Source organism: Ambystoma mexicanum, chromosome 1q (genome assembly GCF_040938575.1).
Source record: "Ambystoma mexicanum isolate Mex_15411 chromosome 1q, UKY_AmexF1_1, whole genome shotgun sequence".
NCBI classification, from domain to species: Eukaryota; Metazoa; Chordata; class Amphibia; order Caudata; family Ambystomatidae; genus Ambystoma; species Ambystoma mexicanum.
This window is the reverse complement of record NC_090922.1, coordinates 1,544,567,977-1,544,712,155: the sequence shown is the minus strand read 5'-3', so window position 1 is coordinate 1,544,712,155 and position 144,179 is coordinate 1,544,567,977. Positions and strand designations below refer to the sequence as shown.

At 47.2% G+C, this 144,179-nt stretch overlaps 1 protein-coding gene across 1 annotated transcript; it reads right to left on the bottom strand.

The window, feature by feature from the left end:
* Positions 1-67,687: 67,687 nt before the first annotated feature.
* Positions 67,688-124,015, bottom strand: LOC138551673 (zinc finger protein 271-like). Its single transcript, XM_069642499.1, has 3 exons — positions 123,880-124,015; positions 114,414-114,517; positions 67,688-75,179 (listed from the first exon to the last, which is right to left on the bottom strand). The coding sequence occupies exons 2-3, from the start codon at positions 114,430-114,432 to the stop codon at positions 74,044-74,046; spliced, it is 1,155 nt and encodes a 384-aa protein (XP_069498600.1). The 5' UTR covers positions 114,433-114,517; positions 123,880-124,015; the 3' UTR covers positions 67,688-74,043.
* Positions 124,016-144,179: the final 20,164 nt, after the last annotated feature.

The following is a 144,179-nucleotide window of genomic DNA, read 5'->3' as shown; positions in this document are numbered from 1 at the left end:
CTGTCACTCACCTTTCAAAAGAGTCAGAGACTGCAGCCTGTCACCACCTGTCACTGGAGTCAGAGACTGCAGCCTGTCACCACCTGTCACTACACTCAGAGACTGCAGACTGTCACTCACCTTTCAAAAGAGTCAGAGACTGCAGCTTGTCACCACCTGTCACTGGAGTCAGAGACTGCAGCCTGTCACTAGAATCAAGAGACTGCAGCCTGTCACCACCTGTCACTACACTCAGAGACTGCAGACTGTCACTTCCCTGTCACTGGAGTGAGAGTCTGCAGCCTGTCACTCACCTGTCACTGGAGTCAGAGACTGCAGACTGTCACTCACCTGTCACTGGAGTCAGAAACTGCAGACTGTCACTCACCCGCCGATATCCTTTTCCCAGTATTATGCTGTGTTTTTTCATGTGTACATGTTGTGTTGGAGCAGCAAATTAACAAGAGATCAAGGAGGGGCCCCGGGGAGACTCAAAACAGATTCGTCGTGTATTTCTGGAATGGAGTGATAGCATCAGCAATGTCCCATATTCAGAATAGATCGTGAGTAATCGGGCAGGGATCGACAGCAGCGAGCATGCGCAGAGAGGATGTCCCTAAGGAGCATGCGCAGTGACATCTACTCATCTAAAACGCATGCGCGCAAAAGACACGTAACATCTTGAGCAGACAGTAAGCGGCAAGAGCGCTCATAGATAAAGTCCTTGAGGAGCATGCGCATTGAACAGCCAATTCCGTAAAACGCGTGCGCAGTGAACAGCCACTTCCGTAAAACGCATGCGCAGAAATGTCACCAAACGCCTAGAGCAGACGGTAGATGCAAGAGCCTCATAGATCAAGTCCTTCAGGAGCATGCGCAGTAAACCGAATACCTTCAAACACGCATGCGCAGAAATGTTACCAAACAAATAGCGCGGACAGTAGGTGCAGGGTGACCAGAAGTCCTGGTTTTCTGCGTCCCGGGGTCCCCGGAGTTTTTTCATTTTAGAAACCCGTCAGGGGATTGCAGGGTTGGGTGGCTACGTCAATTAAAATTGTAATATCTTCTCACGGGACTTTCCGAATTTTGAAGTGGAGCAGTGGCTCCAACCCCCAACTTTTCAGGTACAAGGCACAGCACTTATTGACTGTGCCACGGAGACCGCCTTGGAAATGAGTGTCCAGCAAGCCACGTTTTATCAATTAGAGCTAACACCTGTTTTGAATCAATATAACAAACTTCACAGACAAAACTGCACAAATGAGATCATATACAGTTTATAGAAAGAAGAAATGCTGGAAATATGATTGGGTGGTGGTTGTGGGAGCGTGTTGGGGGAGGGGCGGTGATTGGTGGGCTGCAATGGGGTAGTCCCTCTTTTATGCTGTTGGTCGTCACGGTTTTTCATTTTGGAAATCTGGTCACCCTAAGTAGGTGGCAATAGCGCTCAGAGATCAAGTCCTTCAGGAGCATGCGCAGTGAACCGAATACCTTCAAAGACGCATGCGCAGAAATGTTACCAAACAAATAGAGCGGACAGTAGGTGGCAAGAGGGCTCAGAGATCAAGTCCTTAAGGAGCATGCACAGTGAACAGACACCATGTGAATGAGCTTATCTTGAGCCAGCCCATTGGAACTAGCCTTCTGTAATGCATCCACTCTAGCCGATTGTACCTGAGCGACTGTCCTATATGTGAATAAGCTCACTTCGACACAGCCTACTGGAACTAGCCGACTGCATTGCATTCATTTTAGCTTACTGGATTGCATTAATTCTAGCCTACTGTATTGCATTCATTACCTCCACGTCCACTCTTCCTCGTCCCAGTACTTACTTCATGAGGCCCCTGCCTCCGACACAGGACCTTCTTCTATTTCTTTAAATTCCTATAACTCCTCCCCCACATCCACGTCCCTCAGTTTAATTTTTCCTGCCTCCGGCAGGTTGGACTTTTTCTTCCCGGTGCGGGGCACTGGGTAGCACTGATTGCTGGCCCCGTGGGTGGGGGAGGGCTGTGTGGCGGGGCCCTCGGCTCCCTCAGGTGCGGCGCTGCTCCTGGGCCACCTGCGGGGCTTGGGGACACAATTGAGCAGGATTGCTCGCTCGGTTCTTTGCTGGGCTCCGGACCGCAGCGTGAGCATTGCTTCCCGGGTCCTGCATGGCCCGGGGAAGGTAAGGAGAGGGGAGGACTGGGCTTGATGTTTTTTCCCCTCTCCTCCTGTTTTGGCCATCTTGATTCGACAGGCCTTTTCCTCGTGCTCTGTGTACACATCTTCATTGGAAATGATGGCAAGCACTTGGCAGTATGGGCTAGCCTTCCCTTTTGTTGTGTGGCCTCTCTGCTTCTTGTCGTGGGGTGACAGTGGCAGAGAGTATTTGAAAGTGCGGGGGCTCTGTTCTGTCGCAGGCATGTCACATACCACCCGCTCCTCAGACACACACAGCCCAGGATGCACCGGATGTTAGCTGCATTCCCTGGTGGAAGGTAAGGAGAGGGGAGGACTGTGTTTGATATTTTTCCCCTCTCCTGCTGGTATGGCCATCTTGACTCCTTCAACATGCCGTTTCCTTGTGCTCTATGTACACATCTTTATTGGAAATAATGGCAAGCACTTGGCAGTATGGCCTAGCCTTCCCTTTTTGTTGTGAGGCCTCTCTGCTTCTTGTCGTGGGGTGACAGTGGCAGAGAGTCTTTGAAAGTGCAGGGGCTCTGTTCTGTCACAGGCATGTCACATACCACCCGCTCATCAGGCACACGCAGCCCAGGATGCACCGATGTAGGCTGCATTCTTTGCGTGCAGCCTGTGAAAACGGTGCAGATTTGGACGCGTCTGCAATCGGCCGGAAGGGTACCGGCCTGGCATAATCTACACTTCAGGTTCGAGTCTCTGCGGTGCTGACTCGGCCCTTCATCCTTCCTAGACCAACGCATTGTCACGATTTAGAGCTTGGGGCTCCCAGCTACTGGATACAGGGCTCAAGCCACCTCTCAGCAAAGTGGCGAGTTAGTGGTGTGTTTGGGTCTGTGCTAGCTATGGAGGCAGACTCCTTGTCCTGTCCTTTTCCTCTGAACTGCACGAGGGAAGGTCAAAGGAGATGATTTTCTTTTCCCTTGTCCGGCATGGAATTATAGAAAATGCATCATGGAAGTAATAGCCATTCAGAGGATTCCCAGTGTCTCTTCTTTTAGGGCCTAGGTCCTCCGGTGCCGACGTGTTGCTTTCACGCCTCCTCTCAGACTTGTGGGAAGTGATATGGCACATGGTGGCACATGTCTGTGCTTAGAGGGGTTCTCAGAGCCCCTGGTGTCGGTGGAGGGGGATGTCACTTCAGTGGGTTTTTCCAGTGTAGGAATACCCCTGGTGGGGGGTTGCCTTTCATGTCTGCTATCTGGGATCGATTGCTTTGCCCCGCTTTGTGACAGTACTCTGCCCTTTTGACGCCAGCCTGGTGGCTCCTCTGTCGGCTGGGGGGGGCCATGGTCTACTGGACTTCTGGGCTGTCCTGTATCTTCCTTTTGATAAGTGGGATCTTTTTGTGGGCTGACAAGCATGCTGTTATATTGTGGCGCAGGCATGCTTCAACGTCCTGTGATTTTCCTCTGGTGCAAGTGCAGTGACTGGCGGTTTTCCCTGGCTCTTCGTCTCTACCTTCTCGGAGGTGTATGGGACCGGTGGGGTTCGGCTTCCTGGGTAATGGGTAATGGGCTCCTTCCGGAGGGGGGTATCAGTTGCAGTTCCTGTCTCTTTCTGTCCAGGTTTGCATGGTTAGGACTTTGGTACCCAGTTCACGGTCCAAGTAGTTGGCCATGGGATCAGTTCTCTCCGAGCGTTGTTGTGGGTTACCGTCTTGCCCATTCCTCTCCCTGTTCAGGGTCAAGTTTTCTACTTGCGGGTGTTCCTGGTCCCTATGCCTTCTAGGATGTGTCAACTGCTTATGGGTCTCAAGACCCTGCACTGCTTGTCCGGACGTCTGGGGAGAGTATACTCTGGATGTTGTTCAAGGGGGGCGCTTGCTGGCTGGTTTGGGCTGGGTTCTCAGAAGGCAGTGTGTCTCGGCTCGCCTGTTGCTGAAGTTACGGGGCACGTGGCGTCTTGCGTGTTTTCCGGTTCCTTGAGCCCGTCTTCGGTTACGTCCCCTGGTGTCTTATACTCTCTTCCACTGGCTTCCGACGTCTCGGCTTTCGTAGTTGTGTTTTCAGTGTCCCCAGCGCTGCGAGTCTCCCTGCTGTGGTGGCGGGGGTTTCAGGTCTACATGCTGAGGTGTGCATGATCCATCCTCCTGTGGCCTCTCTTACTACCGACGCCGGAAGAAAGGGTCTACATTGGGGGTCCTCTCAGCTCAAGGGTTGTGAGATCTGGGGAGAGCCGGCGATCATCCAATTGGCAAGAGTTGTGCCATTGTCCAAGCTCTGGTGTACTACAATGAGTTGCTGGACGGTCGGCAGTTTTGATCCGATCGGACAATACGATGGCCTTGGCATATGTCAACTGCAAAAGGGGTTCCGGCCGCTCCTTGAATGCTCTGGCAGCACTGATAGGCACCTGGGAGAAATCTCATCTGGTGTCTCTGGTGGCCTCACGTATCAGAAGGGTGGACAATGTTCAAGCGGATCTTCTCCGACGCCGGTTTTCACTCCTCGGCAGAACTGGCCCTGTTGGCCCAGGTCTTTGTGGTGACCTGTGTCAGATTAGGGTCCCCGGTTCTAGACATGTTTGCATCCCCGGCCTCAGCAGAAGTTCCCCTCTTCTGCTCTCGGTTTCAGTCCAGGAGGATTGGGGGATGGACGCCCTCTCTGTACAGTGGCCTTGAGGTTTTCCTTTATGCCTTTCCGCCTATTCCCCTTCTGCCCCATGTGGTTTGGCGCATCAGAGTATCCAGGGTGACTGTGTTGTTGTTAGCTCAGTTCTGGTCCCGCCGGAGTTGGCTCCCCTCTCTGTTGGAGCTTCGGTCCTAGGAACCATGGCTGGTTCCGAGGTGGCCGTGTCCCCTTCAAGGGGATCTGCGGTTGGAATTCCACTGGATGCAATGGGCAGTGTGGCTATTGCTCGGTCTAGGTTGATATCTCAGGGGTTCTCAGATCCTGTAGTTGAGTACATAATGGATGCTCTTAGACCCTCCACTCTGAAGGTGTTCGACGGGCATTGGGGCCATTTCCGAGACGGGTTTGGGCGGTCTGGGATCCCTCCCCTGCGTTCTGGCCTCTGCTATCCTTCGATTCCTCCAGAAGGGCTTTTGACAGGGGCCTGGCAGTTTTTTTTCCCCGGCTTCACTCTCAGTGGGCCTCCATGAAATTGATTTTGGGGGACTCTGATGGTCACTTGGATGGGGAGGTGTTGGTGGGGAAGTTGCTCCAGGCTTTTTCTTCTTCCCGTCCTTGTGCTGATAAAGGGCTTCCCCCTTGGGATCTCCCTCTTGTATTACGGTTCCTTCAAGGGCCTCCTTTTGAGCCCTTTTCCGAGATTGATATCAAATTTCTTATACTGAAATCTGCTTTTCTTATTGCCCTCGCTTCTGCCCGTAGGCTTGGGGAGATTGGGGCTCTCTTATGTCACCCTCCTTTCCTGAGGGTGTTACCAGACTCGGTGCTGCTGAGGTGTGGTCCGAAGTTCCTCCCTTAAGTTGTATCTCTGTTTTTCACACCTCTCAGGATCTGGTTCTCCCTGACTTCTTTCATGATCCAAGAATGCATGAGGAGGTGGCTTGGCTTAACATTTCGATCAGGGGCGGTCCGCCAGGGGTTTGGCGGCTTCCTGGGCCGATGTAAGGAGGGTTTTCTCTGCAAGAGATTTGTATGGCTGCCGCCTTGGCTGGTCTAGGGATTTTCATCAACCGCTATGAGTTGAGTTTCTCCCACTCGGGGGGTTGGTTCCTTCGTGGTTGGAGTTTTATCTGTCGGGATATGAATTAAGAGTTATTGTGGGTGTGTTTGCTGCACTGTCTTTAGCTCTGTGTCTCATTGGGACCTTTTCCCCGTTGCTGCTTTGGTATACCTCATGAAGTAAGTACTGGGACGAGGAAGACTGGACGTGGAGGTAATGCTCTGATTACTTACCAGTAATCTTCATTACTCCTAGTCCTACTCTTCCTCGTCACAGTACTGACAACCCTCCTCACCCTCCCTGCGGGGAAGGTCCCATGCTCTAGCTTGGTAATATGAAACTGAGTGACGTGGATGTGGGGGAGGAGTTATAGGAATTTAAAGAAATAGAAGAAGGTGCTGTGTCGGAGGCAGGGGCCTCATGAAGTAAGCACTGTGACGAGGAAGAGTAGGACTAGGAGTAATGAAGATTACAGGTAAGTAATCAGAGCATTCTAGCCTACTAGCCAAATCTAGAAGGTTTGTTTTCAACATCGATTAACACCTATAGAGGGTTACGACAAGGCTTCATTTTAGCTGTAGCGTCATTTAGTTTTTTTTATAGCAGATATATGTCAAACTTTCAATGGAATCGAATCAGATGCTCCGAAATTTGAGCATAAAAAAATATCAGCACTGCTTTATGCAGATGATGTGGTCCTGATGTCGAAAACTGATTGGGTTATAAAAACTCCTTGACGCTCTGTCTGCGTACATTGATAAAACATTTACTAACAATCAACCTTGAAAAAACTAAAGTAATGACGTGCAATTTGTCCATGAAATCTAAATGTAGAAACTACAAATGGTCCATACAGGGGAAGCATTTTAGAATGTGTCAATGAATATATATACCTGGGTGTTGCTATTTCTGGCATTACGAATACAGTGCAGATGTCAAAATGGAAGACAAAATTGGGTACAATGATCTTCAAATCAATTATATTACAAGCTACATTTGGAACATTTTCAATTATACCCGTCTTGACATACTTAAGACAAAAAGTGACACCAATTCTATTGTATGGTTCAGAAACCTCACCAATCCTATCAGATTCTGTTTGTAAAAAATTTAAGGCTAAATTCTCGAGACGTATCCTAAGACTTCCAATTTGTACACCAATTGCGCTTATTCGCAACGAACTCGGGCTAACATCGTTATATGCCTGTTATTTATGGCAAATAACAAGTTTATTTCGTAAGTGCCTCTTGGCATATGATTCAAACATGTTGCTAGGGTTCCTGGCCCGTTCCCTTCTGCAATCTAAAGAACATTTTGCAGAAAAATGGCGCCAAGAAGCAATTAATGCTATTGCTTATGCCGATGTGACATTTGAATTACTACTACAAAATCCTATTCGGGTAAAAACAAAGTTATTCCAATGGGATTGGGCAAGGAATAGATCCACTTGTCTTAGGTATCAGGACTTTGAAAGTAATATTAATATGCATAAAAAATACAGTTTTGCAGTAACCTACATGATTAAATCTCCCTCCAGGCAACATAGATCTGACTTTCTAAGAATAAGATTGAACCTTTGGCCAACACAAGAAGTAAGAGTAAAACGTAAAATTATTCCATCAAAAGAAAAATTCTGCCGAATTTGTAAAAATGTTAGACATGCTGAAACTTTAAGACATATATTGGTAGAATGCAATGCTGTATGTAATGAAAGGTTACTCCACTTAAAACCTCTGCTAAAGGAACATAGCGATGTAAATAAGGATACCTTGTGGTGAATGATTATGCCTGGTCTATCTTTATCTCTGAGAATTGGTACTATTCGATTTTTGAAGAGTATCCCAGAGTTAAACACTTAGATGGAGGGATTGTAATGAATTATTTTGATGTATACATTTTTATATTAATTACTCCTTTCTTCCCATTCTCTTTTTCCTTACAATGGATTCTGTGATAAGTGTATTAATTTGTATTATTTTTATTCTGATGGTGATTAACTCAGCCAGTTTTATTTTGTATTTGCCTCTCTTTTATTCATTTTTGTTTTTCTTTTATATTTTATAAGAATTGTATAGAAATTGTAAACTTGACTTGTGTCAGCTAAAACAAGAAAAAAAAATAAGCTCACTTCGACTCAGCCTACTGGAACTAGCGGACTGCATTGCATTCATTTTAGCCTACTGTGTTGCATTCATTCTAGCCTACTGTGTTGCTTTCTTTCTAGCCACTGTATTGCATTCATTCTAGCCCACTGTGTTGCATTCTTTCTAGCCACTGTATTGCATTCATTCTAGCCCACTGTATTGCATTCATTCTAGTGCACTGTGTTGCATTAATTCTAGCCCACTGCATTACATACATTCTAGCCCACTGTGTTGCATTCTTTCTAGCCACTGTATTGCATTCTTTCTAGCCACTGTATTGCATTCATTCTAGCCCACTGTGTTGCATTCTTTCTAGCCACTGTATTGCATTCATTCTAGCCCACTGTGTTGCATTCTTTCTAGCCACTGTATTGCATTCATTGTAGCCCACTGTATTGCATTCTTTCTAGCCACTGTATTGCATTCATTCTAGCCCACTGTGTTGCATTCTTTCTAGCCCACTGTGTTGCAGTCTTTCTAGCCCACTGTATTGCACTCATTCTAGCCTACTGTATTGCATTCATTCTAGCCCACTGCATTACATACATTCTAGCCCACTGCATTACATTTATTCTAGCCTACTGCATTGCATTCATTCTAGCCTACTGTATTGCATTCATTCTAGCCTACTACATTGCATTTATTCTAGCCCACTGCATTGCATTCATTCTAGCCCAATGTATTGCATTCATTCTAGCCCACTGCATTGCATTAATTCTAGCCTACTGTATTGCATTCATTCTAGCCTACTGCATTGCATTCATTCTAGCCCACTGCATTGCATTTATTCTAGCCCATTGCATTCATTCTAGCCCACTGTATTGCATTCATTCTAGCCCACTGTATCATTCTAGCCCACTGCATTGCATTCATTCTAGCCCACTGAATTGCATTCCTTCTACCCCACTGTATTGCATTCATTCTGGCCTACTGTATTGCATTCATTCTGGCCTACTGTGTTGCATTCTTTCTAGCCCACTGTGTTGCATTAATTCCAGCCCACTGTATTGCATTCCTTCTACCCCACTGTATTGCATTCTTTCTACCCCACTGTGATGCAGTCATTCTAGCCCACTGTTTTGGGTATTACCCGAATTGTTTGTTTACAATTGTTCGAATGACACAATTGTTCGAATAATAGGGGTTCTAATTGACCTTCTGCACAATTGACCGCATGGTCATTTTAATATATATTATGGGCCTTATTACACGGACGGCGGTAAGGGTTTACCGGTACCGGTATTTTACCGGTACCGGTAAACCCTTACCGCCTTACTACGAGGTCCCTTTGTGGGTTGGAGAATTTAACGCCTGCTTTTTTCTTCCCCGCAAAGGGACCAGGGAGCTAATTACGGCATCGCAATTGGCGGTGCCGTAATTAGCAACTTCCCCATTCCCATATTCATTCTAGCCTACTGTGTTGCATTCATTCTAGCCTACTGCATTTCATTAATTCTAGCCCACTGTATTGCATTCATTCTAGCGCACTGTGTTGCATTCATTCTAGCCCACTGCATTACATTCATTCTAGCCTACTGCATTGCATTCATTCTAGCCCACTGTATTGCATTCACTCTAGCGCACTGTGTTGCATTCATTCTAGACCACTGTATTGCATTCATTCTAGCCCACTGTGTTGCATTCACTCTAGCGCACTGTGTTGCATTCCTTCTAGCCCACTGCATTGCATTCATTCTAGCCCACTGTATTGCATTCACTCTAGCGCACTGTGTTGCATTCATTCTAGACCACTGTATTGCATTCATTCTAGCCCACTGCATTACATTAATTCTAGCCCACTGCATTACATTCATTCTAGCCTACTACATTGCATTCATTCTAGCGCACTGTGTTGCATTCATTCTAGCCTGCTGTGTTGCATTCATTCGAGCCCACTGCGTTGCCTTCATTCTAGCCTGCTGTGTTGCATTCATTCGAGCCCACTGCGTTGCCTTCATTCTAGCCTACTGCATTGCATTCATTCTAGCCTCTTGTATTCCATTCATTCTAGCGCACTGTATTGCATTCATTCTAGCCTACTGTATTGCATTCATTCTAGCGCACTGTGTTGCATTCGTTCTAGCCTACTGGGTTGCATTCATTCTAGCCCACTAAATTACATTATTTCTAGCCCACTGCATTACATTCATTCTAGCCTACTACATTGCATTCATTCTAGCGCACTGTGTTGCATTCATTCTAGCCTGCTGTGTTGCATTCATTCGAGCCCACTGCGTTGCCTTCATTCTATGCTACTGCATTGCATTCATTCTAGCCTCTTGTATTCCATTCATTCTAGCCTACTGCGTTGCATTCATTCTGGCGCACTGTGTTGCATTCATTCTAGCCTACTGTGTTGCATTTATTCTAGCCCACTGTATTGCATTCATTCTAGCCCACTGTATTGCATTCATTCTAGCCCACTGTATTGCATTCATTCTAGCCCACTGTATTGCATTCATTCTAGCCCACTGTATTGCATTCATTGTAGCCTACTGTGTTGCATTCATTCTAGCCCACTGTATTGCATGCATTCTAGCCCACTGTGTTGCATTCATTCTAGCCCACTGTATTGCATTCATTCTAGCCTACTGCGTTGCATTCATTCTAGCGCACTATGTTGCATTCATTCTAGCCTACTGTGTTGCATTCATTCTAGCCTACTGTGTTTCATTCATTCTAGCCCACTGTATTGCATTTATTCTAGCCCACTGTATTGCATTAATTCTAGCCCACTGTATTGCATTCATTCTAGCCTACTGTGTTGCATTCATTCTAGCCTACCGTGTTGCATTCATTCTAGCCTACTGTGTTGCATTCATTCTACCCCACTGTATTGCATTTGTTCTAGCCTTCTGTGTTGCATTCTCTCAAGCCCAGTGTATCTATACTACTGTCCTATATATTGAGAAAAGGCCTATCCCCGTTTGGCTATTCTCCAAACGTATTTGAAGGAACTTACTCCGACTCACTTACCTAATCCCACCTACTCCTACCCCTCTGGGTAAGCAGTGATAACTCTACTAGAACTACCCTCCATTCCTCCTCCTCAGTGAGCACACTGGATTTAAATGAACCATACAGAATAAACAAAATACAATGCAAATGAGCTCACTGCTCTCTGCATTTATACAGGATAGACTGAAGTGCATTATGTTCACCATGGTCTTCAGTCAGTCCTACTCTTGGCTATGCTGACCTCAGTCCCAAGCCCTAGTGCTACCCACACCATGGCCCCTACACCAGGCACACCAGGCACTGTAAGCACTACATTAATACAAAACAAATTGGGCCAATCACCACCGATCACCATTTTCACCCACAGTCCACTCAGGACCAACATACAATGCCACTTCCCCTTCAGAAATACCAGACTCCGCTCTAGACTGACGAAATTATATGAACTACCAGCCAGTCTAACATCCAGCACCAGCGCCAGAAAACAAGGTCTTCATACCAAACAAGTTATCTCAATGAAAAACATCAATCCAACATACCCATTCACCATGTCTGAGACTGATAACCCCACCCACAGAAAACCCAAGCTGATTAAGCCTACACCCACTAAAGAAGCCACCACTAGCTCCTCCCCTGCCCAATTGTCAGGACCTGATATTCCCAACCTCAAAGGGGCCTTAATAAATTCCAAGTCACTAGTAGCTCATGCCACAGAGATAGCTGACCTAATTCAGGCTGAAAATCTTGACTTTCTTCCCATTACCGAATCCTGGTTACATGCAGCAGCAGGTCCAGCCCTCATGCTCACAGTTCCATACTCCTATACCATTCTTAGAACTGATAGAACCGAGACATGCGGAAGTGGTATAGCTATCATAACTCAAAACCAACTTAGCGCTGCGACTAGTCACTTCTCCTAAGCTTAAATTATGTGAACCACTCACCACCAAACTCCCCATCTCTGACACCCAAACGCTGACTATACACCTAATTTACAGACCTCCAGGGCCCATCAGCGCCTTCAAGGAGGACATCTCCACAATTCTTTCCGAAAACCTGTAAAATACCTTGCAAATATTCCTGCTCAGGGATCTTAATTTGGGTTTCAATGACCCTGAAGACCTGCAAGAAGCAACAATAGCTAATGTCCTTACTGAACTTGGCCTCACGTAAAGAGTTTCACTACCTACCCATGATAAAGGCAGGACTCGTGACTGGGTGGCAGACTACAATTGTAATACCTCTATCACCGATGTAACACCTCAGGTATGGACTGACCACTTTCTAGTTTAATTTACATTAGATGCTAAAACCCTTTCTACTAAAAATAACCCAACTGTTCCTCCCACCTTAACGAGGAACAAAAAATAAATAAATGCAGATAAGCTCCTACACCTAATTCTACCCACCCTCAACTCGCTACCAGATACTATGGATCCCACAATCTTAGTTGTGGAAATATAACAAAACCATGGCAGAAGCGTTACACACCATCGCCCCCCCTCCTTAAGCTGAGAAAAAGTAAACCAAGAGCACATCTGAACCCCTGGTTCACCCCACATCTCAAAGCCACGAGAAAAGAAAAAAGAAAAAGTGAAATCGCCTGGAGGTAAGTACCATCTGACGTAAACAAAGCCAACCTAATTAATATATCAAACATGTACAATAATAGGATATTGCAAGCTAACTCAAGCAGTAAGGAACTTTTTGTCATTTTAAAAGAACTTGAAAACCCAATCCCTGTGCCTGACAATTGTGTAAAGGACAAAACTTGGTGCTCCGAAATACAAAAGGCCCTCTCAAACAAAATCAATACTCTTCAGAATAAAATTGCTAATAAAAAACTTAATATTGGGAATATCACCACACAGGCCAGCAACACATCACTAACACCCAAACCCGCACAACGCTTCAACTTTGCCAAAGTCTCAATTCTGGAGATCGAAAAAAAAAATTCTCTCCCTTTAAGCTATCTAACTTTCAGGGAGATAACTGCCCTGCGCAAATCATAAAAGACGCGACTAGAGACCTTGCACCCTTCATATCGAAGTTAGTCAATGCGTCATTTGCCACTGGCACCATACCAAGCAACTTAAAGGAGTCCTGGGTACTCCAGCTCCTAAAAAAACAATCATTAGATCCCTCTATACCTACAAATTACAGGCCTATAACAACCATGCCTTTTCTTCTAAAAATTATATATAGGGTGGCTTACCTGCAAATACAGGACTATCTTGAGAACAACCAGATACTAGGTTCTCGGCAATCAGGATTCAGGCCCCAACACAGGACCGAGACAGCGCTGATTGACCTTAAGGCCCAGATCGACGAGTTGAGAGACAAAGGGAAATCAGCCCTACTACTCCTTCTAGACTTATCGGCAGCATTAGATTTGGTGGACCACAAGGTCCTATGTAACCACCTTGATTCAGCACTTCTCTCTGAAAGCTATAGTCTGGATCCAATCCTTTCTAAGCAATAGGACCATGAGAGTCTTCTCACCCTCAGCAGCAGCAGACCCGATCCCCATCACTTGTGGAGTGCCTCAGGGCTCCTGTGTATCCCCCACTGTGTATAATATATTCACCAAGCCCCTTTTCAATGATCTGGACTCTCTCAGTGTCACCTACACTAACTATGCATATGACACCCAGATTCTGGGGATTATGGCCTTGGTAAATAGAATATACCTCATCCTTCAGGTATGGCTGAATGATGACAAAACTGAACTCATCCCCCTAGGAACCACACCCAACATTAACAAACTTGGCCACAAATACACCTCCTTTAACATCGATGGTAACAACATCAAGGTTGCCAAAGAGGTCAAAACCTTAGGTTTCTACATTGACTCTAACTTGACCTTTGCCAAACAGGTTAATTCCATGGCTTCTGCCATGGCTTAATCATGTAAACTGATTAGAGCGGGCAAACCATTCTTATGAAACAACAGTCATGTCCACGGATATACTACAGTGAGCAAGCTCAGGAAGTATACACTAGTTACTATCCATACTAAGCCTCGCATATCCTGTACTGCTGCACCCAGCTACCATCGCATTATAAGTGAATAAAACAAACAAACAAACAAAACCCAGAAATTATGTACTCTATTGAACATGTCCTAAGAAAACATACTACTCTCAAGTGCATGTCTATACAAAATACAGAAAAAAGTTGAAAAGCCACCTTTTCATCTAACTGTGTCTTTACCATTCTCTACTGTGTACTTCCATTCAGTAACTAGCGCCTAGATGCCTTTGAGCTGCGTGCACTGCTATAAATACATACATAAATAAATACAGTGAGCAAGCTCAGTAAATATACAAATTACTAAACCATACCCAGAAATGATGTACCACACTTAGCATTTTCTAGGAATGCATACTATTCTGAAGTGCTTGTCTACAGATATAATACAGTGTGCGAGTTCAGTAAATATTTATTAATTCCTAAGCAATACCCAGTAATGAAGTACAATATAACATACTACTCTCAAGTTCATGTGTACAGATATACTTCAGTAAGTGAGCTCAGTAAATATACACTAATTACTAAAGTATGGTGGCGCCACTTTAAGAGAGGCGTGGTGGAGTGACGTAACACAGCCGCATCAATACATGGGGTGTCTACCGCACCAGCAGGCTGTGTGCCCATAACAATGGTGATGAGATTGCTGTCAAGGACCTACGTGCCCGGCCTGGCAGCAGTGATCTCCGATGCTTGTCGGCGTCCAGAGCGACCTCTGGAGGCATTCGTGGGCCGCAATGCCATTGCACATACGGAGGTGAGACATACCTTGGACTGCCTGCCATTTAGAGGTTGTGACTCCCCTGGGGATTGCACGTGCGCCTCTCAGGCCAATTTCTGGAGTGCCTACGCGGCACGGGCATGCTATACAAAAAAGAAAAAAAATAATAATATTTTTTTTGTCTCTCTGTTCTTTCTTTGACAAAGAGGAGGCACTGAACATTTTTCTCTTCTGTTCCCCCATCTGTCACCCGTTTGGTGGGGGATTCAGCTTAAAGGAGCATGTGCAGTGGAGTTGTGGCCCTCAGTTTGGGAGGGTGCTTGTGCGCTCTACAGGCCGCTGATCTGCTAGCGGTGGTAGCATCATGGATGGAGGTCATGGAATTGTGCCTGCGGCGGCAGGAGCTGCTCCTGCAAGTGTGCAGATGTCCAGAGAGCATGGTTCTCTGGTGCTGATAGCAGGGTTTGATGTGTCCGGTGCGCCATCCAGTCTAGGCCCAAGATGGAATCTATGGACAGAGCCCCTAGAAATGTACGTTAAAGCCATGGGCGAGGTGAACGACGAGGCAAAGATGTCGACATTGGTCTATGCTGCAGGTCGGTTGTGCACAAAATATTTAAAACGCTAAAGTCAGTTGATGACTCTTACGTGGCAGCGAAAAACTCTTTGAGAGAATATTTCATGCCACTTGTTAATTTGGACTACGAAAGGTTTGTGATGTGTACAGCTAAACAAGGGTGAGGAAGCACTTGATACTTTCCGTGGCATCCTGTGGCAGTTGGCATCTACGTGAGTGTGGGCCGATGAAGAGGCTATGGTGCGCCAGCAGATGATTCAAGGTTGTGTGTCAGGAAAAGTGTGACGCCAGGTGCTGAGAGAACCTGGTGTGACCCTGGCGTGCATTCTGGAGATGGGCCGCTCCCATGAGTTGGCAAACACAAGGGCGCCAAAATGCCAGGGGTAGCGGAAGTGAAATCACACAACCCTTGATCTGTGATGACATCACAGGAAGTGATGTTATCTGACCCCAACCCGAAGTGACATCACAGAAAGCAATGGAACACAACCTATCACCCCTTTACAAAACAGGAAGTGACATCACATAGCATTGTTTCCAAGTGCAGTATGAAAAATATAGTTACGGTATCACTGTAAAGTGATATACATTGTATACAAGAATGCAACACCATATGCATTGTTAATATCACTGCTAATAGGCCCATATTACCAAATTACTGTGAATGCAAGCACACGTACAAGGCCAAACGATACTGTATTTTCATATAGCATTTACGCTTAAGCCCTTCATATAGAACAAATATACATACAATATCACCCAACCTGTGTTGGTACTCATTTATGAACTTCAGCAGGAAGAAAGGCTGAGTTGACCTTCCCGGAGTTGAACCTGCAACTTGCAGATCACACACACATTGCAGCAGCGAGCCCACTGAGCTATTTTACCAGCTCTAGCTACCAGAAAACCAGCCACTCCAGTCACAAAGAGCCACATGATGCTGGCCACAGCCCAGGAGCTTCAATGAAAAAGAAAATGAAAAAAAGGTTATTTTTTTGTTTTGTATTTAGGGGTAGCAAGGGAGACCTCAGTGGTCGCAATTGCGACCCCTAAATGACGTCCCTGGGCATCTAAGATGGATGCAGCCATATGGTCTCTAAAGATTGACTATATGTTTGCAGTAGGGCGTCAACAAGGGCCCAGGATGGCACGGAGGAGTGTGGGTCCTTCTTAGGAAAGATGTCTCTTTACTGTGCCTTCCCTTCCATCTTCATGGAACCCCCAAACTTTTTCTTCTATTTTTGATTCTGTCCTGCTCTTTCTGCAGTACAGTGAAGCCTTAAACTTCACTGCACTGGCCTTTGCTTATTTGTTATTGGGAAACTGACATGTCCTTCAGGCCGTCAGTACTGGAATACATTGTTTCCCTTAGTCGTGTGTCATGATTCCTGCCCCTCATGTCCCCAGCCCTCCAAGATGTCAGGCTGGAGCCAGGCGACGATCACCTATATGGCCCTCAAGAGCCTCTCCATCCCTCCAAAGACCCACTTGGAGTCAGACTTGGCGCTTGTGGCACCAGACTCACTCACACCCATAGGATAACATTGGGGATTGGACTTGTAGCGCATTGATGGCGACAAGATGGATGCCCCCACATATTTCGGTTCCCAGAACTGCATGTGCAGTCTAGTCTTTTGGGTGTGTTTCAGCCCAGAGACACCTGGGATACCCAGAGACTATTTAAGCCACGCCCAGGCTGAGAAACATGCTTTGTGTTTTCTGCACCTGCAGCGTGACACTCACCGTGTTTGGATCGGTCTCCAGTAGGCCTGCATCTTTCTTCTGCGCTCAGCTCCTGCAAGAACAAGAACACTGTTAGGAACAGCCTTACCTTGCGGCGCTTCTGCCCATCATTCATTGCTTCTTCTGTTCTGCGGGCATCTTCGGCGGTGTCATTCCCATCCCGGCACGCCGCTTCCTAAGGAAAAGGGAAAAGAACAGAAAAAAGCCATTAGTAGGCATTCAGCAAATCTTCGCTCATTTTTAAAGACTGTACGAGCTTCAAACGCTTTCCTGAATCCCAGCCGCTCTGGGGGAACTCTGTCTCCGGAACTTCTCATCCATCTGCAAGAGGGAAAAGATACTCAAGGTTAGCGTGGAAACATCTAGAGGCGCCGCATACCGCGCTTACTCACCGCATTTCTTCTTCATAACCGGCATCCACGCTGAAAACGTCGCGGCACCTAAAAGACACAGAAAAATAACTCAGTTCAATACAAATACTAAAGGGTCGCATCGCGCTCTCACTCACCTTCAGTGCTACTCATCTCAGCAGCACGTCGCCATCCCCGGACGCCGGCCATCATCTAAGGAAGGAAAGTAACGAAGTTAGAGAACTTTTCAAAAGACTCATTATACTTACCTGTCGGACTCTTGCCAGTGAAGTAACTAGGCAGCAACGAGCCTGCATCAATCAACGCGCCCCTGCGCTGAAAGCAAGACGGAGAGCACACTTTCCAAGAAAATAAGGTGAGCTGTGGATCAAAGGGAAGGGTTGGACCCCGGGGAAGAAGGGGTTCAAGCACACAGACAATAGGGAGTTAAACTCTACCAATCTTGTGTTTCAGGCCCAGTCTCCAGTCGAGTAGACTCCAGGGAAGGGGTCGAGATTGTAAGAGCTCAGAACAGGCTGAGTGACGTCCCCGTGGATACCAGGTGAGCGTTACATCGTGTTACTACTTTTGGTTACTTTGTATGACTTGTGGTACCTTTTATCATTGTAGAGGATTTTTTGTTACTCTAGGTGTGTTAAAAGGATAAGTTGGTGGCCACCAGGGGGTGCACAGATGGTTAAGCTGCTGTGTAATCCTCTTGCCTTCGGCCCATTAGACGTGGAGTGAGCCACCACTTAAGCCCCCCCCCGACCAGTAACATGCACCCGCTGGTAGTCCAACAGAGGGGCACCTTGGGGCGAGAACATGGGCAAAACCGCGATGCTGTTGAGGAGCTGCAGACCGGAACGCATCCATCACCCACAACATTAGACGGCAAAGAGGCCAGCCTGAGGCGTGGGGCGAAGTGCACACAAAAGGAGAGGCCCGCTAAGTGTGTGACTGCGGAGCAGAACGGAAGGAGAGCAGGGGTGTTCCAATGCCCTGTGGTGGAGGACTAGCCCTCGGTGGGCCAAACGAAATCGCCCCCACGGTATCCCCAGAGTGCGGAGATTGACACCAATCTGTGGAAGGCCCCGGACGAGCCCGCAAAGGAGGTAAGGAGGTCGGCCACCCCCTTCAACTGTTATTTGGGCTGTGGCGAGCTGCAGTGTTTCGGCCAACTGAGGGGAGGGGCTTCCCTGGTTGAGCGGCACCGTGGGAGGATTTCATTACTGAACATACAGAGGGCTGCCTCACGGCCCCAGATGGTCTAGGAAGGAAGAAAGCCAGCGTGGATCGTATAACACCCGCAGGGCCACCCCTACGGCTCCTCCTCACTATTGTCAGAGGAACCAGGAGTTGGAGGCACCTCGAGGACCAGGAGGCGGCCCCCGGGTATTGGAAAGGGGGCCTGCCCCCCCCCTCCTTTCTTAAAAAATAAATTGGGCCTGAAGGGGTCAAGCAACAAGGCAGGGGTTGTGACCACCGAAAATAGAAAGGGAGAGGGGCAACTATCCAGATAAAAGTGGACCTCTGCTGGGGTAACGGGATCAGGATGAAACCAGGAGACAGAATCCACATGACCTGGCAATGAAGAGGGTAAAAAGCCAGTACAGCCTATAAAGCCTTTAAGCCCACCGACACAAGAATTGTGGCACAGAAGGAGGCAGTAGTACTACGCATCCATAGCCTCAATTGGGCTGCCGCGGGGCCCCAATCGCACTTGGACATTGGCGAAGGCCGTGGCAGAGGAGGCAAAAACAAAGAGGTGATGGCTGGAAGGTTTAGAATAAATCTTAACCACTGGCATTGCTCTGGGCAACCCTCCAGACCACCGTTCTTCGCCTGCCAAGCCATTACAGAAGGGGAAAGACCATATGCAAATCAGGCTTGGCCCCACCCCAAAAGGGGCATTCCAGCCCGAACTGCTAGGTCACATCCCTTCTGAACGAGACCACAAGCATCCCCAAACATGTTTCGCCCTTGTTGGGGCTCATCAGTGAGGATTAGCTTGGATCTCTAGGCCCAGTAGGCACGGGACCCACGTCTGGGCAAATCCGTCCCACTCGGGGTGACAAAGCAAAAATATAGAGGTGATGGCTGGAAGGTTCAGAATGAATCTTAACCACTTGCATTGCTCTGGGCAACCCTCCAGACCACCGTTCTTCGCCTGCCAAGCCATTACAGAAGCGGAAAGACCATGTGCAAATCAGGCTTGGCCCCACCCCAAAAGGGGCATTCCAGCCCGAACTGCTAGGTCACATCCCTTCTGAACGAGACCACAAGCATCCCCAAACATGTTTCGCCCTTGTTGGGGCTCATCAGTGAGGATTAGCTTGGATCTCTAGGCCCAGTAGGCACGGGACTCACGTCTGGGGATACCCGTCCCACTTGGCGTGACACAGCAAAAACAAAGAGGTGATTGCTGGAAGGTTTAAAATTAATCTTAACCACTGGCATTGCTCTGGGCAACCCTCCAGACCACCGTTCTTCACCTGCCAAGCCATTACAGAAGTGGAAAGACCATATGAAAATCAGGCTTGGCCCCACCCCAAAAGGGGCAGTCCAGCCCGAACTGCTAGGTCACATCCCTTCTGCACGAGACCACAAGCATCCCCAAACTTGCTTCGCCCTTGTTGGGGCTCATCAGTGAGGAGTAGCTTGGGTCTCTAGGCCCAGCAGGCATGGGACCCACGTCTGGGCATGCCCGTCCCACTCGGGGTGACAAATCAAAAACAAAGAGGTGATGGCTGGAAGGTTTAGAATGAATCTTAACCACTGGCATTGCTCTGGGCAACCCTCCAGACCACCGTTCTTCGCCTGCCAAGCCATTACAGAAGCGGAAAGACCATATGCAAATCAGGTGGCCCAACCCCAAAAGGGGCAGTTCAGCCCGAACTGCTAGGTCACATCCCTTCTGCACGAGACCACAAGCATCCCCAAACATGCTATGCCCTTGTTGGGGCTCATCAGTGAGGAGTAGCTTGGGTCTCTAGGCCCAGCAGGCACGGGACCCACGTCTGGACATACCCGTCCCAATCGGGGTGACAAAGCAAAAACAAAGAGGTGATGGCTGGAAGGTTTAGAATGAATCTTAACCACTGGCATTGCTCTGGGCAACCCTCCAGACCACTGTTCTTCGCCTGCCAAGCCATTACAGAAGCGGGAAGACCATATGTAAATAAGGCTTAGCCCCACTCCAAAAGGGGCAGTCCAGCCCGAACTGCTAGGTCACATCACTTCTGCACGAGACCACAAGCATCCCCAAACATGTTTCGCCCTTGTTGGGGCTCATCAGTGAGGAGTAGCTTGAATGAATCTTAACCACTTGCATTGCTCTGGGCAACCCTCCAGACCACCGTTCTTCGCCTGCCAAGCCATTACAGAAGCGGAAAGACCATGTGCAAATCAGGCTTGGCCCCACCCCAAAAGGGGTATTCCAGCCCGAACTGCTAGGTCACATCCCTTCTGCACGAGACCACAAGCATCCCCAAACATGTTTCGCCCTTGTTGGGGCTCATCAGTGAGGAGTAGCTTGGGTCTCTAGGCCCAGCAGGCACGGGACCCACGTCTGGGCATACCCGTCCCACTCAGGGTGACAAAGCAAAAACAAAGAGGTGATGGCTGGAAGGTTTAGAATGAATCTTAACCACTGGCATTGCTCTGCGCAACCCTCCAGACCACCGTTCTTCACCTGCCAAGCCATTACAGAAGGGGAAAGACAATATGCAAATCAAGCTTGGCCCCACCCCAAAAGGGGCAGTCCAGCCCGAACTGCTAGGTCACATCCCTTCTGCACGAGACCACAAGCATCCCCAAACATGTTTCGTCCTTGTTGGGGCTCATCAGTGAGGAGTAGCTTGGGGTCGTGGCAGAGGAGGGACTGAAGTGGGCTGCACCCACCCAAGCCTGATATAGATCACTGTATCCAGGAGAATAAGTGGAGGGCAAGAGGAGCCCATTTCGCCCAGGGAGGACTGGAGGAGATGAGGGCCTCCGGTGAAGCCACGGGGCATGTGCCCGCCTCCAGGACAGGCAACACACAACAGATCCCCCCGAAAAGTCTCAACGCAGGAGGGAAGGGGAAAAGATGCAATGAGGGAGGAGAGCCACATGGAGTGTAACCACCCCCCGAGCCCCAGGATGATCTCCAGTGTGGCCGACAGACCCGGCCAGGGTGAGGGCCCCCAGGACTCCTTCCAGGGGCATGTGCCCACCCTACTGGGGGAACATTTTCTGAGACCCCCTGGCCTGGGGCGAAATACGAGACCTGGCGATGATCGACCCTGAGGTGCAGAGGACATAGCTAGGGGCCACCATCGCACAGGCCCTCTCTGCAGGAACCGCGAGCAATCGGGGGCTCCGACACGATCGAGCTGAGAGACAGTATAGTAGAAACTTAAATGTGCCTGGCTCTGTGAAAGGAAAGTGGCTAGGGCACGAAGCTGCATGGACGTGGGGCACCTGAAGAGAGGGAAGCAACATAGGGAGATGCCCTCTGGCCCGAGGAGCGAGACGACGTCAGCCTTAGATCATATGCCCCTCGCTGGGACCAGACAGCAAGGGCAAGGAGTGGTGTGGTGGCACATGGACATGAGGGAGAAGCTGGCCCCATTTGTATACACCCCACATACCCTAGGCGGACATTGGAGGGAGAGTGGACAAGATAACCAACAAAATTGATAAGATGGAGGAGAGGCTGGTGGAGGTGGAACACAACCAATCCTCCCTGGACACACTGGAGACCCAGATTGACGGGCAGCTCATGAAGGTTGAAAGGATGGAGGAAGAAATCCTCCTGAAGGTGGACGACATAGAGAATTGCGAGAGGTGCAACAACCTCTGTTTCTTTGGAATTCCAGAGAAAGAGGGGGTGACTGAGAAGGACTTGCGAAGTGCCCTCTTCACCATTACCAAACTCATCTTCAAAAATAACGCCATTGACAAGGTCAAGATAGAGCAGATACACAGGGCCAGGGGCGGCTAATGGCCTCAGACCAGTGCTAGTTCATTTTTACAACTATAGTGATAGGCTCCAAATCCTAGAACGGGCCAGAAAGAAGGGACCTGTAATGTATAGCACAGCGAAGGTGTCGGTTTTTCAGGACCTATCGTCTCTTACCCTCACAAAGAGGAGGCACTGCGCCCCCCTCATAAAGTTGCTAAATGAGAAGGGACTCAGATACAGGTGGGGATTCCCATTCTCCATATTGTTTGAAGGGGATGGATGCAAATATAGGCTGACTTCGGAATCAGAGATTAAGAGGGTAATGAGCGAACTGATGGGAGAGGGAGAGACCCCACAAACCTCAAGGGAAAGGAAGCCGGACAGATGTTGGTGGGAAACACCAGCAGCAGGGAGGAGGCGAATCAATGGATCACAGAAGATCAGGAACCTGAAGATTCCCCCTGTGGAGGGGGATGGAGGTAACGTGTGAAGGTGCGCTGCCAAGGGGTGACAAACTCTTCAAGGATGAATCCCCATCCGGGCCCGGACCTGGCAGCCTGGGTAACTTTTTCCAGGCCCCTGGCCATGGGTAGGGGCACTGGGTGTAGTGACTTTCCTTTTGGGGGGGAGTCATTCACTCAGTTCATTTTGTGGGTCGGCCAGACACAGTGGTTGGGGGGTGTGGGGAGTGTGAAGAGATTCAATGGGGGAAGAGGATGCGAATTTGGTGATAATAGGGGGGGCTCAAGATCATGTGGTGTGGACAGCAGGGGCCCCGTCAAGGAGGTGGATCCCACAGGTGGTTCGGTTTTCACCCGGTGATGCGAACAGGGCGGAACAGAGTGCTGGAGGGGGGAGGTTAGGGCAGGTGGTGCGGGAAGGGGGGGAGGGGTAGGAGAAACTCACCTGGTACTGAGTAATACATTGAAGAAGCTAGGTTTGCGCAAGGTTCAGGCCACTGCAGTGAGGTTGAAAAAGTGAAAGGCCGCCCCCTGGACAGGGGTAACAGAATGTCGGGGGGGAATAGACCGTGGGATGGTTGCCTGCAGATTGGCACTCTGATTGTGAAGGGTTTACATTCACCCACCAAAAGATCAATGTTGGCAGGGGAATTCCTGAGGTCTGGGATGGATGTTATGTTTGTCTAGGAAACTAAGTATGCCAAGCCCATTTGTGGAGTTCACAGCGCTTGCTGTTTTCGCTGTCATCGTTGCTGTGTAACCACTTTGAACATTGGAGGTATCTTTACCTGCCGTGCAGCAAATGGGCTCTATCTGTTTAAGCTTTTCCTGGTGCCTGCCGCGGTCATCTGACCGGAGCGACACGCCCACCTAAACCAGGAAATAAATTGCAGCCATTGTGCCCCTTGCGGCATAACCCCAGTTTGTGGAGTTAAGGGCGTTTGCTGTTTTCGCTGTTTGCCGCTGATTGTCGGCGATTGTCGGCTTCTTATATTTGGGCTGCCATTCTTAACAACGTTGGATTGATCTATGGATGTACATGATCTAAGATAACACATCTTCTAAATTCACAAGCACAACTTGGTATTACTGCATTTCTGTTTTGTGAACACTACACTCAGCAAGCACCCTGGCATTCAGCTTAATACGGGGACAAAAGCACTTACTGTCGTCAGCTATCAAGATTGTTGATCTTTGATCTAACTAACAACTAACGGACTCGGATACTGACCTTCGAGCATACGTCAACCTGACCACCTGTGAGGGGAAGTAAGAATTGATTGTTGTGTCTTCTTATAGGCCCCTAAAACTTGAGGCTACCCCTGCCACGGGATTGATAAGCTTTTCTCTTGACGGACACCCTGCAGGCTCCCTGAAGGCATAGCTCTCTAGCATAGTGGTTTCCACTCTGAACGGAGGCATACTTCAATTTGGGATATAGCCCAGTCCGGATAACTACTTCTGTTTGCTACTATTCAGGAACTGCGGGGATCCTTTTGGCTTCCTTTGATCTGAATACTGGTGGACCACATCAGGAGCACGGCGATAAGCATGCGTGCAGGGCAACGGAGCCAAATGGCGACCAATACACAATTAGGCTGCTCATTGGTGGCACCCTTGGAAAAAAAGGAATATTTTGACTGCCCGAGAGAAGCGGGCTGCCTCTCTCCATATTCAGGTGATCACTTCTTCCTCACTTTGTTTGTTTCCCCCTACAACAGTTGCTGCAATGGGGAAACCATTGGAGGGAGAAATGGTTGATTAACCTGGATGCAGCCAGCAGACGGTACAACTAACCTTCAATCATGACGTTCAGCCTAACCTGGCACTTACCCATAAGTCAATAATGGCAATCATTCATACTACTGAAAGCCTGTTTACACCGAAAGAAATAACACTCTCTGTGGCAACACCCCTTGAAACATCCCAAAGAGCCAAAGACTTATCAAGCCAATTGGGGGGCAAAGATATACGGACCACTATATCTTAAAATCAACGTCAAGAGTACAGAAGTTAAATTGCCTAGGGCATTTAGAGGAGATGCCATGTTGGATCACTCGGCTATGACGACTCTGGACTTCTTTGGAAGGCAGAATGACATCGCTGACATAAGCATCATAGAGTGTGCTGATAACGCCATGGAAAACATGGAAAGAGTGGTAAATCAGACCTGTGATGCCCCAACTCAAGACACACCAACAGCCCTAACAAATATAATTGAAGCCATTGATGGGGGGGGGGCTACTCAATGAGGACTGTGATGTGACCAATAACATTGCAGAACAACAGGAGCATGGGGATTCATCAGAAATCACCATACTCTGAAGCAGCTTGACGAAAGGATTAGATTAACTCATCTGACTGTGTCGGCCCTGAATGTCGTCCTCACTTCATTTGCGGAACTGTACGACACTATTTGATATGATATGATAGTTTATTTATATAGCGCCTATACACAATGTGTTTCAAAGTGCTTCAAGGCAGGGAAGGGAACAAAGGAAAATACAATGACATTCTTACAGGCCATGAACAGTAAGGATGTGAAATTAACTATCATACTCGGCCTGACGACATTTCACATAGTGCAAGAGCTAAGACATAGATAAGGAAGGGAGGGGGAGAGTGGGAAGGAAATGGAAACAGACAAGCGACTACCGTACTAGGCCTGATGACATTTCTGGTAGAGCCGGAGAAAAACAAAAGGTGAGGGAGAGTGATGCAGAAAGGGAGGGGAGGGACAAAACAAGCGACTATCATACTAGGCCTGTGACATTTCAGATAGTGCTGTAGGGGGGTAGGGAGGAAAAAACAGTAAGGGGGGGAGGAGACAGACGAGGTTGCTATCATACTAGGTCCACGGACAATTCTGATAGAGTAAGTGCATAGAAGAAAGTAAGGGGAAGAAGATAGGAAAAGGGAGAAGGGAAAGGAGGAGAGTACAGAGAGTTAGCAGTCAAGAGTGGAGAAGCAAGAGGGGAGAGTGAATACAATTGCAGAAGTCAGTAGTAACACATAATGTTGCAAACCAGGATACAAGATGAAGATGGGAACAGCATGATTCAGGGCCACCATGAGTACAAGATGCAAAGGAAGTCCAGCATGAGAATTGAGAAAGGGTGACGCACCGTGAAGGAATGAAGTCCATAAAAGTCAAATCCAGCATTGTCCACAAGACAATGATGGTGAAACCAGAATTTATCAGGACAGACTCCTGCAGAAGTAGGCTTGAGGGGGGATGAGAGGGGAGCAGGGTAGAAGAATCAAGCAAAACAGGCAACACCTGTGTGCGAGAATGGTGGGGGCACAAGGGAACATTACGGGTGGACCAGAGGGGGTGGGGATGGCCTGTGGGGTCAGAGAGAGTAACACATGTTGGTGCATGCTTACCTGCTGTCTGAGCAGGAGGTCGGGCCCTGGAGCCTCCAGGTCCGAACAGGTCCAAACAGGAATTGCCCTTTTCTTCGTCTGCCCTTCGCTTCAGGCGCCCGGGCGAGAGATGCCCTTGATCTAAGATTTAAATGCAAGAAGAATGAGGCAGGGCTAAGAAGGTGGGTGGTGCTTAGGCCAGGTGACCAAGATCCACTTACACCTGCTCCCCAGCTGCCCCATTTGGGCTGAATTAAAGAACTCCCAAAGACTCCCGCAGAGGTTAAGGACCAAATTGACTGTATTGGTACAGAATTATTAGCTGAGATGAATTCAAAATTGAACTGTATTGGTTCTGAACTTAGCCTCAGACCACTACTTTCGAGGGCCCCAATAGGGATCTCGGAAGGGAGATCTTTGGATATTAATCCTATTGTTATAGACAGTTCATCCGAGATTATTGAAATCTCTGATGGGGTAGCCTTAACTGGGTTGGCTGCAGATGGTCTACAACCACCCATCAGAAGGGGGAGTGTGTAGTTTGTGATCCAATTGTATTTGATTCTTTAAACCCTCACAACAGTGTATTCAATACTCATTTTGCTCGTGCTAAAGTGAATAGTGCTGTGTTTGAGGGTTGCATGACTGGGGAAGGTTGTGAGACTGAGGACCCCTCCCTCCCAAAAGGGCACCACCTCAACATAAAACGAAAGCCAGCGCGGCATACGTACTAAAACATGAAATAACACTGCCCGCAGACCTAAGCTGATGACTATCCCTGAAACCGGACCAAATCTGACTTTGATTAAATTGGTTGATTCAACAATGCAAACTGATACGACACCGAAAACCAATGCCCAGATGTAACTGCTTCCTGTGTACGGGACTTTCAGAGTGATCTGGGGGCAAGCAATGGCCCCAATATTAAATCTCCGCTCAATCTGCAACCAGCTGCATATGCTCTGATGGAGCTCCTGCCAGTTGGATGGGGACGTGGCCCAGGGAAATCTAAAAAGGTTGTATTGTTGGATCAGCAAATGGAGCCGGCCACCTATCCTGTGGTGGGAATGCTCGTACCAAGAAATGAGAATCAGGTACCATAGCTAGGTAAAATCAGGCATGCTAATCCCCCCTTCGATATGGGGCCCTATTCAGGGATGTTCATCCTCTCTTAGTAAACAACCTATCTCAGAAGTGGTGAACATCCCCCCCGAAAGTGGATTTGGCTGGGGCAAATTCAAAGAAGAGAACATTCCCCCAGGAGCCTTATACCCCACGATATCCTCTGGAATAAAACATTTGGTAGAACAGCTTCATAAACCATTTATTATGAAAACCCAGAAAGGTATAAATATTGCTCAAGGCATGGATCAAGGAGCTCAAGGTGCTTCTGATAGAAATAACCTGAGGCCTCCACACTGTACTCTGCATTGTTCGATAACCCAGAGTAAACCACTGGCTCTGGTTAGTATAAAGAGCCTGCTGGGAACATTTGAGTCAATCTACCTTAATAGATCTAACATCTTGACAATCTTTGCAGAGATCCCAGCTCTTGCCGTGATTACTTCTAGGGATGACCCTAGGGTGACCCTTCCGGATCGAGGGCACTGAGACACAAGCATCCAATTCCTGGATTCCCCTATGGTTAAGGAACTTATTCTTCCCCAGAGTGGACCATCCAGGAACCTGGGCTTTGACGTTGAATCTAGACTGTCCTGGGATCAGATGACCCCGGACACCTTAAACAACTTACAAAAGGAGAATGCCCTGTTTGGTTTGCCGCTGGGCAATGAGGCCACCCTGAAAACAAACCAGTAATTGATATTGATTGGGCTGCAATCATCTCGACCCTCTGGCAGAAATTGGTCCCATAAGCAGGCTTCTCAATTCATAGGAGCCTCTAGAATGATAGATCTATGTTTTAAATCTTGGAACACTAGAGGAAATCAACATCTCATGGGTAACCCTGATTGGCTGCTTGAAATGAGAGAAGCTAATGTTGTATGTCTTCAGGAGACCTAGATGGCCTCAACCACTATTTTGGATGGCTATCGGATCTTTGACCAAAGGTCCAATCAGGGTGGGGGGAGTAGACCTTCGGGGGTCTTCTGAATGCTGTGACCAACTCTTTAGGCCTTAGTGGAAGCGTCCTATTGGGCCTCCCCTTTGGAGGATTGGGGTTGATCTAATAACTAGTGATAGGGAATTGAAGTTACTTATTATAAACATCTATTGGCATAGTGGAATGTCATCGGTGGAATCATTTGTAGACAGGGGGCCTCATTACGAGAATGGAGGTAGCCATGGAGCTATTAGCTCCATGGCTGCCTCCGTTCCGGGCTCCATTACCGGGTTCCAGCAATGGAGACTTACCGGGTTACTCCAACATAGGAGGACCCGGAAAATCCTCCTTGCAGGAACCCATCCCCATTCCTTTTTGAGCCCCCAAAGCGCTCAATGGTAATGGGGAGGGAGGTAATAACGGGCAGATTACATCTGGCCCGTTATTGCCTCCCTCTTCCCCTCGTGGGACCCGGAAAGCACGCCTGGTTTCACCAGGCGTGCGATCGGGTCCCGCGATGGGAAACTCGTAATCAGCGCTCCCGTAATGAAGGGAGCCGGTCCCGTACCGGCTCCCTTCATTACGGGAGCGCAAGCCTTATAATGAGGCCCAGGGTGTGCTAAAAAATAACTAAATGGGCTCAGGAAAACAAGAATGGTCGAATACTGGTTGCAGGCAATTTGAATACTGATGAGTAGCCGCTATCACAGAAGGAAGACATATAATTGCTGTTTCTATTGCTGGTGTCGGCAGAAGAGGCAGCTGAATCAGTATTAATGGTGACTGTTTCTGTGCAGCGTCAGACAAGGACGAGGGCGCAGGCTCCTGAAAAGGTGAATTTATTAGGAGACCCACCTGTCAGTAATCACGGTAGTCGAGTTACTGCCTATTGCTACTTCAGGAGTGTTCGGGATTACATTACATTAGATGCTTCATGTGTTCTATGTGAGCAAACTGTGAGCAAACTATGTGTTGGTCAGCAAACTTCTTTTGGTGATTCTTAGCTTGAAGTAAGTGTTCAGCTGCTCTTTTAAAGGTTTGAGAAATGGTCATGTGTAAGGTTTTGATTGCTGGCATTTCCAAGGTTGTAGGGACGTCTAACTCGGAAGTACGTGGATGCCTGCCATATATGGTATAAAAGGGCGTCTGCCCAGTGCTGGTGTGTAGGGAATTATTATAAGCATATTCAGCTATCCATAATGGGTCTGACCAGCTTCCTTCAGCTTGGTGTAACATGCAGCGTAGATACTGCTTGAGCGTTTGATTCATCCTCTCAGTTTGACCATCCGTTTGGGGATGGTGACTGGTGGATAGCTGGATGTCAATTTGAGCCATAGAGCAGCACTTCCTCCAGAGGTTAGGCACAAATTGAGTACCTCGGTCTGAGACCAGTACCGAAGGAAACCCATGGAGCCGTACAATGCCTTCAAGAAATACCTTTGCCAGAGTGGAAGCGTTTGGGAGCCCCTTAAGAGGAATGAAGTGTGCCATTTTTGAAAACAGGTCCATGACTTCTAGAATGGTGTTAAACCCTTCACTGGGTGGTAAATCGGTAATAAAATAGAGGGATCACATGTGCCAGGGTGCTGGTGGAATCTCCAATGGTTGTAAGAGCCCAGCCAGTTTCTGCTTGGATGATTTGTTTTGTGCACACACTCCACAAGATAGGATGCATTGGATAATGTCTTTACGCCACGTGGGCCACCAGTAATTACGTTTCACCTTGGCTAGGGTTTTTGCAATCCCGGGGTGGTCTTCGATTAAAGAATCATGATAACCGGACATGACTTGTTCTCATAGTTCTTGGTTTGGCAAGAATAAACGGTTCCTGAAGTGGGGCAATTGGTCCTTTACCATGTAATGTTCTCCTTGTATACTCGACTCTTGTAATTGCTCAGGACCCATCAAGTTTTGGATTTCTTCATGTAATTCCTTCTGAGTTATGGTTGCTGTGATTCCTAGGAGTTTGTCACTCGGGATGATGGCTATCGGGTCAGAGGTCCAGTACCCCTGTTCTTCCACACCCATAAGCGAAAGGGCATCGGCTTTCCCATTTTTTATCCCTGGTCGAAATGTGATCACATAGTCATATTCAGCGAAGAAAAGAGCCCAACGTAGTTGTCGTGAGGATTGAACCTTTGCTGTTTTTAGGTACTGGAGGTTTCCGATGGTCAGTTATTACAGTGATTGTGTGTCTGGCAACCAGAAGGTAGTGTCGCCAGGCCTTTAAGGCTGACTTAATGGCTAGGAGTTCTTTGTCCGTGATAGCGTAATTGAGTTTGGGGAGTGTAAATTTACGCGACCAGAAGGCAACAGGGTGTAACTGACCCGTTTTGGGGTCCTTTTGTGAGAGGACCGTGCCCATAGCCATGCTTGAGGCATCCGTCTCCACCAGGTACGGGAGATCTGGGTGAGGGTGACGTACAATTGGGGCGGAAGTGAATCTCGCCTTGGGTTCCTGGAAAGCCTCTTCTGCTTCTTTTGTCCAATGAAACTTTTTATTGCATTTCCTTAGTAATGATGTGATTGGATGCACTATTTGCGAAAACCCCGGGATGAACCGGTGATAGAAGTTTGCGAAACCCAACATGCTTTGGACCCCCTTGAATGAATTTGGGATGGCCAGTTTAGGATAGCATCTACCTTGTGTACATCCATTCGGATTCCATTCGGACTGAGGATGAAGCCAAGGAATTCCACCTCGGAGACATGAAATGAGCACTTTTCGAGTTTGGCATAGAGCTGGTGTTGACGGAGTTTTGCCAATACGGACCGCACGTGTTTGACATGGACCTGCTTTGATGCAGAGTATACTAGGATATTGTCAATGTACACTAGAGCACAGACATTAATCAATTCCCTTAAGACGTCGTTCATGAAGTATTAAAATGCAGCAGGCACGTTGCAAAGGCCAAAGGGCATTACTTGATATTCGAACAAGCCGTACTTGGTAAGAAATGTGGTTTTCCATTTGTCACCCTTTTTCACACAAACGAGGTGGTATGCTCCTCTCAGGTCTAGTTTTGTGTAGATTTTGGCATCTTTGACTTGATCAAGCAGTCCAGGGATTAGCGGCAGAGGGTAATGATTTTTCATGGTAATCCTCAGTTTTCAGAGTACCCTCGATATCCTGGCTTACATTTCCCAGGTTTTCTCTTGCAGGCCTTGCATGACCAACCACTCCATATAGCTTTTCAGAATAAGCTGGAACAGGCATGCCAGATCCATGACCTTAAAAGGGCCCATTGATCCCATTGATACCTGCAAGCATTAACACTTAAGAAAGAGTCAGGAGCATGGATATTTGGAAGGGGGGACAAACACAGAAGTCACTAAATCCACGTACTGCCAACGCTCTACCACCATAATCTGATCGCACTGTGACCACTCAAGTGCGCTGACAGAAACAGCTAGACTGAATAAAACAGGGTGAAGCCAAGACCTACAGAAGATTAGCACCTGATTTATTTTAAGAGATGAGCAGGATGAGCACCAACAATTGGTTTATTTTGGGCAGGGACAGTGTTCAGGTCTGTGCTGGTCATAGTTTGTTTTCTGGAATATAATACCACTTTGGTAATAGCGCTTCATGCTAGATGCTTTCAGCTTCTAGGCAATGTAATTACAGGTATTATTACCCTCATTTGAACAGTACTGAATTTATGAAAGGTTAAGTGGACCCTGCTGCTGGGTTTGAACTAGCGAAATGCAGGTAGCCCTCATGTCAGAGACCAAGCTTTAGGTGTGGTACCATCCAAACTTCAAGCAGGTGTGAATTGGTGGGAAGATGTGGAGGGGTGTGCCTTAAGTGAGGCCTACTGATATTAGAGTATACATCAAGTTTTTTCCCTTGCCTACCTTAGACATTACTATGGAAAAGAGCACACATCCCACGTAGCGGCCCTTCTTGAGATTGGTTCATCCTCATTTTACTTTATATGGTTTCATGAGGATTTTGTATACAATGTCACGCTGATATCTCAGGCAGTGTCTGCACTTTGCAAGCCAGGCCTGGGGTACAGGGACATCTTGGAAAAAATCCAGTCTTCCCCAGATTGTGTGATCCTGGGGGAATCTTGTGACCCCTACCCCCTCACTGTGCATTATTTGCTCTATAGGTTTACTTGGGATCACCTAGAAGTGACTCAGTTGGAAGTGTACACTACACCGAAATGCCTAAATCGTAAATGTTCTAACAGAGATTCTTGTTGCTCCATGTATGCTAAGCATGTTGAGTGAGTGTGAAGAGGGACAAAGTGTCACAGCAATAGATGTCACCTCCAGCTGGGGTCCGGGTCACATTTTGGGAAGCAGTTATAGATACATAGAATTTGTAATGTTTTTTTGCAGAGAAACGTATCATGTGCAGTCAGCGCGATTCAACTCGAAGGAAATAAACTAGAAACAATCTCAAAGTAACCTGACGGTTTAGGGGCACTAGTATAGTGTAAGCAGCACAAATTATCGTCAAGCCCTTCTCCTTAAAAAAGACAATACATAATATATTAAACATTGTTGTGGCATTTGTATAGAAACTGCATGTACATGTCAATAAATACCGGCTATTATTGTGCACCCTTGATAATCTGCTATATAGGTGAATAGCTTCCGTATTTTTTTGTGCGGCCTTGCAAGCCTGTGTTGGCCAATGCTTGGAGCTTCAATATGAGCCCTGGCTGCAAATCAGTAAGGAACAAACAAAGAGCTGTTCCGAATGTTACTTGTCAACCCTACAGATTTAGGCAGTAGGCTACTGCTTTTGAAGCAGCCCTACTGCCTGCAGATTTCAGTGACGGATCGCTCCTGCTTTTTATGGTGGATAGTAACTGGTCCCCACCTGACACAGGACTCCCACGGTGAGCACAAAGGAAACCGAGGGATTGAGCCGTCACCCCTGTGTACTCGCACTCAGATTAAACACTGAGCGCATGCATGCTACACCGTCTAAAATCGGCTTGTAGTCTTCCCACTAGCCCACGGTGAGCACAAAAAACTGAGTGATCTACCCTTCACCCCTGTGGACTTGTACTCAAATTAAGCACAGAGCACATGCATGCTAGACCATCCAAAATCAGCAAGCAGCCTTTCACTGGCCATCATCACAGTCCCACCGGCTTGTAGATGTAGGAAAATTAAAAAAACACAAATGGGCTTAAATATCCGTTTCCTGCTTTACAGCCACGAAGCAGAGCACTACCTCCTAGATAATCAGGAGTCCATTGAATCCAAGCGCACAGAAGGCGCTTCAAGCAAAGAACTGTAACCAGATTCCGCGCTCACCTGTCACACAAATAAAGCTGCAGCCCAGGTAGGAGTGCACTCAGCACACCAAATACAGGACTTTTCGCCTGTAGAGACACACCCAACCTCTGACTTTCTTTTTTTTTTAAATTTGTTATTTGCCCTCAGATGCCCCAACACAGTGGTACATCAAGTGACAGCCCAAAGTCCACTAGATTCGTCCTGAAGACGGCACCAATATCTCATTTAATAACTGAGTGCCAGAAAAACCACTTTTGTGTCGACTAGACCGATGTGAGGTCAATCGGACCACATTCCAAGTCACTATCTTTACTAACCCTCACCAGAAATTAGTGATTGTAAAGAAACAATGTATGAGGTTGAATAATATACCTTAAAGACTGAAATACCTGCTCATTACGGGCAAGCACGTCGTTCTTGCTGTTATGTTGTTTTGCATTATTAATAGCTATGTTATGCTATTTTTAAAATCACGGTAATAAAAAACAATTGTAATTGTATTTTCAAAAAAACACTGGGTGTCTCTCATATGTACAGACAACCGGTAGGAATCTGTAAAAAGGGTGCTGGCTCCACAACCAGGCCAGTGTTGAACAGGTGGGGAAGCCTAAGTCCACTTTTTCCTCATTCTAAGGCAGGCTCCAGGACAGAGCATGCAACACATTAATTAGTCTGTCTATACAGTGGACTGGTAGGTGATTACTTTGATCGCACTCAGACCAATCCACTGACCTGACAGCTGCGTGACTGTCATGATCTCTGCTTCCAAAAGGTCAGGGTTTTCCCAACTCCCTTGGAAGCAGATCCATAACCCAGGTTCTGAGTGCCAACCAGTCCCAATTGGGACCTTTTGGACCCAGTCCTGGCGCCAGTGGCACCAGGCTCATAAATATGCCCAGTCCCAGCGCTGGAAGCGCCGGGCTCATAATGCTTGGGTGGACTTACCTGCAGCAGACCATGCTGCTTACTTGCCTGCCAGTTGAGCCTCTGATCCTCTTCTGTTTGGAACTACTTTTCCTGTTGGGTGGGGCAGGAGCCACTCCCTAGATTCAGTACACTGGAACTCTTCTGGAAAGCAGGAACTCTTTTCTTACCTAGGTGTGGCTGTGGAAGGAGACACCTAAGCACTACAGGAGGCTATTTAAACCACACCCGATGGATGAATCTTGCTTTGCGTTATTCTGCATCCTCTGCAGCAGAACGCTCATTGTGTCTTCTGCATCTGATCCTGGGCCAAAGGAAAAAGGCTTACCATCCTGAATCCAGTCTTCAGCAACACCTATAAAGACAAGAAAGAACAGGTTAGCATTACTGTCTTCAGTGACAGCTCTTCACTTACCTGGTCCATCGGCTGTCACCAACGCCTCGCGCTGCATTCCGGCATCTGAAAGACAAAGGCTTACCTACTCTTCGTGCGCTCCGGAGGTCTTCACACTGCATTCCGGCATCTGAAAGACAAAAGCTTACCAACTCTTCGCACGCTCCGGAGGCCTTCGGCGCTGCATCCCGCATCTGAAAGACAAAACAAGGTGCGTTTAAAGACATTGGGGAACTTTAATACTCACGTGCCATTACTCCTTTCCACATCTAACCCAGTGGGTATTCCGGCACCCTGCAGCCGCTCCGAACTTGTACCTGCAAAATAAAAAGACAGTTAGAGCGCATCGTGAAGCAGGCAACAAGCGCTTACTTACGTGCTTCCAGGCGCTTCTATTCATCACACGGGCTCCATCTTCAACTCACTTCAGCCCGTCATCCGCCATCGCCGGAACCCTGCAAAACAAGAGACATCATTACTAAAGACTTTAAAGACATTAGAATTACTCGAAACTTACCGTTCGTGCAGTAAACGACGGACAGCAGTCCTCTGAAGTCAAGAGGCCTGCTCCCCTTATCCAGTGAAGAAACTGGTTACAGCACCCTGCCCCGAGGCAGATGGAGAGCACAGCGTTCACTTACCTAAGACATCTTACCCTTCGAGTCAGACATACAGTGCACAGAGGTCCAGCCCAAAGAGCCAGCCGTGTGTTACACATCACCTTTGAAGATACGGTATACGCCCAGTCAAGACCGGCGCCTCTACGGGAATCAGGTGAGCGTTACAGAACGCAAAGCCTACCACAAAACTCCCGTCCAGGCGCTATGGAAACCTCGGATACCGACCAGCTAGCCCAGTTACTTGGGGAACTAAGGGCAGAAGTGCATGCAGCCCGTCAGGAAACGAACGCTCTAAGAAGGAAACTGATTATTTCCAAGGAGCGAACAGATGATCTCACTAGACAATTGCTACAGTCACAAGCCGGACAGACCCCGTTACCCGCATCTGGGGGAAATCTTCCTTCTACATCCTCTATGAATCCAGTGCAGATCAACCTACCTGGGAATGTACCTCTGGCTCCGCCCGAACGATTTTCTGGTGACCCAAAGAGGTTTGCAGTATTTATCAATCAGTGCCGGTTGCATTTCTTATGCCGGCCAGCAGCCTTTCCAACTGATCAAGCTAAAGTAGCTTTCGTGCTTTCGTACCTTAGTGGCAATGCGGCAGACTGGTCGATCCCTCTAGTAAATCAAGATGATCCGGTCCTCCATGATTTTCAAGCTTTTCAGCTCAGTATGGAAAAACTGTTCGCAAGACATTCACAGGGGCAGGCCTTGGACAATGAGCTTCTTTCGTTGCGACAAGGTAATCAAGACCTTTTGGCTTATATTGCGTCTTTCAACAGACTGATAGTGGAAACTCAATGGCCTGAGGACAAAAGGATTACGCTGTTTTATAGAGGTCTACGTGGAGAGCTCAAAGATGTGTTAGCCCAAGTAGTGAATCCCCCACAAAATTGTTCGGACTATATAGACTTAGTCGTTCAAATAGATCACAGACTGCAGAACAGGAAGGCTGATCGTTCCAAGTTTGATGCTCGAGTATTTTCCAAACCACCAACTCCTTCCAAAGGAGTAGACTCCGGGGAACCCATGCAAATAGGGGGTCTGAAAGGTCCTCTAACACAAAAGGAGCGGGAAAGGAGAAAACAGTTGCAATTATGCCTCTATTGCGGAAACTCAGGGCACTTTCTTCGAGACTGTCCGGTGAAACCTGCCAAGAAGGCAGTAGGAGCTGCAGTTACCAAAGTTACAAACTCTGAGCAGGGAAACGACCTCGCCTGACAAGAATAGAAGTCCTCTTGCCGAGCGTGAAAACCAGTTCCGTGACCTCGCATTTCGTGATACCTATGGTCCTCATTAGCCCTGATAATCCAGATCGATTACATGCAATTGAAGCTTACGTCGACAGCGGTGCCATCGGCAATTATGTGGATCATGAAATGGTTTTGAGGATGAATCTAACTCTTTGTCCCAAGGCTGTAAAGGACGTCATTACTACAGTGGATGGTACGGAGATAGCCTCCGGGCCAGTAACGCATACCACTCAAGAGGTGACGCTAGTAAGTCAAGATGGACACCATGAGAAGATCGTGTTCGATGTGATCAAGGCCCCTCAGTTTCAGATTATTCTAGGAATACCTTGGTTAGAGAAACACAATCCTCTGATCGATTGGCGAGCAAGAACGGTCCAGTTTCCAGAATGTGTCTCTACTTGTCACCCTCCACCTGGTGTTGCACTGGCAGCAATTTCTTCAGAGACTCCCCAGTTACCTCCTGAATACCTAGAATACCAAGATGTTTTCCGGAAGGATCAGGCTAACTCTCTACCTCCTCATAGGTCTTATGACTGCCAGATAGACCTGATACCTGGATCTACTCCTCCTTGTAGTAGAATTTATGCCCTCACCGAGCCTGAGAACCTTCACCTTCGACAATACCTGGATCAATACCTGGCAAATGGGTTTATTCGTCCTTCCAAGTCCCCTGCTTCTTCAGCTTTGTTCTTCGTTCCAAAAAAGGAAGGAGACCTTAGAACTTGTATAGATTATCGCTCCCTGAACCAGATCACCGTTAAGAATAGATATCCGTTACCTTTGATCCCTGAACTCCTGGACCAAGTCAGAAAAGCATGCATATATACAAAGCTGGATCTTAGAGGAGCTTACCACTTGGTACGAGTAAAAGAGGGCGATGAATGGAAGACGGCCTTCCGCACCAAGTATGGGCTATTTGAATATCAGGTCATGCCCTTCGGACTTTGCAAAGCCCCGGCCGCCTTTCAATATTTTATGAACGATGTCCTCAGAGAGCTCATAGATGTGTGTGTTGTTGTTTACATTGACGACATCCTCGTTTATTCTTCATCGGAATCTGAACATCGGAAACACGTGAAAATGGTCCTCGAAAGATTGCGTCAACACAAACTTTTCGCTAAATTGGAAAAATGTGTTTTCAACGTGACTGAAGTTGAATTCTTGGGATTCATATTATCACCTGGCGGAGTGCGTATGGATTCAAAGAAGGTCGATGCAGTTCTCAAATGGCCATCACCATCCTCCGTAAAAGGTGTGCAAAGCATGTTAGGTTTTGCTAACTTTTACCGCAGGTTTATCCCCGAATTCTCTCGAATAGTCCAGCCCATCACTGCCTTGTTAAAGAAAAACAAACGTTTTGAATGGTCTACCGAGGCGGAACAAGCTTTCCAGGATTTGAAGACTAAATTTATCTCTGCACCAATCTTAAAACACCCTCGCCCCGAACTCCCCTACATCGTGGAAACTGATGCTTCAAGCCTTGCCATGGGGGCAGTTCTATCACAAAAGGACCCGGTAACCAATCATTTGCATCCCGTGGCATTTTGGTCCCGCAAATTCTCGCCTCCTGAAATCAATTACACGATTACTGACAAGGAACTTCTGGCTATCAAGTCTGCCTTTAAGGCTTGGCGGCATTATCTGCTGGGGGCCCGACACACCGTTACTGTGATTACGGATCACCGAAACCTGCAATATTTGAAAACCGCAAAAGCCCAATCCTCTAGACAACTCCGTTGGGCATTATTCTTTGCCGAGTTTGACTTCATAATTACCTATCGACCTGGCACAAAGAACGGTAAAGCTGATGACTTTCTCGGATGGGAGTGGAAGAACACTTGATCAACCCTAAACCTGTACCAATCATTCCCGAACAAAGAATTCTGGGTGTAATCGCCACAGAATCCATAGAGGAAGTTAAGGATAAAGCCAGGCAACTTGTAACTCCAGCAGACATACAGAATTGGCATCTGCAGGGAAAGGACTTTGCAGTAAAGGACAACTTATTGTATTTCCAAGAACGATTATACCTACCCAGCACAGATTTACAGAAAAAAGTAATCTCTTGTTATCACGATTCTTTAATGGAAGGACATCCCGGTATGGCCAAGACCTCAGAAAAGATCAAGCGCTACTTCTGGTGGCCGTCTTGGAAAAAAGATATCGGAGACTTTATAATGTCCTGTGGAGTATGCGCCCAAAACAAGAGTCAAAAGGAAAGACCAGCAGGCCTCTTACGCCCTATTGACATCCCACCTCGCCCTTGGCATACGCTTTCTATGGACTTCATCACCGATCTACCTCCATGCTCCGGATACAATACGATTCTAGTAATCGTGGACTTATTCTCCAAGATGGCGCATTTCATTCCGCTCAAAGGCTTGCCAACAGCAGCAACTCTGGCCCGAGAATTTCTCGAAAACATCGTCCGACTGCACGGTTTTCCTTCGGTTCTAATTTCGGATCGAGGTAGTCAATTTATTTCTAATTTTTGACGAAGTTGCTGTCGGTCGACTCAAATTGATGTGAGACTATCGACCAGTCACCACCCTCAGACCGACGGACAAACCGAGAGGACCAATCAAACTCTGGAACAGTATTTACGCTGCATGCTGCAACAAACTGAAAAAACTTGGAAAGACATCCTTTGGCTAGCCGAATATGCCTACAATAACTCTGTCCATTCAGGAACTGGGAAAACCCCGTTTTTTCTTTTGTACGGCAGTCACCCTCGAACCTCGGAGTTGGATCCCCTCCAAGATCTTGAAACACCAGCAGTAGACTACCTGCATTCTACAATCACCCAAGCCTTTAAGGAAGCTGTTTCTCACCTTCAAAGGGCTAAAGAACAATACAAGAAAAGAGCAGATCAACATCGGAAGTTAGCCCCTCAATATCAAGTAGGGGATCAAGTCTGGTTATCCACCAAATATCTACCTCTAAAAGGGCCACACACATTCAACCCAAGATACCTTGGTCCCTATTCCATCACTACCATAGTAAACCCAGTAGCGGTCAAGTTGGACTTGCCCCCGCACATGAAGATACATCCGGTCTTCCACATCTCTCTATTAAAACCCGTGCAACCTCAAACCCGACTAACTAAATCTCCAAAACCTATCCTAGTTGATGGAGAACTCGAGTTTGAAGTCAAAAGCATTCTGGACTCCAAGATCTCCAAATCTAAACTATTTTACCTAATTGACTGGAAAGGCTACGGCCCCCAAGAGAGATCCTGGGAACCTGCTGAATATGTCCACGCTCCTCGCCTAATCAAAAGATTTCACCGAACATTTCCTGACAAGCCAAAACCCCCAGAGAAGCCCGGTTTGGGAGGGGCCTTGAGGGGGGGTACTGTCATGATCTCTGCTTCCAAAAGGTCAGGGTTTTCCCAACTCCCTTGGAAGCAGATCCATAACCCAGGTTCCGAGTGCCAACCAGTCCCAATTGGGACCTTTTGGACCCAGTCCTGGCGCCAGTGGCACCAGGCTCATAAATATGCCCAGTCCCAGCGCTGGAAGCGCCGGGCTCATAATGCTTGGGTGGACTTACCTGCAGCAGACCATGCTGCTTACTTGCCTGCCAGTTGAGCCTCTGATCCTCTTCTGTTTGGAACTACTTTTCCTGTTGGGTGGGGCAGGAGCCACTCCCTAGTTTCAGAACACTGGAACTCTTCTGGAAAGCAGGAACTCTTTTCTTACCTAGGCGTGGCTGTGGAAGGAGACACCTAAGCACTACAGGAGGCTATTTAAACCACACCCGATGGATGAATCTTGCTTTGCGTTATTCTGCATCCTCTGCAGCAGAACGCTCATCGTGTCTTCTGCATCTGATCCTGGGCCAAAGGAAAAAGGCTTACCATCCTGAATCCAGTCTTCAGCAACACCTATAAAGACAAGAAAGAACAGGTTAGCATTACTGTCTTCAGTGACAGCTCTTCACTTACCTGGTCCATCGGCTGTCACCAACGCCTCGCGCTGCATTCCGGCATCTGAAAGACAAAGGCTTACCTACTCTTCGTGCGCTCCGGAGGTCTTCACACTGCATTCGGGCATCTGAAAGACAAAAGCTTACCAACTCTTCGCACGCTCCGGAGGCCTTCGGCGCTGCATCCCGCATCTGAAAGACAAAACAAGGTGCGTTTAAAGACATTGGGGAACTTTAATACTCACGTGCCATTACTCCTTTCCACATCTAACCCAGTGGGTATTCCGGCACCCTGCAGCCGCTCCGAACTTGTACCTGCAAAATAAAAAGACAGTTAGAGCGCATCGTGAAGCAGGCAACAAGCGCTTACTTACGTGCTTCCAGGCGCTTCTATTCATCACACGGGCTCCATCTTCAACTCACTTCAGCCCGTCATCCGCCATCGCCGGAACCCTGCAAAACAAGAGACATCACTACTAAAGACTTTAAAGACACTAGAATTACTCGAAACTTACCGTTCGTGCAGTAAACGACGGACAGCAGTCCTCTGAAGTCAAGAGGCCTGCTCCCCTTATCCAGTGAAGAAACTGGTTACAGCACCCTGCCCCGAGGCAGATGGAGAGCACAGCGTTCACTTACCTAAGACATCTTACCCTTCGAGTCAGACATACAGTGCACAGAGGTCCAGCCCAAAGAGCCAGCTGTGTGTTACACATCACCTTTGAAGATACGGTATACGCCCAGTCAAGACCGGCGCCTCTACGGGAATCAGGTGAGCGTTACAGTGACTCTGTCCTGCACTCTTGCCGGTACAACCCTTAGCTGAACCAGCAATGAAAGCAAGTGGCAGAGTGTAAGACCATCACACAACCATCACACAGCATCTGCCGACAATTTGGTGTTAGCATTCAGAATTATATATTTTTAACATTTCAACATCTTACTGTTTGTATGTTTTGAATTTTCCTGTGATGTCATTGTTATGGAATTATTTTTCAAACTTAAAAAATCCTGCATCTTTTTGGTCACAGAATGTTGGCAAGTGTGCAAATGGGATGTTCCTCTTTGTCAGAGGCTGGGATGCATATTCATGAATTAAAAAACCTGAGGGCGGCACTGGCAGGGCTTCAGGTTTTTCAATTCATGAAAGTGTGCCACTGCCAACGTCTCATATACAGTTTATAAACACGCGCGGCATGTTGCAAACTGATCAGGGAATCCTGGCCTCTTAATGTTTCATCATGAAACATTAAGAGGCCAGGATTTCCTGATCAGTTTTGCAATGCGCCGCGGGAGTTTAGAAACTATATCTGAAATTGGCACAGCCGTACATTCCCTCCAATAAATCCTCCCCATGCTGGCCTGCATCCGGGAGATGAGGGGGGGGGGGGCACTTGACTGACTTACCTTACAGTAGCTGCTGCTTGGTCAGCCCATTCTCACTCTGTCTCCCTCGATAACACACATGCATTCACGAGCACAGAGTCACTGGAGCACGCGTCGCTGCGTGGCTTCTCCTTTGTTCTGAAAAATGAAGGCTGAGGCTGTGCAGCTTGTTTGTTCCACAGCCTGGGCACGTTCATTATGAGCAGGCGCGGGGCAGCAGCAGAAGTTGCAGACAGTCAGTCTCAGTGGCTTAACACAAAATGTGGGAGCCCCCCTGCGAGCCATGCCGAGGGGACCCCCCTCAACTCAGCAACAAATAACAGGTCGTGCCACACTCTGGGCCGGGCTAGATTATCACGATTTCACAATACGCACCAATGTGCTGTTGAAGGGGAATGCCGCACACTGCACTCGGCAAAAGATATAAATATGTGTTTTAATACAATATACAGCACACTCTGAGAGAAATTGGCTAAAAAGCCACAGTGTTTGCTATTGTTGTGTAGGGTAACACCAATCCAATACATGCAAGTCACCAACAGTCCACATGAACATTAATGCTTTGCTATTAAAAATGCCATTCCACAATGAAAACATGTCCAACTGTCTGCACAATGTAGACCAGTGTAGACACGTAATAACATTACAGTAAAGCATTCCAGGCCACATTAAGACATACCTAGACTGGTTGCACCAAAATGCCAGTCAAAGCAATAACATTCATCAAGAAGAGAGCACACATTCAAGCCTGCGTCTCTGTGGCCTCTAACAACACGGTCAAACTCTTTAAAATCTGCAAGTAACTGGTCAATCCTATTGCAGTATTTATCTCTACTGCTCCCTCCCAGGCCCTCTGTATGGCTCTGTTCTCTCGCTTCTCTGATAAAACTCAGAACATCCTGTCCTCGATCGCCTCTTCCTCTTCCTCTCTTGACCCCCCTTTGGCCATCTCTACTTCTCTTCCTCCTTTCTCCTCTTTCTCTCTGACAATACCTGATAAGGTTTCCAGACAAGTCAGATCTATGACAGTGTTGTCCACACAGGTGCTCCCCTGCTCCTCTAGAACCATCAAGGACCATATTGACACCCTCGCTCCAGCCTTGGCCTATTTCTGTAATCATTCTTTCCCCACTGGAACATTCCCCTCTCCCCTTAAGCATTCCCTTGTGCACCCACTCCTCAAGAAGCTGTCTGCCTTTCCTGCATGCCCGGCAAGCTATCGCCCAATCTCCATCACCCCTTTCCTGGGCAAACTGTTGGACAAAACTGGCCATCTCCCAGCTTACTCTCCACACTGAATCTGTTAGTGTCTACATGACCATCAGTCTGGCTTTAGAGCTGCCAGAGGCATGGAAACTGTTCTCCTGAACACCTGTGCAGATCTGCTCTCTAACCTTGATAACAGCATTCCTTCTGTCCTCATCCTCCTTGATATTTCCTATGCTTTCGCCATGGTCAACCACACCATCCTGATCAATCGACTCCATGAGAACCAGGGCACCATGGATCAGGCCCTTGAGTGGCTGACTTCCTTCCTCTTGGACCGCCCCTCCCAGATGCAACTTGGTCCCTTTCTCTCTGCCACATCTCTCTATATCTGTGGCGTTCCCCAAGGCTCCATCCTCTCAACCTGGTTTTTCTACCTCTCCTTGGCCCCTTTGGCCCACCTGATCTCTACCTTTTCTTCTTATGTGGAAAGCACTTAGCTTTCCTTCAAGCTCCCTTCAGATTTCTCTCCTCTTTCTCTCATTCCTGACTGTCTATCCGCGATTCAGGATTGGGGCACCGCTAACCATCTCTATCCCTTAATGCCAGTAAAATGGAGATCCTTCTGATTGGGAACCCTGCCCCTGCTTTCCCTCTCGCACTCTGGCCACCAGCCTTGGGCCCTCTTCCTTTGCCTTCCTGCGAGGCAAAAAACTTTGTTGTCATCTTTGACTCCAGTTTCTCTTTCTCTCCTCACATCTCAGACGTCGCCTAGAAGTCCCACTACCAGCTGCTCCTCCTCAAAGGGACTCTTCCCTTTCTCACTTCCCCCAGAGGATCACTGTCGCCAGAGCCCTGGTTCTCTCTAGGCTGGACTACTACAACAGCCTCTTTTTTAACTTGCCTTCCTCTAATCTCCGCCCTCTGCAACTAATACAGAACAGGACTGCGAGACTTATCCTTGGCCTCAAGCCCAGGTATCGTATCTCTCCAGCCCTGAAATCCCTCCACTGGGCTCCCGGTTGCTGCAAGGATCAAGTTCAATGCCCTTTGCATTGTCCACAAAGCTGTCTGGGCCTGGGCCCACACTACATCCAACGCTCCCTCCCAAAATGCCTTCCTTCTCATGCCCTTCACTCAGCTACCTCCAACGCTCTAAGGGTTAGATGCTTCTCCAGGCAGAGAGTGGGGGGGGGTAGATCTCTCTCCTCTGCAGGTGCCTCCCTCTGGAAAGGCCTCTCTGCCCCTCTCAAACTTGAGCCAGACCACCTGAAGATCTGGAAGCAGCTCAAAACTTTCCTCTTCTCCTCTTCTTTCTCTCTCCCTCCCCTGCTGGCCTACCCAACCTACCAGTCTGCTGTACCGACTGGTTGCTTGCCTATCACTCTTTCTTGATCAGTCACCCTTACACTGCCTCCAGGCCTACCACCACTTAGGGCCTGTAACTGTAACCCTACAGTCCCTTGTTCTCCTTGCACTACCCAGAGCTGTGCTGCCCTGGCTGCACTTACTCAGAGCATTAATTCCATGTGTTTCCCTCCCATCTCCCTTGCACTTACCCCCTCCCTTTCCCCTTGCACTTCTCATTCTCGCACCTGCACAATCTGAATTACAAAAGGCCTACTAAGATTGTTTGTCTTGTCCTCCCTCTATCTTCCCTCCCTTGTTTTGTCACACCTAGAAACACTTGTATACAGGCGCGTTATAAATTACTTATATCATATCATTTCATCACAGATGCCCAGAAAAATATACAATGCTGCAGCAAGAAATGGCTAGTCTGGCAACACCCAAATGCCAGTCTAGCCAGGTAATTATACTTAGCAGGACTGCTTTATCAGAAATGCCCAGTTATATAAAAGTCATATCAAACTGAGGAATGACTCGACTGGCTGCACCAAAATGCCTCTCTAGCCACTAATACCACATATCATGCCTGCAAAGCTTGGACATGGCCGACCATTTTGATTTGTCACACAATCCTGCCCCCATCCCCCCCACACACACATCCCCTCTCCCTCCCACCCCTAGCCCAATCTCCAAAATCAGCTCCTTGGCCCAGAATTACCTCCACGTCCCTCTTCCTTGCCCGAGAGCTTACGTATGAGACTCCTTGCCTCATAGGTAAGTAATGGGTTGAGGAAGAGTGGGACTAGTAGTAATGAAGATTACAGGTAACCAAGTCAGGCATTACCTCCATGTACCTCTACCACATCCCAGTACTTGTGTATAAGGCAGGGTACCTCATACACAAGTACTGGATGAGTAAGAATAGGGCTAGCAGTAATGAAGATTACCAATAAGTAATCAAGGCATTAAACACAAGTAGTGGTGCAACGACTTGACTCGGATTCAGCGCTCTCCCCAACTCCCTGAAATGTTGGGCCATGTTGACTCGACCTGGCTGACCTTCAGAGCAGTTGCCGGACAGAACCGGACACAGATGTTAAACGGCACTGTTTACAAGAGCCCTACAATTACTAACATAAAGCATTTCACTGTTAGTACCTGCATTCAAATGCCAAATGTTTTAAGTAATTGAAATCGTGATGTGGGTTTAGTACTTGCATGCCAGGGGAGTGATTGGAAGGGTAGAGAGGGAACAGGAGACCACTCATTCCTGCAGCAGTCCATAAGTGGGAGCTTTCAACCTTAAAGGAGAGAGTTAACTACTGGTAACATTGAAGATGCACTAGAATAGTCTCATTAAAATACATAAAGAAAAGAGATGCCCCCACACAAATAAGTTTGCTCCTCAGCCACCGCCCGTGAAGTTAGCGCCTCTCCCAACATTTGAAGGGTTAGCCCCCCCGAAATGTAGGTTTTGTTGCACCCCTGAACGCAAGCACAGTCACCACTCACCATGTACACACATGCAAACCCCGCCATCCATACCTTTAAGTGTGCACCCTTTCACCATACAGGCACACACACCAAGGCACCCAACCATACATTTAAGTGTGCACCCTTTCACCATACACTCACACACGTACACATCATGGGGTTGAGGGGAGCCCTATTACTTCAAAAAGAAATGATTTCTTTTTGAAGTCACTCTGCCTTCATAAAGAAATGCTTTCCGTTAAGGAGCAAACCATAACGGAAATAATGTCTTTATGAATGCAGAGTGACTTCAAAAATAAACTGTTTCTTTTTGAAGTCATAGAGCTCCCTCCACCCCATTACATGGCGGCTTCCAGCCTAGGGTCTTCTATGGCATGGGCCTGGGGGATCCCACAAACTTCAAAAAGAAAGTTTATTTTTGTGGTCACTCTGCCTTCATAAAGAAATTATTTCTGTTACAGAAATAACTTCTTTATGAAGGCAGAGTGAAATCCAAAAGAATATTTGTTTTTTGTTGAATTTTTTTTTCCATTTATTTTTCTCCAAGTGGGGCCCCCTCCCAGAACATGTCTTGGTGGGGCCCCCCGAACCGTGGGGGCTGAGGGGGCACCCGTTACGCCAGTGGTCAGTCTACTGTAAGCTTGCTTGCAAAAGTAGACTCTACTTTAACTTTTGCAAGCATACATGACAACAGTCGTATTTTACAGCAACAGAGACACAAATAATCTGGGGGGGATAAAAGCTATTATATCCCCCCACTTAAAATTGTGGGGGGGATTTGTCACCCCCCCCCCCCATGTCCTACACCCATGGCTTGCAATGGCTCCATAGCTACACAAAACGTTATAAACAGAGCTCTCTGAGTAGGGCTTGCAATGAGGTGAAGATACTCTTCCAATGTAAACGTTCACTAAATTGACAGGTAGGACCAATCGACAAACACACAAGCCTAGTAAGGAGTTGTCTCGTGTTATAATCTCAGTGGGCATCCAGGACTTCCTGCCTGGTGTTTTTAGAGATGCCTTCTGGGTTTGGCCACTAGAGTTCCGGGTTTAGTAAGCCTGATACCTCTTTAATACGTTAGAACCCCGAAATAGGCAAGATGTGCTCTCAGGGCTTATCTAGATTTGGGGTCACCATCCCCAGTGCAAATGCGTACCCATAAAAGTAATGGTTACAGAGTAGGCTGGTCTTCTACCGGCCTAAAGCCAAGTCCCAAATATAACAGAGCATTAGGTCAATTTTTTGGAAGCCACAATAGGCTTTTTAAAAATGTGTTCTTGGCTGTCGACATGAGTTTCATCTCGCAATGGATAGTCTCTGTAATCGCCTCTGCTCTATACATTTCTAGTGCAGGGATTAAAATATTATTTCCATAGGTTTTTGAGAAAAGCAATATTCCATTCCAGTTGCTTTATCTAGATGCCTTACCCATTTCCCATCTCCAGAGATCCTGATACCCAGATAATCAAAGTATGTGATCTTCTCTATGTATCAGTTCCTCCTATTGTGAGGTCCCTGCATTTTACCACGTCTCATTGTTTTAGTTTTATCTTTGTTGATTTCGAGCCCATTCTGTTTGCAAAATTTAACAAACGGCTACGTCAACTTCCATAAGCCTGACGGGGTTCTCAAGATAAGAACCACGTCATCGGCAAACGTTAGAATGCCGATCTTCTCTCCCCTCATGGTTGGAACATCGAATGTATTTACCTGTAGTTCTGTTATTACTCCATAAAAAAAACAGGTTAAAAAGGTACTCCCCGTCCAGACCCCATCTAACCTTGGCTGTCGAGGTATGGTTGAGGGCCATGATTGCTTGAGTAGAGGATAAGGGACCTTCACACCATGGAATACTATCGAAGGCTGCCTTGAGGTCTATGAAAGTCATATATATATATATATTTGACCTCCTTCAAGTGTAACATATTTTTTTAGAATCAGGTTGAATCAAAACACCTGGTCAATAGTTCTCACCCCTTTATGGAAGCCTGCCTACAGATGGCCCAATTCGCTTGTGTCTATTATCCAGTTTAGACAATAGGATTTTCCAAATATCATATGCCGGTCAGATAGCACAGCGAGTAGAGCGCTTGCTTTGACATCCGTGCAGAGCCTGCTGATGCAGGTTGCAATCCCTGCAGGGCCAAACTCAGCTTGCATGTTGATAGCTGTAAGAACTTCTGCCAAAGTAAATTCTAGAGGCGTTCATTCTGAACCATGTCCATGGGTACTAGAACGTCCTTCAGGGGACATTATTAAACAAGATCCACTCTCCTTATAAAGGGATGAGAACAGGGCAAACCATAGGTTTTAAGAGATGGTCACATGGAAGTTATTACTAATAGCTTGCATGCCATTAGTGACTATTTTCTCTAAACCTTTGATATCTTTGTCATTGATGTCCTTTACCAGGGCATCTAAATTCTTGAGCAATATGTCTCTTGCAAGATTCTTACACTTACGTTTAAATGTCTGAATGCCACCTCACCCAGCTATCTTGCAGAACGTATTCAACGATACGTCCCAGGGCGACTGCTCAGGTCACTCGAACAAGCCAGGCTCTGCCAGCCTCACGTTCATTTGCCAAGTTCGGCAAAAACAATTTCAGTGTCATCACCCCAGCCTTGTGGAATTCTCTTCCTTTGCATCTGAAATCCTCCACTGCCTTGGCTGATTTCAAAAGGAAACTGGACCCACTACTTCACTGCTCCTTATGTCCTGTTTAGCACCTGCTGTTCTGGCTGCACTGCTCGTTCTTCACCATCTGTCTTGTCCTGTGTTTGTGTGCACCGTGAGGCCTGTGGGCGATTTGGCGCTCTATCAAGAATTAAAATAAATAAATAAATCCATAATTGTATGTCTTTTCCTTATGTATAGCAGTGCCATTTATTCCTTTCTAATTCTTTTCACCACATCATTGCCACTGTTGTGTATAGCTTTGGAAGCCCTAATTGGTTTTTATTTATTTATTTATTTATTTATTTATTTATTTATTTATTTATATAGCACGCAAACAGGCCAAGGGCATTGAGGCGCTGTTACTTGCAAGAGCTTAGTTACAGGGGTACATGCGTAGTAGCAGTCACTGGCAGATTACTAAAACACTACAAACATAATTCTATCATTACAGCTTATGCGGTTGGTCTTTACAGCTTATGCAGTTGGTCTTTGCAACTTATGCAATTTAGTATTCACGCTGTTGCCAGGGAGCTTAGATGAAGAGGATGGTTTTCATAGCTTTACGGAAAGCGATGAGGCAGGGCTCACCTCAGATTGTGGGAGGTAGGGCATTCCAGTGTGTTGGTGCAAGATATGGGAAGCTGGATCGACCCGCTCTGGCTCTTTTTACTAGTGGCACACAGAGCATGTTGGTATACAGTGATCTGGTTGGTCTTGTAGAAGAGACGGGGTGGCTCCTTTGTGAGAGATAATCAGGAGCAGTGCAGTGAATGCACTTCCCATTTATACTACTCCGAGTATTGCTAAATAAATATACACTAATTACTAAACTATACCCAGAAAAGATGTACTGTACTGAGAATTGTCCAAGAATACATACTATTCTGAAGTGGATGTCTACATATTATATGGTTGCAGAAGTATGAGACTGATACAAAGGTGCATAGCGATTGCTATAGGCTTCTATTTTTTTAAAATAAAAAGGGACACACCTAACTATCCTTTAAACATAGAGGGGTTTCCCTTCCTTAAATAGTAAACATGGGAGACTGTCAGAATGTTCAAAATAAATCATAAATGTCCACTGTTGTGTCAAATGCTATTTCCTTCCCTTACACAACTTCGGATACGTTTCTGCTGGGTCCAGAAGAATGACTGCCTTCTTCTGGACAGAGGTTTCAACAGTTTCTTGATCACAGCACCAGGAGGAAATGACTTCCTTTCCCCTGGCATTTTTCTCAGTGTCCAACCACCACAGCGGGAATAACTCCCTTCCCCTGGTTCCTCTGCTTCTCAAATGCCAGGTCGAAATGACTCCCTTTCCCATGACGTCTTCCTCAGTGTCCAACAACCACAGGGGGAATAACTCCCTTCCCCTGGTTCTTCTGCTTCTCATATGCCAGGTGGAAATGTCTCCCGGAATGACTCCCTTCCTCTGGTTCTGCTGCTTCTCAATGCCCTAGTCACAGTCAACCTGGTTTACTTCAATGCCAGGTACTGTGACTATGAAATACAAGAAGGATACTTCTTCTTACTTTCCGGGTGCGGATCCTAGACTTTCCCTTTCTGCTATCTGATAGACTTGGTTCACTCTCCTGCCAAGTATTACAGTGCTTTTCCCACTAGGGAAAATTTCCTTTCTCTCCATTAGGATCCCAGGCCCTAGATTCCATGCTTCTTTGTCTTCCCAAGTTTCTCAACCACTTGTTTGGGGCCCCAGTGTCTCCCCCGTCACCAACGTACCTTTTTTCATGGTCCACGGTGGTCCTGGGTGTTTCTGGATGCCTGCGGTCTGCTGTAGAGGATGTCCCAAGCACGATCCGTACTCCAGCCGTCCATTTTGAAGTACCAGGAACGTTCACGGCAAAATATGTGACGTATGATGAGCAAATAAACCAGCAGAGAGCCGCAGTTGGGCTCTGTCCAGTACCTATCAGACTGGCAGCACCTATTGAAGTACCACCACCTAAGAAAACCTGGACAATGAGGTACCCATTGAGAAAGCCATATCGACACATGAGACAGAATGATGATTGTAAAAATGCAATACCTGAAGAAGCCAAGAAGATACTAAAAGAAGACGAATGATGACATCATACGAACCCGGACAGACTCACGCATAAAAGATAGACCTGGGAATGATGAAAAGAGACGAAACACCATGGATAAGTGACATCCTGAACCTAAAATGAAATAATCAGTGTCAAAAATGTCGGAAATAATGTCACATGTGCAATGAAGATATTCAGTTAGTGTACACGTGTATATATGCAAGGAACCACAAGAAGCAAGAATTCATGAGGCTTACTTATGCTTAGTTGTAAAATAGATTGCTGCGAGCGCCACATATATATATCTACATCAAAAAGAGCACTTTATATAAGTATATTTCCACTGTGCACAAGAGCAGCATCAACCAAAGGTTACTAAAGGTCTTGGAGTGAACAAATCAAAAATTAGAGACAGAGAGAATCTCAGACGTCTGCAAATCGTGCCAGGAAGCCAAGGTCGTATCAGCTGAAATAGGTCAACAGTGGATACAATTTATGAAAAAAGAACAGCATATCCTGTTCAGAAAGGTCAGGATAAGCCCCAGAAGGCAGGTGGCTGCAGAATTAAATCAAATAAGACGATTTAAATGAAGAACAAGGCGATTTCCCGGTGTCAGAATCACGTGACCAGACGAGCGAGAAGGGATGAAACTTTCACACCCCGTCATGGCCTTGTGCAATGCACAGATATCTTAATTTTTCCAGACCAAGAAGCAGTTTCAAGGCCAACCACAAAGAAATAATTGACACATGACCACTGAGGTGATGAGTGATTGCAGCAATAATTGAAGGGAAGATGGGGGTGTGGACGAGCTCCTTGCACCTGGCCGGCTATTCTGCACGCTGCTAAGAGCAAGTGGAAAAGTATGAGTGGGGTTGATGCCAATCCAATCATAGTGGACCAAGTAATCTAGGGTCCTATAGTTAGTAAAACCAATGAGACGTCGTACTTTTAGTGACGTTTACAGTAGCCATTTTGAAGGTAGGGCTTAGATGCCCACCTGACAGTGTTTATCCAATCCCCTCACTCTGTTACAATATACAGACATAGCACCTATATTAAAGTTACCTTCCTAGAACCAATATAAGTGCCTGTCGAATTTTAAGTGTTACACGTCAGTGATGACGAGTTTTTAGTATAAATGATGTGTTTTTTATGAAGTTCATCGGAGTTGGTGAAGCGAGAAGGAAGATTGAGCGAGTGCTGATATTCATGAACTCCCTGTTTTTTGTACTTCTCATTAAACGGACTCCCCACTTGCCAAACCATTGAGTTGTCATTATTGATTTGATGCAAGAGTATTACTCTGCATCCCCATCCATCTCATGGGTGCTGCTGATCATCTTAAAGTGCTATTGGGAAATCCCCAGCTTTATGGGCCCATTGGGGTCCTATTACACACTGCCGTGGGGCTTCCCTATCTCTCTGCATCTCCCTTTGGTGTGTGGCGACTGCACAGAGGAAATCTTCCTTAGGCTGGCGTTGGTCCTTGTTAGGGCGAATTCTCATTTCTGTGCTAATTCCCTTCAACCTTAGAGACCCCCAGCTCGTTTGCTGGACTTTAAGACTTTTATTTATTTATTTAATGTGTTTAGTTTTAAAAATTAAACTTTACCGATATTAATAATATGAACATCCAAATATTAGCAGCAATTATACAATTCATAGAATTCATAATTCATAACTGACTACATGTACACATGAGTACACATTAGGCAGTATAGTGTCACAACTCGGTAATACGATGTAAGTGTAAATGTAAGCAATTAAGAATAAAATATAAAATATTAAGAAAATTACTGACAGACAATCAAACAATCAACCAGGCACTTAGGCAGTCCACCTTATAAGAATACAGAATGCACAGTTTCATTCATTTCGGTGAGAGGATCAGAACAACCCAAGTAGCCGTCAGTAGCCCATGAGCTGCGTGGGCTTGATAGTAGACGTAGTCAATCACAACCTAAAACTTAAGTCTTGAGTCTTAAGTCTACTATGGAGATGATAGAGTATTAATTGGCCGATACAGGAGCAGCCAGCAATTTGCTAGTTAGTCATGTGAAAAGTTATATTCAATTACATTCAAGACGATGACAACTATTCTGTACCTTATTCAGGTGTGACTCTGCCACCTTCCATTCCCTTAAAGAGAGCAATAAGCTCCGCCCACTTTTGTGAATTAATGCAGAATTTCCAAAAAGTCGAGCTTTTAATTGAGTCTTGGTAATGAACATATTTACCAAGATGCTTCAAATAGACATCAGATTACTACACCCAGTAAGAATATGTCTGATCGTCTCATTTTCAGAGCTCTTACCACAAATCTGACATGAACGAACAGCTAATGGCAAAGCCATAGCAGGTCCCCCTACCCTCAGCACTGGAGCCTATTTATTGGCAGTAGTAGGATAAATCTCCTCAGTTCCTTAGATGGACACAGTGCATCTTATTGTTGGTCTATAATCTGTCTTTTACAAAAGTATAACTTTTGAGCATGCGCAGATGTTTAACAATTTTGCACCAGTCCCACAGGTCAAGATGTTTGATTAGGCGATGGTACAAATTATGACTATATATGTCCTTGAAAAGAGAGGCAATTCCTCCACTGAGGGCCGCCTTGGTTTCTGATCTCTGCAGCATTGTACCCATGGTCTTTAATAGCATATTTAATGTACCGCTCATCCGTTTTACACTCAGGACCGTTCTTATTTTCATCACCATGGATTTCGGTGAGTGTAGGCCAAGTTAAATTCTTAGGATTGCTATAGGGATGCAATTTGGTAGACCCAATAGCATCCTCCAGAATCTGGCCTCTATAAGTTGTAACCACTCAAGATCAATTTCAATAAGGCTCTCCAATCCATAGATAACTTCCAGAGTCAGGCATTGTTTTTATAGTTGTCTGATGCTCAGTAAGGAGTAGCCTGCCCTTTTCCTAGACAATTGATTAATCAGTGCAGTGAGTTGCGTCACCTTTCTTATGCGGTTCTCAATACAGATGTTATATCCCCTTTTGGCTTCCAACTCTATCCCCAAATACTTATACATTTGAGTATAGGCGATTTCAATATCTTGAATAAGTAGTCTGGTTCTTGCCACTTGCTTGGATGAAAATAGCATCATTTTAGTTTTAGTTTCATTAATGACAAAATCATTTTTCTCTGCATATACCCACAGGGCATTAGCCATACGCTAAATACCATGCTAGGATGCGACTGTGGGAATGACCAATTTTAGGGCGGGGGGGGGGCATTAATCAGTGCTAAGTAATCTGGCAGATCAGAAACGAAAAGATTGTAGAGAATAGGTGCCGTAACGCACCCATGTTTCACTCCCAATTTTCCATCACAGGGGAGGTCATTGTACCTTTTTTGTCAAGCCTAAGTGAAACTGTGTTATTGCTGTGAAATAATTTCAGGAAGTATATTAGGCCCTGCGGGCAACACATAGGGCCTCATCACGAGTCTGGCGGTAACACTTAAATGCGGCGGTAGCGCTATTACCGCCGCATTTAAGGGTCCGCCAGATCATGGCTTTGGCGGATTTCCCCCCAGCTCTGAGTTGAGTGGAAATCAGCGGCACATTTGCCAATATTCGGCACGATTACCGCCGGCGGGAAATCCGTGGGCGGTAATAGCACAAATTATCCCCATTGGACCCAATGGGGAATGAGGAATTCCCGAGTGGGCCCAATGGGGAATGGGCAATAACCCTTCTGCCAAACCCGTGATCCGTCGCTAATAGCGCCGAGGGGTTTGGCGGTAGGGCTATTAGCGCCGCGCTAATAGCGCTGACGTTCCCGCCCAACTCGTGATGAGGCCCATAATATCTAATTTGTACCACAGCAATTCTCTTAGAACTTTTATTTTTTATCCTGGAGTGAGTGAGACCTTTTTCTCACTCTGTCATGTTTTATGATCTGATTTGGACTGTGTGTTTCTTTTGGTTTTGGAGTCTGACAAACTCCATAGGCATCATCTCTTTGTATGGTAACACACAGAACCTTCAGTGCAGTGTCACAGAGGAGTCCTTTGGATTTCTCATCAGGTTTAAATACATTTTCTTGGGTAAACTACTGTTCCCAAGAGTAGTAAAGTGAAATTGACTTTACTTACCTGTTTTTTCTATGTATGTCCAGTACATCTCATCTTATGTGGAAGACCTGAGGGGTTACTTAGTAGCCCCTTTTCCTGCTTACTCATATAACATTTCTTATGTTACCCTCACTACGTTTAATGGCTGAAGGCAGTGGTTAAATGTTCCTACCATTGTACGTTCCTACCACAGGCTGAATCCTAAACTGCAGTTGTCAAAATGGCCCTGGTGTTATTTTTTTTGCCATTTCTTGCTTGTGAGGTCTTTCTTGGGTTTTACTCTGCGCGCCAAACCAGGTTTAACCCTTTTGTTCATTTTTCCGTTAGCGGGCTTCAATGCTGAAACCCACCTCTGGCTCCAGTGTGTCTGGCACGGCAGGACGCGAGGGAGGAGCCCGAAAATCCCTGTCCTTAGTTTCCTTGGTCACCTGAATGCACCCAGTGCCGATTGGCTGGCTGGCTGTCCTTGCAGGACAGCCACCCTGCTGTGTGAGTGACTGCTAGGCTCTGCATGGGAGAAACCTGCATAAAAGGTGAGGTTTTGTGGACAGAAGGCAGAGTCGACCACTGGACGAAACATCTGATGAAGGAATCTTGAAGAGAAGTGTACTGCATCTTCCTGGACCATTGAACTGCCCTGCTGCAGTGCTGAAGCTCCAATTCCGAATTGACTAGAGAAGCCCGGAACGCACGACTTCTTCCCTGGTAGTTGGTGGGACCAACTGACCCCAAGAGAAACTTTGCTGAAAGACCTTTCTCTGCTGGCTGTACTTCTTTGCTGCTGCTGGATCTGAGTGCCAGGGGTCAGGAAATCCAGAATCTAGTGCATTGTAATTAAACTGGACCTGAGCTCCATGAAGATCCAGAGCCCCCCCCCCACCAGAAGGAGGGTGACCAAAGCCCGAATGTCCTCAGCAGAGTGCTGGACTCCAGAAGAAAGGGAAGCCCATCCAGTGTCCAGGATCCGCAGTGGTGCTTTTTGCCAGTAGCTGAAAGCACGAAGTGCTGCTGAACTGAATAGAGCCCGTAGCTGCCGCCGACATTCGAACTGTAGTGCAGGAGTCCTCCAGACGTCTTTCCTCTTGTCCCCACAACTGAGGTCCAGGAACCCAGGATCTGCTGGACTGCAAACAGGACAGATGCCAGCTGGAACCTCTTCTTCTAACCTAGGGTACGATGCTGACTAAGGGGTACTTAACTCTTTTGTCTGTAGCTTGCTTGTTCTCACTGGAGACTGGCAGAGTTGATCTCAGCTCTGATTTTCACAAGCCTCTCATTTTGTGGCCCAACAGTGATTCTTTCTTTACAAACGCTCTAAAAACATTGTGCGAGACTTTTGTGCTATCTAAAGAAGTGCCTCAGCTCCCTAAGCATTGCTCAAATTGACTTTGGCTGTCCTGGCCCCTTGCAGACTCTTCTGGCCCATTCACTTTGATTCTAACTGTCCCTCATAGGTGGTGCATAAGCTTAACTTGTATTGCTGGGAAAGATCTAATCTAGACTTCATTGGGAGATTGAAAAGTGCTCACATGCTTTGAGAACCTGGTAATCTCTTTCATTCCCTGACCATTTCCTTTTCACAACCTCACAGTTTTACCAAGTACAAAAAGAGATATATAGATGCCAATACTGTCCTAGTAATTGAAGTCACTTCATGGTGTGGGAAGTGTGTGTGAAACATCTCAAAGGGCATCTACTTGCTTATCCTAAATCTGAGGAAGTGTTATGAAGTGTATTTTTATTGTTGTACATTGCCCTTTTTAAAGAAGGCTTATTTAAAACTGAACGTTAAACATTTTTTAAATTTTACTAGAAAACCTTGAGAGTGTTATTTGTATACTCGTATTTGTGTATTTCAATGTTACTGCTCTACAGCTCACATTTACCCCTCTTGAGTAAGTCTGGCTGCTCAGTCACTCTTAACAACATGCATAGTACAGGCCTATACCTATTACCAAGAGGACACGGCTGGTGTAGTCTCCCACAGTGTTGCTGCATACAATCTTGCTTAACACTGGTGGCAGCAGTGGGATTTGTGTAGAGTGGTTACATTGAGTATTTGCTGTGCCTGCGTCCAACTAAAGCAGCCACAAGGCTAAGCTCCATCAAAAAGTGAAGCAATTGTAACACGCCAAATATGGATAACTTTCATGAGGCAGCCTGGATTGTTCTAACAGTAGATCAACTGAAAGACATGTGCAAAGCCAGGGGTCTTCCTGTAAAAGGAAAGAGATTTGAATTGATTACAAGGTTGTTGAAGACCAAAGTTTGGGTAGTAGGCCTGTAACACCTACTATCCCAAGGAATGTGGAAAATGATGATGAGGGTGACAGTTTAGAGTCTAACGCCAATCTGCAAGAGGAGACAGAGGAGGTGGAGGAGTCTCAGGAAAAGAGACCCTATTTGCCCCAGCCTGCCCTTGTGTCTCTCCCCATTTCCACTGCGATCCCACAAGGTCCAATATTAAGCACAGAATATGTTTCTCTTGAAAACAAAAGATTAGAGTTGGAGTTCAAAGAGTTAAATGTTCAAACTGAAGCCAAACATCAGGACATCAGACTCAGGGAGTTGGGAATGCAACATGAAATGGATATGAAAAGACTGTCTCTTGAATCTGCTTCCCTGCCATGGTACTCTAGGTCTTCCAGTCCCAAGAGGCCTCATCTGCCAAAACAATCATATTAGTATATATGTTGTGAAACCTGAATCATTGGATTGGTTGAGTACTTTTGAATACACCTATTATCTTCAAGGAATCAGTGGGAATGATTTAATCCCTTGGCTCATGTCTAGGCTCTCCCTTGATGGCTGTGATGTTGTAATGGAGTTGGCTGCCATTTAGGGAAAGGATGTTGCATCAGTGAAACTGGCACTAATTGCCAGATTTGGGAAAACTCCTTCCCAGTACCTTAAGAGGTTTAGGACCCTCAAAAAGACTGATGGTACCCCTTGGGTTACCTGGGCATGTGAGTGTTTAAAGACCTTAGATGGTTATGTTAAGGGTTACAGAGTGAACACCTTTGAAGGAATGAGAAATCAGTTTTTATTAGGATCTATTTTTGATGCCTGCTCTCATGAGATGAGACAGCCCTTGGCTGACTCAAAAGAGATTGATCCCAAAAAGTTAGCACAAGCTGCTGACTTGTGGTAGCCAACAGGGCCACTCACAAGGACTCTGTGGCAACTCACAAAAAGGATGAGGGGATGCAGCACAAGAAAGAGGGAAAAGAGAATTCTAATTCCAACCATCCAAAAGAGGGCCACACACTTAATAAGGGTACATTTCAAGGGAAACCTGGTAAGTCTAGTGAAACCTCTGGCGCTAAACCAGAGGGGGGTCAGCAGAAACCCCCATTCCAGAAAGCATTTGGGAAATGCTTTGTATGTGAGTCTACTGATTATTTGAAAGGGGATCCCAGATGCAAGGGTAAACCTTCAGGGGTCCACACTGCCTCCTTAGCCTTCATCCCTGAAGGAGAGGTTCAAATGGCAAGTGGAAACTTTCATTTACTGGCTGAGGACCCTATTGTAGTTCAAGCCAGTGTTTCTTTAGTGTCCCTGAGTCTGTGGAACAACAGAATGTGGATGCCAAAGACGGTGACCTTTTATCACGAGTGTGGCTTCCATCGTCGTCACCTGACATTAGACATTAGGCGATTCTACCCGGTTGAGACTGTTTAAACAAATTCCAACATGGAGACAGATACTTTAATGTCTGCCCCCTATTTCAGCGGCGCCATAATGCAATTAATTCCTGCAACCATTATTCCAGAACAGTCTTCTGGGCCACCATTGGTGTCATCAGGACCTGGCGTTGATCAGAGTTATGTTGGATTTGAAACAGACTGACGGTCCCAATGTACCAGTTACATCAGACTTAATGGCCATGTCCACTACAACAATTCACACCCCCATCACTTCGCCGCTAGTGCCTCATAGTACCTCTAGAAATTGTGAGGCACAAATTGATAAACCACATTGCTCAAATTTGTCACAATCTCTGGAAATGTTCGAGCACATCTCAAAGAACTCATCTGCACTCTCAATATCCTTTTCTCAACACATCCCAACGACAGTTCCTCCTTCTCACCAGTTCAATTCTACTCATAATCCAAAGTATGGCGCATATACTTTACTTCAACCCACTATGACAGCAATGACTCTTGCTCTTTCATCATTATTGAAACTCTATGAAACTCTTGACATTAGAGGTATCACAAGCTGATCTAGTAAAAAACATATTACAACAACAAACAGAAATGGGCACATTGTTAACGACCCATTCCATGAAACAACTGGTTGTTCTTGATGAGTGTTCACGCTGCTCGACTTTTTGGGCTAGAGAACCTCCAACTAACATGTATCCCTTGGAGGGAAATGGCTCCGTGGCGCTGACTCATGACGCCACTACATTGAATATAGTGCCACCTATGTTGAAAGCTATTTCTGACACAGGCGTTCTCAAAACTATCTCAAATATACCTTCTGCAGCTGAGACTTGTGTGCTGGACCTTTGTACAACAAAAGTTGTGGATCTAACACCAGACCCTACTTCAACTATAGATAATAGAGAGCCATCCAAGCCTCCCTTGAAACAAAGGAATAAAACCAATACTAGAGACATAACTACATCATTGAGAACCAAAAACAAAGAGGATATTACACTCTGTTGCAAACCTGTGAGAATTATGGATAACATGTCGTCACATCTAAACCAGCAAAAGAAAACAAAACATGTGAAAAACATTGGATCATCTAATCAGACTACCACAAAACAATTCATTAAAAATTTGACTAAACCAAAGAAATGTGCACAGACGTTACAACGGCAATTACAAAAAAAAACTCAAATATCGCAAAACTAAATAAAACCATAGAAGAACTTAGAAATCAGTCGATGGTAATTCCATCAGTTCACAAACCTTTGGATGATCTTATTGATGTGATCAACATCACAAAGGCCCATCTGGAACAAACACCCCAAACATCGGGAAATGTGACATGTGGAGACCAATCTCATTTACAAGAGAATGGATACCGTGAATAATTACTCTCCACACTAGATCAAAGAATGTTGAATTTTGGATTTGAATTTTGAAGCACTTGTAAACGCGCACACAACAAACTAAATCATATCCTGGCGCAGATGGAACAAAACAATGAGACACAACTGAGTCAATTGAATACAACACAGACAAACAGTAATCCAAGATCGTACATTTATTTAAAAAGATACATTTTGAGACCTGCTCTAAAACTCATCAATGAGTTAGCTTGTCTCAGATATGATGGGAGACTATTCCACAGTCTGGGTCCGGTCACTGAAAAACACTGATCTCCTCTAGATCTGCACTTCATCCTAGGAATTACAAGGAGGAGTTGATCCTCCAACCTAAGGGTACGAGTGAGTTGGTATCGTTTCAGTTTGTTTATTAGATATACTGGTGCCATCTCATGCAGGCATCTATAAACCAGGCAATCAGTCTTAAATTTAATCCGATCTTCAACCATCAGCCAATGTAGTGATCAGCGGAGACCAGATATATGAGTATTTTTGGCTATGCCAAAAAACAATCTCAATCCAGCATTTTGTGCTTTTTGAAGATGATGGATTTGATTACTCGGTGCTCCAGCCAGAAGTCTGTTACAATAATCAAGATTTGAATTGACCAATGCTCCCACCACTGCCGCCCAATCTGCTTTAGGCACATTGGGTAGAGCTTGGCGAAAAAGACAAATGTTATAGAATAAGGACTGCACCTTGGCTGAGACCCGAGCATTACATCCCAGGTCACTCTGCCAAATACAGCCCAAATTCTTTACCTTGGTGGAATATTTGAGGCTGGCTCCCAAAAACTGAGGAGGAGGGGGACATTTTCCTCCATCAAGAAGATGTTTAGGTCCAAACAGAATCACCTCCGTTTTCTTTGGGTTCAGTTGCAGCCAATTTTCTTCCATCCATGTACCTATCTTCTCTAGACATCTAGTAACCAGGGCGAGAGCTTCCTCCACATCACCAAGCCTGACGTACAGCTGAGTATCATCAGAGTAAGAATGAAACCTGAGATGATATGTTTACACGATATTCATCAAGGCACGAAGATAAATGTTAAACAAAAGTGGGGAGAGAGCCGATCCCTGTGGCACACCACAATATTGAGAGAGGATTTCTGAAAGGAATCCACCAGCTCAGACACTTTGCTGACGATCAGTGAGAAAAGATGTAAACCATTGAAGTCCCCCAGGGCCCACATTAACCAAATTATTTAAGCGATCTAACAGAATGCTGTGGTCCACCGTATCAAAAGCGGCTGAAAGATCAAGCATTACAAGCAGGGAAAGTTTCCCTGTATCCTCCGGCTGCAACATATCATGCCAGAACGCCATCAGTGCAGTCTATGTCCCATGTAATGGACGGAAACCAGACTGTAAAGGATGAAGTAAGCAGTGTTCTTCAACAAAATCCTGTAGCTGTTTAGTAACTACTTTCTCTAGGATTTTGCCAGGGGAGACCCGCAATAGGGTGATAGTTGCCATAATCTTCCGGATCCAGTCCAGCTTTTTTCAGCAGGGGAGTAACAATCGAGACTTTCAAAGCATCTGGGACTAATCCCTGGGTGAGTGAGAGGTTGACAAACTTAGTCATAAAGGGTGTAAGTTCCAAACAAAGTTGTTTGGTAACCAAAGCTGGTAATAGGAAAAGCGAATCATTTGTGGGTTTTAGCTCAGATAAGAGTGGTGTAATATCCTCAGCTAAATCTTGCCTAAAACCAAACTGAATTCTTGGTCCCGCATGATCTGTAGTTGGACTAACAGCCTCATGTTCCAGGATTTTATCTTGATTTCTATGGGACCTGATATTTTTGGGGATATTCAGAATTTTGTCTCAGAAAAAATTATTTAAACCATTAGCATGGTTCACAGATGAGGTCTTCACTGGTGCGTATGTATTTGGATTAACAAAATCAGCAATAGTTTTAAATAGGTTTTGAGGATGATTTATTGCCTTTGAGATTTTAGTCGATAAGAAAAGTGACTTAGCTGTAAACAATTCCTTTTTATAACTAGTTAAGTCTATATTTGCCTGATTAAGGTGTTCAGTTCATTTTGAACGATACCATCTGTTTTCATGGTATTTGTGTTCCTTCTTTAGCTCCAAAAGTTCTCTAGTGAACCAAAGTTTAGAGACTTTCTTGGAGAACATATTTTTCATAGGTGCATATTTAGTACAAATGAAGCGCATAGATTGAGTACCTTCTTGGAAAAGAGTATTACAGTCATTAGACTGAATACAGTTAGTCAGTACTGTACTAAGTTCTGTGCCAGGTATCGCATCCAAGTCTTTTTTTTTTCCCGCATCTGTTTAATACTTGCGGAGACTTCGGAAGGGGCCTTGTACTGCTATGTTTCAATGTGAAACAACCTAAGATAATCCTCTGTCCAGTGTATGGGGAGGGTGTCAGCCAAACTGATCCCCTTTCCTCTTACTAGCACTAAATCAGGACAGTGGGCCTCATTATGACCCAGGCGCTAAGTATTTAACGACGCCGTAAAAGGCTGCGGTGCCGTTAAACACCTAGCGCCTAATTACGAGGTCCCTTTGCGGGACCCAACCTTAACGGCTGGTTTTACCAGCCGTTAAAGTAGGGACCCGCAAAGGGACCTTGGTGCTAAGTACGGTACTGCAATTTGCGGTACCATAATTAGCGCCTTCCCCATTCCCATTGAGCCCTATGGGGCAAAAATGGGAATGGTGAAGGGCCATGGAGGAAGGGGGAATTACCGCCCCACCAACCTTGTAATGGGGTGGTAATTCCCCCTTTCTCCATGGTGGAGTCGGTAAGTTACCGGCATGGACCATGGTGCTAATAGCACCATGGTTTAGCGCCGAAGTCCTAATGAGGCCCAATGACCTTTTATGTGGGAAGAAGTAGCAGCCAATGGTATAACCTCATGTTGGGCTAAGACTTCATGTAATAGTCTAGCGTCAGGTTTTGTTAAATCATCTGCCCATATATTGAGGTAACCAATGCACAATAAATCCTTATATTTACTGCCTGTAGAACTAAGGTAGTCATCTAAACCCTTCAAAGAAAGTGTAGCTGACCCGGGTGGCCTATAAATTAATAGAATGTGTACAGAGTGCTTAGGGTTCAAGGAAAAGGATAAAGAACCAATCTCAGAGGCGTTATCCCAGTCTAGGCATCTTAAGCAGTCACATTTTAAATAGGAATGGTAGATAATAGCTATCCCTCCACCTATTTTACTTGCCCTATTAATATACTGAATAGCTAGCCCTCCGGGACCAATATATGAAAAATAGAATGAGAAGTATTAAGAAACCAATTTGTGGGCCTCAATTAGAAGACAGATCTCTTCTGCATGCGCAATAGCTGATCTGCTATTCAGTAATCCTACTCATATCGACAGCTGATTAGTTACATGCATCTATGGTCACCAATTTACTTTTTTCAATACCTAAAGCACGTATTTTGGAAAGGACGCGCATGGAAAGAGACACCCTGTCTGCATTTAAATCCAGGAGTGAGTTTTGAGAATACCTAACACATGACTCATTTAAGAGGTCCATAATCCCAATAAGAGTGGAACTTCCAACCCCAAACGGTGGCTAAATCTTAAAATGAAGCATTATCTGCAACTAGAAGAAATTAAGAAAAATCCAGCAGCGTCACTCGCCAAATGCCCTGGCCAAACAGGAAAAGCGCCGACGCGGGCCAATTAAGGCCTAGGTCGCGTGAATGTCACGCCAATGGAAGGCGCACCGTGTTGTAAATAGAGAGATCAATGCATCGACGCATTCACAAAGCGACACTGGTCATAAAAACCAACGACTTACAATCCATGTAACCTTCTCATGCAAATACTTGTGTACACAGTTCTTACAATCCTATGATAAAGCTGATCAAAAACCGAAAGTAAGCCAACCGAATAGAGGACGCACCCCGACTTCACATCTCCACACTCTGAAAATGCGATGTAGATCGGATTCATCTGAAATGTATGATCTCAATAGAACATCCACATCTTTGCGGACATTTCCGAATTTTGAAGATTTGACATCCTCTGATATAAATCAAGTCAAGTTTCTACTTGAACTCTCTCCTCAGCAAGGATCTGGATCCAATCTGGCGTAGTTCTTAATTTGATTTGGCAGGAGAGGCGTTTTCTTTTTGACCTATGCTTTACTCTTGCTTATGAAACATCTCAAGATTGTGTTCCCGAATTAAGAAATCAATGAGAATATCATAATAACTCTAGGCAATAAGACCCTGCATTAGGCTCCAAAATCGTCTTTATGCAAAGGCCCATACATGAACGTCATGAAACACCTTTCTCGTCCAACAAGAACAATGCTTCTTCATGATCCATACCTACCTCGTAGCCATCAAGCATTGACAAAAACAGAGGTTGAGACTGCTTAGCTGGAACACCCGTGGCCATAGCCATTCGATGAATGCTAACCTATTCAAACTTAATCAACACAATATCAAAGCTCTCCAAGAGACTTGGCTCATGGAAATGCCCATCTGGAATGACTTCAATATTCTAACGGTCTCAGCTATGCGACAGGCCAAAGGGAGACGCATGGCGGGCCTACTCGTGGCCACCTACGTATCATCTGGCCTCTGTCTATCTAAGTGGGCTGAGCCCAATCAATTCTCCCAGCTGGTGTGCATCACTTTCAATAGAAAAATAATAGCTGTAGTAAACATTTACTGGAATCATGCCATCATCTCTGATGATTCCTTCCTTACTGACATGGAATACCTCCTTAACCTAATTGCAACTGATATCACAGGCACAGCTACGATTATTGTTGGTGATTTAAATATACATAATCTATCATCCAATACTCAACATGATACAACTGCACTTCGTAGGTGGCGTCACCTCATGAACAACAGACAATGCTCTTGAAGGAGACTCGCCTCCTCATCCTACATGGCGTCGCAATGTTCAAAAAGCTATTATTGACTATGTATATCTTGATCACCATTTATTTTCATGCATAGACAATTTTGTAGTTCAAGAACAAACTGCCATTGATCATGACCATCTGACTGTATCATAGACATGGAAGCCTTTGGACTTCCGGTATCCTAAAGAACATCTCACTTCTGATCTCATAGTATCATCAGGACGAAATCGATTGTGTTGGTCGTTGGATCAACTCCATGATCTTTATCATTATATAACAGAGGGAACTATTGGAAATTCTTCTGTAAAAACCTTTGATGGCGACTATGTTGCAGCTCTCCAACTCTATTCAGCGGTTCCCTCTAAATCAAACAAGCCGAAGTTCAAACACAAACATTGCTTTGACAATTTTATTAGACCTCACAAATCACTTCTTCGCAAAGACATCAGGAGCCTAAAACATCTTCCTCCTATAGAACAAAAACTGCAAATCAAATCATTAAGAATGAAACATAAAACTGGATGAAATTCAGAAAAGCTCACATGTACCAACAGGATGGGGAGAACATGTTACAAAATCTCTCCTCCAAGAATTCAGGAGCCATATGGCACCTACTCAAACAGACTAGTAATGCTTCCCAGCTCTCCTTACAAATTAATGCTGTATCAGAGCAGGCCTGGATTCAGTATCTTGCTGCCTTATATGCTTCTAAATCTTTGACACACCCAAGACCAAACTGTCATTACAATTTGATCTATCGGATGTGATATTCTATGTATCCAAATTATCTCATTCAAGAGCTCCGGGACCCGACAGGGGCCTTCATGTTAAAGGCTAATCCAGAATTGTGGACATTGATATTACAGCAAATGTATGTAAAGATCCTTGAAACCAAGGTTATACCACCATCCTGGTAGAAGTCCACGATAATTCTGATATTTAAGAAAAGCAATCGGCAGTAACCTGTAAGTTATCGCCCCATCGCACTACAGGAGGTGCTGGGCAAGCTCTTTTTGAGATTTATTCTAAGAGAATTAAATCTATGGCTCACCCAGAATGATCTAAATGATCCCCACCAGCCAGGGTTCATTCCGGGCCTAGGCACAGCTATTGATTTAACTGTTATAACAGCCATTCAACAACAAATTCAACATTCTAAGCAAGCCATATATATGGCTTATGTTGATTTCAAATCTGCCTTTGATTTGGTGAGCAGGCCATTACTACTATCCAAGCTAGCCAAAGAAGCTTGTCCGCAATCTCTTTTAGCCCTAATCACACAACTCCATCAAAACACTTCTATTCAAGTCAGACTGACGATGGAAGGTCAACTTTTGGCACCTATACTTACATATTCTGGCCTCAAACTAGGATGCGTATTAGCGTCCATGCTATTTAATTACTTGAAAGCTGATATGGGAAAAACTTTTTCTGAGGTACAATCTGATCCTCATCGATTAGGATCATCTCCGATAGCGTGACTATTTTACACGGACGATCTTGTCCTGTTGTCCAAGACCCCAAGAAAACTACAGAGGCTGCTAACTGCTCTGGAATCTTATGCTGCAACTTATTTTTTTCAAGTAAATGTTGAAAAAACAAAAATTCTATTTTGTACCCCCAAGAGAATCCGGAAGACTTGTACTATCAAATGGAGTCTCAATGGATTAATGTAGAAGTGATACAGCAGTATAAATATCTGGGAATTAACATTAATAATCATTCATTAGACCATTCATACATCAATGATATACAAGCCACAATGTGTGCAGTAACATCCCAAGCGTTGATATTACCCACAAGATTTGGCAAATTCTCGTGCTCACCCCTCATTACATTCTACATGCAGAAAGCTACGGCAATAATTTTATACAGATCAGAAACAAAACCATACAAAACCACACAGTACTGGACAAAAATAGAAGGCTTCTTTTGGAGGTGAGTTTTGAGTCTACCTAAATGCCAGCCTATGTGTATATTAAGATTTGAATTGGGAATACCCTTGTTAAATGTCTTATATTCATGAAGACACTTGGTTTATATAGGAAGTTTATAATCAAACCTTTTAGTTGGCAAAATAGCACAATATATAATCATTTCCAATCAAAGCTTTCCTCAACATTGGTGAGAAAGTGTGATCTCAGTGATGAATGCAGCCGAAATCTCAACAGATTTACTGATCTCGAATCCAAATAAAGCCAAATCAAGGTTGTGGCAATTAGACTGGATAACCACCTTAGAAACTTGTAAGAAAGATCAAGGCTTCAAGTATAATCCCTTTGTGGAAAAATAAATTCAGACCATCGAAGTGTATATACTTAAATTTCCTGTTCCAAAGTATCGACATGTATTCATGCGTTACAGGTTGAACCTATGCAAAACAAAATACATTCATGCTCGGCGACATCAAATCCAGAAGAGGGAGACCTTCTGTCATTTCTGCTGCAGTCATGATCACACTGAAACCTTAGAGCATTTACTAACCAAATGTCCACGTGTGGCTGACTTGCGCAGTGTTCTAATTAAGCCACATTTTGAAGGCTAATGAAATTTAACATCATAAAGTTTGTGATCCAAACTTTTTCATACAAACATATCAAGGATACAAATAGCAATTGGGAGGTTTATCACCTTCTAGGAATTGATAACTGATATTTTTCATATGGTGATATTTTACTGAACCTTGTTGCAAACCTTGTTTGAAATTAATAGGATGTATTGGGCTATCATTTCCTGTCCTCATTTAATGTAAAATTATGTGTTAAATATCTTATGTTGTTTTATTGTTTAATTAATCTATTCTCCTTTAATGGTATTTTACTTGTAAGAAATTGCACTCAAACATGTATTCTTTTAATTACTGAAAGGTTGTTCACAACCATAACAATAAAAAACCTGAAGACTGATGGTTAAAGCAAAGATTGATCCAAGACATAGCTGTGCTGAGAACATTTCTATATATTTGAAGGACAGAGATTTCATTTTCAATCAGAAACGACTTGCAATAAAACATTTACAGGCGGTAGGGGAATTCCCATGAAGGTGTCTGTACAATGCAGATGATACAGTTTATAAGGGTGGGATCAAAGTGGGGCATAGCCCAGTGTCCAAACGAAACAATGTTGTTTATCTCATGCGCTGCTTTTACTTTGATGATATGATTGTGTAGCTTTACAAAAAATTATTGACTTTTGACACAGACAATAGCTAACAGTTTGTAAACCCTATGAATTGAATGAAGATTCCTATAGGAAAAGCAGTGCCTCGTCCATTTAAATACCAAAATAGTACTATACTGTAAAAATTATACTATACATGCATGCATACACATGTGGTATATGGTGAAAAGATGCTTAATAATCTAGCCAGGCCATTGGGTTGAACTTGTGTCAAATAAAAGGCTGATAGCAAGAGTCTGTTTGTCCTTCTTTCATGTGTAGCATACATGATGTTCTGCTGGTGCCTACGTATTCAGTGTCTCTGTCACGATGTTTCAGCTTATTAGAGTCTGCTTGTCCTTCTTTCATTTTTAGGATACACGACGTTCCGCTGGTGCCTACGTATTCAGTGTCTCTGTCATGATATTTCAGCTTATTAGAGTCTGCTTGTCCTTCTTTCATGTTTAGCATACATGATGTTCAGCTGGTGCCTACGTATTCAGTGTCTCTGTCATGATGTTTCAGCTTATTAGAGTCTTCTTATCCATCTTTCATTTTTAGGATACATGACGTTCCGCTGGGGCCTCATTAGTCTGGCTTTGAACATGACGTCTGCATCTATGAGAATCAACTTTTCTTTCTTTTATTTTTTAGCATACAGGAGGTTTCACTGGTACCTCAGTATTCAGAATTGCCTAAGGATGTTTCAGACACTCATGAGCCTCTGCCTCCGTATCAGGATTCATAATCTCTTTCTCTCCAGTTTTAGACGCTCACATAATCCACAGTTTTCATGACCTCAGCCTCTCAGAACTTTAAGAATCTCATAGCGTCTCTCAATCTCGGCATGTTCAGGGCTCTGACCACACTTTCTTGGTTTCAGGTATTTTCAGGGTTCTCGGTGTCTCTGGGTGCTTTTAGGATTCTCAGGTCCTTTCAGAGTTCTCTGTATGTTCTGCATATATCATCATTCCTAAGATATCTTCAGCCTCTCAGAGCAGCATCTTGATGCTGCGTCCTCCAGCTCAGGCGAGCTCTGCCTCTTGTTGCGAACACTCTTCTATTATAGTACCTTTCTTTGTTTTAATAGATAATGAGTTTCTTTTCTTTTATCCCAGCCTCTTCACTGGTCAAGCCCCCTCTACCATCATGCTCTGCTTTGTGCCCCCTCAGTAACAAGGGACGGGCAGGCGATGAAACCCTGGTTGGCCATTTTGAATTATCCAGTCTTCACGTACTTTGCGACAGGTTACAGGATCACGCTCTTGCCAACTTCTGGTTCCCCCTTTCTTATGCGGGTCTTCCCTAAATCTCTAAATGAGAATCTTTCTTGGGCAACATTCCTGTGGTGCAAAATGCAATCATATGGTCTGGCATACCAGTAGCTACTTAATCCTCAAGTGACCCTGAGGTCCCATTTGATGCTTTCCTGCGTATTATGTTCCACCAGTAAGGGTGCAGGTCTTCACTGCACCATGCTGAGATGGAAGCTTATCTCATTTATATATTTGCGCTTCCACTATATAAATGTTTCTTCTGTATTATGAGTAATTAACGAGCAATTTGCGCCTACAAACTAAGGGCCTCATTACACGGTAGGCGGTGGACCAAGGTGCTATTAGCACCTTGGTCCATGCCGGTAAAATACCGGCACCGCCTTGGAGGAAAGGGGAATTACCACCCTATTCCAAGGTTGGCGGGGCAGTAATTCCCCCCTCCCCCATTGCCCTTCCCCATTCCCATTTTTGCCCCATAGGGCTAATGGGAATGGGGAAGGTGCTAATTACGGTATCGCAAATTGCGGTACCGTAATTAGCACCCTGGTTCCTTTGCGGGTTGGTTTTTAACGCCTGCTAAAAAGCAGGCGTTAAAGTACCAACCCGCAAATGGATCTCGTAGTAAGGCGTTAAGGGTTAACGGTCACCGGTACCATTACCGGTGACCGTTAACCCTTACCGCCTTCCGTGTAATGAGGCCCTAAGACTGAATAGTTTCTTTGATCTAAGAAGGCTGTTTTTATATGAATGTAGAAAGGTTCTATTTAGATATCTGAAAATGTGTAGACCAATGATGACATCACGAAGGGCCTCATTACACGGACGGCGGTGGACGTAAAATACCGGCACCGCCTTGGAGGAAAGGGGAATTACCGCCCTATTCCAAGGTTGGCGGGCGGTAATTCCCCCTTCCCCCATTGCACTTCCCCATTCCCATTTTTGCCCCATAGGGCATAATGGGAATGGGGAAGGTGCTAACTACCGCACCGCAAATTGCGGTACCGTAATTAGCTCCCTGGTCCCTTTGCGGGTTGGTTTTTAACGCCTGCAAAAAGCAGGTGTTAAAGTCTCCAACCCGCAAAGGGACCTCGTAGTAAGGCGGTAAGGGTTAACGGTCACCGGTACCATTAACGGTGACCGTTAACCCTTACCGCCGTCCATGTAATGAGGCCCTACATTTTTAGATTTGTTAATTCAGTCTGAATCTGCAATGCTGTATATTTTCTCCATGATGGCTTTGTTCAACCAGACCTGTAGTTCCATAAAAAGAGTGGACAGAGCAAGCTGTTTCTGATGGATCTCTGTCGATTGGGAACAGGTGGAAGAGGCGTTCCCAGGTGGAAGAGGCGTTCCCAGGTGGAAGAGGCGTTCCCAGGTGAAAGAGGCATTTCCAGGTGAAAGAGACATTCCCAGGTGGCAGGTGAATGAGAGCGGACAGTTTATGGGCAAGAAAGTCTGATGTGTCGGCATACCTTGGCTCTTGGCTCCCTCTCACCCCATTTGCCCCTCGCCTATCTGCCTCTATGCATATATCCGCTTTCTCTAAAAAACGTAATTATATACAGCATGCTGCATGGACACACAAAGCACTTTACCCCACCTGAACTTATTTTTTGCACCCAACTTTTAAATTTTTCTACCATTTCCCATTCTTTCTAAATACATCAGAACTTAAAGGACAAAGGAGATAATCAATTAACTTGTTTACAGTCCGAGACTGCTAGATAAATGTTTGTCCGGGTACGAGATACACTCCCATATATACCCGACCTTTGGAAGGAGAAGCTCATTTCAAGAGAGTGGAGTTTGTTGTGGAATTCTGAACTAAGATCCGCAAAATGCACTTTATCACGGAACTAAGAACTCATTAGATTCTAATAGGCTTGTATTAGAAATATTTGTACACGTTTTAGTAATAGGGAAAAAGGAAAGCTACCAAACTAGTGGGCCTCTGAGAAGGTAAAAAAAAAATCCCCCAAAACAATCAAGCAGTACACACAAAAAATGAAGAAATCAAGCAGTACACAGAAAACCGAGGACATCCTTCATGACTAATTTAGGGAACTGTCAGACAAACTAGAAGAGATAATTCTCAAGGCTGAAATAACAATGTAGTCCTCCAATGGGCAAAATGGTTCAAAAGCAGGTTCACCACAAAGTGAGAATGCTCCTATGGACAAAATCGCACATGGATTAAGACATCACTTATCCCTAAACCCGACATATTCCAGAATGGACTCAGATTTCCCCAAGTAGTAACACTCAAATTCAGGAAACTAAACAAACTCTAAATCAGAGATGTAATTTAGATGCAGATGCAGGACATTCCCTCTTCAGAGGGGTACTCAAGTGATGGGGTTCACCTTCTCTCTTATTACGCCTTCACAGCTTCCTCCTAATAATCTCTGAGAACCTACAGAATCAACACTGGGAAGATCCTGAGAGAAGAGTTGACTCATTGGGTAATTCGAAAAAATATAATGGGGTGATTGTGTGGTTGTAACATTTTTGGATTTGGGCATGTAATGTAATGTGATTTGTTATTCGTATAGCGCCTTTTCCAATTGGTATGGCCTCAAAGCGATGTAGCGGAACACCCGCGAGGGAACGAAGTCCAAGGTATGGAAGATTCATCAGAGAAGATTATAATGCATGTGTACATTTCAGCCAATACAAAGGTAGGTAGGGGGGGCCAAGTCCCTGCTTGCACCCCTTTTCAAGTTGGCTTGGGTATGGGTGTGGTTAGGTTATAGGGAGAGTATACGAGTCCAGGAGAATGATTATGTGTCCAGCTAGACCGAATTTTTGATGTGGGACATAGCTGCATTGTAGTAGTAGAGATGTTGTGCGAAGTGTCTTCAAGTAGTGTATGATGATAGATGTGTGCAGGTGGATAGCCGGGCCTGCGATACGTACTCGTGTGTCCTGACTGGTTTCCTAGAAATGGCAAAGATTCTGTTCTTTGATCTGCTGCAGTTTATTTGATCCGTCACTCAGTATGTTTTATGAGGGGTTCATTCCTGCTTCTGCCTATCTGACAGGGGGGGGGTTAAATAGCCTGAGGTACCGAAATGGTTCATTAGAATGTGGGGGGGGGCCAGGTCCTGAGGTTCTCCTGTGAAGGCAAAGTGATCCTCTAAGGGGGAATGCTGAGGGGAATTGCGTTCCAGATTGTGGGAACTTGGACGGAGGAGGAGGATCCCCCTATTCTTGTTGAATTGAAGGGGGGAATGACAAGAAGAAGTGCGAATCCTAATCGTAGTTTCTCTTGGGTTGGTAAGGGGTGAGCAGGTGTTGAAGGTTTTCTGGGCCTGTCTAGTGCAGGGCATGGTGGGTGATGCACATGGCTTTGAAATTGGACCGTCGCTCGACAGGGAGCCAGCGGATGACATCTACAATTTTGTATTTAGATTTGGAAGTGTGTTCTGCTTTACAGAAGATTACTATCAGCCAATAAAGTGAAGAATATTATGGAATCCTAGGACTACTTGGGTCTAACTTTTACTTCCAGCAAGTTTCATCCCATGTTGGGAAACACGCGTCTAGGATGATGCTATTGGAGGTATAGCACGATCTGCACACATTCTACAGATCAAACTATTTAATACCAGTTTTGTGAACAAGTAGAATTCGGTCAATGTCTGAGGCAACCTGGTTTTGCAAACTAGCTATGAATATTGATGTTGTGTATTCAGTGAATATGCACCTGTTGAAAGAATGAGCGCCATCAGCAATGATTCTTCACAATGTTTGCACTAATGGCGCCTCGGTTGCGTTTAATGTACTGTGGGTGTTTTAACTGTATATATATACATATATATATACAATTGGTTTTGGACTTTATTGTATTCTTTTTATTAATGTATTGGCCTAAATGAATGAATACATGATTTGCCAAAACTCATAAGGCACAAACATAAAGTCATAATGGGTCTTGATGTAAGCTTCCTACAATATCCCTATTTTGGGGAAATCTGGTCATGCTTTACTGTGACATTTCTTAAATGCTCTGTAAAACCGCCTCACTTTTCTACTGTTGAAATATTTTGTGTGTTTACATGCAATGAATCTCAAGTAATTCCCCATTTTCCCTTTTTTGATCTTTCCCAGGGCTTTGTCTGGCACTGTCCTCCTCAGGTAATACCCAGGTCTGTGCCACATGTCGAATACTTTGTTGTATTCTCTGTTGTCAAGAGAGCAGGATTACGTTGTTTTTGTTTCTGCTTTCAGTGTTCAGCCATGGTAGCTTTCTCTTATAATAATAATAATAATAATAATAATTTTGGCATTTTTGTAGCGCTACGAACCCTCAGGTATCTGAGCGCTGCTTATTATTACCCACAGTGTGTGGTGCTCATTTATCGACCTCGGAAGAATGAAAGGCTGAGTTTGGCCCTGCCGGGATTAGGACCTGCGTCAGCAAGCTCTGCACGGATGTCAAAGCGAACGCTCTACTCGCTATGCCACTTGACCAGCATTATCAATAATTACGTTTGCTCTGCAGTACTGAAGCCTGTTTATTTCTGCAATTTAGAATTCTATGAGTGTGTTTAATTACCCGATTCAGCTTGTGCTTTCGAGGCCCAACTCTTGCTGCAATTGACTATTTTACTTGCAGAGTATGTATGGCTGTCGAAGGACTTCTCCGAGCGAATTCCTGACCAGGCCACATCCACATATCTCTCCATTTGGCAAATATGGTCAAACGTCTCCTAATGACTAGGGTATCCAACCATATTATAATGGATCATCTAATGTCTGACAAACAAGAGGAGTTCCTGTAGCTTTTCTTGCATTCTGTGCACTTGTAGGGCTTCCCCCCAGTTTGAGTCTTCTGATGGACTCTCAGAATTGAGGGGTCACTGAAGCTCTTCTTGCCTCTCTGTACACTCTGCAGTGTGGATCATCTGATGCCTTTTCAAATTAGAGGAGTGGCAGAAGCTTTTCTTGCACACTGTGCACGTGTGTGGCTTCACCCCAGAATGGATCCTCTGATGGTTTCTTAGAGATGAGGGTTCTCTGAAGCTTTTCTTGCACTCCGGGCAACTGTATGGATTCGCCCCAGTATGGATCAAGAGATGCTTTTTCAGATTGGCGGATTGACTGAAGCTTTTATTACACTCTGTGCACTTGTAGGGCTTCTCTTCAATATGTATTTTCTGATGCCTGCTCAGAGCTGAGGGGTGACTGAAGTGTTTTTTGCACCCTGTGCACTCATAGGGCTTTTCAACAAGGTGGATCCGTTGATGGCTTATCAGCGTTGATGACTGATTGAAGCATTTCTTGCACTCTGTGCACTTGTAGGGCTTCTCCCCACTATGTATCACAAGATGCCTTCTCAAATCTGACGCCTGACCAAAGCTTTTCGTGCACTCTGTGCAACTGTAGGGCTTCTCCCCAGTATGGATCCTCTGATGGTGTCTCAGAGATGAGGAGTGAATAAAACTCTTCTTGCACTCCGGGCACGTGTAGGTCTTCTCCCCAATATGGATCCTCTGATGGGTTCTCAGAGAGGAGATGAGACTGAAGAATTTATTGCACTCCATGCATTTGTAGGGCTTCTCCCCAGTATGGACTCTCTGATGGTTGTTCAGAATTGAGGACTGGCTGAAGCTTTTATTGCATGTTGTGCACTTGTAAGGCTTCTCCCCAGTGTGAATTCTCTGATGCCTGAACAAGCTGGCGATTTGTTTGAAACTTTTCTCACACTCTTCGCACTTATAGGGTTTTTCATCCCTGTGAGTTCTTATGTGTTTCATTTCGCTGGGCTTGTGGATGATGCACTTCTCACAAATTCCGCAGGAAAGTGCCTTCCCCTTTGTATGGATCCTCATAGATGTACAGGGCACTGGGGTCTTCTGAGCAGACGTCAGTGTCTTTACAAGTTCGGTGGAATGGCGTGGCCCATCTCCTGTAGCCCTTCTCTTATTTCGTTTTATAACCCCTCGTCTCAATTTCAGTTCCAGACGACTGCGCTCGGCAATGGCTCTACTCTCTGTTGAAAGAAACAAAGGTTTTAGATATTAATTAATGTTGTCGGACAGGCTGCAGGATAATACTCTAATTTCTTTATAGCAACCATCATAACTATTGGAATGCAGCCACACCATTTGTTTTGCTCAGTCGTCCATGAGCAAATGCATGCGATCACAGCAGAAATCAGCAAAAACAGCAGGAATCGGCAATAATCAGCAATAACATGAAAAAGGATATCGTGAGCGACATCTACGACTTCATCACTGTGCACACCCGCCCGCTGAATCTCATATCACTCGCGGTGCCAAATGTGTTCCTAGCAGCACGTTATCTCTGCTAAATTTATGTGTTTTACTTTCATTAATGAACTGATTATTTATAATCAGGGGTGCAAATGTACTTGATGCAGAAAGAATATTTAAAAACACATTTAAAAAGGACACAGTTTTCTATTTTCACATTTATTTTGAAAAAAACACTTCATGACGTAATATAAAATGATGTAGGGTCTATTTATTTACAAGATGCAAATCCAAAATACTTGCATTATAACAAACATATTGTTTTAAGAAAATGCAAAGTGTAATATTGAAAATGTGTTTTATGGATATGGAAAGAAATACATGATCATTTCTATTCATGAAACCTATAGCACCTGTTGCTGGTAAAGAAAGACAAATATAGCTTACATCAAAAATATATTTAATATAGTGCAGTGTGTCATATACAACTAGTTTTGTATTGGATGTCAGCAATACTTTGGACTGGCTAGAAATTTACTTTATTCAAGATATGACTCAAGAAGTAATACATGCAAATGGTAAATAATTATGCATTTTAGGATGACCTATGGATGTCTTCCATTTAAAAAGAAGAAATAAGGTTATAAAGCTCTTGTACTTCACAATTTAGTAAACAAAGAAGACCTTCACAAGAAGTCCTAGACAAGAAAAGCTACACCAGATGGACTACACAAGAAGGTCTATACGAGAAGGCCTACACAAGATTGCCTACACAAGAAAAGCTACACCAGAAGGCCTACACAAGATGGCCTACACGAGGAGGTCTACACGAGATGACCTACACCAGATGGACTACACAAGAAGATCTATACGAGAAGGCCTACACCAGAAGGCCTACACAAGGAGGCCTATACAAGATGGCCTACACGAGAAGGCCTACACGAGAAGGCCTACACGAGATGACCTACACCAGATGGACTACACAAGAAGGTCTATACGAGAAGGCCTACACAAGAACACCTACACAAGAAGGCCTATACAAGATGGCCTACAGGAGAAGGCCTACATGAGAAGACGTACAGCAGATGGCCTACACAAGAATGCCTATACAAGAAGGCCTACACGAGAAGGCCTACACGAGAAGACCTACACGAGAAGACCTACACAAAAGGCCTACACAAGAAAACCTATACAAGGCCTACACGAGAAGGCCTACACGAGAAGGCCTACACCAGATGGCCTACACCAGATGGCCTACACAAGAAGGTCTACACAAGAAGGTCTACACAAGAAGGCCTACACGAGAAGGCGTACATGAGTGATATCTAGAATCAAGGGAAAATAAGTTACAATTGGGCAGATTATGTGAGGACATGAACAATTATGTTTAAAGAAAATGAAATACTATTTTGAAACATGGGTTCTTAATCAGTCTCATCAGCACTATTTCATGTGTGAGCTATTGTTAAAATATCCATCCAGCTCTTTGACCAGTCGTTCAGACCACGAAGGTTTCAATAATCACACAAGTGGTATTTTTGAATTACTTTTGGAGATAGCAGTTTAATTGCACTTAGTAATGGGACTGCACTTCAGGCGCAGAATGAGCAGCAGCCCATTGAATCCACCTGGTGTGTAATGCTTTACCATTCAAGATGCTTGAACTAGTGGAGGATTCAGGTGCATCGTTTTATTGGCTGTTAGATCACTTCCTTCTGTACTATAACCTGTACTGCTGTTAGGATCTTCTCTTCTGGAATGAACTTCTGTTCTGTTACTGGTTTGGTTTTAAAAAAAGTTACAAACTGTGTTTGTAAAATCCTTTTGATCAGTAGATAATGTTACTTCTAAATCCTTAGAAGTTTTCCTATCTTGAGGAGAGTTTGGAGTTATTTGATTGTAAATGTGTTGCAGAATGTTTGTGTGTTCTAGTTTCCAGTCTGACAGATGTAAATTCAATTTCACTAATGCATGAAGTGGTTTTATTAAAGAGACATAGTTGGGCGCATACATGTGATCATAGTACAGAAGACCTTGTAACTCTTGAAGTTGGCCGAATATGCAAGGATTCTGTAAGTGTGCACATTTTGTCCAAAAATTATGAGATCCCTTTCATCTGTCAATGAAATCCCAAAATGTACCTTCTCTTTTGCAAGTCTTGTTTTTTGAAATTGTGCATCTATGCCTTGTTACGTTAGGGTTGTTTGTAGTGCACACCTTACACCAGAAGGGAACTTGGCACTCACTAAATAAACCCAAGCAGACACACCTGCAACCCAGCCAACCTAAACTGCAGATGGCGGAAGTGACGATGATCCTCTTTGGCCCAGAGCGCAACAGGCAGCTGGTTCCACAGAATGGCTGCAGCAAAAGAGAAAGCAAGACCACCCAGCCTATCCCGGCAGAAATGTGGGACTAGTAGGAGGAGGGCAACTTGTGAACGAAGGGTTCATGAGGGCCGATAAGGATGGAATTTTGATCAGAGATATTCAGCCCCTGTGCCATAAAAGGCACGATGAACCTTACCTAGGGACTTACATTAAATAAGACTCTGCACCGGAAGCCAGTGCCACTGACACGGAAAAGGTGACACCTGAACCCAATAAGGTGATTGTGTGGCTACTCTGGCCGCCAGAACCTGCAAGCGCTGAATAAAATACGCTGTCTGTACTAAGTAAAGGCAATCACCTGTTGCAACATAGGTTCTGACAGAAAAGGAAGAACCTTCTGAAGAACTGGCAAATTAAGGTGGCGTAGTGTCAGGAGTATTTCCTGTGTGCGGCTGATGTACCTTTTTCTTTGCCTTGATTATTTGCAGTCTGCCTTTGCTGTTGCTTGAACTATGGTGGAGGAGCCAGCCTTTCAAAAACTCACTCCCTTGACGTGCAGCGTCGCAGATTGTATGGCGTGATTCCTGTGTTCCCTGTGGCACGGGGGGGGGGCAGCCTGCTAATTTGCTCTGCTAACAAGGATGCAGACTTAGATAAGGGGCTCCACAGAGGACAAGAAGACATGCTTGGCTACTTCTCATGGCGAAGCAACCTTGTCTCCCCCGACTGTCGAACTGGCTGAACAAATCAAAGAGGAGGTCTGGTGGGGGGGTAGCCCTGATCATTCCCGAGTGGATTCCTGCCTCTATCATTCCCACTCAGACCTATCCTCTTTTGAATGTCTTGTCTGTAGGCTTTCTCTCTCGCCTACCCATTCTCTTACTGTAGCTACCATCTACTGGCCTCCTGGTCAAATCACCTCATTTCTCTGTGAGTGGGCGGACCTCTCCTCCTCCCTTCTGTCCTCTACCACTCGACTCCTCCTCCTGTGTGATCTCAATATACATTTAGACTCTCCTTGTTCCTCTTCTGTACTCTTCCGTGACCTCTGCAACTCCCTCTCCCTGTACATCCTCCCTCTGGCCCGACTCACTCTGCAGGCCACACACTGGATGTCTTGATCTCCTCTGACCTCCCCCTCTCCATCCCTCTGACCACTCCTCTCTCCTGGAGGGATCACTCCCTCCTCTCCTCTCATCTTTCCTCTCTTCCCCCCAAGCCAAGCCTACCCCAACACTGCCACCTACATTCTCGGACATTTGGCCCATGAAGCGTGTGTCAGTTCAGGCTTTTGACGCCACTTTCTCTCCCCCCCCCTCCACCTTTGGCTGTCTCACATCCTAACACAGCCCTGTCTCTGCTCTACTCTTTGATTTCTGATACTCTTGATGCTCTTGCCCCTGTCATGAGGATCCGTTTGAAGTCCAAAGCCAAGTGCAATTCCTGGTATGACTCTGACCTAACTACACTTAAAAGTAAGTGTAGGGCGGCTGAGAGGACATGGAGGACTTCTTGTTTATAAATCTCTCCATTGGCTCCCAGTGGATGCAAGGATTAAATTCAAAACCCTCTGCATTGTCCACAAGGCTTTCTGGGGCCTGGGTCCAAAATAACTTCAGCTATCCCTCCACAAATACCTCCCCTCTCGAGTTCTTCATTCCTCTACCTCTCATCTCTCAGGGTCAGTTGTTTTTCAAAGAAACGAGCTGGGGGTAGATCTCTGCCTTCGGCTGGGGCCTCCCTCTGGAATAGCCTCCCTTCCACTCTAAAACTTGAGGAGAACCATCTCTGGTTCCGGAAACACCTCAAGACCTTCCTCTTCTGCCTTCACTCCCCCTCTCCCCTGCTGATCTGTTCTCTCTTGGCACTGTGTCCCTGGCTACCCTCTGTCCTCCGGGCCCAGGTACCTGCTCACCCCGCCACCCTGCAGCACTGCCTCCAGGCCACTCCTTGCACTGGGGTCTGTATCTGTACCCAAAAAGCCCCCTTTTTCTTCCTGCACTTATCAGACCTACCCTGTCTGCTGCCTTAAACCTAGCACTTGCAAATTGCTGGCTGCACTACCACTGTTTGTTGCCTTTATTATTTATTTATTGTTATTTATCTGTTTCTCCTCTGCTTCGCACTTTCCACTTCTCCCCCCTTCCATGCACTTTTCCCCTCCTCCTCTCCCATGCACTTACGTGTTCTCAATGTCACTGGGCCTAGTAAGATCGCTGTTTTGTTCTCCCCTGTTCCCCTCCCTTGCCTTGTCGCGCTCTGAAACACTTGTGTACGAGCACAATAGAAATCAAATATCAATATCAATAAGAGGGAGAGCCTCCTCCGGCGGTGTTCTTGAAACAGAACAAACCAAAGCAAGAACTTTATCCCAACGAAGGCGGGGGTATACTGTGCCTAATGGGGAGGTGGCTATAGGTGCAGAGGAAGAAGAGAGGGGTACTACTTTAACGGCTTTGGCTCCTCTTATGCATAGAAGAGGGAGTTGGCATTTTGATGCCGTAACAGACTTGAATAATACCTCACCTGGCGCTGACTTTGATCTACCAATTGTGGTCCAACTGTGGAGCCCTGTCTGTTTTACAGTGAACGTGGATGAACCCAGTGATGGCCCTCATGTCATGTACCCATCTAAATTTATGGTGCAGAGTGCAGTAAACTGAAATACTGACAACCTTGCCTACACTGGGCTATAAGAATGCTGAAATTGGCCAGGTTGTGGGTGCTGTGGAACCCCAGCAGATTATAGCCACTTGTATGTATGCTGATCTGTACGTATTCATGGTGGGGCATGCAAGACCTGACAGAGCGGTTTTGGGATCAGTCTCACACGGTCCCCCTCGAAATGGAGAGGGAGAGTTATAACTCTCCGTTCAGTTTGTCCGCAGTAAATACAAATGTTACTGAGCTTGAAGAATGTGAAAAGCCAGAGGATGTTTCACTGCCTAGACCCCAGGGAACCCTTACTCAGGTGGCCAGGGCACAGCCAACGCATTTGGATCCAGACCCTGGGTGTGGACAAGTGCGAGAGGATCACCTGGGTGAGGGGTCCTCAGGGAGTGGGGGAGGACCGCCTGATGGCGAGACATGGTATCCCCCCTTTCCAAATACCCATATCCCATCCTATTTTATAGGATATTCCAACTTCCCAGATACCCCCCTTTCCTACACAAACACTGAGCCGAAGAGGAGGTCTGAGGCTGAAAGGAGTACCACCCATGCAATACATTGGACATGTCCCACTGATAAGATCAGGCAAGGTCATGCACTTGATCTTAATTACAAAAACCTGGTACCTATTCGCTCTCCCCACATGGTTAAAAGGTGGAACACTAAGACACACTCGGATCTAGGCGATGCACAAGAAGGAGCAGTTCTTCTAAGGCAACGGCAAAGCAGGCAGAGCTGAGCGACAGACCTAGGGATGGATCTAAGGTACCGAGAAATATTGCACACCCCGGAGAGAGATCGCGGCCTCTGAAGGGCCTTCGAAGTTGCGCAAGGAAGCCCAGATAGAGTTTCAAGGACACCAGCCCCCCTCCCAGGTGAACATCAGAGTTGGGGAGGTGCAGCAGCAGTTGTGGTATCAGCCTTGACTTCAGGATCAAAGCCGCGAAAGACGAAAATGAATTAACGCAGCCGGTGAGTTGATGAAAGCAATGCAAGTCCGGTCTGTGTTAAATGAAACTTGACGGAAACAGTATCCGACGAATGAAGATTGCGCATCTGCCGATAAGACACGAAACAAAGCAAAGCATTGTAAACAACTGTAAATCAAATATACAAAGTAACAGAGTCGTCTGGTGAAATAAGATAGCCCAATCGAAAGTCTCTCTGAAATGTCTGATTCCGTAGAAGCGGCGGGAAGAGAGAGAAACTGAGATGCAAGATTTGAACTGTTGTTAGGTTTGATCCCGACAGAGGGCAACCTGGATGTGAGAGATATCTTTGAACTTTGAAATAAGTACTGGGCTCGAAGCTACATTTCCCAAGAGGCCTTGCTGTAGAAGAGGAAAAGTGACATTTGAGGAACGAATGTCGAAGTGGTCATGCTGAGGTAAGAGCAAAGGCCTCCCAGTTTAGAAAGTCTTTCGACAGCAGAAGGAAAGTGACAGGAGGCTCGAGCCCGACAGAGGGAAGCCTATGAAGGTGTGATGGAAGCTTGAGTAAGGGAACCCCCACAAATTGTGATTGAAAGGTTGGAGCCCGGCAGAGGGAAACCTGTAACTGAATTGTGGTAAGGACTGTATTTTCTTTTTGATTGATGGTCGAGAATACGCCCATCTTAGTTATAGGGCAAGATAGAAGTTTTCCAACCGCTTTTAAACCATCAATAAAGGTTTTGAAACTCGCAGCTCTTGTGTCAGCGTCTACTTGTGATACCATGCCTCCCACACAAGACCAAGGCGCGGCTGTTGGCTCACCTGGACCCCTATCTGTGTCCCTTGCTCTGGCCACGAGACTATCGCGGGATATAGCAGACATTTAGACAGATAGAGGCCAGTAGGGTGAACCTAATGAGACAAGTTTCACAAAGTGAGTTTCCTGAGACAGAGCGAGAAAGTATAGTCATACCCTCAAGGAAAAGCAGGAGGGTAGACTCATGTACCCCGCAGTTTACCCGAAAAGTTAGCGCTGAATCAGTGAATATCGATGACATATTCTTAAGACCTAAACTAACCTCCAGAGCTGCAATGGATTCTGACACTTCTACAACTGACTCCTCCTTTATTCAAAGGGATTTTCCCAAAGTGAGAAGAGTATGCTCCAACCTACGACATATAATAGGGGCAAAACCAAAGATAATTCCCCTAATACTATTACTCCTGACATACAATCCAGTATGATGTCGGACTTAACGATATCTTTGCCATAAGGGGGCGCTAGCGAGCCGAGCAAGATGGCGGCTTCTTAGGGAGCTCTATGTGGCTCAGAATTAATCCTGTCTCATCCATTACTCTGTGGGACCAACCTCATCGCTGAACACACTAATCCGACGCCCGAAGCCGAGCTGCACGCTCAGATGCCTTCCTGAGCTTGGGACTCCTAACAACACCTGAGACACAGTCGTCTTTCTGCAGCCCGCGGATCGCAGTGAGCCATCATCCGTGAGGCCCGCGCACTCGGAAAGTATCCTGCGGAACCCCGACAGTCCTGGACCCTTCCCTCCCCATAATCCTGCAGCCGACTGAACTTTCCTGCTAATCGGCAAATTCTGGCCGAAACCGGACCTCTGGAACCCCAGAATCCATACACGAGGCCCAGGACCCGCGAAGTGGCCCAGCAGAATCCCGGGCGCCGCGTTTGGGCTCGGCGCTGGGTGCAGAGAAGGCCAGCGAGGTTGGAGGAATCCCCGCCCAGCTGCAGTCCCGAAGAGCAATCCTCCGCAGGAACGCGAGACCGGGCCCTGCGGCACTGCCAGTGAGTGTCGCCGGGTACGGAGTGGGCCAGCGGAGTCGGGGGAATCCCCGCCCAGCCACCCAGCCGGAGTCCAGAAGAGAAATCTCCCGCGGGTGCGTGGAGACCGAGGCCCTGCGGGTGTGTGTTGCTGCCGCCCACCCCCCCCTGTGACTGCAGTTGGCGGGCCCATCCGACGGTGGCGGGTCGACGCTGGGAGAACGGTCGGTGTGATGCTGGGCTGCGGCACCCCCCCCGGGCCCGCCTGGGCCTCGCTGCTGATCGCCCCTGGCGGCGGAGGGTGCCCGCCCGCGGCGCTGCTGAGTGGTGTGTGCGGCGGCGGGGATCCGGCGGGCCCCGGCAGACCTACGCAAAGTGAACTGGAAGGAGCAGCATAAATCTGGTTGCTCCTGTGCTGGGCCTTCAGCGCCACTCGCTGCGGCCGCACACCCTACCCAGAAGAAGCCCCCGGAGGAGGCGGGTTGACAGGCGCCCCTGCGGTGGAGGTAAGAGCCCTGCCGGGCACCCGGGTCGCTATATCTGCGCCCTGCAGCCCGCGCCCATACTGGGAACCAGCACCAGACTCCATGCCTGGAAGTAAGCCCCACAACGCCTCAAGCTAGAAAAGTCGCAGAGCGACGCACCACCCCTTCACTCCTGTGGTGCCCTTTTAAGGCTCACTCCAGCGCCGCCCCCCCATAACAGCAATACGCAAATCACCCCACCAGCGGTAATACATCTACGGGGTTAAGGCTACCCATTTCGAAGAACTTGCATATAAACAACTACTAACCACATTCCAAGCACTACCAAAACCTCGTTACGTAGACCCAGACTCAACATAGTAGTGCGCCAACCACACTCACTGTCTGGAGAAGGTGCCCTAGACGGACACAAATCATGGGGAAAAACGACAAGACACAGAAAAAACTGAATTTAGAGGCAAGCTCCTCCGCTAGGCCAACAAATACCACAAGCAGACCCACATCCCCGGTTATGGACGGCGACCCCGCCGATAGCCGGACCCCTGTCCTCGACATCAAAGAAATCCTTCTGGATCTAAAAGCGGGAATAGGCGACCTAGGAAGCAAACTGGACAACTTGTCGTCCAAAGTGGATCGTATTGAACACCGCCTTGACCAACACGCCGAGAGGCTGGACAATGTCGAGCAACGTGTGTCCGATCTCGATGATGGTGCGGCGTCCCTGACCTCTAGGGTCTCCGCGCTGGAATCCCAGGTGAAAAACATCACTGCTAAAAACGAAGATTTGGAGGGCCGCTCCCACCGGAACAACATTAGAATTATAGGAGTCAGGGAGCAACAACTCCGGTGTAAGATGGAGGACCATGTTGAACACATCTGTTCTGAACTGTTCGGACCGGAGGTTCTCTCACATCTATTCATCGTGGAAAGAGCGCATAGAATTCCCACAGCCAGACCCATCCCAGGAGCGAATCAACGTCCAATCATAGCTAGAATACTCAATTACAAAGACCGAGATGCAATACTTAAAGCGGCCAGAGAGAAAGGGAAACTCCAATTTGATGGCGACCCCATCCAGTTCTTTCCCGACTTCTCACCTTCAGTTCAAGCACAGAGGCGTTCCTTTACATCAATCAAACGGAGACTACAAGACAATCATATACTCTACTCCATGCTGTTTCCCGCCAAACTCTGCATCCAGCACGACGGGAAAGCCCACTTCTTCTCCACACCGGAGGAGGCTGCGGAATATCTAGATCGGGCTCCAATAACCTGAACCCACGTCGCGAAGAGCGCATGCGGCGGGACCAACCGTAAGCTCCCAAAACTCGCAAGACGCAGCGAAACTGACCCCTCAGATGCCATCGATAGCCACCGTTCCCCACAGAGCCGCACAACTAAATGTTTCTGAGCCACACTGCCTCTTGCGCGGTGTCTAACGCCCTAAGCACAGCACTGTCTGTAGTTCAATGGTTAAGGGTGGGCATACCGTGGGCAGGTTGGGGGTTGCCCACGCAGGGGAGGGATGGGAAAGTTATTCAGTTACCTCAACTAGCCTTGTTATGTTCTAGCATGCAGTTATCACAGAATCCTTGGCCGCAACCTGCAGTCTTCAGCAGCTCCCTTTTCATGTATAAGCACCATCAGATCCGAACAGACAGGATGGCTCTCATCCCCTTCTTGCCACCTCCTCAGACTGGGTACTGTTAAAATCGCCACTTGGAACATCAGAGGTGGCAATCAACCCACTAAACTTAGGAAGGTCCTCCAGTATCTGCGCAGACACAAGGTTAACATTGCCATGCTACAAGAAACACACCTCCTACCAGCTGCAGAACGCCTCTGGGCCCGTTCATGGGGATGTCATTGCTACTTCTCTTCACACTCCTCATATGCGAGATGGGTTGCAATACTGATCGACAGAAGAGCTAACTTTAGTCTGATTGAGTTCAAGAAAGACGAGGAGGGCAGGTCACTTTTGGTGAGGGGTCTGCTGGCTGGGAAACAAATAATACTGGTGAATACTTATGCCCCCAACACCGACGGCCCGAACAATTTCAACTGGGTCATATCCCACCTGGCACCATATTCCCCAGCAGCGATCATTTGGGGCGCGGACCTCAATACACACTTAGATCCCCTAATGGATAAATCCCACAACTTGAACAACAGGACCTCCAAAGCCAGTCGCCAGATTACGGAAATCTGCCAGACCTTCGAGCTATCCGACATCTGGAGACACACCCACCCGAAGTTGAAAGAATTCACATACTACTCGCCGGTCCACAATTCCAGCTCCCGCATTGATTACATACTAGCCACGACCCACAGCCCTTTTCACTGGACTAATTGCCAAATCCTCCCCCGGTCCCTCTCAGATCACTCCATGGTCGCCCTTGAGTGTACAATGCCTGATACCCCGAAAACCACTCCCAACTGGAGATTTAAATCAGGTGCCCTCCTTGACCCGATTTTTGCGTCCGAGCTCCTGCAGGAGATTACCACCTTTCTCGAGGTCAACCAGGAGTCGGTTGCCTCAGCCGGCACCCTGTGGGAAACGCTAAAATTCTATATACGTGGGGTGTGCATGGCAAAAGAAAATGGTATCCTAAAATCGATTCGACGCGAGCTATCAGACAGCGAACAGCGCCTGAAGGACCTTGACACAAAACAATCCACTTCCGCAGATACAAGCTGACCTCAAAACAGAACTAGGCCAATTCTGTGAGATTGCGGAGCGGGAGTCGAGGTTCCTGGGCCGTCGGCACAGAATCAGACAATATGGCGAGGGGCAGAAACCTGGGGCACTCCTAGCTCGCCTCCTGAGGCTTGATCAGACTCCCCTCGGGTGGATTGTGTCCGCGATACGCATGGAAAGCTAGTCTATACTGAGGATGAGATTGTCAAAACATTTCACGGATTCTTTCAGAACCTATATAGTTCACAATGCGCAACGACGCCGGAGGCTATACAGAACTATCTTAATGACACTGAACTGTACTGGGTGATCCAAGAACTGCGAGAACCACTGAATGCCCCTTTATCACAGGAGGAAATCATAGAGGCAATAAAAGCCCTTCCAAACGCTAAGGCGCCAGGCCCCGATGGACTCACAGGAGAATTTTACAAGGCACATGCACTCACGATAGCCCCATTACTCCTTCGGGTCTATGAAGAGGCCCTGGAGCGAGATACCCTCCCACCTACCCTTCGCGAAGCCAACATAGTTCTTATCCACAAACCAGGCAAGCCCCGCGATGACTGCTCCTCCTACAGACCGATTTCCCTAATTAACCTCGACAATAAGATCTTTGCTAAAATTCTAGCGACGCGGCTTCTCCCCCTCATGCCTGCGCTGGTGCTGGGCGACCAAGCCGGCTTCATCCCCGGGCGTAACACAACATACGCCATCCGTCGTCTGTTTGGAGTCATCGCGGCACTTGACCCCGCACAGCAGGCCATCGCGGTCCTATTAGACGCCGAGAAGGCATTCGACTTCGTCGAATGGCCATATCTCTTCGCAAATCTCACACAAATGGGCCTAGGGAGACTCTTCATTAAAATGGTATCACTTCTATACAAGAACCCCCGCTCCTACATCACCCTAGGCAACACTAAATCCCCCGGAGTCCAATTAGAGCGTGGCACCCGTCAAGGTTGCCCTTCGTCAGCACTTATATTTGCCCTCATTATGGAACCTCTCGCCTCCACATTAAGAGTCCACCGAATTGATCGAGGCCTTACTCTGGGCCCCCATAAGTTGATAGTCTCCCTATATGCGGACGATGTACTGTTGTTCATCAACAACCCCCAAACTAATCTTAATCCTATTATGCGTGAGGTGATTCTCTTTAGTGGGATCTCCGGGTTGAAAATCAACCACTCCAAATCAATAATTTTCCCATTGACAGCGGCCACCACTAAGTTCCAAGATGATCATGGATTTAAATGGGAAAGCACCAAGGGCCGCTATCTGGGCATCCTCATGTCACTGAACCACGGAGAAATATTCAGAGACAACTACGGGAAGGTACTCCAATCTATTAACAAACGTATCCAGAGGTGGAAATCGCTCCCACTAACACTCTGGGGGAGAGTCTTGCTGATTAAAATGATGATCCTGCCCAAACTCTTATACTTATTTACAAACATACCCCTAATACTACCACGTTCATTCCTCCAAAAAATTAGAAGCCTTATTCTAGAACTCGTATGGGCAGGTAAACCCGCAAGAGTCGCCTACACTACGCTCACTCGCCCAGTGACACAGGGGGGCCTTGCCCTTCCCGATGTAGAGAAGTACTACTGGGCCGCACAGGCGCAATTTCTAAGCCACTGGTATGTCTCTGACTATGTCCGCCCACATGTACAGGTTGAACGCGCCTTGGCCTCACCCAACTTTCTCACAGCGGTCATTCTCAGCAATCTACCGATACTCTACAATACACTAAACACAATGCTATCATCCTATGCCATTTGGAGGAAGATTGCCCATAAATACGAGATACACATAAGATACTCCCCGCTATTGCCCATTAAATTTATCCCTGGCATACCCCTGACTAACGAAAAAGTGTTTCTGATCTTGCTGGATAAAATCAGCATTCTTTCTATTGGCGACCTTTTTCCTGACGGTTCCTTCCTCACCCCACAAATGGTGAGGGAAAGGGGCGGTATCACGTCACTCGACATCTTTATTTACTTCAGATTACGACACACCCTACAGACCCTCCTCCCAACATTCCCCAAACAACCACCGATATGGGCCCTTCTTCATAACGTAATCCAAGCTAAAGGGGAAGGGAAATTGGTTTCTACAATATATAGATCACTGATAACCGATACAGTTGCTCCTGTCCTCAGAGCAAAGCACCGGTGGGAGATAGCCATCCACTCCTCAATTCCAGAGGAGGACTGGACGTACGTCCTCCGGCAAACCCAAAAAGTTGCCTTAAACACGCGCCTCAAGCAGATCCATTTTAATTTCGTGCACCAAACGTATTATACCCCACAATTAAAACGACGACACCACCCTGAAGCCTCCGACCAATGCGAAAGGTGTAGGGCCTCCCCGGCAGACTTCATCCACCTTGCATGGGACTGTCCCGGAATAGCCCGATTTTGGTCCGCGGTTTTACAACACACAGGTGATGTGATTGGAGAGACCCTAACTCCCTGCCCGATGGTTGCACTCCTGGGTCTGACCAGACAGCTACAGGCCCCGGTGAGGAAGCTGGTGGCACTGCTCCTGGTCCTTGCGCGCAGGAGAGTGGCATTGACGTGGGGTCGTGGACCACTCCCTACACTGGAGGCACTGAAAAAAGACACCCTCTACTGTCAAGATATGGACACTGAGTTTACAGGGACACTCCCTCTCCACGCACGCCCACCTGATATTTGGGACCCTATATTACTCATCTCCTGTCCTCCACCGACACCACACGATCAAGAAGCTGTCCCAAACGTTGACGCTCATGATAATTTTGTTACCCGATAAAGGAACTGTATGGATTGCTACACGTTTTAAGAACAGAGACTGTACATGCTTTAACTGACACAAGCTGTTTTTGTTGTACTTGTTGAAAATCAAAATAAAGTTTAAAAAAAAAAAAAAGAAAACGATATCTTTGCCACCTTTCCTAAAACTTTATGAGAGTATAAATGATAGCTACAAAGATCAGTCGACCGCAACGCCCATGATGCATTTGAAACCCATCTATATCGAATCTTTTGTAACAACTTAGCAGGAAAGAACGGATTGTGATAACGAGATAGAGAACCTGGCTCAAAAATCTCTATTTAAAGGAATGGTGTGGATAGAAATATTATTGGCAAAAAAGATGGCCAAAAACAAATATCTAAAATATGTATTTTTTTTAAGTCCCTATGGAAAGTATTGAGCAAATGAAGCTCAAACTTTAAAATTGCAAGCACTAGGAGGCATCCATTTTGTGAAATGTATGCCGCCTGTGCTTGCCTTTGCGGCACTAATGAAGCAAAAGCCAGCCACCTGTAGTAAACAAAAGCTACCACTGGGTGGCTTTTGCTTCATTGGTGCCGGACGCGGAGGACGGGGACCAGAGACTACAGGCAGGAAAGCTGCAGCTGCATCTCCGTAAGTGCTATTTTTTTTTTTTTTTAAATAATCACTAGCTGCAGTTTTTTTTCTACGTTTTCCTGGCTGGAGGAGCCCGGAAAACTTAGAAATAAAACCGCAGCTTTTAAAACGTTGTATTTATGTTTGCTGTAGCTTCAGGTTGGAGCCTCTGGGCTCCAAGCTGAAGCTACCGCAAACATAAATACAATGTTGTTGTATTTAAAAAATGCTGTGGTTTTTCTTTCTAAGTTTCTCGCGCTTCTCCGAGCCGCAGCGTTGTGTTTCTGCCTGCTGTGGCTGCTGGCTGAGGTGGCCGGGGAATCCTTGGTGCTTCTGAAAACATATAAATGCCCTGTATCTGGGTCTTGTCAAACACCACTGTTAAGCCCAGAGACAAGTCAAAACACAAGAAGTACACTGCAGAAAGGGATAGAAATAAGTACCAAGACCGAGGAATTGGGTCCGGAAGTCTCCGGGATGGAGCCACTTGCGCCTGTTGTCACGCTATATTCAGAATCTAGTAGCTCGGGTGACTATCCATCGCTCCTAGACCAGGGCTCAATAGGGGTGACACAGGAGGCAGTGGCTGTTTCGGCTCTTATGGAGCAAGGTGACATGTGTAGTAACCCAATAGCGCCTCTACAAGAGGAGTGCCGGTTTGGCACGACTATTGATTTAAGCTCCCCTGTTCAAACAGACCCTTGTGACGATGAAAACACCCATTTGATTTTTCATAATCGGTGAAGAAAGAAACAAACAACAAAGGGGAATAAAAGTGAACCTTTAAAGAAATCAAAAACATGGCACAGCAGAAATCTTATGGATTCTGGAAATTGCTACGTAACCTTAGACCTTGCTCTCCAGAACAAGTGGTGAAATTGTCTGGAAATAAGCCACATCAACAAAACGCAAGGAGGACAATCAAAAGAACAATATTCCAATGGAAGATAGTGTTTTTACTTCTTTTTAATGAACCATATCGCGTTTACCATGTTTGCCTCAAGACTGTGGCCAGGTCCGAACATGGCCATTACACAAAGTCTTTTGTTCTGTCCGTTGGCCATTTTGTCCCTTTGCCTTCCCCCAGGTCGAGCAGACCCAGGCTTTCCTTATTTGGGCAAACCGCAGCTTTCGCAAATAGGAGAACTGCCATCCTGAGTTGACACTCGAAACTTGGGGAATCGTGTGCTTGTGGTCCTGAGCCATCTCCCACAAAAAATGCTGTAGTCATAGCTCCTCTGGGTTGCGATTTAGGAGTGTGCGCCACGATGCGAGCAATTGTGGTCCCTGCGTCAGCCTGCTGTGGTGACGGTCGTTGTAGGAGCCTTGTCTGCCTGCCACCCTGTGCCCTGAGACGTGCTGCACTGCAACTGTCCTCTTTTCTTCATCGTGAGCTGAGAATGGGCAACTGTGCCGCCACAGATGGTCATCCCTTCCCGCAGCCGTTGAGAGCCGGAGCGACGTGCAGCTGCAGAGGTTAAGCCTACAAGTGACTGGGACTAGACTGGCAAAGGGTTGGTGATTACTTGCATCACTTACCGGTGGCCCCCTGTCCAGCCATTGTTCTTTACACACGAGAATCCCTAAAAAGATACTCACCTTAGCTGGGCTAGCCTGCGCTCCCTAGCTATTCCTGAAACTCGAAAGTCGCTCTGCTTGCTAGAGTAGTCCCTCCTCGAATAGTGGGACACTGTTCATCACCTCAAGCCCCTTCCTGAACTTCTACAGCTCCCTGAGAAGACCTGTTTTCGCTCTTAACGCACGACCAGGTGTTTTTCACACACTACGGTACGTTTGAGCACAAGGCTCCCCACTTTGAAGGGCTGGACTGTTCAAGTTAGGGACCGATTCTGAAGCACTGCCTAATGTGAGGAGAAAGGTGGCAAATATCGGGAGGCTGACGAGGAGAGACAGAATCTTGCTCTTTTCGACAAAACCCTGCGAACCATCTGCTGAAAGAAACATAAGACCGAGGACTATAGCCCAAATGTGCTGCAGCAGATTTGAACGGTACACAGAGCATATTGACGCCGATAAGCTGGAGTGAGGAGGACTCCTGCTTCCGTGGTACAGGCCTTGACTTCCGTGGTACAGGCCTTGACTACAGTAAAGAGGAATGCCAAGTGGTTCATCATAGCGGGCGAGTTGAGGGGAGAGCCGATAAGAATCCACTGTGGTGAATGAAAGACGCAAAGTGGCAAGTTGAACCAACTTGAAAGAACTGTAAAAGTGTTGACTGGAGACCAGCTGTAGAGGGAACCGTCACCACGTGGGTGCTAACTCGAGAGACTCTGGTCGATCCCTGTCTGAGTAAAACTACAGAAACCAGAAGGCCATAGGAGAGCCGCCAAGATAGGTCAAGGTGGTCATACAGGAGGTCAAGCAAAATACCTGTTCAGTTGAAAGCCTTTGATCTATGAACGATAAAGAAAGCAAGGGAAGTGAATCCCGCTACATGAAAAAGCAAGGGAAGTGAATCCTGAATACATTGAAAGTGAATGTAGAGGTGAAGTTAGCAAGTGTGAACCTGGAAGGGGGATGCTGATGAGAAGGGGCAAAGTCTAAAGTTCCAAGAAACAGTGTGTTGACACTGTCTCCCAAGCCCTGGTTCTCTCAAGGCTGGACTACTGTAACAGCCTCTATCTTAATCTGCCTGCCTCCACTCTCCGCCCTCTGCAACTAATCCAGAACAGAACTGCGAGACTTGTCCTTGGCCTCAAGCCCAGGGACCGTATCTCTCCAGGACTGAAATCCCTTCACTGGCTCCCAGTGGCTGCGAGGATTAAGTTCAAAACCCTCTGCATTGTCCACAAGGCCTTCTGGGGCCTGGGACCTAAATACCTTCAACTCTCTCTTCCTAAATATCTTCCTTCACGAGCCCTTCGCTCATCCGTCTCCAACTCCCTCATGGTCAGCCGCTTCTCGAAGCAAAGAGCTGGGGGTAGATCTCTCTCCGCAGCAGGGGCCTCCCTCTGGAACAGCCTTCCTGCCTCCCTGAAACTTGAGGAGAACCATCTCCGGTTCCGGAAGCACCTCAAAACCTTCCTCTTCGCTTCTGCCTTCTCTCTCCCTCTCCCCTGCTAAACCTGCTTAACTCCCCACTGAATTCAGCACTAAACCTGCATCTGGGCCACTCTCAGCAACCTCGGTCCAGGGCCCAGCCACTCTCCACTTGCACTGCCTCCCTGGCTCCCCCTGCACTGTGGGACTGTCACTGTACCCTACAGCCCCTTCCCAGCACTTGCTCTGCACTTACCTCGCACTTGCCACCAGCTGGCCCTTTTTATTTATTATTTATTAATTATTATTTTTTACGCTACTTACCTTGTACTGCACTTTCCCCCCACCTCCTCCCCCTGCACTTCCTCCTTTTCCCCTTACCTCTGCACTTGCGCGATCTGAATGACACCTGGCCTAGTAGGATCATTTGTCTGTCTTCCCCTTGTTTCCCTCCCTCCCTGCCTCGTCGCGCCTTGAAACACTTGTGTATAGGCGCGTTACAAATACCATATCATATCATAAAGATGAACCCGGACGAGGGATATCTACTGGAACTGTTTAAAAAGGACATTAAGATTTGTGAGCCAGTGCCCAGAAGAGGGGGCCCAGGGGAGAAGAATACTCACCCAAAGCAAAACCAGGAAACTAACTTTCTTCTTGTTGAAGGACATTTTGTTTTGTTGTTGAATACATCAGACCCTCGAAGGCGGGAGACTTTCAAGAGAAACGAGACTTGGCCATCGATGGTCCTGATAGCTGCAAGTGAAACTGTAGACTCGTGCTGGAAAAGCTTGAGTGTGTACTGTGCTCCAACATCCCATCTTACCCCGTGCTCAAAATGTGGGGAAGGGAGACGCAAGCTACCGCATCCTGACATATTATTTGTGAACACTTCTTTCTTTTCTTGAAAACCATCCCACACCCTTTTTTGTATTAGTTCTAAGGTTTAGCAATAGGTTTCTTAGGCCCTTTTTATTTGACACAACACCACAAGGACTGCCTTATTTTCATTTGATGGTTAACGCTTGCTCCCATCTACGATTTAGGTTTAGATTAGGCATTTTCCTAACCTACATACAGTTTAATAAACACCCTTGAACTGTGATAATTTGCGTCTGTCTTTACTGTTGCCACCACGAGTTCCTCACATATGGTGTCAGCCATGGGATGTGACGCAATTGAAACAAATTGGGGGACCCTACAGTTTAAAAAATGTAGTCATAGAAACTCTCACCCTTCCATTGCCACCAAGGACTCAGTAGGGCTTGATATCTGAAGCAGCAGGGAAGCTATTATCCCCCCTGGGAAAGGAGGATGATTCCTAGAGACTTGGTCTTGATAGCCCCTCCGGGGTGCTGTATAAGATTAGCCCCAAAATCTGGCTTAGCATGGAAGTTCGGGATAGATGTCAAAGCGGGCGTTATTGACCCCGACTTCTGGGGAGATGTGAAGGTTCTCTTACAGAATAATGGCAAAGTCCTTTTTGAGGTAAGCAGGGGAGACCAAATTGCACAGGGAATTCTGGAAAGGGCTCTGTTCCCTCAATTCAAAGAAACGAACGAGATAACACAGAAAGAGGTAACTTAGGCTTTAGGGAAGCTGATAAATCACAAAACATCGAAGATAAGAAAGAAGAAGAACCCACTATCTATCTCGACCTAGCCTTTGCCCAGCGAAATGATCCAGCCCTCGCTGAAGCTTTCTTACAAGCAATTCCAGAAAGGTTTATAAAAACCCAACTAGTAATACCAAAAAGCCACTGAAAGGTTGTGCTAGAGATCGCACATTCCCATCTCACAGGAGGGCATTTGTGTCATGCCTGCACCATGGGCGCATCCATTTACGTTCAATTTGGACTATATGTTTATCATTTATTTACAACAGACTCTTGGATTCATCTATATTTACTTTGGAAACTTTATTTCCCATTTGCGAGACTTTGCTGCTTAATTATTATTTCCAACAAACTACGCATACCATAATGCACCTGGCTACAAGCATCGATTCCTGGCTGTTCCTATTGGTTATCAATGGAACTACACCCCCCAGAAGCCCTAGAGACTTGCCCTGCTTCCACCAGCCCAGGAACAGAAAGGGAGGTGGCCGATTGCCTGCAGGTGTGCTTAGCCAGGTGCAACCAATTAGCCTGCCTCTGTGCTGGGCTAGGCAGTATAAAGGCTGCTGCCTGCAGTGGCTCAGCCTCTTGCATCTGAGAGTCCTTCCTCCACCTTTCGCGTCTTCCTACGGATCCTGTATGCTGTTTACCTTCACTCCTACTTGGACCCTGCCTTGTTGCTTGCTACACCCTGCTGCCTACAGCCCTAGCCTTCTGGGCTCCCTGCCTCACAGCCCTGCTCCTCCGGGCTTCCTGCCTTGCAGCCTGTTACACTTCGCTGCCTACAGCCATAGCCTTCTGGGCACCCTGCCTCAGTCCAGCTCCTCTGGGCTTCCTGCCTGTTACACTTTGCTGCCCTCAAGCCTCCGCCCTTGCCCTGCCGGGCTCTCCACATTGCAGCCGATCACGCTCTGCTGCCTTCCAGTCTCCGCCCTTGCCCTGCCGGGCTCTCCACATTGCAGCCGATCACGCTCTGCTGCCTTCCAGCCTTCGCCCTTGCCCTGCCGGGCTCTCCACATTGCAGCCGATTGCGCTCTGCTGCCTTCCTGTCTCCGCCCTTGCCCTGCCGGGCTCTCCACATTGCAGCCGATCACGCTCTGCTGCCTTCCAGCCTCCGCCCTTGCCCTGCCGGGCTCTCCACATTGCAGCCGATCACACTCTGCTGCCTTCCAGCCTCCGCCCTTGCCCTGCGGACCCTCTACATTGCAGCTGAACAAGCTCTGCTGCTTTCCTTCCTCAGCCCTTGTCCTCTGGGCTCCCTGCCCTGCAGCCTGCCTCACTCCGGCTGCCTTCAGCCCTTGTCTTCTGGGCTCCCCTGCTCTGCAGCCTGCCTCACTCCGGCTGCCTTAGCCCTTGTCCTCTGGGCCTTCCTACTTTGCAGCTTATCACGCTCCGCTGCCTACTATCTACCTTTTCCGCTGGGTTCTCGGCCTAGCAGCTCTCTACAGTCCTCTGCTACCTTCTACGTTCAGCGGCCCTGTCCCTCAGGGTTCACTCCTTACTGCCCGGCCCTTACGGGATCCTTGCCGTGCAGTCTGCTTTACTCTGCTGCCCTAAGCCCTTTTTCCTCTGGGCGTTCTACCTTACAGTCCTACTCCTGTGGGCTTACTCATTGCTTTCCTGCTCCTCTGAGCTCTCAACCTTGTTCCTTACGGTCCTCTGCTATCCTATCCTGTTACACGACTTTCCTTTCATTTCCTTCTGCTAGTTTGCTATCACCTCCTTTACTGGATTTGTCTGTAGTATCTTCTCTTGTACTGTTTGTAGACCCTTTTGTACAGAGCTTGTCTGTTGGTTCCCATCAGTCAACCTCTGCCCCTTCCCTTGTCCTGTTTCTACATTACAGACACCCAGAGCTGCTGTTCCAAGTCATGAGCAATCAGCGTGGGCCTCTGTTATAGCAAACTGTGCAGAAGGCTAGAGTATTTCCAAGGTTCGTGGAATACTCTTTTCCTATATCTGCATACACCCCAAGAGGGTATTCATTCTGTATCTTTTCCCTGGCTACTCTTGCTTACTCTTCGTTCTCTTTCCTTTCCGCTGTGTGTGTTCTTATCTGTCCACTTTATTTGGCACAACCACCCAAACCCTTTCTGGGTGTCCTGTGCCACTCTTAATAGAGTGCCACCCCTGACAATTTGGGACACGTTAATTGTGGTATCTGTACTTCTGCTCTCTATATGGTAGAGGAGAGCCACAGAGGACCTCAGCCAAGATTCTCTATTCGGTAGCTATGGTAGAGCAATCAAGGCCTAGCTTCTCAAGAGGTGATGCAGGCTGGTTCTTAAGTACAGTGTAGTCCCCAAGCACCCACAAACGAATGTCCACACGCTGTATCGGTTACAACAGTCTTTACATAATTAATATTCAAGGTCACGTACACTATCATGATAACTCACTTTCTACTCAGAAATTAACAATGGTAAATATATACAGTTCTAAAGTGGTACCATTAACGTTATCCGATCTCATTAAAGTGCATACGGTCAGAATGACACACATATCAAAATAAAGAGGAAACCAGCAGTAGAGAGAGGAAGGAAAGCAAGATGGTTGAGCAATTGGCAGAATACTGGCCCCGTTACCGAGACACAGCTCTGTGTGGAGATCCCCCACCTGGGCAACCTGTAGAAGAAAGATACAAGCCCAGTCCATATATTGTTCACACTAGACTTTCCAATAGTTCTGCAACCCCAAAGTACCTTGGCGTTGTAGCGTTCTGCGTCGGGGATCCAACGGCCCTTCTTGAGTGTCCTCCCTTTCAGGCAGGAGCCACAGGTCGCCGAACGTCCGACGGAGAACAGGTCGAGCTACGGCGGTGAAGTGGCCGCGTTGTTCCTACCGGTGCCCGTTGATGGGGAAGCGTAAACGTCCTGCCAGGAAGAGGCGTGCGGGGCACCTTGGTGTTGATAGTTCTGGCCCGCAAAGAGTTGAAGAACTGTGGCCCAGCAAGGGTGTCGAGTCGTCGGCGTCTCTTCGGTCTTTGGGTGGCGGGAAACCTGCCGGTGGATGCTCCTCGGCACGTCGACGGTCAGGCCTTCTCCAGCAGGATACAGCAGCGACGATGCGGATGAGAGCATCCTTGGATTAATGAAGTTCTTAGGCAACGGGATAACAGCGGCTCCAGTCGGCGACGGCGGTCGACGACAGTGGTGGACAACAGTCCAGGCGCTTCTCCTTGGAGTTCCGCAGCAATCCCTGTATCGGGTCGGCAGCCTGTCGAAGGTCTGTCTACCAGGGAGCTTAGGCAAAGATCCGCTGTGCAAAGATCCTCGTAGGTCGGGAAGAGGGTGCCTTACCAGGTCCTGTCAGGGTCAGTTCTTGAAGCACAGTAGCTTTCAGATTGTGAAGGAGAGCAACAGCAATTCTTCTCTTCCAGCAGGGTTTCAAGATCAAGCTTCAGTTACTCCAGTTACTCGTCGTAGTGGACTTCAGCTTCTTAACACGATTCCTAGCTGTTTCAGCCAGATATACTGTTGATCTCCCATTCATTCTGCTGGGTCACACTCAAGCATCCAATCACGACTACGGTCATTCATGCAGGCAGGCAGCCAATCAGGCACACAGGGCATTCAGGCCATTCACTTCTCTCCAGACACTCACAACAAGCTATGTGTATTGGGACAAGTACCGAGCCATTCAACACTCCAAGCCGCATTCATACCAGTTTCGGGCAGGGCTGTCTCAACCATTGTGTCAACTACCCGATACTAGACAGCCACAACATAGAATGCATATTCGTCACACACTCCATTCACCCAGGTCCCACCCACAGGCGTACCCACAACATACGGTCGTTGAGAAGGCTCCAGCCAGTCTGGTCAGCACTTCCCCACACTACCATATATGGAACTTCCACCCAACAGCCAGTCATGGGGAAGGGACAGAGGCAGGGCTTCCCGGGACTTCGGGAAGATCAAGGTAACAGGTGATGGAAGGCAAGAGGCCATGGGGGCAATTTTGTCTCCATCCGGAATCTACCGATTCCAAATGACAGGGCCTGGGCATCCCAAAATGGAGGACGCTCAGGGCACCAGGCATTTCAACACGGAGCTGCCACCAGCCCATACCCTGCTCTGTGGGTCACACACAGGTGCCCAAAAACATACATTAGGGGCACAGGGTTGCACCCCTACCCATGGGTGCCATAAGGGTATCCCATGGGTCTGTTCACCAAACCAAAAGAGAGAGGGCTGCACCGCCAGGAGTCCCACATGAACTCCTGCGTGGAAAACACAACAGAACACACGATAAAAAGCAGTAAAGGACAAGGATACGGAGGCCCTGTCCCCCCGATGCATTTCCAGCATCACAAGAGACGATAGATATTTGTGATTTAATTGTGAGGACCCAGCAGTGTAGGAAGCTGTGGCTGTTTGATCTAGGGAGTCATTGTAGCCTAGGTGTAAGTCTCAGAGTATGATGCATTTGGTGTTTAATGATCAACAAAAAATGGGAGGGTTGTCAAGCCCACGCTCAAACCTAGCAACAAATAAAGTCCAAATGATAGCATAACATTTTTCTTTTTCATTTTTTGCTTCTTTTCCGGGTATTTTAAACACCATACAAGCTATTTTAGAGGCCTCGAAACTAATTTTAGGGCTTTTGTTTACAGTTGACCGAATAAAAACTGGAAGACCAAGCTGATACACAGAATTTATGACAACTAGCTAATTTTTCCCTATTCCACAACAGGTTATTTATTTAAACGGAACAATTGGCAAATTAAGCGTAAATATTTAAGTATTTGTAATTTTTAGGTGTTGATTTCAAGAGAAGCTCAGTACAATGAACATGTAATAGTGATTTGAAGACAAAATAATCACGTTATCTGGTATCTGATGGAATGGCCCCACAATTAGGTAGTTATATAAAGGGGGAAAGACGTATTTTTCCAAGTATAATCTAATTTCACTTTTAGTGGCACCAGTCCGAGTTAACAATTTTTTAAATGGATACATAGAAACTTTTCTTATTTTCCCTTATTTCTTATTTTTCCTTCCACCACCACGAACCCACCTGTTCATGTTCATCCTGACCCGGTGTTGTGACACAATATGGTATGATTTTGATTCTTTACTTTTTGTTCAAACAATTTCTGCTGATATACATGCATTATACATTGGACATTTTCTTTTTACTTGGTAAAATAACCAAATGTAATAATATTTTTTCATTTGATTGTACATTTATATGCATGACCAAACATCGAATACAGCCTTGAGGACGACCAGTGGTCGAAACACGTGTCGGCTGTCCACGATATTAAAGAACCTTTGTGACATTGGAACTTCTTTTTGAATGATTTCTCTGCATTTTTATGCCATCATTTGGACTTTATTTGTTGCTAGGTTTGAGCATGGGCCTTGACAACCCTCCCATTTTTTGTTGATCATTTACCATTTACAAAACTTTGTGGGAAGCTATGTGGGAGTGCAATTGCCAGCAGCCAACCGTCTCTTTTTTTTCTCTCTCTCTTACTTATACATTTGGAATCAAAAACAGTTTTTAGGAAACTTTGAGAGTGGTCACTAGCGCACAGTTGATATACGATCCCACACTCTATATTTACAGGAATTTGGATTTTAGTTTGATGTAGGGGGTGAGGAATAGTGGGATGTCTATATCTGGGTGCATGTTTTTGTTTGGAGATCTGTACATGAACAGGAAGTTGGTGGTGGTTTTAGGGTTGGAGGTGTATTTGGCTAGAAGGAGTTCATACCCCTGTGTTTCTTCAATAGGGCAAGCTCTGATTTGCAGCGTAGATTTGGCTATTAATGCAACTCCGCCTCCTTGGGTATTGGTCCTGTCAGTCCTAAGTATGTTGAATCCTGGGGGGATGGCGAGTGCTAGCAGTGGGCCTGAGGCAGGGTGTAGCCAAGTTTCTGTGACCACTAGGATGTCTAGTTGTTGGTCAATGAGGAGGTTGTGGATTTCTATAGCATGTGCTCCGAGGGAGCGTGCATTGATGATGGTGTGTTGCCTGGGCTTGGTGTAGGTCTTTGGTGTAGGTCAGTGTGTTGCCTGGGCTTTGGTGCTTCTGGGTTGTTTGGCTGGTACTTTAGGTGAGCCTTTGTGTTGTTTGTTATTTGATGTGGTGTCTGTTTTGGTGGGAATGGAGTTGATTGAGGTAGGAGTGTTAGCCAGGTGAAAGGATTCGGTTTGAGACCTAGGTCTGTTGTATCTGGCATTGCCTGGGACGGGTCTTGTCTTATTGGGGGTCCCTTCAGTGGGGTAGGGTTCTGTGGTGATACTTTGTTGGAGATAATGGTTCTTTGTTCATGTGGGGGGGAAATGGAGAAGTGGTGGGCAGAAAAGGGGCAGGGCAGGGGATAGGGTGATGGCCCTTGCAGGCAAGTCTGGCTAGTCCTTTGTCGTACTTGATGAATGGCCCTCCTGTGCAAGGTATGGCATTATGCATTATGCAGAATGGGAACATGATAGTTGATAGGCGGCCTAACATAGTAGGATTGGCTTAGGTTAAACAGAGAAGAGGAGGATGGGCACAGGTTGGAAGTCTGCAAAGCGGCTTAGACTATGGGACAGCGGGCGTAGGTATGCGCCTATATTTGTGGTGAGTGACCGCTAAGATCACAACATGGGCATACAGGCACAATCACAATGCAGCTAAAATGCAACTTGAGCCAATGGGACAATGAGCAAAGGTCTAAAACAATATTAGTGGCGGGAGACTGCTGAAATCATAACATAGTTAGGTATGTGGGCACAAGCAGGATAAGTACGGCGGTGGTACATGGCACGTTTAATTGCTAGAGCATGAGCCACATGCTATACAGAGCTGATGTAGAAGAGTATGGATAAGAAACGGTACTCCTTGCATATGTAGTGCTGGATGGTGGAATAGTAAATTAACTAAAGGGTACCACTGTAGATGCGGGATAGTTAACACGAAATACTCACATCAGTGGATAGAATCAGCACTATAAAGACCAAGTCATGGTGCAATGCATGGCGAGTTTAGGAACTAGAAAGGTTACAGATAGTGTTACAGATGAGTCATCAAAGCAGTGTCTGCCGGGAACAAGGTGGGATTCCTGAGATTATGCAGACTTTCATCAAGGAGCAAGTCACACCGCAATGGTGCTAGCAGCATGATCACAGTAACTCGCTGCTAGGACAGATCATAAGTGGGTAAGTGAGGTGGGACAGGCGCAGGGCATGTGTCCCCCCGTGAGCAGGTGGCGAGTGTTATTGTTTGTTGTACCTTATGTGATACGCAAAGAAGTCCGCCGGGTGTAGTAGGGCGCAGTTTTTTATTCGCCATGGTGCTGATGTGAAATGGGCAGCGTTTCTGGCTCCTAAGCCCCGACAGTTCGGGACAGGCAAGGACAGGCACTGGGCCTTGTTAACCGTGCCTTCCGGTTTCCAGATTGCAGATAAATAGGCAGCGACCAATCAAACGGGGAGAGGTTGCTTACTAACCAAAATATCAATCAGCATTCGTCCGCCATTTTGCGGGTGTCGGGACCTCGAGGAGGTTTGCAGGCGGCAGTGTTTCGCACTTGGGCATGAAACTATAGGATGCATGAAACTCGCCTCTTCTCCACCTCCAGAGTCATCATAAATGTCACTGCAATGGTACCATCATGGTACAGGGTCCTCAACCCAACCTCCTACTCTTTGATAGGCTCCTCCCTCGCCTTATCAACCTTCCTTCTCCTTTTGCACTGTTAGGGGTGGAAGGAGATGTATTTGACAGTACTGGTACCGAGAGTGGTTCAGAGCCAGAGGTGTTATCCAAGTCGGAATCGATGTAAGGCGGTAATTGTTAAACCCGTAGTACGTACAAGAATGGGTTGTAATCCAAATAATCCCAGAGGAGGGGTGGTGGATATGTCCACACTTGAGGATTATTCACAGCAAGAGATTGGGGAAATCACTAGTCGATTGAAGCAGAGGGCTGGTGAACCCTCGCTGACCTGTATGGTCAGGTTATTTGATGGAGGGGCGGCGGGTCTCTGCGTAGATGCGACGGACTATGCCAGGTTTCAACCCTTGACACAGGAAATTCAGGAACAGGAGATCCTACGTGTAGGCCCGCCTCACAAGGACGATGGGGGCATTTGGTACAGTTAGCAGCTCAAGGGTGTAATCCTAAGTATCCTATCGCCTCATATTGGCTGACTGAGGAGAAGAAATGGTATACATTAAAAGAGGCTATACAAAGAGTGAGGGAACATGCCATGAAAGATGCAATTCATCCAGACACTCCAGAGCATATGGGGATGGTAGCATTATCTGTTTCAGCCGGAAATACCTTTATTCAAATTGCCCCCCCGGCATATAAGAATGTCATAATGACCCTACTGGTGGGAATGACTGGTAAAATAACGGATGAGGTAGTGGATGCTATTAGGCAACTGGCCGGTCTAGGAGAATGGGAAAAGGTGGCGGAACGTCTACGGGAGCGAGAGAGGGAGGTTTGACAGCCAAGATTCTCACGTATCCAGAAAAGATATGTTTTTAGCTATGCTGAAAGATGGATTGCTGCGGGAAGATAATGATGGGATTGAGGCGCGGTAACTGTACCAATTATATAAAAAGCGGGGTCTAGATGGGAAGGAGCGTTAAACAAGTGAAGTGGTAAGAAGTACATAAGCCCAAAAGGGAGGAGGATTCTTTTGCACCACCTCTAGAAAAGGGAGATGATGAGCCTCCAGGTATGTCCCTGCAAACCCAGCTGACTTACGCAGACTTGAGGAAAATGGTGAATGCAATGGTGGAAATGGAGTCTAAACAAACACACTCAAAATACGCATCGGATGACGGTCAAACTCTGCTAACTAGTGCCCAAATTAAGGTAGACAGAAGGCCTCACGTGAAAGTTAAATTATTTTGGTAGTCAGGAAACATACAGGAGGTCAATGCCATAATTGATACTAGAGTGGAGGCCTCTTTGATACAGGGTAATCCTTCAAGGTTTAAGGGAGGACAATTCACTATCACAGGGATAGGGCCAAAGAGACCCCTGCCATCCAGACGGAAATGTATGTGGAAATCGGAAGGTTGAGAAAGGACACTTATAGGTATTAGTGGTTCTGATCCCAGAATACATTATCGGATTTGACATTCTCGAAGGGTTGAAGCTCGGATTGGGAGGTAAACTTTATCAGTTTGGAGTAGGTGCGTTCACTTGCACCCCCATGGTGGTAGGACAATGGAAGATGCCCCCGGTACAGATTCCTGATAGCTACCAAAAAAGAAACCATTAAAGGGTATGTAGATGGCGGTGTGTTGCGTCCCATTACCATGGCTTGGAACAATCTGATCTGTCCCGTTAATAAGCTGGACGGGAGCTACAGGATGACTGTTGATTATCGCAAGTTGAATAAACACACTCCTCCACTAATACCGGCAGTCCTTGACGGAGTGACTTTGATTGAAAATGTACAGAAATTTGAGGGAACTTGGTATGCAGTATTAGACTTGGCTAATGCCTTCTACTGATTGCTGATGAATGTCAAGAGCAGTTTGCATATTCCTGGAATGGGAGGCAGTATGCATTCCAACGTTTACCAGTGGGTTATGTGCATAGTCTGACAATCTGTCACCGGCTGGTGGCATAACACTTGGATAAAATCCTGTGTAGGCCGGATGTGCAGATCGTACATTACATTGATCATGTATTGATCCAAGGGAAAGATGAGCATAGTGTGCGAATGCACCTAGATCTTATCATGGACGGTTTACGGAAGGAAGAGTGGGAAATGAATGAGACCAAAATCCAAGGTCCGGCAGAGACAGTGATTTTTCTGGGAATTCAGTGGCATAATGGACATTGTGAAATGGTACCAAAAGTCAAGCAAAAGATCCTCGAGTTTTCAACTCTGAGGAATAAGAAACTAGCTCAGCAGTTGATTGGGATATTCGGATTCTGGAGACCACATATACCACATTTGGGCCACATTTTGGCACCCCTTTACAAAGTAACCCGCAAGAAATTCGATTTTGAATGGGGTGAGGCGAAAGATATGCCGTTCCAATTAGGCAAAGACACCATTCAGAAAGTGCTTGATTTATGGGTGTTGAGAGATGGGGAGGTGGAACTCAATGTATCAGTTCATGATGTCTATGCCAATTGGAGTTTGTGGCTTTTGGAGTCGGTAGTTCCCTGTAGCTGGTGACAGATATACTACTTTTGAGAAGCAATTGTTAGCTTGTTATTGGGCACTTGTGGATATAGAACAAATGACGGTTGGTCATGATCTATTAATCCCACCAGAAATACCAATCATGCAGTGGGTACTGAGCTTCCCTAAAACAAATTGGGCCTCATTACGAGTTTGGAGGTAGCCATGCCGTTTTTTTAGCGGCATGGCTACCTCCAAACTCGGGTCCGGGTCCTGCAAAAGAGGACTTCCTGGGCCATTCCGACCTTAGAGGGCCCGGTAATTCCCTTTTGCGGGACCCCGACCCAGTACATCCCCATTCCCATTTGAGACCCCATAGGGCTCAATGGGAATGGGGAGGATGCTAAAAACGGACCCGTTAATGACAGGCCCGTTGTTAGCATCCTGGTCTGCTAGCAGGTCCCGCTCTGCTCTTCTGGTCTGACCAGGCGTGAAGAGCGGGACCCGCTGCAGACCTCGTAATGTGGTGTCCCATAATGGACAGTGCCGGTCCCTTACCGGCACCGTTCATTCCGCAGCCGCACACATTGAAATGAGGCCCATTGAATTGGGCATGCACAAGAGGCCAGTATCATAAAATGTAAATGGTGCAATCAAGATCGTGCCAGGACAGGAAAGGAGGGAGTGGCGAAATTACACGAGCAAGCGGCAAGGCTTCCGCTAGTGGATCTGGAGCCCGAGGGAGAGATGACCATGGGTGAATCTCCAGTCAATTGGGGAATCTCATATGGAGAATTATCGAGTGAGCAAGTTGGACATGCCTTGTTTACTAATGGTTCTGCCAAATATGTGGGAATAGAGGGACACTGGAGCTCTGTAGCCTATAATCCTGGGTTGAAAAAGGTGCTAACCACCTCTGGCAAAGGGAAGAGTTGTATTCCGTGGACCAAGCTTTGAAGCAGGAGACGTCCGGGAGTTGTCACATTTATACAGACTTGTTACCTGTTGCAAATGGGTTGGTTGTCTGGCTGCCTACTTGGCAGAAGAACGGATGGAAGATTAATGCTAAAGAAGTGTGGGGAAAAAACTTGTGGCAAGACATTTTTGAGATGCTAATGCATACTAAAGTAACTGTGTGTCATGTAAACACACACTGTGCATCAGATTCATTAGAACGATGGTTCAGTTCTGTTGCAGACGAGCATGCCAACATTTTGGTTATGGACACAAAGGCTGAGGAGGATAATTTGGAGGGGATTACTAAATGGGCCCACCATTAGAGTGGACACCTTAGAGAGAAAGCTACCGTCAGGTGGACGCAAGACAGGGAAATTAGCCTTCCATTAAAGATGGTAAAAACTGTGATTTTACAATGTCCCGTATGCCAACATCAAAAGCAAAGATCCATTTCACACATAATCCACGGCACGTTGAGGCGGGATAAATTGCCCGGACAGATTTGGCAGCTCGATCATATCGGTCCCATGTCCATTAGCTGAGGATGTCAATATGTGTGTACTATTGTGGATACCTATTCTGGTTACTTAATGGTACTGCCATGTTTAAAGACTGGAGGGGGGTTATCTGTACTCACGCTGTCCATATGGCAGAGTCGAAGCACAGAGCACCACAGCCAAGATTCTCTAATTGGTAAAACGTGGCGAGGAACCAAGGCTTAGCTCTCAGGTGTTGATGCAGGCTGGTTCTTAAGTACAGTGTAGTCCCCAAGCACCCACAAAGGAATGTCCACACATTATGTTAGTGAAAACACAGGTCCTCATTACAGGTTTGCCAGTCCGGAATTAACGGTGCCAGTAGAACCGTGCCGGCACTGTTTTCCATTCCAGCAAACTACCTGTCTGCGGGCGGGTGCCGTCCCGTCCCTCCGGTCTGACCACAGACGGGCGGCACAGCACCCGCCCGCAGAGATGCATGGAAACACCGGCACCATTATCACATGGTGCCAGTGTATCTACTGTCCCCATTCCCATGGAGTCCTATGGGACTCCACGCAAATGGGGATTTACAGAATTACCGGCGTGGGATTAACCAGACCCAGCCTGCCAGTTTTACCGGCACGGCTACCGCCGGACTCGTAATGAGCCCCGCAGTCTTTATATAAATAAGGTTCACGTTATATACACAATCACAATAACACACTTTGTACCCTGGCAATACTATAATGGCAAATATATACAGGTTTACGTGGTACCACTCTTAACTATCGATTTGTTTGAAATGCACCTACACCTAACAGCCCAGATAACATACGAATCAGATTGTAAAATGAATCAACGATAGACCACAGAAAGAAATGCAAGTTAAATCAAGCAATGGCAGAATACTGGGTCGCTACACCCCAGCATAGTTCTTTGTGGGGATTCCCCCCACCTGGGCAACCCACAGGCAGATTCTCCTCAGTCGTCGACGACCTTGACTTTCTCCGACAGGACGAAAGCGGTTGACGGTGATGAGCAAGGGAGTCCTTGGATCTAATGTCTTCAATGGAGCATTGCGGCTCTGGTTGGCAACGGCAGTGGTCGACGGTGGTTGACTTCAATGTCCGGGAGCTTCACTTCAGATTCCGCGGCATTCTCCATCCCCGATCAGCAGCCTTTCGAAGGTGGTTTGACTTCCAGGGAGCTTTGGCAAAGATCAGCTGGTGCACCATGGTCCCTCGTAGCTCAAGAAGAGGTCTACTAGCCAGGTCCTCTCTTGGATCAGTTCTTGAAGGCACAGCAGCTTTCAGTTGGTGAAGGAATGCAGCAGCAAATCTTCTCGTCCGGCTGGGCTTCAAGGTTAAACATCAGTTTCAACTTCAGCTTCTGAACAATTTCCATCAGTGAGAGGTCCCCAGATATACTGTTTGGTCTCTCATTCACTCTGCTGGGTCACACTCAGGCAACCAATCATCCAGAAGGGAATTCAGGCAGGCAGGCAGCCAATCAGGCTCACAAAGCATTCAGGCCATTCTCCTCCCTTCAGACACTCACAACAAGAATATTTATTGGGACAAGTACCCAGCTATTCAGCACTCCATATTGCATTCATACCAGTTTCGGGCAGGGCTGTCTCATTCATTGTGTTACATACCACGAACCAGACACCCATAACATGAAGTGCATATTGGTCACACACTCCATTCAGCCAGGTCCCACCCCAAGGGTGTACCCACAACATACAGTCATTGGGAAGGCTCCAGCCAGTCTGGCCTGGACTTCCCCACAATACCATATATGGAACTTCCACCCAACAGCCAGTCAGGGGAAGGGACAGGGTCAGGGCTTCCTGGGACTTCGTGAAAACAAGGTAACAGGCAATAGAAAGGAAGAGGCCACAGGGGCCATCTTGTCTTCTATCAGGAATCAACTGATTCCAATGGCAGGGCCTGGGTATTCCAAAATGGAGGATACTCAGAGCACCTGTCAAATTCAGCATGGAGCTGCCACCAGCCCATACCCTGCACTGTGGGCCACACACATGTGCCCAAAAACATACACTAGGAGCACAGGGTTGTACCCCCACCCCTGGGTGCCATAAGGGAATCCCAAGGGTCTGTTAACCACACCCAAAAAGAGGAAGGGCCTCACCGCCAGGAGTCCCACATGAACTCCTGCACAGAAAACAAGGCATGATAAATCAATAAAGGACAGGGATTCGGAGCCCCTGTCCCTCCAATGTATTTCAAGCATCACAGTCACCCCCCCCAGATAAACAGTATACAAACCCACATGAAACATGAAGCAAAGTAAAAATGCAACCTAAAAACCAGATTTTGACTTATAGATCCTGATTGTGCTGGTGAGTGCCTGTGTGAGGCACGGTGGAGTGTCTTCGGGAGGGTCCTGGGACATGCTGGAGGAAGTGGCAAATGTCTCCATTCTGCCGATGGAGTCAGGCATTTGGATCAAGACTGACACACCTGTTACCACTTTCGAGCCTACTGATGCATCTATTGCGGCATATCGCAGGGCCTTGAGGAAACAGCAAGGACAAAAGCGTGATGCATTGCCCCTTTCTGCACTTTCTATGTCCATGGTGCAAAATTACTATCTGGCCCTCATCGGGCAGACTGAGAATAGTAGGTTTACCTGGCTCGAAAGGTGTTGAACATTTCGCTTTTATGTATGTCGGATATGCATGACTCCACGACTTTGGTTTCCACCTGCCTCGTGGCGATACCAACACCTGTCCCGGTGCTAAGGCATTTTTTCGGAGTCTAACATAAGAATTCCTTGGTTGAGAATTCCAATATACGAGGTTCCTTTTCTGTGTAGGACATGGATTGCAAATGGAGAAATATTACAAGCATCATTACTTACAATATTGTCTGTTATCAAATGACGTGTGATCCAAACTTTGCCGGTAAATGTCAACAACTGGTCTTGAACCAAAATGAGAAAGGGACGGATTTAGAGCACGCCTGTCTGCGCGACCGACATCTGTTCGTATTGATGTTTCTAACAATATGAGGAGTCATTTTACAGTTTTAACTGCCAGCCACCTGCACCATGTGAAACGCCCTGCAGGTTGGTTATTCTCCTGTGGGACCAATACATATTCATGTATTCCTGCTAATATTTCAGGTAGTCCTTGTACTCTTCTAGGGAGAATTCACAAAAATGTGATAATTCCCTCCACCTTAGAGACCCCCAGCAACTTTGCTGGATTTTGAGGACTTCATTTTTTTAACCTGGAGAGAGTGAGACCCTTTTTCCCACTCGCTCATGTATTTTAATGTAATTTTTGAGCTTTGTGTTTCTTTTGGTTCTGGAGTCTGACAAACTCCATAGGCATCATCTTTGCATTGTGTCACACAGCACCTTCAGTGCGGTGGCACAGGGAAGTCTCTCAGATTTCCCCAGGTTTTAAATTCCTTCTCTGGGATAAACTACTGTTTCCCAGAGCAGTAAAGTGAAACTGACGTGACTTACCTTTGGTGTCTGGGCTAGGCAGGAAGTGAGGGAGGTGCCCGAAACTCCCTGTGCTTAGTCTCACAGGAGACCAAAATGCACTCTGCAGTAATTGGCTGGCTGACTGTCCGGCAAGGACAGCCACCCTGTTGGGTGATTGACAGCTAGGCTGGAATGAATGGGAGAGAAGTGAATTAAAGATAAGGCTTTTGGCTTGAAAGAGGACGCCTGCTGCAACTCCTGGACCGTTGGTTTGCCCGGTGAAGCCCTGCTGCTATGCTGAAACTCCAAATTCTTATCGACAGAGAAGCCCCTGCAAGGACGACTTCTCCCCTTGAGTTGGTGGGACCAATCAACTCCAAAGTAAGCCACTTGGACATCCTTCTCGGAGTTGGTGGAATTTCCACAGAGTTGCTGCTGGAAACCATATAGCCAGGGAGAGGAACACCAGATAGTAAGCGTTGCGTTTAAGCTGGCCTAGAGCTTCAGGAAGATCCACTGGACTCCCACGAAGCAGGACTGGCCGATCCTGAGCCCCCTCAACAGAGTGCAAGACCCCAGAAACAAGGAAAGCCCATCTCGACAGCCAGGAACTGCAGTGTTGCTATTTGCGGTAGATGCGAGGAGCTGAAACACTGAACAGCCACTGATTTGAAGATTGCCGGTTATGAGCAGTGACCATCCCATTGCAGTGCAGGAGTCCCCAGAAGTCCTCCCTCTTGTCCCCACGACTGAGGCCCAGGAACAGCGAGATCTGCAGAGCTGCACAGGAAACAGAAGTCATCTGCTGCACTTTTTCTTCAATTCGAAGTACTGTAAACAGTCTGAGAGAACTTACCTCTTGCTGTAGAGTTGCTTGCATCATCTACTACTCACAATTCTAACGGCTTGTGGCCCTACATGTGATTCTTCTTTTCTTCAAAGACTTCTAAAACATTGTGCAAATACTTTTTTACTTACCTACCAGAAGTGCTTCATCCTATATAAGATTTTGCTCATTGACTTTGGCCTAGCCTGTTATACCGAATGACTCTGCTGTGGGGATCCAAAAGTATTTGCCAACTTCAGAATATTTGTGGTCTCTTGTTGTTCTAATAACCTTTTCCTTTTACCAACTTATAACAGTATTCTAAATGTAAACAGTACGATGTGAATGTCCCCAACACCCTAGCTATTGAAGTCACCTGAGGGTGTAGGTTGTGTCTGTGTGCCATCCCAAAAGGGCCTTTAGTGATTTAGAAACTAAGAGTGTACAGTATTGAAGTGTATTTGTGTTACTTTTATATTGCTCCCTTCTGAAGAAGGCTTATTCTAACTGACTGATAAATAAATAATTGTTTATTCAAGAAACCTTGACTGTAAGAGTTTATTTGAATACCTGTAACTGTGAATCTTTGTGTAATTCCAATAGAGCTCACATTTCCCCTCTTGAGATAAGCCTGGCTGCTCAACACACAACCAGAACTATGTAGTACAAGCTAATACCAAAGGTTGGGTTTCCTATACCTGTAGTCAGAGTTGTTTGTAGTGTTCCCAGAAGGTACTGCATACAACGTTGCCTAACATACTATAACAGGCCTTATCTTGATGCGGTTTCCCTTACATCCCGCTATTCGGCCGTCTATGCGATCCGCTTCTTACACCGCCCTATCGCCTGATTGTAATTCAGATGTTCATTTGTTGTCTGAAACTGAAGTGTTAGGGTTAGCGGTTTCACTAATGGGGATTTGGGGTCTTGCAGTTGGGTGTTTTAAAACCATTATTAAACTAGATTGCTTGGTAGTTACTTTGGAGGCTTTAACTGAGCTATTCTTAGATGATAAGAATTTTAGGAGGGCTATTTTGCAAAATAGAGCAGCTATTGATTCTGTTTTTGAAGCATAATTTAGGGTGTAACGCCATTGAAGGGATGTGTTGTTTTGATTTGGAAGATCGTTCCCGTTCCATTGTGTCACACCCTTCCCTCCTTCTCACCTGTTTGTCCATTATTGAGGTCTTCTTGGGTACTCCCTCCTTCTTCCTCACCGATCGGGACTTGTACAAGGAAGGACGCAAGTCTTCGGGTTCCAGTGTGAGGAGTGCCGACTGCCTAGGCAGGGTTGCGTTCAGTATCCGGGAAAGATGTCACGGAAAAATCCAGGAAGGAAAGGAAACTAAAGTCCAGTACTCAACAGGTGCCGGGGGGGGTGCCCATGGCACCGAGCACGAGACGGATTCCGGAAAGAAGGGGGAATGGCCTTGCCGAAGCGGGTGGGAAAGAGAAGGGATTCCTGGAAGGAGCAAGAAAAGGTAACTGGAAGATAGACGGGAACGATACACACGCCGAACAACTCGGTTCAGTAGCGTTGAGACGCGCAAAGCCGCGGGAGTGCATAATTTGTAGAAAGTTGCGCGTAGACACTAGAGAGCAGCATTCCCGTGCTGTCGGCCATGTTGGGAGGATCGCCGACCTGATGTTATGGTGCAAGATGGTCTCTGTGAAAGATAGTGAGCACAGATCCACCCTACTGATTAGGTCCAACCAGACCGAAACACGTGTCTGGGGTTTCTGTTGGTACTCTTGTTCAGAGGAGAATTGCCTAGCATTTCGGTGCTGGACTGCCCCAGGGCAGGACAAAGACTGATATGTTTGGGATATTTCTTCTCTGTGAAAGATAGTGAGCTAAAGACTCTGGGTAAGTCTCTCGTAACCAGGACTAATGTCTGGCAGAGGGACTCCCAGGACCCCCCTTGTTAATTTGCATATTTAAGTAACTTTGGGTCTCACCCTAAGTTACTAGGTGAACCCTGACGTGGACCCCTTGCTCACTATTCTTAGAGAGGCACAGATCCACCCTACTGATGAGGTCCAACCAGACCGAAACGCGTGTCTGGGGTTTCTGTTGGTACTCTTGTTCAGAGGAGAATTGCCTAGCATTTCGGTGCTGGACTGCCCCAGGGCAGGACAAAGACTGATATGTTTGGGATATTTCTTCTCTGTGAAAGATAGTGAGCTAAAGACTCTGGGTAAGTCTCTCGTAACCAGGACTAATGTCTGGCAGAGGGACTCCCAGGACCCCCCTTGTTAATTTGCATATTTAAGTAACTTTGGGTCTCACCCTAAGTTACTAGGGGAACCCAGACGTGGACCCCTTGCTCACTATTCTTAGAGAGGCACAGATCCACCCTACTGATGAGGTCCAACCAGACCGAAACACGTGTCTGGGGTTTCTGTTGGTACTCTTGTTCAGAGGAGAATTGCCTAGCATTTCGGTGCTGGACTGCCCCAGGGCAGGACAAAGACTGATATGTTTGGGATATTTCTTCTCTATGAAAGATAGTGAGCTAAAGACTCTGGGTAAGTCTCTCGTAACCAGGACTAATGTCTGGCAGAGGGACTCCCAGGACCCCCCTTGTTAATTTGCTTATTTTTATGGTGCATCATGGACCACGAAGTCCAGAAGGGGCGAAATTGGTGGTTCATGACACATTGAGGATCATATTAATGAGTTGAAGGGTCTCGTTGCCTGAGTGACACAAGATAAAGACGGGGACTGGTGGGGTCAAATGTTTTCTTGGATTTGTGAAGTGTTACGCTCTGCTTTAGTTTGTGTTTTTGGTATTTTTGCTGTTTTGTTTTGTTGTTGTTGCATATCGTGTATTCCGAACTAGTGGCGTTTCTGGGAACCTTCCTTTCGCCCATTGGGTTATGGTAGTTGAATGTCCAAGGGGTGGAGTGTAGCGCGGTTGTGAAAATGAGCAGAGAAAACATGGTGCCGATGCGTGGCCATCTTGGACATTCACTTCCATTACAGCGATGAAACAGCAATGAAAGCCTACGTTTCCGTGGGCTCAGTAAGTAAACATGTATTTCTGCAGCAGAGACAAGGTCACATATTGGTGTAAGATTATCGAACTGTGGAGAATAGCTGTTGTATTGTCTGCCGAAGGACAAGCCAGAAAGGGAGGAGGTTTGGTCAGTACCGTGGGCGAGGGAGAAGTAGTGTGTAGGAGGGGAGTGGAAGTGTGGAGAAGGGAGTAGTCGAGGGGATGAGGGAGTAGTAGTTCACAGGAGGGAGTAGTAGTCGGAAGGACGAATAACATCAAAGGGCAGAGCTGAGAACTTGGAGAATTGAACATCGTAGAGCCAGAAGATTGGTGGGAGCAGTCAGGGGTGTGATGTTGTGACAGCAGAAGGAAAGAGGTGAGTAGGTGTGCTCGAAGCAATCTGATCTCAACCAGGTAATTGCAAGACACTGTCCCAAAACCCCATTAGATTACTAACACCTGGATAAAGTAGAGACAGTAAGCAAGTCCCTGAGGGAATCTAGACAGCCGGCTTTTAGTGGCCTTTAGTATTAGTCAGTTTCAGACAGTAGAGGCAAACCTTCAGTGGAAGCTGACCAGGGTTACGGATGCCAAGTTCAATAAAAGGTGAAAGTGTAAGGGACGGCCACAGGCCCTACAAAAATTCCAGTAAAAACCCTTCAACCAGCTGAGAGACTGAACCCGATTCTTGCTTCATCCCTGACAGTGGGGACCGATTGCTTTGTTGTGTGGCCAGATGTGGATTCTGGGGGCTCGACCCCTGCTTTTAGTCCGGGAGTGGTCTGGATGACCAGAGTTGAATTCTCCACCTCGGTGTTTGCTTGTTTGTATACCTAGGGTGGGTGTAGCCCCTTAACGTCACCATAATCGCTCCCCATACTCTTCCACCCTATGGCTGACCTACAGGCTGTGCATCTTTTCAGGAGATGTGACATTGCCGTACTGTGATTTGCACCCAGGTATCATCAAGTTTTACTGTACTCTTAGGTGTCGGCATCCCTGTACTGGAACACTGTGTTATTATTCTTTGGTACATCACTGTGTTATCGTGCCTTCCAATATTTAAAATGCGTGTACTGTAGATACACTATAATTTTACTTTCACTCTGTATTTCTGTGCTTCTGTACTTCTCATACCCATTGTGACGTTCCTCGCCCATATAAAGTAGCAGTTGTTATTATAGTACAATAGACTTTGATAATAACACTTTAATCTGGCAGTGCTCCCAGCTGCACAGGTTCTGATACCGTGATATATGGCATGCGATATTCTCACCTAAACCAGACTCTTCCATGCTTCCTCTGTCTTCTTAGCTTTGCTGAATGTTCATCGATGACTCGCCGGCCTTAATGCTGTACTCGCCATAGATTGGCCAGTTCCTGGACACAGAAAGAAATAACGTTAGGCACATTAAAAGTTTCTTCAGCAAAAACAAAATGGCTGCCAGAACATATTTGTACATTTCGTGGGTGGAACGCTGCTGGTGCTATTTATCAAGAATTCCATGAATTCTGAGGGTCTCTGCTAGATTACTGTACTACATCCTCAAACCTGCGAACAGAGGCATAGCCAATGAAATTCAGCGAATGCAAGCCACGTTAGTAAACATTATCTTTAGTAAACATTATTCTTTGCCACATACTGAAGAAAGATGTCAAATTTGCGCTGGAGACGAAAGGGTGTAAGATCAAAAAAGATCAAATTGTCCGCAAATGCAGGCCAGCATAGCTCTCAACTCACACGCTTTTGGCGGGTGCCACCCGCCTTGTAAAACACTGACTCACCCGCCAAGCCTCCTGCACGCCCATTTATTTCAATGGGCTCTCACCCGCCAAAAACAAAATCAGGTGTTTTCACCCGCCTTTGCTACACAAATGGTTGAGAGCTATGGGCCAGTGAAGACCTAACCAGCCCATCCTCACAGGATAGATGTTCTCTATATCACGACACAACCACTCAATATCACTCAAGTACACATTTGTATTTTATTTTTATATTTAAAATGCATATGGTTTATAACTTTAAACCTTACATTTATCAACAATGAAAAATTCTCATTAAAGTAGTTCATAGAAAAAAGTTTAACAAATTAATCTGGATTTATCCAATGCAAGGCAATTGTCCATGACCAGGAATTCATTGTATCTGGATTGTTTGCCAGAAGCGGATAGCCGCAGTTGTCATAGAAATGTTGTTTCCAGATAAAATGCGTGCCCATCGTTCTTTAGGGTCCATGGATTTATTGAAATTCATGTAGAGTGTAGCGACTGCAAGGCGTTTGTCTGCCAAAGCTGGGCATTGCATAAATAAATGGTGTAGACTTTCAATAGTGTCATCCTCCTTGCAATACCTGCATATTTGGTGTCGATGGGTTTTCTGTGCACGTATCCCAAGGATTTGCTGTGTTGGAAGTACATTAAGACGCAGCCTCATGAAGGTGTCTCTAATAAGGCGGTCAGGAAACAGCTTCAAATAACGAGGGATCACGTTTAAGGCTCTTACTTCTGTGGTACAATTTAGCGTAAGTTTGTATCCGTTTTTCTCTTTTATTGTTCATATCCAATCAAGTCTTTCAATTTGGAGTTTGGCTCTTTGTGGTCTACAGATTAGGGTTTCAAGTGAAATGTCATATCTTATCCTTTCTTGGTTAAGAAATTCCTTCCATTTATTCAGAGCCATTGCGTTGATATTTCCAGTGATTGGACGAAGAATATTCAAGGCGGGAATCTGGTCGTTATTGTTTATTTTCCTGAGAAGATCTAGTTGTTCCCACCGTATGATTGATTGGAGGGATTGGAGGCCAAGTTCGAATCGAATTCTAGATGCTGGAATACATTTCGGAATGGCTAAGACCTTTGTCCAAAAGATTCGCTCCAATTGATCCCATACAGTTGTCGGTAGGTTTATCATTGTCTCTCCGCCGTATGTCAAGATGGGTACAACTTTTTGTTTAAAGAAAATTATGATAGGTTTCGTGGAGTATTTCCCACATTTTTTATGTAGTACTAAGCCCTGACACGCTAGAGAATGTGCTTTACTTTTCAGGTGGTCAATCCATGGTTGTTCGACAGAGGATTTATTGAGCCAAACCCCTAGATATTTGATTGTTTGAACTTGCTCAATTTTTTCCTTCTGTAGAATGAATGATGGTGTTTTCTGGCAAGGGCCCTTTTGAGTGGTTAGTGACATGATCTTGGTTTTTCTGGTATTTATTTCCAACTGATTTGTATGCATATATTTTTTAATGTTATTCAGGGCAGTTTGCAGACTGGCCTCTCTGTGTTTTTAATTAAATTAAGGAGAGTGGGGGCTGGGATACAAACCTGCTTAAGACCTACTTGCGTGGGAATTGACCTAGAAAGTGAACTTTCTCTAGTTAAGAAACCCTAGCCAAACATGCTATATGAAGAAGCGCAAGAAGCGCACTAATTTCATTTGAATTCCAAAACCTATCAGTTTGGACCAGAGAGTGGCCCGTATCACACAGTCAAAGGCAGAGGACGTGTCTAACGATGCCATGTAGACTGGCCCCTTGCCACGATGTGTCAGGCCAATCACTAAATGAGGCAGAACCGTGTTCATATTCTTCCTAACACCTACTTGGAATCTAGACAGGAAAGGGCGTGGCACAATAGCCACATTTAAATCAATTAATAATAACATTGAAAACATTTCACTAGTGGAGTCAGTTAAGGCGATAGGTCTGCAGCGTTTGGGTGAAGCTGGGTCTCCTTTTCTATAAACAGGGATAACGATTGATTGCACCCAAGATGGTGGAAGACTTGCAACAGCCTCTGGCATCATTATTAAATGGCCTTTGCACCAATACTACACCTTCTCACCATAGAAGAGTCAGACAGCAGTCTATAAATACCCACAACAACCATAATACAACATTGCACTAAAAAGAGTGAAGGACATCAGCCTGTTACCACCCATAACCAGACAACACCACCCGAGTGCATGCCAGCACACCTGCGAGAGCAGCCTCTCATTACCCACTGTCATACTACTGCTCACTACATCAACGTCTATCACTCCCAACAACCATACTGTAACATCTCACTAGAAAGGAGTAAGAGAAGGCACATGACCACCCACAACCAGACAACACCACCACAATCAAAAGAGTCAGAGAGCATGACAGCACACACGCGAGAGCAGCCTCTCATTACCCACAACCATACCACATCAACATCTATCACTTCCCACAACCATACTGTAACATCTTACTAGAAAGGGGTAAGAGAAGTCAAATGACCACCCACAACCAGACAACACCACCACAATCAAAAGAGTCAGAGAGCATGCCAGCACACATGGAAGAGTAGCCTCTCATTACCTACTGCCATACTACTGCTCGCTGCATGGTGTATCACTCCCCACAACCATACTGTAACATCTCACTAGAAAGGGGTAAGAGAAGTCAAATGACCATGCACAACCAAAAGAGTCAGAGAGCATGGCAGCACACACGGAAGAGTAGCCTCTAATTACCCACTGCCATACTACTGCTCGCTGCATCATGTATCACTCCCCACAACCATACTGTAACATCTCACTAGAAAGGGGTAAGAGAAGGCACATGACCATCCACAACCGACAACACCACCACAATCAAAAGAGTCAGAGAGCATGCCAGAACACATGTGAGAGCAGCCTCTAATTACCCACTGCCATACTAATGTTCGCTGCATCGTGTAGCACTCCCCACACCCATACTGTAACATCTCACTAGAAAGGGTTGAGAGAAAGCATGTGACAACCCACAACCGGACAACACCACCACAATCAAAAGAGTCAGAGAGCATGCCAGCACACACGCGAGAGCAGCCTCTCCTTACCCACTGCCTTACTACTGCTCGCTGCATCATGTATCACTCCCCAGAACCATACTGTAACATATCACTAGAAAGGGGTAAGAGAAGGCACACGACCACCCACAACCAGACAACACCACCGCAATCAAGAGTCAGAGAGCATGCCAGAACACATGCGACAGCAGCCTCTCCTTACCCACTGCCATACTAATGTTCGCTGCATCGTGTATCACTCCCCAAAACCATACTGTAACATCTCACTAGAAAGGGGTAAGAGAAGGCACGTGACCACCCACAACCAGACAACACCACCACAATCAAAAGAGTCAGAGAGCATGCCAGCACACAAACGAGAGCAGCCTCTCCTTACCCACTGCCATACTACTGCTCACTGCATTAACGTCTATCACTCCCACAACCATATTGTAACATGGTTGCCAGACATTTGGTCGAAAAAAATTGGTCGACCAGACAAATGGTCGAACCAATTTGATCGAAAACCAAATGGTCGAATTTTTTTTTATTTTATTTTAACCTTTTTTTTTTTTTTTTGGGGGGGGTCCCCCCCCAACCCCCTCTTTTTCTCTAAATACCCCTTTTTATACTAAACGAAAACCCGAAAAATAAATATATAAATAAAAAAAAAAATTCGACCATTTGGTTTTCGACCAAATTGCGTCGACCAAATTGCAGTCGACCAGTTTTTTTTCGACCAGTTGTCTGGACACCTTGTAACATCTCAGTAGAAAGGGGTAAGAGAAGGCACATGACCACGCAAAACCAGACAACACCACCACAATCAAAAGAGTCTGAGAGCATGCCAGCACACACGCAAGAGCAGCCTCTCCTTACACACTGCCATACTACTGCTCACTGCATCAACATCTATCACTCCCACAACCATATTGTAACATCTCAGTAGAAAGGGGTAAGAGAAGGCACGTGACCGCCCACAACCAGACAATACCACCACAATCAAAAGAGTCAGAGAGCATGCCAGCACACACGCAAGAGCAGCCTCTCCTTACACACTGCCATACTACTGCTCACTGCATCAACATCTATCACTCCCACAACCATATTGTAACATCTCAGTAGAAAGGGGTAAGAGAAGGCACGTGACCGCCCACAACCAGACAATACCACCACAATCAAAAGAGTCAGAGAGCATGCCAGCACACACGCGAGAGCAGCCTCTCCCTACCCACTGCCATACTACTGCTCGTTGCATTGTGTATCACTCCCCACAACCATACTGTAACATCTCACTAGAAAGGGGTAAGAGAAGGCACGTGACCGCCCACAACCAGACAACACCACCGCAATCAAGAGTCAGAGAGCATGCCAGAACACATGGGACAGCAGCCTCTCCTTACCCACTGCCATACTAATGATCGCTGCATCGTGTATCACTCCCCACAACCATACTGTAACATCTCACTAGAAAGGGGTAAGAGAAGGCACGTGACCACCCACAACCAGACAACACCACCACAATCAAAAGAGTCATAGAGCATGCCAGCCCACAAACGAGAGCAGCCTCTCCTTACCCACTGCCATACTACTGCTCACTGCATCAACGTCTATCACTCCCACAACCATATTGTAACATCTCAGTAGAAAGGGGTAAGAGAAGGCACATGACCACGCAAAACCAGACAACACCACCACAATCAAAAGAGTCTGAGAGCATGCCAGCACACACGCGAGAGCAGCCTCTCCTTACACACTGCCATACTACTGCTCACTGCATCAACATCTATCACTCCCACAACCATATTGTAACATCTCAGTAGAAAGGGGTAAGAGAAGGCACGTGACCGCCCACAACCAGACAATACCACCACAATCAAAAGAGTCAGAGAGCATGCCAGCACACACGCGAGAGCAGCCTCTCCCTACCCACTGCCATACTACTGCTCGTTGCATTGTGTATCACTCCCCACAACCATACTGTAACATCTCACTAGAAAGGGGTAAGAGAAGGCACGTGACCGCCCACAACCAGACAACACCACCGCAATCAAGAGTCAGAGAGCATGCCAGAACACATGGGACAGCAGCCTCTCCTTACCCACTGCCATACTAATTTTCGCTGCATCGTGTATCACTCCCCACAACCATACTGTAACATCTCACTAGAAAGGGGTAAGAGAAGGCACGTGACCACCCACAACCAGACAACACCACCACAATCAAAAGAGTCAGAGAGCATGCCAGCCCACACGCGAGAGCAGCCTCTCATTACCCACTGCCATACTACTGCTCGCTGCATCGTGCCTCACCCCCCACAACCATACTGTAACATCTCACTAGAAAGGGGTAAGAGAGCACATGACTACCCACTACCACACTAAAAGATCTCACTGCCAGAGTTAATGATAGCAGTCTGCAACCGACTGTCACTCCCCACACCCGTGCTACAAGATCTCAATACAAAACAGAGGCAGACACAGTAGTCTCTCAATAACATCTCACAAATAGAGACAGAGGCAGCAACCTGTCACTCACTACACTAACACCTTCCTACAAACACTCAGAGACAAATAGTCGGTGCCCCCTGCCAGAGAGCAGTCTGTCTAATCACTGCCCGCTGCCAGAGAGCAGTCTGTCCAATCACTGCACCCTGCCAGATAGCAGCCTGTCTAATCACTGCCCCCTGCCAGAGAGCAGTCTGTCTAATCACTGCCCCCTGCCAGAGAGCAGTCTTTCTAATCACTGCCCCCTGCCAGAGAGCAGCCTGTCTAAAAACTCCCCCCTGCCAGATAGCAACCTGTCTAATCACTCTTCTCTGCCAGATAGCAGCCTGTCTAATCACTGCCCCTGCCAGAGAGAAGCCTGTCTAATCACTGCCCCTGCCCGATAGCAGCCTGTCCAATCAGTGCCCCCTGCCAGAGAGCAGCCTGTCTAATCACTGCCTCCTGCCAGATAGCAGCCTGTCTAATCACTGCCCCCCACCAAATAGCAGCCTGTCTAATCACTGCCCCTGCCAGATAGCAACCTGTCTAATCACTGCCCCCTGCCAGAGAGCAGCCTGTCTAATCACTGCCCCCTGCCAGAGAGCAGCCTGTCTAATCACTTCCCCCTGCCAGATAGCAGCCGGTCTAATCACTCTCCTCTGCCAGATAGCAGCCTGTCTAATCACTGCCCCCTGCCAGAGAGCAGCCTGTCTAAGCACTTCCCCCTGCCAGATAGCAGCCGGTCTAATCACTCTCCTCTGCCAGATAGCAGCCTGTCTAATCACTGCCCCCTGCCAGAGAGCAGTCTTTCTAATCACTGCCCCCCTGCTAAATAGCAGCCTGTCTAATCACTCCCCCTGCCAGATATCAGCCTGTCTAATCACTGCCCCCTGCCAGATAGCAGCCGGTCTAATCACTCCCCCCTGCCACATAGCAGCGGTCTAATCACACACCCCTGCTGGGTAGCAGCCTGTCTAATCACTGCCCCCTGCCAGATAACAGCCTGTCTAATCACTGCCCCCTTTCAGAGAGCAGCCTGTCTAATCACTGCCCCCTGCCAGCATGTCTAATTACTGCCCCCGCCAGATAGCAGCATGTCTAATCACTGCCCCCTGCCAGATAGCAACCTGTCTATTCCCTTCCTGATAGCAGCTTGACTAATCACTGCCCCTAGCCAGATAGCAGCCTGTCTAATCACTGCACCCCCCAGATAGCAGCCTGTCTAGTCACTGCCCCCTGCCAGATAGCAGCTTTTCTAATCACTGCCCCTGCAGGATAGCAGCCTGTCTAATCACTGCACCCCCTGCCCCCCGCCCAGATAGCAGCCTGTCCAGTCACTGCCCCCTGCCAGATAGCAGCGTGTCTAATCCCTGGCCCCTGTCAGAGAGCAACCTGTCTAATCCCTGCTCCCTGCCAGATAGCAGCCTGTCTAATCCCTGCCCCCACCAGATAGCAGCCTGTCTAATCACTCCCCTCCCCGCCCAGATAGCAGCCTGTCCAGTCACTGCCCCCTGCCAGATAGCAGCCTGACTAATCCCTGGCCCCTGCCAAATAGCAACCTGTCTAATCCCTGTTCCCTGCCAGATAGCAGCCTGTCTAATCACTGCCCCCGCCAGATAGCAGCTTGTCTAATCACTGCCCCCTGCCAGCATGTCTAATCACTGCCGCCCTGCCAGATAGCAGCCTGTCTAATCCCTGCCAGATAGCAACCTGTCTAATCACTGCCCCTGCAGGATAGCAGCCTGTCTAATCACTGCCCCCCAGATAGCAGCCTGTCTAGTCACTGCTCCCTGCCAGATAGCAGCCTGTCTAATCACTGCCCCCTGCCAGATAGCAGCCAGTCTAATCACTCCCACCTGCCACATAGCAGCGGTCTAATCACTCCCCCCTGCCACATAGCAGCCTGTCTAATCACTGCCCCCTGTCAGATAGCAGCCTTTCTAATCACTGCCCCCTGCCAGATAACAGCCTGTCTAATCACTGCCCCTGCCAGATAGCAGCCTGTCTAATCACTGCCCCCGTCAAGATAGAAGCTTGTCTAATCACTGCCCCCCGCCAGATAGCAGCCTATCTAATCACTGCCCCTGCAGGATAGCAGCCTGTCTAATCACTGCAACCCCCCCCACGCCCAGCTAGCAGCCTGTCCATTCACTGCCCCCTGCCAGATAGCAGCCTGTCTAATCCCTGGCCCCTGCCAGATAGCAACCCGTCTAATCCCCGCTCCCTGCCAGATAGCCTGTCTAATCCCTGCCCCTGCCAGATAGCAGCCTGTCTAATCACTGGCCCCCGCCAGATAGCAACCTGTCTAATCACTGCCCCTGCAGGATAGCAGTCTGTCTAATCACTGCCCCCCCAGATAGCAGCCTGTCTAGTCACTGCTCCTTGCCAGATAGCAGCCGGTCTAATCACTGCCCCCTGCCAGATAGCAGCCGGTCTAATCACTCCCCCCTGCCACATAGCAGCGGTCTAATCACTGCCCCCTGCCAGATAACAGCCTGTCTAATCACTGCCCCGCCAGATAGCAGCCTGTCCATTCACTGCCCCTGCCAGATAACAGCCTGTCCATTCACTGCCCCCTGCCAGATAGCAGCCTGTCTAATCCCTAGCCCCTGCCAGATAGCAACCTGTCTAATCCCCGCTCCCTGCCAGATAGCAGCTTGTCTAATCACTGCCACCCTGCCAGATAGCAGCCTGTCTAATCCCTGCCAGATAGCAACCTGTCTAATCACTGCCCCTGCAGGATAGCAGCCTGTCTAATCACTGGCCCCTGCCAGATAGCAGCCTGTCTAATCACTGCCCCTGCCAGATAGCAGCCTGTCTAATCACTGCCCCCCCCCCGCCCAGATAGCAGCCTGTCCAGTCACTGCCCCCTGCCAGATAGCAGCCTGTCTAATCCCTGACCCCTGCCAGATAGCAGCCTGTCTAATCACTGCCCCCGCCAGATAGCAGCCTGTCTAATCACTGCCCCCTGCCAGCATTTCTAATCACTGCCCCCCTGCCAGATAGCAGCCTGTCTAATCCCTGCCAGAGAGCAGTCTGTCTAATCACTGCCCCCTGCCAGATAGCTGCCTGTCTAGTCACTGCCCCTGCCAGATAGCAGCCTGTCTAATCCCTGCCAGATAGCAGCCTGTCTAATCACTGCCCCCTGCCAGATAGCAGCCTGTCTAATCACTTCCCCCTGCCAGATAGCTGCCTGTCTAATCACTGCCCCCTGCCAGATAGCAGCCTTTCTAATCACTGCCCTCTGCCAGATAGCAGCCTGTCTAGTCACTGCCCCCTGGCAGAGCCTGTCTCTAGCCACAATGCCACAGCCTGTCACTGTCCCCAGACCAGGGACAAGCTGCATTGCCCAGACCCACAGCACTGCATCTCACTGGGAGAATGAGTGAGATCAGGCATCCTGAGGACGGGGCATGTCGTGGCCCCCTGCCCACAGGGCAGGGGCAGCAGCCGGCCACTCACCTGTCGCCAGTGATGCTGCAGGGGCCTCTCCCGCATCACCCCGTGTCTCCCAGGACACAGAGAAGGGGCCCCGGGGGAGAAGGCGGGCCACACCCGGTTCAGCAGTGTGGGCTCGCGCGGCAGGCGTGCAGACACTGCTCACCGCGGTGGCATGCTCAGAAGGGGTGCACGCACTGAGCATGCCCAGAGGACGGTCTTCTATGCGCCCAGATGCCACATATCATAGCGAGCAAGCTCAGGCAAGACCGACGGCCCACCGGTAACACGGCTCAGCGGGTTGTGCGCTCCCTGCTGCGCTGTTTGACCGCAGGTTCGAATCCCGCACAGCCATCTCACCACACTGCACTCTGAGCAAGAAACCCACGGGAGAGGCTTCCGGGGTTCGGATGCACAGTGCCACAAATGCATCCTCTCCAGCTGTGTGCGTTTCTCAGCTTCGGGTGTGCACACCTGGACAATCAGGCAGAATCCAGGGGGTTCAGAGTAAGGTGGGTTTGACTTACCTGTAGTCTTCATTACTCCTCGACCAACTCTTCCTCTTCCCAGTATCTGTAATTATGTGTCCGACGGACCCACTTCTCTTTTTTCCATTGACTTCTGACCTCTATTGTTGCGCCCTTCCACATGGGATGTAACTGGTGAAGCGGGACAAAAGGTACTAGAGTTAGGGCCTCATCACGAGTTGGGCGGTAACGCCAGCGCTCATAGCGCTGGTGCTATCTGCCCTACTACCAAACCCACCGGCGCTATTAGCGCTGGATCATGGGTTTGGCGGATTTGGAATTCCCCATTCCCCACTGAGCCCATTCGGGAATGCCCCATTCCCCATTGGGCTCAATGGGCAAATCGCGCTCATACTGCCGGTGGATTTCCCGCCGGCGGTATGACCGCGAATTTTCAGCGGATTTCCCCCCAGCTCAGAGCTGGGGAGAAATCCGCCGAAGCCCTGATTTGGCGGACCCTTAAATCCGGCGGTAACAGCGCTACCGCCGGATTTAAGGGTTACAGCCTGTCACTTTGACATTTCCAGGACAATGGGGTGGGAGGGACGGGGAGCGGGGAGGAAGGGGAAGTGATGTTGGGGAGGTGGGATTAAGTTCGGTTCGTGTTGAAGTTGGAATAAAGTTACACGCTACAGCAAAGCTCCTTGTCGTGCCAATTATTAACTGCGCCGCGCGCTGAGGCTTTGAGCGCGAACCCGACAATGGCGACGAAGGTGGGATGCCGGGCAGCGCGCCTCTCACGGTGAGAGCGATGCAATCCGCCCGCCCACGCAAGGAGAAGGGCAGAGCGCTCGAAGGCGCCAAAGACAGGGCAAGACCCCGTCGCGGAGCCCCGCCCGAGCAGAGGAGAACAGGCAAGGGAGCTGGGAGCCCCACCCTCGCACCACGCCTCACACGGGTGCTGCACAGACAGACATTGCGCAACGGAGGTCGCACAGGGGAGCGGGAAGCCCCAACCACCTAGAAGAGGCCCCCTCACAAGGTACGGCGAACAGCAGGGCACGTGCAGTCCCCACAGGAAGCGTCAGTATAACTCCGGACACGCGGTGAGAGGGGATCAGGGCACCAGTACCACGGGGGAGAAGCACTCACCCCACGTAGCCCACCAGGTCCGGATAGCGGAGCGGCACGAAACGCTGCTCACGTGCGCCCAGGGAAGGCGAGGCAGGTGCCCAGAACGTGAGGCCACTGCAAAGGGTTCGGTCAACGTCCCACTGAAGGGAGAACAGGTGGATGGTGCTCGTGCCTCACCAGGCGGCCATCCCACCCCGGTGAGGGAGGACATTACTAGCAACCAGATTCCGGGGACAGCTGAAAGGACAGCAGAATGTCCGGTCAAGATGACGACCAAGGGGCACAAGCCAAGGGGAACATCCCCCCAGCGCCAGCAGCGCCCTCGCCTGGTCACGTGCCATATCAGCTACCTGACACACTGGCAGCCCAGATGCCAGGTGCCTTCGACGTCACCGACACAAGCAATATGGGTCCCAGATGGACCAAATGGATCAGAGATTTTGACCTCTATATGGGAGCCACGGGACCAGTTGCAGATGCAAGGCAAGTGTGTAGGTTCTGCCACCCGCGACATCATTGAAGAGATGCTCCAGGATTCCATATACTCAATACAAGACCTCAAGGATGCATTGGCAGCATACTTCCCACCCCATACGAACGTCGACTACGAGAGGTACCTGTTTCACAGCACAAAACAGGCAAAGGGGAGACGATGGATGCCTACGTGATGCGACTACGCACCAAGCTCAAACCCTGTGACTTTGCACACTACTTGAACACGGAGGCCCTCAGGTCACAAATTATATCCGGCTGCGAGTCTCAAGGGTTCCGCAGGAAGCTGCTGCAGAAATCCCGCACACTAGAGGAGATCCTAGCGCTGTCCAGAGTTGAGAGGGCGATTGACTCCCAAGTAGAAAGTTTCAGAAGTACCGCCGCCGGAGAGAATCTTAACCGACTACAGCTAGAGAAGAAGTCAGAAGAGCTCTTCTGCTACAAGTGTGGATTTGATGATCCTTATGAAGGGACGTGCCCCGCCGTCGGACAACGCTGCACATCCTGCGGCGAAGAAGGACGCTTCAAGGCAGTGTGCCAATTGTTCCGAGGGAGAGAGCGACCCAAAGACTACACACCTCGCACCAGAAGTCGTTATGGGGGGCCATCCAACACCAACCCAACTTCAACCCCCTCCACTGCCCAGCATCTGCCCCAGGGTAACCAAAAGGACCAAGACTCTGGCGATGACCGGCAAAGACGAAGAGAGAGAAGGAGATTTGTGATGCGGGCAAAGCCCAAACGGAGATCAAGACGTCATGTGCGTTACCTAGTAGAGCAATCCCCTACAGAGTCGGATCCCAGCTCATAGGGAGCGATCAAAAAAAGAAGGCATACGTCTACGCTCTGGGCAACCCCACGCCGACTGCCCACAGCCCAACACTCATCATCAAACTACAGGAACGACCGACAGAGTTTCTCATAGACACTGGTGCCACTGTCAATGTGGTGAGTGAAAAGGTATACTCAGAGCTAACCCAGAAATCCAAATTACAACCGGCCACAGTGGATATATACGCATAAGGGGCTAAGACCCCGCTGAAATGTGTGGGACAATTCAGTGGGCTCTGCCGCTACAAAGGGAAGGAAATGAGAGTCCCGATACACGTGTTGGCCACTGAGACAGACAGTGGCTGTGTTGTGAGCTTCAAGGCGGCCACTGACACGGGCCTAATACACATACTCTACAACATAATGGTCCACAAATACATTGACCCGGCGGAAATGATAAATAATCTATACTCCAAGATATACAAAGGCATCGGAAAACTCAAGAACCAGCAAATCAAACTGCATGTGGACAACTCCATACGCCCCGTGGCCCAGCCATACCGCGGAATCCCTGTTAACCTTCAGAAGAAGGTGGAGGATGAACTAAGGAAATTGATGGAACAAGACATTATTGAAAAGGCCACCGGGCCCACCACATGGGTTTCTCCAATCGTCCCTGTCCCAAAGAAGTGGTCTGAGGCCATTAGACTTTGCGTCGACATGCGACGCCCAAACCAAGCGATCAAAAGAGAGAGGTACTCAGCGCCCCGTATCACTGATATGATCCACCTATTGAATGGGGCCAAGGTCTTCTCCAAACTGGACTTACAAAAGGGATACCACCAGTTGGTATTGCATCCCGAGAGCCGCAATATAACCATGTTTGTCACCCACGTCGGCCTTTTCAGATACAAAAGACTAAGCTTCGGGGTGTCCTCGGCCGCAGAAACTTTCCAAGCAGAAGTCCATAACATAATCAAACACATCCCTAACTGCCTCAACTACTCGGACGACATCTTAGTGTTCGGAACTGACGTGAAAAAACATGACGAGACCCTCATGAAGGTATGCAAGGCCCTACATGACGCCAATCTCACGCTAAATAAGGACAAATGCGAGTTCCGCAAGAACACACTTACATTCTTCGGCCATGTCTTCTCCGAATCAGGGATGACCCCAGACCCCGACAAAGTGTCAGCCCTGAACGACACTGCGGCCCCAACCAATGTGTCCGAGCTCCCGATGGTTCCTGGGCCTCGCCAGTTACTGCAACAGATACATTCGCGATTTTGCATCAGTCAACGAGCCACTAAGGAAACTCACCCATCAAGACAAAAAGATTGAGTGGTCCAGCGACTGTCAAAAGGCCTTCGAGAAAATAAGAGAAAGAGTCGCAAAGGCGGAGAACATGTCTTACTACGACCCAACAGGAGAACTGAGCTAACCGTTGACACCAGCCCCGTAGGGCTGGGGGCCATACTGGCACAACTCGAACCGCGAGATCCTTCGCAGAAACACATAGTGGCCTACGCCAGCCGCAGCCTGTCAACCACTGAACAGGCATACTATACTCCCAGGCAGAGAAGGAGGGGCTAGCTGTCATATGGGCATGCAAATATTTCCATCTGTTTCTGTACGGGAAACCATTTCAAGTTGTCACAGATCACCAAGCTCTGATATTCCTCTATGGCAACCCGCAGGCCAAAATGCCTCCACGCATCGCCCGATGGGGATTAAGACTCCAAGATTATGCATTCGACATCATCCACAGGCCAAGGAAAGGCGAGAACCCAGCTGACATCCTGTCGAGAAGACCGAGGGGAGAAAGCACACCAGAACCATCTGTGGCTGACCGATGCCTAAGATACCTGGTCCATCAGACCACACCAGAGGGTGTCAACTCGGAGGAACTCACCCGAGAGACTGAGAGTGACCCGGCTTGCCGCATCATCTTCGAGGGACTAGAATCGGGACAGTGGCGAAGAGCCCGAGAAAGAGGGAAAGCAGCGGGAGGCCAAATATGGGAAGACATGGAACGGCTTCTGCTGGTGAAAGAGGAGCTGGCCGTGTCGGACGATCACCTACTACTCAAAGACTGCAGACTAGTGATCCCAGAGGCCATGAGAGCGAAAGTCATCAAACTAGCGCATGAGACTCATAGAGGCTTGGTCTCCACCAAGCGCATGCTCCGGCAAAAGATATGTTTTCTGAACATGGACGTCCGAGTAGAGGCCGCCATCAAGGCGTGTCCCACCTGCTGCCTCATCACACCCAACTGACACCCAGAACCTCTGTGCATGTCAGAGCTCCCACAAAACATATGGGAGGCCATCGCAGCCGATTTCTTTGGACCTATTGAAGGTGGGAGATACATGTTAGCTGTGATGGACGAGTACTCACGATATCCTGATGTGCGGCTCGTATCATCCACGTCCGCCCACCGCGATGTCCCGGCGCTAGACCACATGTTCTCAGCATATGGTGTCCCCAAGGTACTCAAGACTGACAATGGGGCCTCGTTCTGTGGATATCAATTCGCCCAATTCGCGGAATATCTAGGATTCCATTACAGAAAGATCACTCCGCTGTGGCCTCAAGCCAATGGAATGATCGAAAGTTTCATGGCCAATCTTAAGTGAGCCTTGCAAGTGGCTCATCTAACCTAACAGCCCTACGAACAGGTATTGAATCAGCTGTTGAGGGACTACCGAGAGACGCCTCATAGCACATCAGGAAAGACCCCGGCCGAGCTCATGTTTGGGCGAAACACCCAAACACGCATCCCCCAAGCCGAAGGGATCAGCCCGCGCCCGGCATTGGACCCGGAGGTCCGTGAGAGAGACGAGGCAGCCAAAGCTCGGATGAAAGAGTACGTTGACGGCCGCCGGCAGGCGCGGCCATCCCCTCTGGAAGTAGGTGACGTGGTAGCAGTTCGCCAACCAATAACCCACAAGCACACTGTGGTCTTCAGAGAGGAGCTTCTTCTCGTCACGCACAAGAAAGGGTCGATGATAACGGCCCAAGGGTCAATAGGATATGTCACCCGCAACTCGTCCCATTTTAAGGAACTTCCACCATCTGAGACGAGACGTCTGAGTGGGAAAGTGCAAGCTCCTGTGGACTATGAGTCCGATGAACCTTACCTAGGCGACCAGTGGGACTCGGACAAAGCTGAGCCAAGTGGAGGACAAGGAGTCGTCGAGAGTGGCGCGTCACTGCGGCCAGGACAACCAGCCCGGAACAGACCCCATTGTTGGATCGAGGAAATGGACTAAGGCTCACCAGACCATCGCCATCCGCAGAGAGTCTGGCAACTGTTTAAAAAGGGGGGAGATGTCACATTGACGTTTCCAGGACAATGGGGCGGGAGGGACGGGGAGCGGGGAGGAAGGGGAAGTGACGTTTGGGAGGCAGGGTTAAGTTCAGTTCGTGTTGAAGTTGGAATAAAGTTACACGCTACAGCAAAGCTCTGTATCGTGCCAATTATTAACTGCGCCGCGTGCTAAGGCCTTCAGCACGAACCCGACACAGCCAAACTCGTGATGAGGCCCTTTTGATCTACGAGTAATGAAGATGACGATAAGTAAACCTCACATTACCGCCTCTTCCTCGTCCCAGTACCGATCATGACGTATACCAGCTGGATGTACTGAATGGGGGCAATTGGCAGGCCACTCAAGGAACACACACCACCCAGCACCACTTTACTAGATGTCACGACATGAAAAACGAGCTTCATCTGGTGCCCCCACAATGAAGGTACATGCACCTGCATTGCGAGGTACATGCACATGTCTTGTGAGATACATGCACCTGTCTTGTGAGGTACATGCACCTGTCTTGTGAGATACATGCACCTGTCATGTGAGATACATTCGCCTGTCTTGTGAGGTACATGCCCCTGTCTTGTGAGGTACATGAACATGTCTTGTGAGGTACATGCACCTGTCTTGTGAGGTACATGCACCTGTCTTGTGAGGTACATGCACCTGTCTTGTGGGGTACATGCACCTGCCTTGTGAAGATGCAAGCACCTGCCTTGTGAGGTACATACACCTGTCTTGTGAGGTACATGCACCTGCCTTGTGAGGTACATGCACATGTCTTGTAAGGTACATGCACCTGTCTTGTGAGGTACATGCCCCTGTCTTGTGAGGTACATGCCCCTGTCTTGTGAGATACATGCACCTGTCTTGTGAGGTACATGCACCTGTCTTGTGAGATACTCTTGTGATGTACATGCACCTGTCCTGTGAGATACATGCACCTGTCTTGTGAGATACATGCACCTGTCTTGCGAGATATATGCACGTGTCTTGCGAGGTACAAGCACCTGTCCTGTGAGATACATTCACCTGTCTTGTGAGATACATGCACCTGTCTTGTGAGATACTCTTGTGAGGTACATGCATATGTCTTGTGAGGTACATGCACCTGTCTTGTGAGGTACATGCCCCTGTCCTGTGAAGTACATGCACCTGTCTTGTGAGATACACGCACCTGTCTTGTGAGGTACATGTACCTGTCTTGTGAGGTACATGCACATGTCGTGTGAGGTACATCCACCTGTCTTGTGAGGTACATGCCCCTGTCTTGTGAAGTACATGCACCTGTCTTGTGAGATACATGCACCTGTCTTGTGAGGTACATGCACCTGTCTTGTGAGATACATGCACCTGTCTTGTGTGATACATGCACCTGTCTTGTGAGGTACAAACACCTGTCTTGTGAGATACATGCACCGATCCTGTGAGGTACATGCACCTATCTTGTGAGATGCATGCACCTGCCTTGCGAGATGCATGCACCTGTCTTGTGAGATACATGCAACTGTCTTGTGAGGTACATGCACCTGTCTTGTGAGATACATGCACCTGTCTTGTGAGGTACATGCACCTGTCTTGTGAGATGCATGCACCTGTCTTGTGAGGTACATGCACCTGTCTTGTGAGGTACGTGCACCTGTCTTGTGAGATACATGCACCTGTCTTGTGAGGTACATGCACCTGTCTTGTGAGATGCATGCACCTGTCTTGTGAGATACTCTTGTGAGGTACATGCACCTGTCCTGTGAGATACATGCACCTGTCTTGTGAGATGCATGCACCTGCCTTGCGAGATGCATGCACCTGTCTTGTGAGATACATGCACCTGCCTTGTGAGGTACATGCACCTGTCTTGTGAGATACTCTTGTGAGGTACATGCACCTGTCCTGTGAGATACATGCACCTGTCTTGTGAGATACATGAACCTGTCTTGTGAGATACATGCACCTGCCTTGTGAGGTACATGCACCTGTCTTGTGAGATGCATGCACCTGCCTTGCGAGATGCATGCACCTGTCTTGTGAGATACATGCACCTGTCTTGTGAGATACTCTTGTGAGGTACATGCACCTGTCCTGTGAGATACATGCACCTGTCTTGTGAGATACATGCACCTGTCTTGTGAGATACATGCACCTGCCTTGTGAGGTACATGCGCCTGTCTTGTGAGATGCATGCACCTGCCTTGCGAGATGCATGCACCTGTCTTGTGAGATACATGCACCTGTCTTGTGAGATACTCTTGTGAGGTACATGCACCTGTCCTGTGAGATACATGCACCTGTCTTGTGAGATACATGCACCTGTCTTGCGAGATATATGCACCTGTCTTACGAGGTACAAGCACCTGTCTTGCAAGGTACAAACACCTGTCTTGTGAGCTACATGCAACTGTCTTGTGAGATACATGCACCTGCCTTGTGAGGTACATGCACCTGTCTTGTGAGATACATGTACCTGCCTTGCGAGATGCATGCACCTGTCTTGTGAGATAGATGCACCTGTCTTGTGAGGTACATGCAGCTGTCTTGTGAAATACATGCACCTGTCTTGTGAGGTACATGCACCTGTCTTGTGAGATACATGCACCTGTCTTGTGAGATACTCTTGTGAGATACATGCATCTGTCTTGTGAGGTACATGCACCTGTCTTGTGAGATACATGCACCTGTTTTGTGAGATACTCTTGTCAGATACATGCACCTGTCTTGAAGGGTACATGCACCTGTCTTGTAAGGTACATGCACCTGCCTTGTGAGATACATGCACCTGTCTTGTGAGATACTCTTGTGAGGTACATGCACCTGTCCTGTGAGATACATGCACCTGTCTTGTGAGGTACATGCACCTGTCTTGTGATATACTCTTGTGAGATACATGCACCTGTCTTGTGAGGTACATGCACCTGTCTTGTGAGGTACATGCACCTGCCTTGTGAGGTACATGCACCTGCCTTGTGAGACACATGCACCTGTCTTGTGAGATACTTTTGTGAGATACATGCACCTGCCTTGTGAGATACTCTTGTGAGGTACATGCACCTGTCCTGTGAGATACATGCACCTGTCTTGTGAGATACATGCACCTGTCTTGTGAAATACATGCACCTGTCTTGTGAGGTACATGCACCTGTCTTGTGAGATACATACACATGTCTTGTGAGATACTCTTGTGAGATACATGCACCTGTCTTGTGAGGTACATGCACCTGTCTTGTGACGTACGTGCACCTGCCTTGTGAGATACATGCACCTGTCTTGTGAGATACTCTTGTGAGATACATGCACCTGTCTTGTGAGATACTCGTGTGAGGTACATGCACCTGTCCTGTGAGATACATGCACCTGTCTTGTGAGGTGCATGCACCTGTCTTGTGAAATACATGCACCTATCTTGTGACGTACGTGCACTTGCCTTGTGAGATACATGCACCTGTCTTGTGAGATACTCTTGTGAGATACATGCACCTGTCTTGTGAGATACTCGTGTGAGGTACATGCACCTGTCCTGTGAGATACATGCACCTGTCTTGTGAGGTGCATGCACCTGTCTTGTGAAATACATGCACCCGTCTTGTGAGATACATGCACCTGTCTTGTGAGATACTTTTGTGAGATACATGCACCTGTCTTGTGAGGTACATGCACCTGTCTTGTGAGGTACATGCACCTGCCTTGTGAGATACATGCACCTGTCTTGTGAGATACTCTTGTGAGATACATGCTCCTGTCTTGTGAGATACTCTTGTGAGGTACATGCACCTGTCTTGTGAGGTACATGCACCTGCCTTGTGAGGTACATGCACCTGTCTTGTGAGGTACATGCACCTGTCTTGTGAGATACATGCACCTGTCTTGTGAGGTACATGCACCTGCCTTGTGAGATACATGCACGTGACTTGTGAGATACTCTTGTGAGATACATGCACCTGTCTTGTGAGATACTCTTGTGAGGTACATGCACCTGTCTTGTGAGGTACATACACCTGCCTTGTGAGATACATGCACCTGTCTTGTGAGGTACATGCACCTGTCTTGTGAGGTACATGCACCTATCTTGTGAGATGCATGCACCTGCCTTGCGAGATGCATGCACCTGTCTTGTGAGATACATGCACCTGTCTTGTGAGGTACATGCACCTGTCTTGTGAGATACATGCACCTGTCTTGTGAGATACATGCACCTGTCTTGTGAGGTACATGCACCTGTCTTGTGAGATGCATGCACCTGTCTTGTGAGATACTCTTGTGAGATACATGCACCTGTCCTTTGAGATACATGCACCTGTCTTGTGAGATGCATGCACCTGTCTTGTGAGATACTCTTGTGAGGTACATGCACCTGTCCTGTGAGATACATGCACCTGTCTTGTGAGATGCATGCACCTGCCTTGCGAGATGCATGCACCTGTCTTGTGAGATACATGCACCTGCCTTGTGAGGTACATGCACCTGTCTTGTGAGATACTCTTGTGAGGTACATGCACCTGTCCTGTGAGATACATGCACCTGTCTTGTGAGGAACATGAACCTGTCTTGTGAGATACATGCACCTGCCTTGTGAGGTACATGCACCTGTCTGGTGAGATGCATGCACCTGCTTTGCGAGATGCATGCACCTGTCTTGTGAGATACATGCACCTGTCTTGTGAGATACTCTTATGAGGTACATGCACCTGTCCTGTGAGATACATGCACCTGTCTTGTGAGATACATGCACCTGTCTTGTGAGATAGATGCACCTGTCTTGTGAGGTACATGCGCCTGTCTTGTGAGATGCATGCACCTGCCTTGCGAGATGCATGCACCTGTCTTGTGAGATACATGCACCTGTCTTGTGAGATACTCTTGTGAGGTACATGCATCTGTCCTGTGAGATACATGCACCTGTCTTGTGAGATACATGCCCCTGTCTTGCGAGATATATGCACCTGTCTTGCGAGGTACAAGCACCTGTCTTGCAAGGTACAAACACCTGTCTTGTGAGCTACATGCAACTGTCTTGTGAGATACATGCACCTGCCTTGTGAGGTACATGCACCTGTCTTGTGAGATACATGTACCTGCCTTGCGAGATGCATGCACCTGTCTTGTGAGATAGATGCACCTGTCTTGTGAGGTACATGCAGCTGTCTTGTGAAATACATGCACCTGTCTTGTGAGGTACATGCACCTGTCTTGTGAGATACATGCACCTGTCTTGTGAGATACTCTTGTGAGATACATGCACCTGTCTTGTGAGATACTCTTGTGAGATACATGCACCTGTCTTGTGAGGTACATGCACCTGTCTTGTAAGGTACATGCACCTGCCTTGTGAGATACATGCACCTGTCTTGTGAGATACTCTTGTGAGGTACATGCATGTGTCCTGTGAGATACATGCGCCTGTCTTGTGAGGTACATGCACCTGTCTTGTGAGATACTCTTGTGAGATACATGCACCTGTCTTGTGAGGTACATGCACCTGTCTTGTGAGGTACATGCACCTGCCTTGTGAGACACATGCACCTGTCTTGTGAGATACTTTTGTGAGATACATGCACCTGCCTTGTGAGATACTCTTGTGAGGTACATGCACCTGTCCTGTGAGATACATGCACCTGTCTTGTGAGATACATGCACCTGTCTTGTGAAATACATGCACCTGTCTTGTGAGGTACATGCACCTGTCTTGTGAGATACATGCACCTGTCTTGTGAGATACTCTTGTGAGATACATGCACCTGTCTTGTGAGGTACATGCACCTGTCTTGTGACGTACATGCACCTGCCTTGTGAGATACATGCACCTGTCTTGTGAGATACTCTTGTGAGATACATGCACCTGTCTTGTGAGATACTCTTGTGAGGTACATACACCTGTCCAGTGAGATACATGCACCTGTCTTGTGAGGTACATGCACCTGTCTTGTGAAATACATGCACCTGTCTTGTGAGGTACATGCACCTGTCTTGTGAGATACATGCAGCTGTCTTGTGAGGTACATGCACCTGTCTTGTGAAGTACATGCACCTGCCTTGTGAGATACATGCACCTGTCTTGTGAGATACTCTTGTGAGATACATGCTCCTGTCTTGTGAGATACTCTTGTGAGGTACATGCACCTGTCTTGTGAGGTACATGCACCAGCCTTGTGAGGTACATGCACCTGTCTTGTGATGTACATGCACCTGTCTTGTGAGGTACATGCACCTGTCTTGTGAGATACTCTTGTGAGGTACATGCACCTGTCTTGTGAGATATATGCACCTGTCTTGTGAGGTACATACACCTGCCTTGTGAGATACATGCACCTGTCTTGTGAGGTATATGCACCTGTCTTGTGAGGTACATGCACCTGTCTTGTGAGGTACATGTACCTGCCTTGTGAGATACATGCACCTGTCTTGTGAAATACATGCACCTGTCTTATGAGATACTCTTGTGAGGTACAAGCACCTGTCTTGTGAGATACATGCACCTGTCTTGTGAGGTACATGCACCTGTCTTGTGAGGTACATGCACCTGTCTTTTGAGATACATGCACCTGTCTTGTGAGGTACAGGCACCTGTCTTGTTAGCTACATGCACCTGCCTTGTGAGATACATCCTCCTGTCTTGTGAGATACTCTTGTGAGATACATGCACCTGTCTTGTGAGATACTCTTGTGAGGTACATGCACCTGTCCTGTGAGATACATGCACCTGTCTTGTGAGGTACATGCACCTGTCTTGTGAGATATATCCACCTGTCTTGCGAGGTACAAGCACCTGTCTTGCAAGGTACAAACACCTGTCTTGTGAGCTACATGCACCTGTCTTGTGAGCTACATGCACCTGTCTTGTGAGATACATGCACCTGCCTTGTGAGGTACATGCACCTGTCTTGCGAGATATATGCACCTGTCTTGCGAGGTACAAGCACCTGTCTTGTGAGATACATTCACCTGTCTTGTGAGATACATGCACCTGTCTTGTGAGATACTCTTGTGAGGTACATGCATATGTCTTGTGAGGTACATGCACCTGTCTTGTGAGGTACATGCCCCTGTCCTGTGAAGTACATGCACCTGTCTTGTGAGATACACGCACCTGTCTTGTGAGGTACATGTACCTGTCTTGTGAGGTACATGCACATGTCGTGTGAGGTACATGCACCTGTCTTGTGAGGTACATGCCCCTGTCTTGTGAAGTACATGCACCTGTCTTGTGAGATACATGCACCTGTCTTGTGAGGTACATGCACCTGTCTTGTGAGATACATGCACCTGTCTTTTGTGATACATGCACCTGTCTTGTGAGGTACAAGCACCTGTCTTGTGAGATACATGCACCGATCCTGTGAGGTACATGCACCTATCTTGTGAGATGCATGCACCTGCCTTGTGAGATGCATGCACCTGTCTTGTGAGATACATGCACCTGTCTTGTGAGGTACATGCACCTGTCTTGTGAGATACATGCACCTGTCTTGTGAGGTACATGCACCTGTCCTGTGAGATGCATGCACCTGTCTTGTGAGGTACATGCACCTGTCTTGTGAGGTACGTGCACCTGTCTTGTGAGATACATGCACCTGTCTTGTGAGGTACATGCACCTGTCTTGTGAGATGCATGCACCTGTCTTGTGAGATACTCTTGTGAGGTACATGCACCTATCCTGTGAGATACATGCACCTGTCTTGTGAGATGCATGCACCTGCCTTGCGAGATGCATGCACCTGTCTTGTGAGATACATGCACCTGCCTTGTGAGGTACATGCACCTGTCTTGTGAGATATTCTTGTGAGGTACATGCACCTGTCCTGTGAGATACATGCACCTGTCTTGTGAGATACATGAACCTGTCTTGTGAGATACATGCACCTGCCTTGTGAGGTACATGCACCTGTCTTGTGAGATGCATGCACCTGCCTTGCGAGATGCATGCACCTGTCTTGTGAGATACATGCACCTGTCTTGTGAGATACTCTTGTGAGGTACATGCACCTGTCCTGTGAGATACATGCACCTGTCTTGTGAGATACATGCACCTGTCTTGTGAGATACTCTTGTGAGATACATGCACCGGTCTTGTGAGGTACATGCACCTGTCTTGTGAGGTACATGCACCTGCCTTGTGAGACACATGCACCTGTCTTGTGAGATACTTTTGTGAGATACATGCACCTGCCTTGTGAGATACTCTTGTGAGGTACATGCACCTGTCCTGTGAGATACATGCACCTGTCTTGTGAGATACATGCACCTGTCTTGTGAAATACATGCACCTGTCTTGTGAGGTACATGCACCTGTCTTGTGAGATACATGCACCTGTCTTGTGAGATACTCTTGTGAGATACATGCACCTGTCTTGTGAGGTACATGCACCTGTCTTGTGACGTACATGCACCTGCCTTGTGAGATACATGCACCTGTCTTGTGAGATACTCTTGTGAGATACATGCACCTGTCTTGTGAGATACTCTTGTGAGGTACATGCACCTGTCCAGTGAGATACATGCACCTGTCTTGTGAGGTACATGCACCTGTCTTGTGAAATACATGCACCTGTCTTGTGAGGTACATGCACCTGTCTTGTGAGATACATGCACCTGTCTTGTGAGGTACATGCACATGTCTTGTGAAGTACATGCACCTGCCTTGTGAGATACATGCACCTGTCTTGTGAGATACTCTTGTGAGATACATGCTCCTGTCTTGTGAGATACTCTTGTGAGGTACATGCACCTGTCTTGTGAGGTACATGCACCAGCCTTGTGAGGTACATGCACCTGTCTTGTGATGTACATGCACCTGTCTTGTGAGGTACATGCACCTGTCTTGTGAGATACTCTTGTGAGGCACATGCACCTGTCTTGTGAGATATATGCACCTGTCTTGTGAGGTAGATACACCTGCCTTGTGAGATACATGCACCTGTCTTGTGAGGTACATGCACCTGTCTTGTGAGGTACATGCACCTGTCTTGTGAGGTACATGTACCTGCCTTGTGAGATACATGCACCTGTCTTGTGAAATACATGCACCTGTCTTATGAGATACTCTTGTGAGGTACAAGCACCTGTCTTGTGAGATACATGCACCTGTCTTGTGAGGTACATGCACCTGTCTTGTGAGGTACATGCACCTGTCTTGTGAGATACATGCACCTGTCTTGTGAGGTACAGGCACCTGTCTTGTGAGCTACATGCACCTGCCTTGTGAGATACATGCACCTGTCTTGTGAGATACTCTTGTGAGATACATGCACCTGTCTTGTGAGATACTCTTGTGAGGTACATGCACCTGTCCTGTGAGATACATGCACCTGTCTTGTGAGGTACATGCACCTGTCTTGTGAGATATATCCACCTGTCTTGCGAGGTACAAGCACCTGTCTTGCAAGGTACAAACACCTGTCTTGTGAGCTACATGCACCTGTCTTGTGAGCTACATGCACCTGTCTTGTGAGATACATGCACCTGCCTTGTGAGGTACATGCACCTGTCTTGCGAGATATATGCACCTGTCTTGCGAAGTACAAGCACCTGTCTTGTGAGATACATTCACCTGTCTTGTGAGATACATGCACCTGTCTTGTGAGATACTCTTGTGAGGTACATGCATATGTCTTGTGAGGTACATGCACCTGTCTTGTGAGGTACATGCCCCTGTCCTGTGAAGTACATGCACCTGTCTTGTGAGATACACGCACCTGTCTTGTGAGGTACATGTACCTGTGTTGTGAGGTACATGCACATGTCGTGTGAGGTACATGCACCTGTCTTGTGAGGTACATGCCCCTGTCTTGTGAAGTACATGCACCTGTCTTGTGAGATACATGCACCTGTCTTGTGAGGTACATGCACCTGTCTTGTGAGATACATGCACCTGTCTTTTGTGATACATGCACCTGTCTTGTGAGGTACAAGCACCTGTCTTGTGAGATACATGCACCGATCCTGTGAGGTACATGCACCTATCTTGTGAGATGCATGCACCTGCCTTGCGAGATGCATGCACCTGTCTTGTGAGATACATGCACCTGTCTTGTGAGGTACATGCACCTGTCTTGTGAGATACATGCACCTGTCTTGTGAGGTACATGCACCTGTCTTGTGAGATTCATGCACCTGTCTTGTGAGGTACATGCACCTGTCTTGTGAGGTACGTGCACCTGTCTTGTGAGATACATGCACCTGTCTTGTGAGGTACATGCACCAGTCTTGTGAGATGCATGCACCTGTCTTGTGAGATACTCTTGTGAGGTACATGCACCTGTCCTGTGAGATACATGCACCTGTCTTGTGAGATGCATGCACCTGCCTTGCGAGATGCATGCACCTGTCTTGTGAGATACATGCACCTGCCTTGTGAGGTACATGCACCTGTCTTGTGAGATACTCTTGTGAGGTACATGCACCTGTCCTGTGAGATACATGCACCTGTCTTGTGAGATACATGAACCTGTCTTGTGAGATACATGCACCTGTTTGTGAGGTACATGCACCTGTCTTGTGAGATGCATGCACCTGCCTTGCGAGATGCATGCACCTGTCTTGTGAGATACATGCACCTGTCTTGTGAGATACTCTTGTGAGGTACATGCACCTGTCCTGTGAGATACATGCACCTGTCTTGTGAGATACATGCACCTGTCTTGTGAGATACATGCACCTGCCTTGTCAGGTACATGCGCCTGTCTTGTGAGATGCATGCACCTGCCTTGCGAGATGCATGCACCTGTCTTGTGAGATACATGCACCTGTCTTGTGAGATACTCTTGTGAGGTACATGCACCTGTCCTGTGAGATACATGCACCTGTCTTGTGAGATACATGCACCTGTCTTGCGAGATATATGCACCTGTCTTGCGAGGTACAAGCACCTGTCTTGCAAGGTACAAACAACTGTCTTGTGAGCTACATGCAACTGTCTTGTGAGATACATGCACCTGCCTTGTGAGGTACATGCACCTGTCTTGTGAGATACATGTACCTGCCTTGCGAGATGCATGCACCTGTCTTGTGAGATAGATGCACCTGTCTTGTGAGGTACATGCAGCTGTCTTGTGAAATACATGCACCTGTCTTGTGAGGTACATGCACCTGTCTTGTGAGGTACATGCACCTGTCTTGTGAGATACTCTTGTGATACATGCACCTGTCTTGTGAGGTACATGCACCTGTCTTGTGAGGTACATGCACCTGTCTTGTGAGATACATGCACCTGTCTTGTGAGGTACATGCACCTGTCTTGTGAGGTGCATGCACCTGTCTTGTGAGATACTCTTGTCAGATACATGCACCTGTCTTGTGAGGTACATGCACCTGTCTTGTAAGGTACATGCACCTGCCTTGTGAGATACATGCACCTGTCTTGTGAGATACTCTTGTGAGGTACATGCACCTGTCCTGTGAGATACATGCACCTGTCTTGTGAGGTACATGCACCTGTCTTGTGAGATACTCTTGTGAGATACATGCACCTGTCTTGTGAGGTACATGCACCTGTCTTGTGAGGTACATGCACCTGCCTTGTGAGACACATGCACCTGTCTTGTGAGATACTTTTGTGAGATACATGCACCTGCCTTGTGAGATACTCTTGTGAGGTACATGCACCTGTCCTGTGAGATACATGCACCTGTCTTGTGAGATACATGCACCTGTCTTGTGAAATACATGCACCTGTCTTGTGAGGTACATGCACCTGTCTTGTGAGATACATGCACCTGTCTTGTGAGATACTCTTGTGAGATACATGCACCTGTCTTGTGAGGTACATGCACCTGTCTTGTGACGTACAAGCACCTGCCTTGTGAGATACATGCACCTGTCTTGTGAGATACTCTTGTGAGATACATGCACCTGTCTTGTGAGATACTCTTGTGAGGTACATGCACCTGTCCTGTGAGATACATGCACCTGTCTTAAGAGGTACATGCACCTGTCTTGTGAAATACATGCACCTGTCTTGTGAGGTACATGCACCTGTCTTGTGAGATACATGCACCTGTCTTGTGAGGTACATGCACCTGTCTTGTGAAGTACATGCACCTGCCTTGTGAGATACATGCACCTGTCTTGTGAGATACTCTTGTGAGATACATGCTCCTGTCTTGTGAGATACTCTTGTGAGGTACATGTACCTGTCTTGTGAGGTACATGCACCAGCCTTGTGAGGTACATGCACCTGTCTTGTGATGTACATGCACCTGTCTTGTGAGGTACATGCACCTGTCTTGTGAGATACTCTTGTGAGGTACATGCACCTGTCTTGTGAGATATATGCACCTGTCTTGTGAGGTACATACACCTGCCTTGTGAGATACATGCACCTGTCTTGTGAGGTACATGCACCTGTCTTGTGAGGTACATGCACCTGTCTTGTGAGGCACATGTACCTGCCTTGTGAGATACATGCACCTGTCTTGTGAAATACATGCACCTGTCTTATGAGATACTCTTGTGAGGTACAAGCACCTGTCTTGTGAGATACATGCACCTGTCTTGTGAGGTACATGCACCTGTCTTGTGAGGTACATGCACCTGTCTTGTGAGATACATGCACCTGTCTTGTGAGGTACAGGCACCTGTCTTGTTAGCTACATGCACCTGCCTTGTGAGATACATGCACCTGTCTTGTCAGATACTCTTGTGAGATACATGCACCTGTCTTGTGAGATACTCTTGTGAGGTACATGCACCTGTCCTGTGAGATACATGCACCTGTCTTGTGAGGTACATGCACCTGTCTTGTGAGATATATCCACCTGTCTTGCGAGGTACAAGCACCTGTCTTGCAAGGTACAAACACCTGTCTTGTGAGCTACATGCACCTGTCTTGTGAGCTACATGCACCTGTCTTGTGAGATACATGCACCTGCCTTGTGAGGTACATGCACCTGTCTTGCGAGATATATGCACCTGTCTTGCGAGGTACAAGCACCTGTCTTGTGAGATACATTCACCTGTCTTGTGAGATACATGCACCTGTCTTGTGAGATACTCTTGTGAGGTACATGCATATGTCTTGTGAGGTACATGCACCTGTCTTGTGAGGTACATGCCCCTGTCCTGTGAAGTACATGCACCTGTCTTGTGAGATACACGCACCTGTCTTGTGAGGTACATGTACCTGTCTTGTGAGGTACATGCACATGTCGTGTGAGGTACATGCACCTGTCTTGTGAGGTACATGCCCCTGTCTTGTGAAGTACATGCACCTGTCTTGTGAGATACATGCACCTGTCTTGTGAGGTACATGCACCTGTCTTGTGAGATACATGCACCTGTCTTTTGTGATACATGCACCTGTCTTGTGAGATACACGCACCTGTCTTGTGAGGTACATGTACCTGTCTTGTGAGGTACATGCACATGTCGTGTGAGGTACATGCACCTGTCTTGTGAGGTACATGCCCCTGTCTTGTGAAGTACATGCACCTGTCTTGTGAGATACATGCACCTGTCTTGCGAGGTACAAGCACCTGTCTTGCAAGGTACAAACAACTGTCTTGTGAGCTACATGCAACTGTCTTGTGAGATACATGCACCTGCCTTGTGAGGTACATGCACCTGTCTTGTGAGATACATGTACCTGCCTTGCGAGATGCATGCACCTGTCTTGTGAGATAGATGCACCTGTCTTGTGAGGTACATGCAGCTGTCTTGTGAAATACATGCACCTGTCTTGTGAGGTACATGCACCTGTCTTGTGAGGTACATGCACCTGTCTTGTGAGATACTCTTGTGATACATGCACCTGTCTTGTGAGGTACATGCACCTGTCTTGTGAGGTACATGCACCTGTCTTGTGAGATACATGCACCTGTCTTGTGAGATACTCTTGTGAGGTACATGCACCTGTCTTGTGAGGTGCATGCACCTGTCTTGTGAGATACTCTTGTCAGATACATGCACCTGTCTTGTGAGGTACATGCACCTGTCTTGTAAGGTACATGCACCTGCCTTGTGAGATACATGCACCTGTCTTGTGAGATACTCTTGTGAGGTACATGCACCTGTCCTGTGAGATACATGCACCTGTCTTGTGAGGTACATGCACCTGTCTTGTGAGATACTCTTGTGAGATACATGCACCTGTCTTGTGAGGTACATGCACCTGTCTTGTGAGGTACATGCACCTGCCTTGTGAGACACATG